This window comes from Peromyscus leucopus, chromosome 8b (genome assembly GCF_004664715.2).
Source record: "Peromyscus leucopus breed LL Stock chromosome 8b, UCI_PerLeu_2.1, whole genome shotgun sequence".
Taxonomy (NCBI): Eukaryota; Metazoa; Chordata; class Mammalia; order Rodentia; family Cricetidae; genus Peromyscus; species Peromyscus leucopus.
Window position 1 is genome coordinate 65,828,368 of NC_051086.1, and position 143,345 is coordinate 65,971,712.

The 143,345-nt window shown below is 51.1% G+C and overlaps 1 protein-coding gene across 1 annotated transcript; it reads left to right on the forward strand.

Moving 5' to 3' along the window:
- The first annotated feature begins 54,962 nt into the window (after positions 1-54,962).
- On the forward strand, positions 54,963-110,979 carry Tmem132e (transmembrane protein 132E). Its single transcript, XM_028866981.2, has 9 exons — positions 54,963-55,172; positions 97,359-98,289; positions 99,908-100,054; positions 100,294-100,486; positions 101,205-101,348; positions 103,821-104,026; positions 105,932-106,220; positions 106,898-107,089; positions 107,771-110,979. Exons 1-9 carry the CDS (start codon positions 55,106-55,108, stop codon positions 108,821-108,823), a joined length of 3,222 nt encoding a protein of 1,073 aa, XP_028722814.1. The 5' UTR covers positions 54,963-55,105; the 3' UTR covers positions 108,824-110,979.
- Positions 110,980-143,345: the final 32,366 nt, after the last annotated feature.

The window sequence follows — 143,345 nt, forward strand, 5'->3', positions numbered from 1 at the left end:
ATATGTCTCTCTTAGTGGTGGCAACAATTAGTGACTGCTGAACTGCCCCCGGAGCTTCCCAGACCCGTCAGTTACCACAGTCCATACGCTATGGAGAGATGTTCTATGTGGTTGTTTTGTTATTGTTTTGAGACAGAGTCTAGCTACATAGCCAAGGCTAGCCTTGAACTCATTGTGCAGAACAGGCTGGCCCTGACCCTGCAACCCTGCTCCTAGCCTTCCAAGTACTGAAACTACAGGCATGTATTACCACACCTGGCTCTTCGTTCTTATTCACTGATGTTTAGGACAGGATTTGTGGCTGTACCTTTGAGTTAGGGAGTAGTTCTAAGGGGCCTCCCCAGGGCAGGAGGGAGGAGCAGTCAAGGCTAGGTTGTCAAATAAAATGCAGAACACAGAATGTCAAACAAACAGAAAATTTCAGTTTAAGTATATTCAGATCTTGCATGGGATGTACATATGCTAACATATACTTGCTTCTCTTTGTTTGGGTTGGATTGATCTAAGCCAGAACCTGGTGGGGTGGGGAGGAACGGAGACAGCACTCCCGAGGCCCTGTCCCCCGGTCTCTACATGTCCTTACTGCCATGGAGTTAGGAATACCAAGGGAAAAGCTGGGAGGACATTTCCTCAGAGCAAGGGTAGGTGGGGGTGTGAGGGAGAGACAGAATAGAATGGAATTAGAGACCTGATCTTCTGTGAGGTCACTTGTCCCCCCAGCACTGGGATGGTGAAGTGGGTGGTGGCGCCAGATCACCAAGTTAAGGCCAGAGGCACCTGTGTTCCGGCTCCCAGACAGCAGTGTGGAGCCATGAAGCCTCTTAGAGGTAAATTATCTCCCTTCCAGTCAGCAGCACCCCAGCAGAGAGAGCCAGCGGGAGCCGATTACACTGACACTCCAGGCTGGTTTTTTTTTTTTAAGCTTCTCTCTTGCTGGCTGTCTTAAAGACTCATCCCTGTCCCCAACCCTGTGGTCTCCACGCATCTGCTCAGGACTCCCAAACACCCCGCGCTAATCGCTAATCGCCTCATGAGACCATCTGGGGATCTGAGAGAACAGCTTCAGCTTTGTCTTCTTGTTTCCCCTGGACCCGGCATCTTGTTCCCCTATATTCAGAATCCCCACACCCCACCTTGAAGCCCATACCCCATCATTCACCCACACCTCAGTGACCTGGGTCTCTTCAACACCACCCAGATATTCTAGTTGCCCCTAGGAGGGGTTAATCTCAGCATCCTGGAACTGTCTTCAAAAGCAAATCCCATTGGAGCCCTAGCCCACAGCACGCTGCCCTCATGCCTTCTAGCTAGAGAGACATCAGTGGCCAGCTCGTCCCCTGGGTAAGGGGCCCTCGGAGAGTGGCTAGCCCTCACGGAGCTCTCGGTGCACAGGAGCGATGACAAGGACCAGTGACTCCTGTATCCTGGAGAGGTCTGTGGACAGGGGAGTGGGGAAAAGGAGAGCCACAGCGTGCCTACAGATGACAGCAGGCAGGCTGCTTCAGAGTAGAAATGAACCAGTTCTGTCTCTGCCCCCTTAGGAGCATGCCATGGTTCACCCACTGCAGAATCCCCAGCCGTTCCTTCCCCCGAGTCCAGCTCTGTCCTCAGTTCTGCCCAGTGGCTCTGTGTCAGACTCTGGACATGCCACCTCCAGAGTATCTGAGTCCATCAGCAGAGCGAGGCAGGGCTAGACTCGAGCTCCACAGAGCAGACTCTTACCCCATGTGCCTCCCAGCTTGCCTCTTCTCTTTGGATAGAACCCCCTGAACCACGAGCTTAAACAGATCACCCCCTTAGAAGTGCTTGCCTCACATACTCGCCGCCGTGATATGAAATCTGACTGTCACACTTGCTGGGCCCCTTGCACTGGGGTGGGGATATACTCCCGAGCAAGCTTCACCTCCACCCTGATTGTACTTCCCATTGGCTGTGTGGCCACCTGGCCTGTGATTTTGCTATTTCCTAGCTGACTATACTGAGTCCCAGAAGAGAAAATGAAACTCCTCAGAAGTCAGCTGCTGGTAGGCCCCGCAGCAAGAGGGGACCCCAGCACTCTCATGGTGCCGTGGCCAGCATTCTCATTTCTCACTCCTTTCCCATCATGCTCTCCTCCACCAGCTCCTTTCCAGATCATCCCTCAACTGCCTCTTGCCTGACGTCTGGTCACTGAGTGGCCTTGAGTGAGTCGCTCTGCCTCTCTGGATCATTCCTGGTTCCTTATCTGCAAACAGAAGGCTAGCCCCCGGACTGTAAGAGGCACCCTGAGGTGAAGAGTGGATGGGAAGCTCCAGGGAAGAGCCTCAGCAGTGCAGAACAAGGGCCCTACCAGGCACCCATGTGCCTGCATGACTTAATCCTCCTCACCACCCCACACTGAGCTCTCCACCGAGGAACAGAGCAGAGCAGAGCTCACAACTGCCCTGAGCTCCAGACTTAGAGTGTGAGCCAGAAGAACCTGGGACAGCAGTAACACAGCCACCTAATGGCACAGATGGGGAAACTGAGGCCTGGAGAATATTAAGAGCCACTATTTGTTTGGCACTTTCTAGGATTCCTGAAATCCTAGGGAGTACCCTGCTTTAAAGAGGAAACTAAGGCTCAGAGACTTCATTGACTGATTCCAGGCCGCATGGCTATCGGAAATCACAATCAAAATGGAGGCTAAGCTTCCTCCAGAGTACTTGCCCACGCCTCTGCTTGGTGATTGTGACAGACAGACTTTATGTCACAGTGACAAGCACTGGAGAGAACAACTTCAAAGGGGGATTACCTATTTGAGCTCACAGTTTTAGAGGGCTCTGTCCATGGTGGTGGTATCAGAACAGGCAAGGTAGACCAAAACCTCATGACAGCCAGGAAGCAGAGCCAGAGAGAAAAGGAGAAAAGGACAAGCTACCTCAAAGGCACACCCACTGTGACTTTCCTCCAACAATTCTCTCACCTGCTAAGAATGCCATCACCCATGAACCTGGAAGTGGTCAATCTAGGGGTAAAGCACTCCCGCAAAGCTACACCCCACCTTTGAATCCTGCTCTTTGGAAACCAAATCTTCAATGCATGAGCCTTTGGAGAGGACACTTCATATTCAAATCACAGTAGGCCAGTAGACTACAAGCCAATGCCTTTCCACCCTAGGCTGCCCCACACTAAAGGACAGACTGACCCTGAGAGCAGAGAGGCTGGAGGATGATAGAGGGTGGTGGTCTCATCCTGTGTGGACAGCACAGGACTTCTAGCTCTGTGTCAGAAAGAGGGTCTTGGTTCGGAAGAGGTCTAGAGGGGTGGTACTAGACAAAACAAGAAGATCAGGAGATTCTGAAAATGAAGGAGCAGAAGAAAAGGAGTCAGGGAGTCCACTTCATCTCAGTCACTATGTTAGCTTTTGAGTAAGGTTCTGGGCACCCATGAGGGGTGGAGAGCAGGGAGGCAGGAAGGTAGCTTTCCTCGGGGACTCTTGATCTGGGAGACAAAGAACTGAGGCACATGGAAGTACTGAGCACTCACCCCAGTGCCCAGCACCATGCACAGACCAGACACCAGACCCATTTCTTGAGCCCAGGACCTCATGATCTATAAAAAGCCCTCCGATTCTAACATGAGAGCTATAGGCTCAAAGTGAAGAGCCTGGGTTTCCTATGGCTCGCTTGTGATTTGGGGCAAGCCATTTGACCTTTCTTGGCTGACCCCAGCTGGGAAGATGCTGGGAAGGGCTTGGTGAAGACGAGGTCACTGGAGGGGAAGGACTGAGCTCAGGACAGGAATGGCTGAGATGGAGACTCTTGCTGCTTTTTCCATGGTGCTGGATGCCAACACTTGCTAGCACCAACCCACTGTTAAGTGACCCAGTCAGGTCCAATTACCAGGTGCTGAGTGTCCAGATCCAGATAGGAGACAGAAGGTCTGTTTTCCTGCTCTCATCAGGCAGAACAGGAAGGGAGTTTATTTCTAGCCCCATGCCTCGGGAAGAGCAGTTACACATCAAAGTATATCTACAAAGGCAGCTCAAGGTGGCCCAGAGACTGTAATCAAGCCTCTAAAACCAAGATGAAGACACTACAGGAGCTTCTGCAGTGGAAGAGATGTATTGGAGCCTATGAACCCTGCTCCTTGCTCAGTCTCAGGCTCCTCCCACTGTCTCTGCCTGTCTTTGTGTGCTCCAAGTCCTGCCTCTTGGACATGTCCATCTGCCTCTCACCCAAGTGCCTTGTACTAGACAACACTGATTTGACACCAGAAGTAGAGATGGTTTCAGAGCCATCAGGAGGATGCATCAAGGGCACACCTAACACCCAAGGACAAATGCCTTTCGATGGTCATGGGGCTTCTTCTGCAATGCAGATCTACTGGGCGGTCATGAGCCCCTACAAGTCAACTTCAGTGCATACTCTACTGCTGGCCAGACAAGAGCCAATATGGCTTTCCAAAGCTCTACCCTGCTTCTGAAGCCCCCACCGCCACATCCCCTCCTTCCACCACCTCCACACTCAAGTGGACTCTTCCATCCAATGGCCCTTCTTCCCTGGGAGCCCCATGTTGTCCCAGTGGAACACCCCCTGCCCTCATCCTCATAGTCCTGGGCCTCAGGAAGAATTGAATCTCCACTTCATTGTGTGGCTACCAGCAGCAGGCGTTAGGTGTTAGGCTACCAGGCACGACCATTTCTGAATCTGTTCCCTGACCAACCCTGGGAAGGATCACACTGTTTAGCAGAGCTGGGTGTGCCCAGACTCTGTGTCTCTGACAGGCTCCCGGGGATGAAGGAGCTTCTATGCACTTACAAGGCCAAGTTTTGCAAGTCCTTGCTGCTTGTCATTTAGCAAACTGCCTTAGCTCCAGGTGAGGCTTGGGATGCAGCCACAAGGGGCCCAGGAGACTCCTGCTGCTTGATGCTTCTCTTTCCCAACATGTTTTCCCAAGGTATTTACCTATCTTCTTAGGAGAGACATCCTGCAACCCCCCGCCTTCCTATGAAGATCTGCTCACAAAGAACCCCAATGAAGATCTCATGGGTTCCTCTTCCCAGTAAGTGTCAGCTTTAAGAATAAAAGACAGGAGACAGTGTATCCGAAAGGATGGTCCCTGGGGGTGGGGAGTGTGGAAAGACTGGCCTCCCATCTTTCACTCTAGCAAATGCAAGTTGGGGGCAAAGCCAGCCACTAGGGTCTGCACTGGGTCCCTGCTCACTCTGAGCTCTGGTGTCCCTATTCTTAGGTCCAAATTGTTGCCAGCCTTTGGGAAACCCATGAGAAAGGTCCTTAATGGAGTCCTGCCTCTGGGTGCCAGCCCCCACTGTGACCCCTCTGGGAGTCAAGGACATTCCCAGGGACCTGATGGTGCCTGGGAATCCTCTCTGAGGTATAGTAAGCAGTTGGAGAGAGACAGGAACAAAGGAGGGCCTGAGGGCACAAAGAGAGGAGGGCCTGGGGTTGAAGAGCTAACGTGGCCACAGAGAAGCACTCCACTTGCAAGCTAAATAGAGTCACTTTATCAGGGAACAAGGTGCAGAGTGCCATAAAAATTAATTTACTATAGCTGCCATTCTGCTCTGTTTGGGTTATGCTCAAGCCACAGCCTGGAGGGAGTGAAGTCAAGAGCATTCGTGAGGCAAACAGGGGCATAGGCAGGATATGGTTGGTGTGCGTCTACCCCAGAGCAACCATCCTGCCTCCATGAAAATCAAACAGGCCCTGGTGGGCCATTTCAATGACCAGAGAGCCAGGGCAGTGGCTCCCTCTGTTGGGTGAAGCTGGACAAAGCTTAGCCTGAGAAGGGGGACCTACCCAGGCCAGGGCATGAGGCTCTGCCTCAGCTCATCCCCTACCCTTTCCATACAGACAGCATTGGAAGTCGAGGCTGGACTCAGAAACCACAGCAGAGTAGGAACATCCAAAGAGATGAGGGTTTGAATCCTTCCTAGTCTCACCAGAGAACCAGGACAAGTTACACTAACTTTCTAAAGCTTGTTCTTTTGGTTTTGTCTGTTAAATGGGGATAATTCCTCTCAACCAATGTTATTGTTTGCATTACAGGAGATTATGTCTGGTATCTGCCCCCCTGGAAGCTCAGCAGTAGTAGAAAGTCTAGATCTATGGCAATGAGCTGTGACTGCCAACTTGCAATAACCTGGAATCACCTGTGAAGAGACTCAGTGAGGGAATTGTCTACCTTGGGTTGGTTCTGTGGGCATGGCTGTGGGAGACTGTCTTAACTGAGTTCATTGATGTGAGAAGATACAGTCCACTGTGGGTGACTCCATTCCCTAGGCAAAGAGCCCTGAGCTGTGTAAGAGTAGAGAAACAGAGCTGAGCAGAGATGGGCACGTGTGCATTCATCCCTCTCTGCTCTTGACTGTGGATATTCTGTGACTATCTCTTCTAAGTTTCTGCCTTGACTTCCCCCACAATGATGGAATATAAGCCAGAATCATAAGCAGAAACAAGCACCTTCCTCTCCTAAGTCGCTCTTTGTTGAGACGTTTTTCTTTTTAATCACGGAAATAGAAATAAGACTAGGACGAGGCCCCAAAGACAGAGCCAGGTGCCCTGTTAACAGCAGTGACAATAACAGCAACGGGGGGCATTCTCAACTGTCCATAGGCACCCAACTGTCTCATGTAGGCTTTAGAACGGTACCAAACCATGTGCAGCCAAAGAGGAAGTACAGAGGCTGAGCCGCAAGCCTCAGGTCACACAACAGGGGGCCAGGGTTTGCCTAGATCCACAGTCTATGTTCTTAGCTGTTTCCTGTGGTGATATTTTATTTATATGTTAATAAATGAAGTTGCCTGGAGATCAGAGGTCAAATAGCCATAAACAGAAGTCAGGGGGTGGTAGCACACGCCCTTAATCCATTCACATGGCAGGCAGAGTCTCTGTGTGGTCAAGGACACAGCCAAGCTGGTGACACGAGCCTTTAATCCCTGTACCAACCATAGAGACCTGGAGGTCTGTATAGATAGGCAGTGACGAGGAAGTCATGTGGCTGGGCTTAGAGCCAATGAGAAAGCAGAACAGGAAGGCAATAAAAGCACAGTTTAGACAGGAAGAAGCTCTCTCTGTGGAAGCTAGTGTATGGTGGTAAGCTAAGGCTAGTCATGTATTTGGCTCTGTGTTTCTTATTTAATAAGACTGTTTAGAAATTCATCTACAGTTTCCCTATGAAATAAACCCTCCCTGAGAAGCGTCCCCCATGGGCTCATGCATGTGAACTCTTGTCCCCAGCTGGTGGCAGCAGTTGGGGGAGATGCTTTAGGACACAGGCTTTGTGGGAGGAAGCACATCACTAGAGGAGCTTGGGGTATAAATCCTCTCTCCACGTCTACTTCTCTCCTGGCTTCCTATGTGTGGTTGAGACTTGATGGCTCAGCGTCTGCTCCTGTTGTTTTAGGCCATGCTTCTCTGCCAAGATGGATTCTTATCCCTCTGGAACCATAAGAGAAAAAAAAAACCCAAAACCTCTTTCTTATGTAAGTTGTTTTGGTTATGGTGTTATGGTGTTTTATCACAGTGGTGGAAAAGTAACTGATATAGCCTAGAAAATAGCATTCAAAATTCCAGTCTCATCTCTGTCACTGGTAAGCCATGGGACAAAAACAACTAATGCTCTACCTGGGCCTCAGTTTCCCCACTCTCAACAAGGGGGGGGAGGGGAGTGGACAAGTATCTCTAAAGGACAAATCTCTGATGTTGACTCATGTATTGACAGGGAGAGGCAGAGTCAAGGTGACCAGGAAGAAGAGGAGATTCAGGTCTCTCCAAAGGGGAACGGCAAACACACGCTCTTGCATCTGGACACTTAGCAGTCTAGATGCCCACCCCCAACTCTCCCAAGACTGCTTCAGCCTAAGGAAAGGAGAACAGCTTGAGAGGCAGCATGGGGGGGGGAACCCACAAGGAGACTAGTTCCCATTACATTTCCACTGGCCTGAGAAGGACAGAGGAACTGTCTCAGAAGGACAAAGATGGCCCTGAACTTGAAAAAAAGAGGAACACCGCTCAGCCCTGCCCCTGCAACTGATATGATCTAAAAAGTAGATGGAGCGAGGTTCTGAAGAAACCATAGCATGCAGCAAGAGGAAGGTCCTTGGCTCCCCCTCCACCCTCAAAACCTACCTCAGTACTTGCCAACTTCTTAGGGCCTCAGGGATGGTGGCTTCTAAGTCGCATGTAGAGAATGGAGCAGTGTCTACCTGTGATGGGGGAGGGGAGGGGACTCTGCAGTCATCCCCAGTCTCTGTCCTCATAAACTCCTAGTCTCCATGTGGCAGTGACCACGCCCACTTCTCAGGCTCGCCATAAGACTTGCTGTGGAGGCTATCACTCACAGTGTTCAGTCAGCTGTGCTCCAAGTATCCCCTCCCTCTGGGCTCTCAGTCTTGCGTCTATAAAAGGGAGAGTTAATAGCTTTCACTTCTCTCAGGTGCTGAGGAGACTGAGGGAGGCGATTAAGGCAATGGCAGGCAGCTCTCAGTGTGGCCAACACCTGTGCTCCCTGCCTGCCTGCTCAGCTTAGAGTCCGGTGAGTTTCTTGTAAGATTGAGCATCCGTGCATTTGTGGAATGAATGCTGGCGTGTTCCCATTACACAGATGGTGACAGCTAGTCCTAAACTCCAGGATTGCATGTCTAGTCCACTTCAGAACTTGCAGGGCTGAGAACCCTGCAAAGTCATCTGACGGGGTTGATAACATCCAACCACTCAGGGTCACCTTGACAGGCAGCCAGGCATCTTCCCAGGAGCCAAGTAGGAGCAAGGTCCCTCTTAACAACCAAATGTTATCATTGCACTGGGACAGGGGCCTTCCTTCCTCTCCCAGCTCAGTGGTTATGACCAGCTCAGCAGGAGAGTGGAGGGAGGAGTTCTGGCCAGGGAGGAGGCTGTAGATCTCTGCCTCCCATGTGGCATCGCTACAGTGGCTGCTGAGAGTCATTGGAGGCCTGACTCCCTGCAGATCAGCAAGCCCATAGATCTCTGTCAGAGACTCCAGCTCAAGGGCAGCACCATAAATCCAGCGTGGGAGAAAGCGACTGAGCCAGTACGCCAGGCACTCCCTCAGCGAGCAGCTTTCCTGGAGCTGGCCACTCTGTACAGGGTGGCCCTGGAGTGTGGTTCACAGAGCATGTTGTTCTGAGATCTGCTTCCTATCCATCAACAACCACAGAGGACTGCGTCCTCCTGCTCTGCCGGGGCTGAGGCAATCGCTTGCTTCTCACCTGCCCCGGAAACCAGGAGTTTAATTCTCCCTCTGAAACGAGAGTGCACTTGCTTCTTGGATGCTTCTGTGGCTGCCCAGCTGAATGTATCAGCTCAGCCAGCTTTTCTGGGCCCTGCTGCAGAAAGGAGAAAGCAGTGCCCAGCTGGTTGCAGGGCAGGAGGGGAGCCCCAGCCGGGAAAGGGTGGAGGCGGGGCCATAGATTTCTCATCCAGCAGGCTGCCTGAGCTGGAACATGCTGGCTAGGCCACGCTCTCCATATAAACATTTAGCCAGGCAGCAAATACGTCAGAGTCAGCTCTCAATCTGCTTCGTATGCCTAATGAAAAGACAAGATCCTACCCTGAGCACTCGTGCATTCCTGTGAAGGAGATCAGCCACGTCAAGGTCAACACAGAGAGAAGCTAGAGTATCGCAGACAAGTATGGCTGTGGGGAGCCTTGGAAGCATGCTGGAGGAGAGAGTAGCCAGTGGCAGGGCACTGCATATTCGGAGGGGTCAGGGAGGTGGCACTGGAGATGAGCTCTCAGCGCTGCAGGGGAGCAGCCACCCCAGGGGATGAAGGAACAGAGCCAATGTGCAAAGTGCTAAGGAGGAAGGAGCTTATCATGGAGGACACAACAGAGGTGGAGGTTGCTGGAGTCAGGAGTTTGGTGGTTAGGACAATTAGACAGGGTAGTGCATATACAGCATCATAGACTGTGGTAAGTCATATGGATGAAATTGGAATGGGAAACCCCTGGAAGTTCTGGGTTGGGGAACACCATCTGTTTTAAACCAGATGCAGGTCCCTCCAGTATTTAAATTTTTTTTAATTTTTAAAATTTCTGTATATGTATGCTTGTGTGTGCACGCATGCGTGCACACGTGGAGGCCAGAAGTGGGTATCAGATCCCCTAGAACTGGAGTTACATACAAAACTGCATTGTAGATCACATCTGTAACCCCAAGTGATGAAAACAGAAGATTCCTAGGGTCTCACTGGCTAGCCAGTCTAGCCAAATTAGTGAGCTCCAGGTTCAGCAAGATACCCTGTCTCAATAAACTAAGGTAGGCTGATTGAGGAAGATACCAGAGTCAACCTTTGGCCCCCCATAAGCACACAGACATGAACACACACCTCATATATCACATATGCACAACACAACACAATTTTTTTTGAAAGATAAGACATGCAGGGCAGTAGTGGCACATGCCTTTAATTCCTGCACTTAGGAGGCAGAAGCAGGCAGATCCCTGTGAGTTCAAGGCCAGCCAGGTCTATAAAGTGAATTAATTCCAGGACAGCCAGGGCTCTGCTACCCAGAGAAACCCTGTCTTAAGACAGAAAGCCATTAGGCATGGTGGTATACGCCTGTAATCCTAGCACACGGGAGGCTGAGGCAAGAAGATCATAAGTTTAAGGCCACAAGCACCAGCTTGGGCTATAGAGTGAGACCTTGCCTCAAAAAAAAAAAAAGCGAAAACAACAACAAAAAATGGACAGAATCAATACCCTTCCCAACACCTGGTTGTGGTTAATATTGGTTATCAATGGGATCTAGAACCAAGAGAACAGTCTCTGAGCACTTGTATTTTCTAGATTGAATTCATTGAGATGGGAAGACCCACCCTAAATATGGTGGCACTGTTCCAGAGGCTGAGATCCCAGACAATAAAAAAGGCGACTTGGAGCTGAGCATGAGCCAGCATTCATTGCCCTCTACTTCCGGACTACAGATGTGAATGCAGACAAGACATGACTCTTGACCTCATGCCCTACCCCCACCAGGATGGACTGTATCTCCTTAACCTGTGGGCCAATAAATCCTTCCTTAAGTTGTCTTTGTCGGGTACTTTACACAACTATGAGAAGAGTAATGAATATAGGCACACCAGCTCAGACCCAGGCTACCATGGGCTTCCCAGTCCACAGCACTGGACTTCCAGAGAACAGAAGGCACATGACACAGGGGCTTCTTTCTACTCAGGCTCTGCAACATGTGGCTTGCAAGTCCCGTGTCTGTCGATGCTCCACACCCGCCCTCCATTCCCACAGTTCTGGGTGTGGCTAGCATCTATCCCTGGCAATCCTGAGGACACAGCTGAGTTCTGTAAGATTTCCCTACACGAACATGATTCCTTGATGGGTTCCCAGCAGCCTGGGAGACCTGGAGCTGCTGACTGTTTAACAAAACCGTTAAATATATCGGGAGTCTGTAAGGCTGTACTGAGTGCGTTAGCTGCGAAAAATTCCCCTTTGAAGTTCACTTCCACCAGGAGCAGGAGAGATGGCTGGGCTGTTAAAGCGCATACTGATAATGTTCTTGGTAGTGGAGCAGAGTCTGAGTCCCAGCGCCCACATCTGGGGCCTCACAATTGCCTATAACCCCAGCCCCAGGTGTCTTAGCATCTCTGGCCTCTTTGGACACCTGCTTACACATATGCACATACAACATACCTACACACACACAAGCACACAATAATAAAAAATTATTTTATTATTAATACAAAATAATGAAAATAAATCTTTTTTTAAAAAAACCCACACATTTAAAAATCACCACAGCAATCTGAACATGCTACTCCCATAACGACCCAGCTTATGATGTGAGATTCAAAAGATCCTCCCATGGCCTTCACAGGCTCTATGCTAGCCCACCCCATTTCTGCCTAAATCCTCATGAGATGTGGCAAATCCTACTCCAGGGCCACAACGTTCTAAAGCAAACAGGCAGATCGTTTTTCCCATGTGCGTTGATAATTCAGGCTTCACACTAAGTTTTCAAACTGGATTGAAACTGGATTGGCTTGCTGGGTCAAAGTGGAAACGTCTCCGTCCAATATACTTTAAAGGAAGCTTCTCTTAATTAGTTTCCTTTGAACACAACACAAAGGTCTCACTTGACAGCAAGGCTGCTTCTCCCCATCTTGAAACTGCTTCCCCTTTTGTCACTTTGGAAATAAGATCTCGACTTCACAGATCTGCAGGGTCACGAGCTTGGCTGTTTCTCCCCTCCAGGCCTTGTGGCGTCTCATCATCTGGTCTGAAGAATGGCACAGCCTGACCTGGGGATCAAGGTCACAGAACAAAGGGAAACCAGAGTCACTGTGGGAACTAGCATCTTCTAGTGTGGTCCTGGCAAGGTGCCGGCCTCAGTTTTCTGGTCTCTGAGATGGGAATGATGAGGGCAGCAGCTCCTTGATGAGGCTGCTCTGAGAATTCAGTGAGATGGTGGATGTCACTTGGCCACCACCTGGTCACCACAGCACATGTTCCTGACTCTAACGAAGGTGGTGATGAGAACTATGCCGGTTTGGGTTGGAATACAAAACATTGCCCACGGGCTTTGGTACCCAACTGGTAGCATTGGTTTTGGAGAATGAGACCCTTAGGACATGGGGGGCCAGCTATACATAAAGGCCCAAAGGGCAAAACTCCCTCCAAAGTAACTGAAGCTCACAGAAGTTGGCTACAGAACCCTGGATCAAATATTTCCACTTTCTCTTTAACGAAAGGACCAGTAAGGGGACCAGAGCCACAGCAGAGAAATATTGTTTCCTCAGTCATTGTTTTAATCTCATCAGGAAGTCAGGGGTTGCGGTCTGTTTCTGGGAGGCACAAAGGGTGTCTCAGCAACACCAGCTCAGTGCTGACTGGAAGGGAAGGGGACACTCAGGACAAGCCCTCAGGAGCCATCTCCACTGTCCACATCACTCCCCTGTGGGGCAGTTGGAGGGCTGAGTGTGAGCCCCCAGCACACCGGAAGTGAGAACAGGCTATGAGCTCCCGCCTCATCCATCTGAGGAGCCTGCGATTTAATCTGCAAGTGACAGGTTGCTGCAGCTTTGAGTCACAGGGGGCCATTCTCTTGTTTGTTTATTTCCCTTTGGAAGCCTGTCTGCTCAATAATTCAATTCAACAAGCCCTGCTTAAGCCCGACCTCATTCTTTGGGTTGTGCAGGGCACTGGAGGGGATGGGAAAATAAACAGAAATAAGGTCTTGTTCCTGCTCTCAGGGAACTTCCTGTCTTGCCCAGGAGGAAGTTAGAAAACCATCCAGAGCCCTACTCCCCAGGGGAAGAGGATGGTCAGGATCAGAAAAGCAAAACCGACTGTTCCAAGGGCCTGGGTTTGCTCATGGGATCCTGACGTCTGGAACTCAAGTCTGTCTGCTCTAGGACAGGGTTAAAAAATTCCCCCTTTTTTTTAAGAAACAAAGAAAATAAAAACAAATATTCTGCAAGGTGTATGATTGACACAGAGAGGCATGAGAGATACTCATGTGGGCCCCTGAGAGGTACCTGCTTCCTCTCTTTCTCCGTCTCTGTACATTCAGAAGCCTGGTGCCAAGCAAGTCCAGGTCAGTGCTGTAACTGAGGCACCCAGGCCAGGAGAAAGTCTGCAACCTCCAGGGCAGGAGCCTGGAGACAGGCTTGGAGCTCATTCTCTACAACCTGAAGAGAATACACCCCCATCCTCCTTCCAAAGCCTTGGTTTCCCCACCTGTACAATGAGCTGCTAAGATGTCGGGGATGAGCTCCCAGTTCTGTTCCTGGTTGTCTTGAGGGTTCCCCCAAGGCCTCAGCATGGTGAGGCTCACTCCACCCCCACCAAAGTCAGCATGGCTCAGCTCTTATCTATATACGCCTAGTCTCTGCTTAATGTTTCTCTTTGAAGTCAGGGTTTTGAGGTTAAAAATAAATGGAGAATTACTATATTGGCTGTCCTCTGGGGCCTGCTTTTGGCTCTGACATTCTATTTCCCGTCCTTGAATCTATTTCTTGAGTGCGTACTGGAAGGCAGACCTGATGCTGGCCAGTAGGGTTAGACTGATGACCACGCTCCAGGACGACCTCTCTAGCCCTCCTCACAACACCAATGTGAGAAAGATGCCGCTGTTCAAGGTGGCTCCCCTCAGAGAAGCTACTGGGAAGTATACCAAGGCAGGAGAGCTCCTGAGAGCCTTCAGTTAGCCCCAGGCAGCAGAGCGTCCAAACCATTTCTGAGAAATGGACCAATGAGACAACTCCTTCTAAACTGAGAGACCACCATTATTCCCCCCACCCCAATCCAGCAGCATGGTCATAAGGACACAAAGACGCTGTGAGTTGTTATGGTTTAAATATGAAATGTCCTTCACAGGCTCACATTTTGAATATTTGATCCCCAGCTGGTGGCTCCATTTGAAAAAGCTATGGAAACTTGGGGGAGGTAGACTCACTGGTCCTGGGGGATATGTTATCCGTAGCCACTCCTAGCCTCACTCTGTGCCTTCTGGTTTAGAATGTTGTGAACAGCCTCTGCTATGTCCCCTCTCCCCACCCACCCCCCCGCCCCCCGCCCCGTGCCGTGGCCATGAATTGAGCAGCTCCACTGTGCCCTTCCCACCCTCCAAAACCATGAGCCAGAATCAACCTCTCCTGCTGTGGGATCATCCTCCTGTACACTGTAAAGATTTGTCACTTGAATCAGTTTAATAAAATGCTGATTGGCCAGTAGCCAGGCAGGAAGTATAGGCAGGGCAACCAAACTAAGGATGATGGGAAGGAGAAGGGCAGAGTCAGAAGTCACTAGCCAGACACAGAGGGAGCAGGAGATGAATATGCCATGCTAATAAAGCTACCACCATGTAGCAGAGCATAAATAGGGAATATGGGTTAACTTAAGATTTAAGAGCTAGTTAGTAATAAGCCTGAGCTATTGGCCGAACATTTATAATTCATATAATGCTGTGGATGTTGCTCTGTATAAATAAAATACTGATTGGCCAGTAGCTAGGCAGGAAGTATAGGTGGGACAAGCACAGAAGAGAATTCTGGGAACAGGAAGGCTGAGTCAGGAGATGCTGCTTGCTGCCATGAGTACCAACATGTAAGATACTGGTAATCCATGAGCCATGTGGCAAGGTATAGATTTATAGAAATGGGTTAATTTAAGATGTAAGAACTAGATAGCTAGAAGCCTGAGCCATTAGGCCAAGCGGTTTAAATAATATAAGAGTCTGTGTGTTTATTTTATAAGTGGGCTGTCGGACTGCCGGGGCTTGGCGGGACCCGGAGAGAAACTTTCCAGCTACAATATAAGCCTCTGTGTGTTAATTTGGGAAGCAGCTGCTAGGTATTTGGGAGTTGCTGTCAGGACAGAAACTTCCCCCTACACTCTTCCTTTGAGTTGTTCCCACCAAGAATTATCTCACTACACAGGGATAACTAATGTAGGCTCCCACTCCCATGTGTGGTACCATTGTAACCTTGTCCTTCTCATTCCCATTGCACAGTTGAAAAACAGAGACTCAGAACTACATTGCAATCTGCTCGAGTTCAAGTAGTTGAGCCTTCTTCCTCCTTTCCCTGAGCTGGAGAGCCTCTACAACAGTGGTTCTCAACCTTCCTAACACTGTGACCCTTTAATACCTTTTCTCATGCTGTGGTGACCCCCAACCATAAAATTATTTTCATCACCACTTCATAACTGCAATTTTGCTACTGTTATGAATCAAATATAAGCATCTGCTAGAAGGCTATCTGATATGTCACTCAACCCCCTAAAGGGGCCATGATCCACATGTTGAGAACCACTGCTCTATAATCTTTACTATCATCGTGTCTCTCCTACACTCTGCCATGGTCTAAGGAATAGGTTATTGGTCCAAGGTGGGGCCAGAGTGTCACCAAAGAGTCAGCATCCTTTTGAAGCCAGCAAGGTAACAGCAGCAGAAATCCAAAGAGGTTGAACATTTTATCTCTCCCTTTAGAATTCCCTGAGTCTTGAGGAGCTTTGGATGAACTTGCTTCTCTACCTGAGCTGTCTGTAAGAGGCTCAAGTGAGCTGAACTGCCAGGAAGAGACATTCTCCCACCTTTCCAGGTGTCTGCAAACGGTGTGGTAAGTGAGCTTCAGGGTTCCAGATTCCATTATCTGAAGTGGGATTATGGTTACACATCTGTCTTTGAGTCATTCCTGCTTCTACAAATAACCCCAATAAAGACTCACTGGTTCGCAAAAAGAAAAAAGAAAGAAAAAGAAATCCAAAGGAGAACCTTTGAGAAGTGAGACTGAGGTCTCCATCAGGCATGCTTTCCTGTTACCTCTGCATCCTATACCAGCCAGGGCAGTATAGGATGTGGAGCATCCCTACAGTCAGCAGATCAAAGTGACTCTCTACAGCTTTGCAAGTCACTAGAGCTAAGAGGGAGGGGTGTGTTGGCTGGAAAAGATCCATGTTGCTTGCCCACTGCCCTTTTATAGTACCCCACAGATGTAAGGAGCCTGCAGACCCTCCTTGCAGAGGCCCCTAAAAAATGTCTAACAATTAGCAATCAAACTGGCAGGAGTGCTGATTCTGGGTCCTCCATTTGTTAGCAACTTGGCCTGTAGTAAACTGTCATGTCTCAGTCTCAGTCTCTTCCACTGAGTAATGGATAATAGTACATGACAAGACTGCTCCCTTCTTTTAAAGATTGCTGTGTGATTTTAATTCTAGTTTCTGTTTAATTCTAGTTTCTGGTTTCTGCTGTGTCACATATGCTCACAGCTGGAGTCACAGGGCTGTAAGGGACATCCCATCTTTTCTCTAAGATGAACACTTTGAACATCTTGGTTAGGACATAGCCCACATATCACACAAATCTCCCACTTACAATGCATGGTTCAGTGGCTTTTAGTGTCTCCTCAGACTTTCCCATTCATCACTGCCATCAGTTCCAGATCACTGTCATGACTCCCATAGAAATCCTCACATCCTTTGCTATCAATTCCCAGCTCCTCATCCCCTTACTCACAGTCCAGCCCTGACCTATTGGCTTCCACAGGGCAACCTGCTTTTGTCTCTACAGACATGCTTATTCTGAACCATCATATTGTGGAGGGGGGGATGGTAGTGGTCGGCAAAACAGCTTGACCATACAGCTGCCATGACAGGCTTAGAGACCCAGACACAGCTTCTGGCAGGCAGCACTTGGACCCAGGAAAAGCCATAAGCTGACCCCACCCAGTGGGGCCTACCTGGCCCCGGGGGAAATACCTGACATTCCAAGCATTCTCTATAACCCTAGACAAATATTAGCCAATCAGGGTCCTGAGCCCTGGAAATTCCCTCACCCCAACCTCTACTATGATGAAAAAAAAACTCACCCTGCCTGGGCTCCGGACTCTCTGCTCTCACCACTGTATTGGACAGAGTCCAAGCTCTGAGCTTGAAAGTAAAGGCTCTTTGTTTTTACACACAAGATTTGGTCTCTGTAGTGGTCTTTTGGGGGTCCCCATGGTCTGGGCATAACAATATAAATGGTACCATATAGTATATGAGTCTTTATGACTGGCTTCTCTCCTTTAGAATAACATTTTCAAGCTTCACTTACATCATACCTGGCATGAAACAGCTATACAGTATTTTACTATACTCCTTCAGTTGATAGATATTTGGGTTATTTTCATTTTCTTTCTTTCTGTGTATACATCTTCATGGGGGCTGTGTGTGTGTGTGTGTGTGTGTGTGTGTGTGTGTGTGCCTGTGGAGGCCCCAAGTTAATGTTCAGTGCCTTCCTCTATTGTTTATTCTTGTAAGGCAGGGTCTCTCACTGAACCCAGAGCTTGTCAGTTTGGCTAGACTGGCTGACTAGCGAGCCTCAAGGATCCTCCTTTCTCTGCCTCCTCCGCTCTGGGGATATAAACACGTGCCATCAAACCAACTTATCTTGGGACCAAAGCAAGTCTTTATGTGTATGTGGCAGGCACTCCACCGAATGAGCCATCGTCCCAGCCCTTAGTCCTGCTTTTGACTATCATGAATAAGGAAATGTAAATATACATGCACAAGTCTTTGTGGAGACCTGTGCCATCATTTCTCTTAAGTGTGCACCTAGGCATAGAATTGTGGGGTGAACCATGTGAGGAACTGCCTGTGTGTTCTAAAGCATCTGTGCTATCCCACAGCCTCACCCCCAACCCCGCAGTCTCTAGCTTCACTCAGAAGGCATCTCACATGTGGTCAAAAGTAATACCACTTCCTCTTTCCTTTGTTCACAGATCTGTGCCCTTAACCCCAAGCTTTTGTTACTGCTTCATGAAATTTCTCTTGCTGCTCTTGCTCTAGGTCCAGGGCAGAGCTCCTTTTCCTGGTTCATGTCACATGGTGTACAGAAGGTTCTCCCATCAAAACACTCCTTGGCACTGAGCGATCATCCTAAGGGCCACAGGACACCTCACTGGCTTGTCCTTTAAAGAGATGGGGGGGGGGGGCTTCTCTTGTGTTAGACACACTTCACACCCCATTGCAAACTGCTGACATCCTGCTCAGCTGTATAGTCCAGGAGCTCTTGGAAGCTCACATCCAATCAAGGAGATGTTGATGGCTTGGCACTAGGGTTACACCTTGGGTCCTGGGCATCTTGACCAGTATCCAGACTCAGTCAATAAGGCCCACCAAGCAGAGTTAGAGCACTCTTCTTGATATGGAATCCAAGCCATGGATGTCTAAGGCTCCTCAGAACACAACGGCAGGCTGTAGAATGCTCTACAATGCAAGCCAGGGAAGATGTGAGTGATTGATGCCAATAAGAACACTGGGAATGGATTGGGAGACTCGCTCGAGGCTAGCCTTTCCCTTGCTTTGGACCCTCTTGTCTTTGGCTTTGGATCCTCTTATTTTTGGCTGAATGTTCTCTGTAGCTTGCCCAAATCTCTCAGAAGACCTCCTATGTCAGAGTCAGTTTTCTTAGAGATAACTGTGGTTAAAAACCCAACTCAAGAGAGCGGAAGCTGAAGGAGACTTCTGCGATTCGTTTGATAGAGAAGTTGGGGTGGGAGCAGGGGAAACCAGTTAAGTCCCTTTCATACGAATGTGTGGCTCTGTCTGTGCTTCCTTCCTGCTGAGACAGGCTCTCTGTGGAGCCAGGTAGGTGTGACAAAATAATAAGGATAGTTTTAGATTTAAATGCATCCAGTTCAGTCATCTCCAAGGAAAGGGACAGTCTTCTGCCTGACTGTCTGGAGACAGACTCTCAGGCTTGGATGCTAACAGTTTTATCCCACCCTAAGCTTGAAACGAGTTCATAATCCTGGGCTTAACATTCCTTTCAATCTTCATGGAATAGAAGAGGGTAACTTCCACAGAGGTGGGGAGCTGTGTCCCCAAGCAGGAGAGCCTACTGAGTGCATAGACCCAACAAGGCTCCAAGATGTAGCTTGCCAACTTTCCCAAGAATCATCCCAGGGCTCCCAGAGCCTGCATCAGGGTGGCTTTTTGCAGCGTCTACCTTTTCTGTTTGCTGAATGCCCAGGACCTACCAGGCACCCCCACGGGTCTCCCCCTCACACCAATGCTCCAAGACAGGTCTTAGCACCACATTCTATAGAAAATGAACCGGAACTTAGAGAGGCCAAGTAGGTTACCCAAATTCACCAAACTAGAAAGTAGCTGAGTTGAGGTTCAAATTATAAATCCAAGTGGTACACCATCTCTCCTCCTCCTCCACAGTCTTGCTGGAGACCGCCAGCCAGCTGGCATTGCGCTTTATCTGTCTGTACAAGTGCGTTCTCTGGGCTTGCTGACAGAGACTGGAAGTTTCTGAAGGAGGCTCTTCTGCTTCTCTGTTCCCTACCATCCTTTGGCGGGCAGGCTCTCCCTGGAAAGAGGCTGAAGCATTTGTTAGAAGGCTAATGAGCTCATACACCTGCCATTCAGTCTCCACACCTGAGAAGGCTCTGAAGGCTTGTGCAGAGGAACTGCCTCCCACCTCACAGGCTGGCAGGTGTCCCCACCAGTTTGAATGGCTTATGGGCAACAGTCCACTCCTGCAGAATAGACTCACTCAGGGTGTCTCTGGCCACTAATGGCCGTGTCCTTGGACTCTGTGCTGACAAAATGAGAGCACAGGAGGCTTTATTTCCAAGCCTCATCAGGCAACATAAACACCAAGCTGACTTGGTTGGAATCCCCGCTGCCCTACTTAGCAACTCTAGAAGCCTCTGTGCCTCAGTTTCCTTGTGCCTCATATTCCATCATGATGTAGCAGGAATAGTAGATCAATTCATGTAAAGTACTTCAAACAACAGTCCACATATGCCAGCTGTTGTCATCCCAGGGGCACACTTGATAGAAATGTAAACACCAAATGATGGCTCAAATGTCTACAGAAGACCCCAAAGGATTTCTAGAGGTAGATGCTGGACGAAGACCACCCAAAAGTTCATGGAATTGACCATGAAATCCCCATATCCGTATATCCATTGTTTTTGGAGGCAGGACCTTTGGGGAGTAACAGAATTCAAAGATGTCATGAGGATGGTGGGGTTAGTCCAAGGAGCTGGAATACTTTCTCTCCCTGTTCAAGGTCCTTCACTGTGTTGTGCCGCAAGAAGTTCCTTCCCAGAAGCCAACAGATGCCAAGGCCATGGTCTTGAACTTCATGGGTTCCAGAACTATTAGCTAAATAAACTTTTGGTCTTAATTACCTATCCCCTGATATTTTATGATAGCAACAGAAAATGAGCCGGAGCATACAGTAAGCTGGACCTTTTGGAGTCCTTAAGGAGGTGGGACTATTAAAACCAAGCTCAGGAAATGGAGCTCAGCCTAAGATTCCCTCGTTAACACCCTGGCCAGCACTGCCATCATCATCATCGTCAACACCTTGGTATTTAACGTTTGATTGCATATGGCAACTAACAAGACTTCAGGCGTGTGTCACTTAGCAATGTGGATCTGGGAAACACGTCATCAGGTAATTTTGCTGTGGGAATACTGGAGTGTACTTGTACCAAGGAAGGAGGCCTCGACATCCCCAAGAGATACAAAATTTTATGCAATAAAATCTTTAGTCTGTTGCAAGTGAGGTCTGCATGTGAAGTCTGTCACTGACCAAAACTTCGTTATGTGATACTTGACTGTGCCTGCAAATAATTCTGTGGTTCCTGTGCTAGCCTGGGGACAGATTATTCTCTATGATTTTTTTTTTTTTTTTTTGGTCTCAACTCAGGCTGATTCCATTTTCCACCCAGTGATGTCTACAGACAATGTAGTCCCAGCTAGAAGGATGTCACTAGGAGTGAATAGAGGCTGGGGGTGCTGCTGAATGCCTTACAATGCACTGGACAGACAGCCCATGACAAAGAATGATCTGGTTTAAAATGTCCCCAGGTATACAGCAAGAAACCCTGCCCCACACCTCTGCTATTTAAAGCATGACTTGGGTTCGGCCTGACCCAGGCACTTGCCTCTCAGGTTTATCAAGTAAAACTCTCTATTGGAGAAACATGGCTTAAAATGATTCAGGCACTGTGAATACACAGAGGCTAGACTGAACTATGAGCCACATAAACCAAATGAAAGGCATGGCACTTTTGAAAGGGAAGGACAGAGGGCTCCATGGGATTAAGACTTACAGATACCTCTTAAGGTCCACATACACCATGTGAGGCACTTTATAAGATGATTTCCCATTTAATGTTAATCTTAATGGACAACCTGACAGGATCTAGAATTGCCTAGGAGACAAGCCTCTTAGCGTCCCTGTGAAGAATTATCTAGATCAGGTTAGCCCTTGGCATTGCATACCTGTGAAGGAGTTTCTAGAGTTAAGTTGGGAAGACCCACCTAAACTACAGACGATACCATTCCATGGGTCAAGGTCGCAGATGTAATAAAAAGGAGAAAGCAAGCTGAGCATGGGCTTTCATGCTTCTCCACTTCCTGACTATGAATACAATGTGAGTGGCTACCTCATATTCCCACTGTGACCTCCCCATCATGATGGACTGTACTCCCAAACTGTGGACCCAAGTAAACGGTCCCTTCCTTGGGTAGTATGGTCAGGTATTTTTGGAGCAATAACAGAACAGAAGTAGCTAATGTGTTTATCTCCAAAACCACTCTAGCTTTTGATTCTTAGACAAAGTATGGACCAGGCATATAAGCATCAGTGACATTGGCAGGTAATGGACACACGTGGTGCTTCCAGAATCTGCCTAATGCCACAGGAACGGAACCACATCAAGAGCAGTGACATAATGGGCCTTTTGGGAAACTTTGCCAGTGGCTGGCACCTGACCTGAGCATCTAGTTTTTCGCCCAACTAGAGGCAGATCGTTTTCAGATGTGCAAAGAGTGCACTTTCCTTCTTTGCTTTCTCTTAGGAGATCAATAAACACCTTGTTTCGCCTTTCACAGAAGTCGTGTGAATTCACTGCTATCAGCATTTGTCTCCTTTTATTAAGAGGCGCTTTCTGAGGTTAACAATAAAGTTTAGAAACATTGGCTCTTTACGATCCAAAATCTCAATGATGACATCACAGGGGTATAGTAACATAATACATATCATTTATTAAGCACCTATGGTTGGCGACACTCTCTGTGTCAGCACCTCCAATCACCTCCAATCGCCCCCACAAGGACTCTGATTTTTTTTTTTTTTTTTTTTGAGAACCAAGGTACAGGTGTGATCAGGCTTGAGCATAAGGCCTACCAGGCTCTATCCTGCATCTTAGTCACAGAAGTTCTTGATACCCGTGGAATGCCAGCATGCTCCATCATAAGCCCTCACACATCCCATCCTGTCCTACTACTCCCTGTGTGTCAATCTGTTCCCCAGCTCTCCTCTCTCCCATCAGTAGGGCCTGCTTTCTTCCACTCCCACCTTCCCAAGCTTAGAAGCATGGCATAAGAAGCTCATGCTAGAAGTGGTTGCCTAGTGACCTGGCTCTAGGGTCAGCAGACCCTTTCTCAAAAGGGAGAAGTCTTCACTACACTCTGCTATTATTGTCCCCAAAGCTGCCATAGATAATATGTGGATAAATGCACATGGTTTTGTTCCAATAAAGCTTTATTGACATATATATACAGCTTTGACTCCCAAGTAGAAGTTGGCCCAACCCTGACCTACATGATCTCTGGGGTCTCTCACATCCTTGATGCTCTGAAACTTCTGTATGGCTAGAAGTAGGAAAATGGTGGTTTGAGGAAGGATCCCAATAGTTGGCAAGATTTCACTCAGCCCAAACAGGGCCCTGATTCTTTATTGAAATTTGCAAACACATCCTAGAGAAGATACGGGAGTGATGAGCCTATGTGCACCCACCAAACAGCTCCAATAACCATCACCATTCTTGTCAGCCCATGTCATCTGTCCCCTGACACACATCTCTTTGTTTCTGAAATACTTTAAAGTGCATCTAGACATCCTATTATTCCACCCATAAATACTTCAGTATATCTCTCTAACAGAGAAGGATTTTTTTTTACAAAACAGCCTCAAAACCATTATCACCCTAACAAAACGAGGCATCACTCCTTATTAGTGTCTACTACCTTGTATGAGTTTAAATTCCCCTAATTGTCTCTAAAATCGCTCTCTTTTTTTAAGCTGGTGGTTTAAATCAGGATCCAAATAAAATCTACATGTTGTATTCACACAGCTTCTAAATTTTTGAATTAGTTGTCAACATGTGCAAATCTAGATTTCACATAAACACGGAGTTTCAAGCCTCTCTTGAGAAATAAAATCCTGGAAGAGCTGGTTTCTTTGCAGCCTCGGTCTCCAGGGCAGCCATGCTAGGCAGCCAGCGCCCACTGCAGTCCAAGCTGTAGACCCTGTGAGGCCTGGGAAAGCTATGAATGCCACCTACAACAGAATAGTAAATGAATCTAGCATCAAGAGGTAATTTGGAGAGTATTTTTGGTAACGCAGTTGAGCACTTCTCTAGCATGAACTCTGTAACTGGCAACATTGTAATACAAGGTTAAAAGGTTAGGTGCCCCTAAAGATGTCCTCATCTTGGGACACAGTCTCTGAAGACATTAGGTGTGTGATTCCTGCTCTGGACATTCTGGGCTCCTCTATCTTGCAACAGAATTACCCGGACCAGTTTGCAGTTCATTTCCTCTCACCCATCCCCAGGCTCCCTCCCCATTCTTTTTTCTTCCATCAAAGCAAAATCTCTACCTGTTTTTAGGAGGGCAGGGGCAGAGAGCAGGGGAATTACCTAGAGATGCAGAATGGCCTCCAGCTGGACACTGGGAGAGTTCCCCCCTTCCCCTCTCCCTCCCCGACCAGATGCTTTAGTGCCTGATTCTCTCAGAGCCCAGAAGTGCAGGCAGAGGGAGAAGGGGCCTGCTTCACATCCCCTATGCGGCCTTGCCTTTTGATTTGTTTGTTTGTTTGGTTGGGTTTGTTTGCTTGCTTTTGGGGGGTGGTGGTGCTTGGGGATTTTATTTGTGTGTTTGTTTGTTTTGTGGTGCTGTGGATTTTACCCAGGGCCCTACACATACTAGGCAAGCACTCTACCACTGAATTATAACTCCAGCCCATTAAAAAACAAACAAACAAAAGAAGATTGGGGGCCGGGGAGCAGCAAGATGGTTCTGTGAGTAAAGGTGCTTATAGCCAAACCAGCCAACTTGAGTTTGATTTTCGGGACCCATATGATAGGAGAATAAACTCCTGCAAGTTGTCCTCTGACCTCCATATGTGCACCATGGCACACATGAGTTCGAGGCCAGCCTGGTCTACAAAGTGAGTTCCAGAGAACTTGTCTTGAATGCCTTGGTCATGGGTGTCTCTCCCTAGAAATAAAAGCCCTGACTAAGACAAGGAGCTTGGAAGGGACCAAGAGCAAAGCCAGTAGAAATCACTGAGACTGGACAGTGCATGCTGGCATTCCCTCTCCAGTTCTAGGGCCTTCTTCGTCCAAATGTGGGTGCACTCTAGCTCCTGGTGTTCTTGACTGGCCCTGTCTGCCTATGCCCCGATGTGGTCTATGGACAACATCTCCCAGGGCAGGCGAGGCGCTGGGGAATGCTACAGCTGGCTCTGAGCCCATGCCCTGTGCCAGAATGTAGGACAGGTGTAGGCTGTTGGTGGTGCAGCAGCCCACCCTGGGGTGTTCAGTCACGCAGAGGAGCCCAGCTGCAGGGAAACCAGGTGGCCCGGTGGAGGAATCAAATGTGTAAATAAGCAATTACAATAACTGTGACAAATGCTAAAATAGAAGCGGGCACCTTGGGGACACAGGACGTATCTATTTGCTTACCCAGTTATAGGCGCCCCCATCTTGTTCCAAAAATGACTTGAAAAGGCCAGTAGAGCGCAAAGTGAGAATGACGTACATAAGGACAGGGAAATGATGGAGGCGGGACATGATGAGAGCGTGCCCAAGTTAGCACTCAAAATATTTGCCAAGAGTTCCGAGGCTTCTGCTAGAAGAAGTCAGCCACGTATTTGCATGGGAGCTTCCTAGTAGTAGTCAACGCAAAGGAAGAAATCGTTGGAGTTGTAAAATGTACAGATTTCCTGAAGAGAAAGCACAGAGGTAACTCAAGATACACAAGTCATCCCTGAACTGGGACCCCAGAGAATTTCCGCTTCATCCACATCCGCATAAAATCCTCTAGGGCTAGAAAAATGGAGGAAGACTTCCTGTGGGGTTTTCTGTACAACATTTGTAAACTTCAAATTGTTCAAAAATTTAATGTTTAAGTCTCCATTTTGGAAGTCAACCATGGTTCCAGGTACTCCCAGAACAACTTGCCTCACACAGGACAGTACTATTTCAAATTGTGCCTTCAGGAGCACCATATACACAGCACAGAGGTTCTCTGCAAACGTCAGCTGATGGACATTTAACCTTGGGTGGTCAAATTGGACAGATGAGCAACAACTAGAAAGAAAAAGAGATGCTGGCTCAGAGTTGAGGGTTCATCCGACAGACAACCATGGCCCCTTAGGGGCATCTTAACCTGTGTCAACTGACAAAAGTTACTTGACAATTTCATCTCTGCCTTTTGGCTTCTGTCCGTGTCTTGTCCCTGGGCAGAGACAAAAGCACAGGAGAGAATTCAGAGAAACTTTGGTGGCAAGGTATGGGAGGACCATTTTGAAGAAGCCATTGAATTTTAACTGACTTTTTCCTTTTTCCAAAACTATTAACTTAAAAATGACACAATTTTTCCAGTAAAAGCATAATGCACCATTGTGAACGTTATTCAGGACTCCCGACTTTAAGTCCCAAAGGAGCGCTGGGCATCAGAAGACAGAGAAGAGGTGCCTCACTTCATCCTGAACCCTTCCACACACCCACAGCTTTACTTCAGTCCCTGGTCCCCACACCAACCCAACAAACACAACCTTACTCAGGGCTGGACCTCACATGACATCACAGAGTTCTTGAACAAGACTCTAGGGGTAAAACTATGTTTTTGTGAAGACACTGTACCATTTAACTCTACTTTTATAACATGAACAAATCAATCGACCTGAGATTCCAGCCACTTCCCACCTCTCAAAAAAAAAGAAAAAAGAAAAAAGAAAAAGAAAAATCATCCATGAGCAATGGGATGAATGAGCGATGATCTCCACCCCAAGCACCATGGGATCTACAGCATGCCTTGGGGCCAGGAGCATCTGCTCTGACTGACAGGATAAAGGAGGCCTCTCCAGGGGGGCTGACTACGCAGGCACCCTCAGGCAGACAGATTTTGGTTGTAAGGCCAAGGCAGCTTCCAAGTATCCCACGGTTGAGGATATTCTTGGAAGTGAAATGAGCTAGTCACCAGAGAACCCTCAACTCCCCTTTGCATTTGTCCAAAGAGAAGCTGAAAGTGCTTCCGTGTTCACTGTATCCCCACTGCCGACTTTCATCTGAACTCCCAGTGTCAGGAATGTTTAGGTGTTAGGCAGAACACCTAAACAGAGCAAAGATGGACTTTGGTAGGGAAGGGTAATAGGAGGGCTCTGGGTCAAGTACTCTGCCTGCTTCCTATGGAAGAGGGTGCTGGGAACCCTTCCAGGTGAACAGTAAGCCAAGAACCCCACCCAACCAGCTCACCGAGACCACTAACAACACCATCCTTGAGCCAAAACACCCAGTCCAAGATGTTCATTTCTAACTGAGGGTCAGATCTGAAGAGATAGTTCTAACATCCGGCATTTCCATAGGAAGCACCAAGAACTTGTCCAGCACGGAAGTGCTCAGTGAGCCAGTGGCAAAGCCAGAGGCTGCAGTCTGGTAGCAGCTGCATGGGAACAGCTGGCCTCCGACCCCTGACCTTGCATCCTGCTGACTTTGTTCTCATTGCATCTTTCCAGATGCCTAAGGACAGCTGGTCAGCAAAAGGTGAAAGATCATAAGAGTGACACTAATGCTCTCCTCAGCACAACTCAGGAAGCTAGAGGCACTATGAACACTGGGATGATGGAGAGATGCTGGGAATAAACAAAGTGTAATCTCCAGGGTGAGGGAAAGCTGGAGATGGAATCAAAAGAAAGGCTCCTCTGTTTACCATTCCGTCAATCTCAATGTTGTTGTTATTCACACTATTGAAGAACTGGATTTTGTAGCAGATGTTTCTAAGAGTCAGACAACTGAGTAAGTTAAGTGAAAATATAATATGAAAGGAAACTCCTGGGTACCAGATCCATCACAGGCAGTAACATACATCTTCACCGAAACACACTGTGGTACGTCCATACACAGAACAGTATTCAGCCTTTAAAAATTTGAGAAATTCTGACCCGGGTTTCAACCTTGAGGATATTCTAGGAAGTGAAATGAGCTAGTCACAAAAGGACCAAGCCTAGATGAGGTACTTATCACAGTCATCATAAAGGAAGTGGAATGGTGTTTGTCGGGCTTGGAGGGAGGGCGATGAGGAGTCTTTGTTAAATGGGTGTGGCTTTCATTTGGGGAAAATGAGAAAGTTCTGGAGGTGGATGGTAGTGATGGTTGTACTTTGCACACTTAGAAGTGATTTATGGTCTGGGAATGTGGCGAAAATAAAAGTAATAAAAAATTTGGGCTTCCAGGATGATTCAGAGGGTAAAGGTGCTTGCTGCCAAGCTTGAAGACCTGCAGGAACCACACGGCAGAAGGAGAGAACTGACTGCTGCAAGTTGCCTTCTGATCACTACACTCTTGTTGCGGCAAATGTGCACACACATGCGCCCATGTACGCACACAAACAGAAACTGTTTAAAAGAAAGGAATTATTTGAAAGTCAAATTCTGTGTTATGTGTCTCTTACCACAATGAATATATATCTGAATATATATGGCGAATCCATTTACAGTCAAGTAAGGCTAGGAAGTGAACCATAAACTTCAGAGTTAGCCAGATGTAGGTATGGATCTCAGCTGCTGGAACATTCTTTGGCAACCATAACTTCTCTTCTGTGACTGGAAGGGACAAGGAGGAATGTTTCAGAGTATAGACTACTGCGGTCATTCTGCAGACATATCAGCTCTTTGAGGTAGATAGAAAGGCACCAGGAAATCAGGCCTCGGAGAGGCTGTGTGATGTGTCTAAGCGGTATAAACACACCGGTAAGCAGTATGCCAGGGCTCAAAATGTCAGTGTACATCCGCGTATACAGCAGGGCTCTGAGTCTGCATGCTATAACCCGCCAGGCACCCCATGAAGCACATCAGACTCTTACCTTAGATCTGAAGATTGGGAGGACACAAGCCCAGATGCCTGCTTTAGGGACTCCCCTTCAGGTGCTGATATAAAACGCGTTGTTTTTGAGACTGTTACCCAGCCTCTCCCAGTTTACTGCCTCTTTTATGTTTACAAGTCCTATGAATGTGCGATTGAAATAGACCAAAAAATGTGTCTCAAGAATCTTACGTGCTTGGAAACCAAAGCAAGATGCCCTGGTGAAGGGAGAAACCATTCCAGAAGCTGAAGTCTGAATTATGGGGACCGAGTTAAAAGCTCCATTCTAGAGGGATGTCCGGAGTCACAGCAAGCAGATGAGGTAAGGTATCACTACGAAGAGATGGATAAGGAAGTTCAGCCCAAGACAGTCACCCTACAGCTCCCAGATACCAGGGATCCTACCAGGGCAGCACACAGAGCCCCCACCCTAGGGCTCCACTCACTCAGAGCACTGTGAGTTGGCACCAAGTCATGCAGTGTGCCAGGCTCCCTCCCTCCTCTGCATTCTGTGGATTTCTAAAGAGATGGAAAATGGTGGGGCACTGAGGAGGATGGTGACAGAGAGTATGGGAAACAGCCGAACTTTCCTGAAACCTGGAGCCCAGGCTGTAGAAGGAAGGTGGAAGAGAACCACTTTGCTAGGTCCTCACCCCATTGGCTTCCTTAATCCTCAGCATCTCCTGTGTAAATGACAAGGAGAGAAGCTGGAAGAGAGTTAACTTATCCATGGTCACATAGCTAGTTGGGGCATCACTGGGGCCTTTGGGGATGAGGAGGGGAGAATTAGCTTGACTGGGAGCCAGATGGACTAAATTCTAGTCTTCTCTTGGCCATATTGAACCCGACAGTGGGCACATGACCTCCTCCAGCCAGTACGTAACGTCTCTCAGCACAAAGAGGCTGGCTCAGGTGCTGTTTCAAGTCTTTTCTTTCTCTAATGCGCTTGGGTTTGCTGTTGGAGTCTGCTCACTTGTGTCAGAGAAGCTGGACTCAGCCCACTTTACAGGACAAATTCCTTAGCCTGGGGCTTCTGGTGGGTTCTGCCTACCTCTGCTAGTTACACACACACAAGGGCTCTGGCCTTGTCAACAGATGGAAGAAGAAGAAGGAATGGGGGCAGAATCATCTCACCTTCTCCCTTCCCTGTGTCTCCCCACCTTCCTTAATTTTTTTTTAAGTGCCTTTACTCAGAATTCATCAAAGATTCATCAGGCTTAGGATTGGCACAAACATCTGTGGGAGGGGCAGTGCCCGGGAGGGAGGCAGAAGAACAGAAGGCTGCAGGGCTGAAGGGGCACCAGGAGAGGACTGGGGCTCTGCCAAGGCCTCATCATCAACCTCTGAGGCCCACTAGGTGAGAGGGCCTGAAGACAGGGACGAGGCCTGCCTCCGCAGAGGGAGTCCCAGCCACCAGCCCTCCCTTCTTGGAAGCAGGAAGATCAGTGAGGTAATGGGTGGCCCATACTCTACAAGGTAGTGATTAAAACTAATGGAAGGGGGTGTTGAGGGTATAGCTCCATGGCAGAGAGCTTGGCTAATATATATAAAGTTCCAGGGTTCATCCCCAGCATCTATCTCAAACCAGACCTGGTGTCTATACACTTGTGATCCCAGCACTCTGGAGGTGGAGGAAAGAGGGTCAGAACTTCAAGGTCATTCTTGGTTACATAGGGATTGGGGATATGTAAGACTGCCTGGGATATGTAATACTGTCTCAAAAGAAAAGGGTTCTACAAGAAGGGGACTAAGTGCATCTGTCCCTGGCAATGGCCTCTAAGAGCCATGAGAGGGTCCATCAGAGCTCCCTCTCCTGGGTTCCAGAAGCTCCCATTACCGGCTGTCTCTTGGCTGCTGCTGAAAATTCTGTTTAAAACAAAGAGAATGGTTCATTTTTAAAGCTCACAAGTCACCGGAGAGTCCACTCCTTTAGTTAGCAAAAGAGGAAACTGAGGCCTGGAGGAGAGAGCAATTGTAGCTGCTCAGAGCAGGATTGGAACCCAGGGTTCTAGCTCTTAGGTGGGGACTGGTCTTCCTCTCCACAGGTGCACCTTTGTCCCAGGATTGCTTGACCCGGGCAACCAAGAGCTGCTTGCCCTACCACAGGAGGTTTTTACATCAGTGTAGCCAGATTGGAGGTGTAAAGGGCATTTTGTCTGCCCTCCAGGTCACAATGTTCTGGCTCAGATATTTCTATGGAACACAGTGGTGTCCCCCAGCCTCCAGTGGCAGCTCTCAGAGCACTGGTCCAAACTGGTCCAACTCTGATTTTTAGATGAGGGACCTGAAGCCCAGGCAAGTCTTGAATGACATCGGCACTGGGTGCCAGGTTGGATCTTCTTCCATCTCATCGCTGCACCTGGCCATATCCTGCCACAGAAATGTCACTGTGGGTAGGAAGGAGGGGACCCTCTGCTTCACAGAGAATTTGCTACCTTTCAACAGCATGACACCCACAGAGGACCACAGCAAGGCAATAGACCATGATCATCACATTTTAATAATCACCCAGAGTTTGTTTAGCAAACAATCGTGGCCAGCAATAAAACCAAATTAAAAGTCCAACCCAGAAGATTGAGTTAAGCTCCCTGGATAGAAATAGAAGAGCTGAGGGAGGGGAGAAGAGAGGGAGGGGAGGACCAGGAGATGGTCAAGGATGACCTTAGGGGCAGGCTGGGGCCATGGTGTACTGTACCCTCACACTAGGAGCCAGCAGGTCCCCACCCAGCTCTACTCCCAGCCCTAGAGGCACAAGTCTTATTTTCCTGTCTCAGGAGGATTTCTCAATGATCCTGGTGGAAGAAACAACTAAGACTCCAAAACTCTCACCCTACGGGCAGGGCCTTCCAGTCAGTCTGTGCCTTCTGTCTCTGACTTCTAGCAGATAATCAGCTCAATGAATGAATGAATAAATGAATGAATGAATGAATGAAAATGAGTGAATGAATGAGTTAAATAAAAGAATAAATAAATGGATGTAGACAAATCAGTGAATGAGTGAGTGAATATAAATGAGTGGATGAATAAGTGACGGAGCATAAACAAATGCTACCCCATCCATTTATTCATTGTTTAAGGATTTTTCCCCCTCTACTTTAAATGTGTATCAAGTACCTACAGTGCCTGGAATGAGTCAGAGGCAAAATCCTTGCTGTCTAGGAAGTGAACGCCAAGGGGACAAATGTCACATGATTCTGGTTCCTGTGATATCTGTTCAGGGTTCCCACAGGGGCCCAGGTAGATGAAGGGCAGGATTCACAGAGGCCTCTAGGAGGAAGTGTCTTGAAGTTGAAGTTAGGTCCTGAGGGGTGATGGAGCCTGACAGAGCCTGGCCCTGGGCAGTGGTGAGTGACAGTGACAGGAGGGCAGTATGACCAACTCAAGGAACAACACGTGTAAAACGAAGCACCGAGGGGGCTGATGTGTTCAAAGACTGCGGAGAGTTTGGAGGGAGTGGAGACCAGAACTAGGCTGGAGGAATAAGGGGGCACGAGGGAAAGGGGGGCCCTGACTGTTGCAGGGCTGTTTGAACCATGTTGAAGACTTTGGACTTCATTCTGAGGTAGAGACTCCATGGTGAAGGTTTGGGTAGAGGGTGACGTGGTTGCAGTGTAGCTGTGATGGCTAAGCTTGATTGCCAACTTGACCAGCTTCAGAAATGCCTGAGAGACATGCCTCTGGACATGTCGGCAAAGGGGTTTCTGCAGAGGTTTAATAGAGAAGGGAAGACTCACCCTGAAAACGGGCAGAACCATCCTATGGGCTGGTGTTCTTGACTGAAAAGAGCAAAGGAAGAAAGAAGCTGAATACCAGCATCCATCTCTGCTTCCAAATATGGATATGATGTGACCCATCACTTCTCGCTGACCTCTGCCCCAGTGTACTGTACCCTCACACTATGGGCCCAAACCAACCCTCCCTGTCTTAAGCTGTTTTAGTCAGGGATTTGGTCACAGTGATAAGAAAAATAACATAAGCAGAAATACACAGAAGTGGATCCCTGCTGTGATGAGCCTGACCATGCGGCTAGCAGGCCCTTGGGATTGGTTTGTGGGAGGAATGTTGAAGAATTTGGAGCTGCATGCTAGAGCAGCCCTAGAATGCAGGAAGCAGAGCTTATTGGACCATGCTGGTGGAGTCTTCAGTGTTGGGGTCAGCAAACATCATGTCTGCAGCTGTGCTGAGGTGCAGAGCTCAGAGGCCCTGCTATCCTTTGGTTCCCAACTGCAGGCAGGAGAGATAGGAAAGAATGCGGTGTCGGTAGATCAGACCACCAACTCTGCCTCTTCTAGCATGAGCTGTGCAACACCCTGACCCTCTCTGAGCATCAGGAAAGAAATGGGCTGAAATGATGGATTAAATAAGAATACATGCATGAAAGGATGGAATGACAGCTTCTTATTTGCACTGTTACAGCTTTCTGGTCTGCACCTGCACCATTGCAGAAGTATGTCTGGTCAGTGTTTGCTGATCCTATACCATGGGATTGTGTAGATGATGCTGGTCTGAGGGAAGATGGACAGAAACAGTGCCCGACACTCTCCAGTAGATCTTCTTTCCTGCCAATGTTCCCACCCATACTCTCTCACCTCCTCCACTCTGAGACCCACCCAGACACTACCTCTTCACTGCTCAGAAAACTCAGCAGCCACTCTGAGATGACACCGATACCACCTCTTCTGAAAGGTTCTGCTCAGCCTCTATATGCAATACTGCTCCCTGCTCTGCTCACTCAATTTCCCCTTCCCTCTAAAGCAGATCCTGTGCCCAGCATCACACCCTGGCACACAGTAGGACCACATAATACATCAGTTAAAGTGTTGACAAATAGTGGTCGAGTAACCTACAAAAAGATACTGTTCCTTGGGAGGCAAAGTCAAACGGGAAGACACAGGGTTGGAATCAGCCCAGGGAGGCCAGCCTCGCCCTCAAGTTCTGAGTGCTGGAGCAAGGAGAAAGGGGCTGGGTTTCCTCCAACCAGAGAGGAAGGATGATGAGGCTCCCACTGAGGAAGTATCTGGGAGAAACCATTTGTAATAGGGCACAAAGAAATTGCTGAAGGGGTGAGGATAGCCAGACCAGCAAGGCTAGGCAGCAGCCATTCCTCTAAAGCAAGGGTGTGGGTCTTTAACAAATGGAGCTAGCATCCAACAGCTCTTCACTGAGCTCCAGAGCAGAAGTAATCTCTGGGTTTGCAGTTAATTTGTTCTTTTAATGGACCCATCTTGTTATCAGCTACTAAAATGGGCTCACCCATTAGCTGCTGGCACCCAGAGAGGTTGCCGATTTCCAAGGCCCTCAACTTTAACAAGGGTGCACACATATGTGTGCAGGCACCGGAGGAAGCAGGGCTATTCACTCACAAGTACTAGCTACACACACACACACACACACACACACACACACACAGAGAGACAGAGAGAGAGAGAGAGACAGAGAGACAGAGAGACAGAGAGACAGAGACAGAGAGACAGACAGAGACAGAGACATCAGAAATATGGGAGCAGAGACTCAAGCTCAAGACATTTGAATACAAACCCCACTAAAGTCCTCACAGATGGGCAGAAGGGAACCAATGACTCCTGTATTCAGAGACACGAGGAGCCAAAAACAGCCCTTGAGAACAATGAATCCAATCCTTTTTTCCCCTAATTTTTTAAACTGGTGTATAGGGGTGTGTGCATATGTATGTATGACATATGCAAATACACATGGTGGTGCACATATTTGTGCATGCATGCACATGGAAGTCAGAGATGAATATCAGGTGTCATCTTTGGTTATGCTCCACTTTACTTTTTGTGTGTGTGCATTAGTCATTTATTTTTATGTTATAAGCCGCTAGTAGCAAGTTTGGCCAGATATAGAGGTATGAAGAGATTATAGCAAGGCTTTCCTCCTTTCCCCAAAGAGAAGTTTTAATTCATTGGGAGAAGAAAAGGCTGGGGATAATGGAGAAGGAGAAAATGCTGCAGTGATTTCTTTTTTTTTTAACTTTCTTTTTATTTATTCTGTGTCTTTCGCATCATGCATCTTGATCCCATTCATTTCCCCAATCCCTTTGCATCCATCCTCCACCCCTGCAATGCTCCCTCCCCTCCCCACCCCGCAAATAAAACAACATTTAAGAGAAAAAAGGAAAAAGGAATATCTCACCACGGAGGCTGCAGTATGACACAGTGAGTCACACAGTTAACCCCTTTGTTCATATATCTTTACTTGCAAGTGTTCATGGCAAAGGGTTCGAGGTCTCTGGTTGCTACTACACTATCGATGCTGGGCTCTCACTGGGACTCTGCTTGGATAGCCTGTTGTTGCCCCGTGCTGTGATCTTTTGCTGACCTGGAGCTCACTAACTGGCTAGCTTAGCTGGCTAGTGAGGCCCTGGAAGAATCCTCCTGTTGCTGCCTCCCAGCACATACTGACATGCACAGGCACATGCATGACAGGCACATACTGCCATGCTGGCTTTTTACATGGGTGCTGAAGATCCGAACTCAGGCCCTCATGCTGTATGGCAAGCACTTCCCCACTGAGCCATTTCCCCAATCCCATCCCAAGTCTGTCTTGTGACAAATAGAAGGAAACCCCAGAGAAGGAAAGTGAAGATCCTGAGGCTACACAGCACTTTAATGCACAATTAGACCCAGAACCAGATTCTCCTGAGCCCAGTCCCAGGAGTCCCCAAAATGTGAGCAGTAAAGGCAGGTTCCAGAACCCCAGAGATGGGGCATTCACACTCCCCTGGGGCCTCACGCTGGCTGGCTGGTGTTTTCTGTTTTCCCACTGGCCTCCTCACACAAACCTATCCGCAGCATCACAGCTCAGCTCATGGCAGTCACACTCCTGACAGGTGTGCAGTACTTTACAGTTTAGAAACTGCTGTGCTTCGTTAATATTTAGTCTCAAAGGTAGACAGAGCCAGTGTTATTTTAATCTCCATTTTCCAGATACAGAATCCAAGGTTCAGACTGGCTCGAGTTGAGGATTTGTCCAAGCTCATAGCAAGGAAAGCTAAAGCCAACATCCAAAACCAGACAGTCCCAATCCAAGTCCCAGCTCTCCCCAGTACTGCCTTGTGGTGGGGTGCTGACCCCCAAAATTCATTCCCCCCAGGTAGCAATCAAAAACACAAAGCATCAAGAAACACACACATATACTTCCCCCTACACACACATGCATGTTGAAAAAATGAGCAAGGTTGAAAAGTGTCCGCAAGCAGATGCCTCCCCGCCTCATACTCCCTCCGCCACCCAGCCAAGGCTGGCTCAAATCTGCCTACACTCTGGGCACTTAATAAGCAAAAACATCAACTCACTCAATCAATAAGCTCAGCTGTCGACAGCAAGCGAGAGCTGAGCACTCCTAAGAGCTAATAATGCTTTGAGATATAAACATGGCCATTAGCCTGGCTCCCACCCTGCCAGGCAGCCTAGCCACTCTGGCCAGAGGCATTTGCAGCCAGAGGCTGTGGCATTTTATGGTTGGCTGAACCCACTCAGCCTGCCAAGACCAAAATGGTACTCCCACCTCCCTTTCCTGAAATCCTCAGGTTCCTTGCCCATGACCCAAGGAGGAACCCAGCTGAATCTCTCCAAAACATACAGAAACCCCAATGGTCACATCTCTGGGATTCCACACTGAAAGACCATGCTGGCTTTACAACCACATAGTGCCACCCTCACGGGGCTGCCAGGGGGGAAGTGGCACACACAGTCCTTGGGGAAACTGTCTCCAGAGAGGTCAGGCCATCTATCTATATTTGAACATAGCTATTTACTAGCTGTGGGGCTTTAGGTAAGTGACTTAATTGCTCTGTGCTTTAGCTGAATTATCTGTAATTGTAATTTCTGTGCCAGACAGATTTCCTCTTCTTCTTGAGGCAGGAGAGTGATCCCTAGGGCCATGTGCACAGGTGAGAGGAACCAGCAGAGTTGAAAGAGGAGTGAGCCAGTGAGTGGTGTCTGTACCCTTGCCTCCCATGCTCCCTTGAGGGCATACCTGCTTCTAGCCCTCTCCTGCAGTGACATCAAGCCTCAGAGCTCTGTTTAGCTGGGCCAAATGAGGATGTGAGGGATCAGCAAGCCTGCATGGCACAGGATGACAGTGACCCACCAAGACTCCAGCCCTTGCTGAGGGCAGACACCAGATCCCATTCTGGATCCCGAATCTGAGATCTGTCGGCTCCTGCCTTTGAAAGTGTCTCAGGCTCCCACGGGGAGTTGCAACATCGAAGGGTTGCTGCTACAACATGGAGAATTAGCCGCGCCCCCCCCCGGGGGTCGGGGGGGGGGGAGGGACGGCGGCACATACTCCCCTAGCTTCCCAGGGCGGGGGAATTGTCTTTTTAGCAAGTAGAATTATTTGAATGTGATGTCAAAACAAAAGTCTTTTTTCTTCTTCTCTGAAATCTCATAGAGTTTTTGTCATCCCAGTGATATCTCCTGCCTGCCCACTGTCTGTGTGTCTGCCTGTCTCTCTGCCTCTGTCACTGTCTCTGTGTCTCTTCTCGATGTCTCTCTACACCTCTGTGGCTTGGGGTTCTTTGTCACTACTCACCTTTGTCTCTTTATAATTTTATCTCTCCTTCATCTCTCATTCTGCATGCGTGTGTCCATGCGTTCTGGGGTGGGGGAACAGACAGATGACAGACAGACAGAGACAGGGAGAGATTCCATCATATTCCCCAGGCTTTGTGCCTGTCAGGAGCAGGGTTCAGTCAGGACCATGGACAGAGTCTCGGGGACTGGAGGGACCTCCTGCTCCGAGCCAAGGAGGGCAGTCCGTAGATTGGCTCCCCGGATCAATACAGGTGAAAGAGGGCCCTCGGTGGATGTGATTGGGGGAAACTGAGGACAGAATGAAGGTGAGAGGATTGTGAAGGTGCCAGGCCAGGCGTGTGCCTCTTTGGTACACCGTGTATCCTGGGTGAGACAGTGAGTTGAAGTAATTTTGAGTATGCTTGTGAGGTGAGTGAGCTGTGAGTGCCCAGGAGTGATGAGACAGGCATGAGGGCAGGCAAGTGGGCACCGGCTAGAAGAGCACAAGGCTAGCTTCAGGCATCCTGGCATTCTGCTCCCTGCGAACTCCTGGGAAGCCAGAAGAAGCCCTGAGGCTACCAAGCCCAAGGAACAGTAAGAAAGCCAAGCCCTCATACTTGGGACTCTATACATGCATGGATCAGAGATGGGGAGGGAAGCAGGTTTGTGAGTAAATATCCAGAGGACTATCTCTATGTCAGTAAAACTCAGAGCATCTGCTAGGCACGGTCTGCAGGGAAAGGTGCAGTTGAACTAGGCCAGCAGAGAAGGCTGGTGAGTCTTCCCACTCATGCTCTCCCAGCCCACGGAGCACCAGCATCCTGATGCTTTGAGTTAGTTCCAGGGTGCACAGCCCACTGGCACACATGCTTGCAGATCAGCATATGGAGACTTAACTAGACACATACACACGGCTCATTGATTCCTAAACATATGAAGCCACACACACAGTACCTGGACACATACCGCAGGCACACACCCAGCACTAGCAGATCGTTGGGGGATGGGGAGATGGCTCAGTGGGTAAAGTGCCGGCTGCACAACACGAGGACCCGAGTTCAGATCTCTGGAACAGTACAAAAGCCAGGAACAACAGTGTGCATATATAATCCCAGCTTGGAGGACAGGGTTCTGTGGAGACAGTCGGAACCCTGGAGCTCACTGGCCGTGCTAATCTAATGCGTGTGCTTTAAGCTCAGTGAGCGACTATCTCAAAAAAACAAGGTGAGGAGGAACCAACAGCAACCTCTGTCCTCCATACCTGTATGCATGGGTGAGCATATCCACTCACACATATACACACACCCACATGAGCACATACATATGCCACACATACACAAAAAAAGCAAGTGACAGGCTGCATGCACACACACACACACACACACACACACACACACCAGCCACACTGCCACCATACCCATATCAATAGAAACATCCACAGTGGCCTCCACAACGCACATGATGACAACTGGCTCACATAGCATCACCAACAAGTGTATGCAAGAATTGTGTGGAAGCCCTTGGAGACCAGTCACTGTAGATGAAACAGTATTACACACAGGGAGAGTGTGCAAGATCTCATACAAGGACCAAATATGCACTGCAAATAGCACATCACCTAAACACTGAAACTGGGGCATGAAAATGTTAGCTTGCTTGCCTGGAGTTATCCAGCAGGTAAGAAGAAAATAGGAGTTGGTTCCAGGGTCCTTAAGTTACAATGTTATACTCAGACACCCTGGTCACCTGGCCCCAACAACTTTCATCTAGACTCCAGGACCCTCTAGTCACATTACGGTTTGTCTTTAGGACTCCTACTCTCTCATCCACAGGAGCCTTTTTTTCTGACGGTAGCAGTAACTCTTCTCAGGCATGCATTTTTCTTAGAAATCCAGGCCATCTGTGAAGTGGGAATGACTGTGTGACCCCCACAGGAGCTGGTGCAAGCACAGACATCTGCAAGAGCAGTGGCTGGCTTTAGAAAAACTAAGGCAGCTCTCCGCAGATGCTGATAGCAGCGCCAGGGGCCTGGGTCACTCACTGAAGCTTTGGCTGTCAGGTTCCCTGCTCAGAACACCACCTGAGCCTCTGCTTTGCCTTGCTGGGAATGTTTAAAGACCCAGAGTCCTAAATAACATGCTCACGGATGGGGCAGCCTGGGAGCCATCAAGACAGAATCGCAGAAGCAAACTAGCTTGTGACTTTTCTGGCAATAAAAACAAGTTACATCTTGGCCAGGATCGGCTGTGTTACACTGCAGTAACAAATAAACACCCCAAATCTCTGTGTCTGAAGTCTACACTATGTCTTGTTCACCTCACACTTCCATCCCTTCCAAGATCATCTGTAGGCACCAGGAAGATGGAGCAGTGAGGAGCAGTGATCCTGCTTGTCGCCAGGCGTGTGTGTGTGTGTGTGTGTGTGTGTGTGTGTGTGTGTGTGTGTGCGTGCTAGCCAGCCCAAGCCTAACTCATCTTCTCTCACATGGTCTTCCTACATTCACAATGTCTACATATGAGCATTTGAAGCTGTGCATACATTCAACACAACTTCAATGCTTCCCTCTGGAGCAGGCACTGTTCCAGGAGCTGGGGATACTGAGATGAAAGGCCTGGTCTCTGCCTTTGGCAAGTTCTCAGTGTCAGGTGGAAGGCAGAGGAGGACCAGGCCCTGTGGGCAATTGCAGGGGTGTGTGAGAACAGAGCAATGATGAGCCCTGCAAGTTAGGCAGAGGTAATTACGAAAACTCTCCGGGGAGGCAATCCAATGGAAGACAGGTCTTAGAATAGGTGGGAGGGGTACATCACGTGAGGAACAGCAACTAACAGCTTTCTGCAATACAGTTAGAAAGAACTCTCTTTCCAAGGAGCCAGGGACTCTACAGAGGTCCCTAGCAAAGACCAGTGAGAGACCCTTTACCAGGCCAGGCTGCTTCTGCTTCCTCTCAGCTGCAGCCTAGTCCCAACATTGACGCCCAAAGCCCACCCTCTCTTCATCCTTACAGTCTCTTCTATAAACTCTCCTCCTCCTGCAGCCAAGGGTCACCAGCCTTGAGTCAAGTCCACCCTGGGGCCAGCAGCCTCCTCTAGGAGGCTCACGACTGCCTGTTACAGGGGGGTTAGCAGAGCTGCGGAGGCGGGGGGGGGGGGGGTTGATGAACCCTATACCTTCCAATGTGTGCTGTAGCAGGTGGCTAAGGTACCAGAGGAAGCCCTTGGACTTCCTTCTGAAGAGAGTGAAAGCCACTGTTCCTAAACAGGGGAAGGAACAGACAACAGGAAGATATAATAAGTGCTTGGCAGTGTGGGCTTTATCTGGGAATACGGAAGCAATCCTGGAAACCAGGGACTCTGGAGCAAGAAAGAAAGGGGCTCATCCTACTTCCTAGCTTCACAGAAGGCAATGCTCACCCATCCTCTACCTCCTCCTGTGGACAGGGACAGGAGCCTTACTCGAGGTCACAATTGGAGGTCCCTGGGTGCGCTTGGGCCCAATCTCTAATCTACTGTGGCTGATCCTCTGTCACTGGAGGTGAACAAAGAGCCATGACAGAAGGAGAGGGTCAGTTTCCAAGAATGCTCCCATCATGGTGGCCTGATGGATGCAGCTGAAACCCGGAGCCCCACTTCCCTTCACCCCACACTTTCCCAAACATCCTGCATGGAACTGGCAAGCTCACTGCTAGGAGGACCAGGCAACAGGGAAGCCTGGGAAGTCGTGAGGGGGGGATACAGGATTCTGAAAGAGGCCCTGACATCCTCCCCAGCACCTTAACAAAAGTACTCTGAAGCCCACAGCTCAAACGTGGAGATCCACATATACCCACAAACCACAGGCACTGCCGTCTCAGCCCAAGCCCTTCATAAACACCGTGAGGCCACAAGGCTGTTTTAGTCTTAGTCTGTTTGTTTCTATATTTCCTTTCCTCTCTCCCTTCCTTTCTCTTTCAAACAGGGCCTAATGTAGCCTGGACTGGCTTTCCAATCACACACTGTGGCTGAGGATGATCCTGAACTTCTGACCATCTTGCCTCCATCTCCTGAGTGCTGGGATTACAGGAATAAGCCACCATACCTGGTTTAAGGAACGCTGGGATTCACCCAGGGCTTTGTTCATGGTAGGTGAGCACTCTACTGACTGACCCGCAGCTCTGTCCTCACAGCTGACTCTTTCTAGCTAGTTCTCCCCCGATCAAGCAAGGCAGGGTCCTGAGTCAAGGCCATCATTAAGAACACAGAACAGTAGCCGCCAGTCCCGTTTGCACACTCCTGTCCCTCTCTGGACCTCTGCCTTTTCCATCTCCTCCCTGGCAGGTGGGAGCTCCCTTGCTCTCCATCCTGATCTCTGTCTATTTATTCCACTCTGTATCTGCCTAGATCTTAATGAGCCTTCTGTCTGGGTCTTCCCAGTTCTCTCTAGGTTCCTGCCTTGGTCTCCAAGTGTCCATATCTGTGCCTCTTTTTCTATCTTTCCCTGTTTCTATGACTCTTTCTGTGGCTCTATCATAGACTAGACAATGAGAAAAGGCACAGCTTTACTGGGCCCAGACTTGCACTGTGAGGATGAGGAATTGGGGCCAAACAATGAAAAAGACCTCACTTGCTTGTGAGCACACACATCGTTTCATTCAGCTATGGTTGAAAGTATTCTTATTTTCCTCAAACTAGGATTTTCTCATTAGTTTGTGCTGCTTCCTGGGAGAAGGAAGAGAAGCAGGGTGAGAAGGACAATGGTGAGCCCACAGCAGCGAGGCCCAGGAAGTCGAGCTCCAGACCAGCAGGGAAGGAGGCAACTCTAGAGATAGCTTGTCCATCAACATGGTGTTTAGCCTTGAACATATCACTTACCATCTTTGAACTTGTTTCCTCTTCTGTGAAATGAAGATGACATGATGGGAGCACCCCTGCCTGCTTTGCAAGCCTCTGGGTGATTTCTTATTTGAGGATGAATATGGAGATGCTTTCAGATAAAAAACATAAGCCATCATGCAGGAATAGAGAACAGAGAAAGGACAGTGACAGATGCCAGTGAGGGTGAATGAGGATGGTGGTGGTGATGGTGGTGATGGTGGTGGTGGTGGTGGTGGTGGTGGTGGTGGTGGTGGTAGTGGTGGTGAATATAATGATGCTAACAATATTGGCTATGGTGATGATGGTGGTAGTGGTGTGATGATGGTGGTGGTGGTGATGATGATGGTGGTTATGGTGATAAAGGTAACCATGGTGATTATGATGGTAGTGTTAATGATGGTGATGGTATGGCGATATGACAATCATGGTAGTGGTGGCATGATGATAGTGATGGTGGTGGTGATGTGATGATAATGGTGGTAGTTATGGTGATGCGGGCAGTGACGGTAATGATGATGGTGAGGCAGTCATCATGGTGACTGTGGTAATATTGGTGGTGGTGAGGGTAACACTGATGGTGGTAGCAACAGGGATGCTGTCACTGTTGGAGTTCATGTTTACAATAACACAGTAAATCCCTGAACAAAGCGCCAGTACTGAGCCAAGAAACAGTGGGTATGCTTAGGGAACAGCAATTCCTCCACCACACATTGGGAATGTTCCACCTGTCTGGACCAACCCAGGCCTCCCATCCCCCTCACAGCACTCCAGAGCTCAGAGCATGATTCTAGCCCCCTGAGCCATCTCCTCCAAGCTCTTCCCTGAAGGGGCTACCCTGTATCAAACTTGTATGTGTTCCTGCCTCTGCATCCTTAGCACCCCGCCCCGACTAACCCTGCACTCGACACACACTTATACCCCCTTGTTCTTCTCCTCAACTCACTCTTACCCAGGCAAGAAACATGAGCACACTTACGACAGCTCTTGGTCCCTGGGAGCACCCCACAGTCCCTGCCTAGGCTTCAGTATACTCAGCTCCACGCACAGCCAGCTTCTCAAGAGGCAGCAGGACATAGCCCAGCTACTGCCACAGCAGCTCTGTCTCCCCGTCCTTGGGACAGGGTGATACCAAGCCAAACTCTCTGCCTCGGTTTCCCCCCACGGGAGTTACTTCTTTGTCTCTGGGACCTATGAGAAAAGCGTTCTGCAGAGCATAGATGGGACAACATTAGCTGCTTAAGCCTTGCAGCCACCCAGCCAATGCTGATTGGGCTGCAGCCAGAGCAGAGAGGCTATGGACAGACAGTGAGCCTTCTGTGACAAGAAACAGCCAGTTCCTCTTCTCTTCACTCAACACAGAACCAACCAGGGGACCCAGGAGGATAAGAGGGAGGAAGGAAACAGAACAGCTAGACAACCAAAGGTCAAGTGTAGAGTCTCCCCTCTGTGCCTCCGGTCAGCCAATGACCATGGCAGAAGTCTACTGGGTAGTCTTTCTGCAGAAGCAGGCAGAGCCTGGTAGCCTCTTTCTACCCTGGCCTCCCCCAGGTCCTCCCCAGCTTCCCCCTAACTCCTCCCCTGCAGTGACCCTGTGGTTGACAGGACCTCTGGGGAATCAATCACGCCAGCAGAGCAATCCCCAGCCTCTGACATTCCAATTAAACACTTCCCTCTGACCTTGGTTGCACCATCCTGTCTTACAATAACATCATCTGTCTTTGCTGGATGGATGGACAGACAGACGGGCAGACGGACAGACAGACAGATGGAGCCCATGAGGCAGACAGAGGGGCCAGCAACCACACTGCCCCAGAGCCGGTCTCAGCACCCTGAGAACACATTTCAATCACAGGGAATTGCAGTATGCTCCAGGAGAGAGCCGTCAGCCTCCTCAGGGGCAGGCATCCATCTCTGTGGAGGAGACAAACAGCCTTGGTCCCTGCCAAAGGGCACCCCACATTTATCCCACAGCCCATCCCATCAGTCATCTGTCACCGCTAACCTGAAAGTCTGGAATCCAGGTGGCAAGTGCAGGGAAGAGACGCCAAGGGCATGGGCTGATGGCCCCTGGCAAGTGGCCCTTGCCTGATAGGGGACATTCAGCCCTTCTAGAAGGCAATCTGAGAATGGAGAGAGGCCTCTGCCTCAGGACGCCAAACTGTAAGGGAGGCAGCCACATCAGGGAGGTGTTCCACCACCACCACCACCACCACCACCCCCCACCACCCCCACCACCCCCACCCCACCCCCCACCCCCGGGTACCTGCTTTCTGATGGAGAATCATCCTTGACTTGTAGAGAGCCCAGACTGAGAGACAGGAGATATAAGTCCCTCCCCCAACCACAGATGCAAAGTGCCTGCCTTTGGGATGCTGCCCCGGAAGGAGAGGCATGACCTCTGCCCTCTGCCGGTCACGAGCAACCTTCCTGCATCCACTGGGGACCTGGAGACCCAGAGCAGCCTTTGTGATCTTTGCCCTTGGGCCAACCTGACCTGAGTTCACATTCCTGTGTGTTCTTAAATCAGGCATCCACCCTCTCTGGGTCTCCTTTCTTTACCTGGGGTGAATAGGACCTGCCTGGAGGCATGGGGGAGAAAAGCCAAGCAGACTACCTGGAACATGGGAGATCCTCGGTGGAAAACGACAGTTCTGGGTCAGGCTAATTCACAGGACTAGACTTCCAGGAATGGATTAGATGCCTCGGAGGAACCCCAAAGATTATCTGGGGGCCCAGACTGCAGGGTTGGAGACAGGACACATGATCAATCAGCCTCACATTTAAACATTAGACTCCATTATCCCAGGAGCAACCAAAAAGTTGCCTTATTCACCCCCACCTCCAAAGAACCGCTTCTGAGCTGGCACTGTTTCCTCTGCGGTTATTTTTAGTTTGTTTTCCCAGTAATGATTCTTTTGGGTGAATTTCAGGGTTGTAGCTGTGTGCTCTCTGGGAGACGGGAGCCGTATCCATACAAAGAGAAGAAGGAAAAGGGAGGCTGTTATTCATAGTAATTCAACTAGATTTGTAAAGTTATTATTAAGCATTTGTCACCACAAAAGTCACTTTGATTTGGCTTTCCTTCGAGCTGTTCTCCCAGCCCAATTTTGTTTCTTTGCCTTACATGGGAGGCCCAGAGAGCGCAGAGGCCTGTCCAATACACCCAGACGAACCCTTGCAGGAGGGCAGGGTAGGCCCCTGGGGCCTTGTGTCTAGGTGAGCCTGGTGTAGAAGATGAACCAGCTCTGGCAAGCTATACAGAGCACCAGGGCCACTACCACAACACACTGCCACGCTAAGGGGAATGCTGCCGATAGTCCCAGGGGACAATGCAGAACTGGGCAGAGACACAGTAAGGAAGGTGTCCGAGGTCACACAGATAGTGAGCTAAGATTTGAACTTGGTAACCTGGATCCAGAGCTTGAGTTCAAATTGCACAGTCAACATTGTCTGAGAACCGTTGAGATGCCCCAGTGAGACAGGGTTGAGGTAGAAATGGGGCCCCTGGGACCACGGATACCTTTTTTGCTATGTCTCCTGAGCTTAGAATATGGATGGCTTCATCTGGCCCAAGGAAAGCAGTGGGGCCTCCAAAGGAGGGTATCAGCAGGGTCCTTGTCCTCTCTGAGTTTGGGGGGGGGGCACTGAGGTCCCATCTCTCTCCTTCTGGAGGACTGTGAAGTGGGCTTGAGGTGTCCCAAGGGGTTCAGCTTCTGAAGTATTTATAATCAGATGTATTCTGAGCAAGGATGCTTTATTGGGGAGCCAACAGACTCGGGGTTTGAGGCCCGGCTCTGCCACTTCTAGCTATTGCAACCTAGAGCACATGGCTCTGTCCCCCTGAGCTCGGCCACCTCTTGTCTAAGTGGGGATGGTAGGTGCATGACACCCGGCGTCTAGAGACGATGCAAAGGAGTGACAGATAAAGTGCCAAACAACGTGCCAAGCCCTTGATCTAAACTGTTGCCTCGTGTGCCCTTCATTCATTCACCATTCATTCGTTCATGCACTCTTTTGAGTAGTAGATGCTTAGAACCACGGCTCTACATATGAAACTGGATTCAGAGTTATGAGAGGTCCAAAGGCAGATGAAACATAGCTTTTGTCTTTAAGGGTTTTACAAGTGAATACAGGAAACGAAGATAGAGGCTGGTGAATTCTAACTAGGAGATGGGGACTAAATCTATCTAGGGTGGAAGAAACAGCCTTTTCAGAAAAGCTACCAGAGATGGGGATAACACAATAGTGGCCAAGCAAGGAGAGGGTGGCCAGTTGGAGGTGGGCTGGCCAGCCCTAAATGCAAGGCAGAAATTAATCCTACAGGCAAGAGGGATCCACAGATGTCACCCAGCACAAGTAAGGTGTAGGAATGTGAGAATTAAGATGTAGGAAGGAGGTTGGGAACCTGAAGCAAGAATGTCCACCTCAGGGGAGCAGGAAGGAGATTCTGGGTTCCACTTCAGGTCTGAACCCAGACCCTCTCTGAAATCAGGAGAGGTATCTGCAGCTCCGAGGCTTATCTTCCCCTCCTAGCATACGAGTCCTCTAATGGCTGTCTAGACATACAGTCTGCAGTGAGGGAGCTTCTTCTCAGTCCTACTTCTGCAGCGGCCCAGACTGAAATTCTCTCTCAAGGCAGGAAGACTTGGCTGTGCCAACCCCAGAGCCAGGGGGTGCTGGATGGACAGCCGCTTGAGACACAGGAGCAAAGGAGGTTATGGTGGAACCCGGGGCTCCTGCTCTTCCTCTCTCAGGATTAACTGCTACTTAGCTGCTGGGCTGGGACACGGACAGGTGTGTTTTCTGTCTCTCTGTTACACACAACACACACACACACACACACACACACACACACACACACACACACACGGTGTTCTCTCTGTGCGTCTCTGTCTCTTTCTCTTATACACACAATGTTCTCTGCATGTGTCTCCTCTCTGTCCCCCTATACACACAGTGTTGTCTATCTCTGTTTTACACACACACACACACACACACACACACACACACACACACACGACCACCACTTTGCCTTGGAACTAAATGAGGCTGTGCAGAGTGGGAAGGAAAGGGGGAGCCCGGAGTCCAGCCTGCCTGGCCCAAATCCAAATCCTTTCTTGGCTGGGAGCCCAGGGTGGTCCCGTGGAAGGGAGGAAGGGAGGGGACAGCCAGGCATAGAATGGGGCTGGAAGGAGTGAATGTGAAGAGAGGAACAAAGTGAAGATTCTGGGAAAATGTGAGCCCCAGGGTCTTTAAACAGATGGTTCTGGGGGTACCTCATTTTGCAAAGAGGATATATGTGCTATATATTGAGGGTGGATGCATACACACATGTTCACACATGTCACGTTGGTGCTATGTAAGCGTCCTGATGCCTTTGTCCTTCTTCATGAAGTTCCACGTGACTGAATGTGATCATTCCAAATGTACAGTTCTCATAGGCACACACTTTTGCATCTGCTGGCCTCTTCAGCTTCCTGTCCCCTCCACTGAGTCCAGGGCCCCAGGCATGATGAAATTCTCAGTTCTGAGAACTCTCTGGAACCCCCAAGCTCCTGTTTTTAAAAAAACTGACTTTTTTTTTCTAGTATCACCTTCTCTCTTTGCCAGGCCTTCCCATGTCAACTCACTCTTCCTTCAGCAAAGTGTCAGGCCACCTCCCCCAGGAAGCCTTCCCTCAGCTGCCTGATTCCTGAGGGCTCTGGGCTTCCCTCTGAAGTGGCACTCACTGCCAAGAACAACGAAACTCTGGGGTGCAGTGCCTTCTCTGGGTGGGTCCTTTAAGGGCAGAGACCACATTTCGCATCTATCGAAGCTCTGAACACATGCTGAGACGGGGCAGTAACAGTTCAATAACTTAGTGGCCACTGACTGAAACATCAGGCAAAGGACAGCCCGTGGGGAACAACAGAGATGGCCTATGTCCCTGGGTCTCCTCTCTGCAGGGAAAGTCAGACAGATCAATGCGACCCCCAAGACACACGGCTGCAGGAAGCATGGGGTCTTAGATGATGCATGGCATAGGACAGAGCCTGGGCAATGACTGGGAGGGCTTCACAGAGGAAGACACACCCAGAGTGAGTATGTGTAAACAAACTATTGGTATTTCAGTCCAAGATCTGAACTGAGTCAGGGCTGCACCTGGAGCATTGAGACAGGGAGCCTCATGCTACCCGGGGAAGAGATGATCAACTTCCAAGTCTGTTGTGTGGCTAAGCCAGGGTCACAATGGGTTCATCAAGGAGGAGGAGCCAGGTTCGTCCTCTTGTAGGGATCCCTTGACTGTGGAACTTTGGGTCCATCACTAGCTCTCTGTGCACCTTGGTTTTCTTGTCCTTAAAAATAAAAATGAGGGCTGGGGCTTGAGCTCTATGGTAGAGCACTGGCCTGGCCTGTACAAAGCTGTTTGTTCCAGTCCCAGCTTTTGGTGGGGGAGGGATGACAACAAAAAAAGAAGGCAGATTCTGAACTAAAGTATTCAACTGGTCACATGACACTATGTTTAGTGGGGGTGGGGCTGGGGTTCACCAGGTAGTGATGACCAGCTAGGAAGGGGAACTGAGTAGGGCAAAATGCTCAACACATGGCAGGGATTGGGGCTTAAAACAAGGCCACCAGGTGAGTGATGGGGCCCGGATGTTAGGAGCCAGCGCTCTGCTTTCCCTGGCTCGTGTGGTGTCATGTACAGCTGCAGCTCTAAGATCATCATTCTTAGTACTCCTCTTCCTCTCAAAAACACCCCAGTGTGGACCACGAGTTACAGGAGTTACAGCGGTTGTTAGGAGCTAAACTGTGAACTCTTAAAATTGACACATTGAAGCTTTGCCTCTAAGTAACAGAAGGTAGCTGTATTTGGAGACAAGGTCTCTAAACAGATGAGTACGTTAAATGGGGCCTTTGGCATGGGGCTCTCATCCAAAGGACTGGTGTCCCTATTAAAATAAAAGAAACCTAGGATTCATGAACACAGGGAAGTGGCCATATGACCACACAGAAGACCTCCGTCTGCCCTCCAAAGATGCAACCCTGCCAACACCTTCATATTGGACTTCCAGCCTTCAGCAAGAGGAGAAGTAAATGTGTTAATTCACCCAGCCGGTGACATTTTATTACAGAAGTTGGAAGGGACTCGGAAGTTGCCTTGCCTTACAGAACTGGAAGCAGGTCTCTGCAAGTAGCTGCTGACATCCTCCTGAACAGAGATTAGTAATGGCCCTGGAATCTTAGCTAGGAGCCCATCAGGCAGGGGGAGGTGAGGTGCCTGCAGGCCAGAGGCTGGGTGATGGTGATGATAATCCTCTGCACATGTGACATGGGCTAGACTCCACATAGATTGAATGCTTAATTGTGAGTCAGTGCTGGGGGTGTGGAGGGGTGTGACAGGCTGAGCTGCTGTGCACAGGGCCACAGGAAACAGTGGTCCCTTGCTCCCAAGACACCCAGAACCAACTTCCTTTGGCTTCCCCAGTGGCTTCTCTGGGCTGGAAGTTCTGTGTATTCCTAGAACCCTCTTCGCCATAAGCACAACCAGCGAGAGACAGTAGCCTGCTGTCCATGGAGCCCAGAGGAGTGAAATGATCAGACAGGCTACACATCTGGTCTCTAGAATCACACATTTGGCTTGGTGCTGCTTTCTAGTCAAGTGACCCTATTCAAGAAACGTCCCTTCTCTGACCCTCAGTTGGATATGGCAATATTAACAGTATGTATTTAACAGGGGTGTGGCAAGGACCCACATAATGCATGCAAAATCCCAAGCACAGTGCCTGGCACATCAGGAGCACCCCTGCTATTAGGTTTCAGTGCCACTGGGTCCCAGACGTGTTTTTGGAGGCTCTCTAACTTCTACCATCTGGGCATTACCTTGCTCAGCCTATTCATTCTGAGCCCCAGCACAACACTCAATGAAAGGGATATGCTCCTGTCTGGGGGGATGGCTCAGCGGCTAAAGTGCTTGTTGTGCAAGTATGAGAACCTGAGTTCAGATCCCCATGTGAAAATCTGGGAGGGGCAATGTGTATCTATAAGCCCGATGCTGGGCAGGATGGAGGCAAGTGGATTGCAGGGATCCTTGGCCAGCCAGTCTAGCTGAAACAGTGAGCTCCAGGTTCAGTGAGAGACCCTGTTTCCCAAATTAAAAAAAGAAAGGAAGGAAGAAAGGAAGGAAGGAAGGAAGGAAGGAAGGAAGGAAGGAAGGAAATAATAAATAAGTCTGGAGCACTATAGAAGATGCCTAAACTTAACCTGCAACCTACACAGGTGCATGCGCATGCGTGCGCACACACATACACACATACACACAGGGTTGAGGGGTAAGTGTATCCAATACACGTGCATACACCACACACTCACAAAGTCAAAATAGTCAATAAAATGGAATAACAGAGTTAACAGGCTGTGATGTTTGCAATAACAAGAATGAGTGCTAACTTAGGGAATCTGAAGAGGATTCCCAGGAGGTCCCAGGAATACCCTCTTGAGAATGCCTGCCCTGGCCTGTATCCTCTTAGTGGTGGGCATTCGTAAAGTCAGGACACACTCAAAGGCGCTCCTTAGGCAGAGAGGAAGCCATGCTGGCTTGGGACTGGGTCTTGATGAGCACTTGTACAGGGTGCTGGGGCAGAGCTGCCCTCCCTACCCTCCCCCTACTCCTTATTATCTGTTCCAGGCATCGCAAAGGAGCTGGCAACACAGACAGCCCCAGCCACTGCCAACGCTCCATCCAGAAAGATGCTCAGACAGGAAAAGCAAGAAAGAAACAAGATGTGCCTGGGCCAGACACACCTATGCATACCAGCCCTCTCTCCAGCCTCTGCCCCACCTGACCTCTGCCATCTAGGTCCCAGTGGCACAGCTCACCAGGAACCCATGACCAAGACCTAGATAAACCTATTTCATACCAATGTCTTCTTCCCTGAACCCCAGAATGTGGCTGCCAAGATGAGAAGTCCCAAAGCAGCAGAACTGGGCTTCTTTGGGTAGTTTTCTTTCCAGATGAAGTAAACAGTCCTTCACTCCTGAGGTGGAGGAGAGGGACATGTGGCATCTGGGGACCTCACAGGCAGTTTCTGGCCCATGAAGGGCTGAAGAAAAGAACTCCACTCTGTGAGCATGACAGGACCATGGACCGGCAAGATAGCTCAGTCAGTAATGTACGTGCAACAGCATGAGGACTTGAGTGCAGATCAACGAGGAATGTGTAAGAGTTAGGCAGAGTGGAGTGTGTCGATTAACCCCCATGTAGAGGAGGCAGAGACGGCTCCCTGGTGTTTGCTGGCCAGTCAGTCTAGCCTCAACATTGAGCCCTACATTTAGTGAGAGACTGAGGAGGAGGAGGAGGAGGAGGAGGAGGAGGATGATGATGATGGAGAGAGAGAGAGAGATTGAGGAAGAGACTTCACATTGACCTCTGGTTTCCATAGGCCTATGTACACCCACACAAACACACACAAAAATGGTGGTAGGGTCCCTCAGCCCTCCCGAGACAGCCTCCATCTTCTCCAGGAGTAAAAAGCAAGTATGATCAGGTTATCCCCACTGTCTGGCTCATACACTTAGCATACTCCACCCTGTCCAGAACAGAAGGTCTAGGGGAACAAGAACTAACACTCCCTCCCTCGTGGTTGGCCCCATGACACCTGTGGGGTTGGAGACAGTCACAGTACTGTTGTGAAAGAACACAACAGTTGGGGTGGAAGAAGGGGAAACTGAGTTAGAGTAAAGAGAAATCCATAATGTCCATGTCACTGGCAACCTGCCCAGCACACTATGCTATTTCCAGCTAGGGCCAGGAAAGTAGGGTGAGCCCTCGGCCTCTCTGACTCCTGAGTCAGACATAGAAGCTGTGGAGAAGGGCAACCTTGACAGCATCTTGGGCGAAGTGTGTCTCTTTCCTCTGGCCATCTCTTAAGTTCTGGGTCCCCACTGCACTGGTGAACCGGGAAAAAGGCCTGGCTTGTATTCCTGTCTTCACAGAACCATCCCCTTGCCTCAGGAGCGAATCCTATACTCCTCATCCCAACACCACACACACACACACACACACACACACACACACACACACACACACACACACGAGAGAGAGAGAGAGAGAGAGAGAGAGAGAGACAGAGACAGAGAGACAGAGACAGAGAGACAGAGAGAGATGGGGGGGCACGTGCAGCTGATTGCTGGCCTGCCTCTCCTTGGGATGGTTAATAAGCCCTTAGGTGACATTAATTGCCACCAGGCATTAGGGACCTAATGAGAATGATCTTCTTTGACTACTCCAGCAAGGTCTGTCCCCAGGGCCTCCAATGAGCCTGTTAGCCCTCCCCAGTGCACCCCTGAGTCCAATCAGACAGCCATGGGGGAGGGGCAAGAAGAGGAAGGCAGGTTCCAATAGGAATCCTAAACAGGGACAATCAGTGGCTAGGAGGAAGAGGGTTCCCATAGCCATTTAAGCCCATTTCCCCCAAAATGACCCTTTCTGGAGGAAAAGGTAACTCATGGGATCTGTAGGGCTAGGACCTGAGTATGGCAGACAAGGTGTGGACAGAGCGTCCACCAACTTTGCTCTGACTTCATAGCCTCATACTCTATCTGGTATAGAAGGACGACTCAAAAGCTCCATCCTCTCATATTGACTATGCCCATGGGATTGGAGACTGCCCCTCCCGAATAGGGCCGATTGAAATCAAACCTCTCAGGATCCCCTTATGATATCCAATAATTCTGTCAGATCACTGCAATTGATCCCATGTCCGACTGATGGTTGACTGTCGAGTCTGATTTGGGTTGCGTTTTAATGGAAGAGGTGCGATGCTGGGAGTGAATGAACGCCCCCACACCCCTCCCTCTTCAGTGGATGACTAGGTGGAGTACAGAGGGACAGTTTCTCATATCCTTCCAAGCCCTCCAGAGGCTTGGAAAAACAACCTGTAGGCAGAGGCAAACCCCTCCTCTGCCCCCAGCGGCGCGGCGCCCCTTGCTCATCCCTGCCCAAGGAGCTCCAACCAGAGGAGCTGGGCGCGGCAGCAAAGCTGATTCCCACCGGGTGCCCTGCAGAGACCTACGCGGACTCAGAGGCTGTGGGAGGCTGCCCCCTATCCGCGCCTCGGGTAGAACCGCTGAAAACATCTCCGGCACCCGGCGGGGAGCTGGCATCCTTTGAAAAGGGACATCGGCGGCGTCTGTGGTGGCGTCTACCCAGGAGAACCGCAGTCGCAGCAGCGGGTCGGCCCCACTCGGATCCCAGCACCAACCTGAATCGCTAAGGAAAAAAATTTTTTAAATGTAAAGCGCAGCAGAACTGAACGGCGAGGCCAGCCCTGGGCTGACTCTCATTAAGGAGCCGCGCGCGCCCCCAGGCTGGGAATGCGGAATGGACACGTGGACAGACAGGGGAGCCGGAGGAGGGGGGGAGTCTCCGTGGCGCGCGAGCCGTGGGCCGCGCGCTCCGGGGCCACGTGATCACGGGGAATCTGGGAGGGGAGGGAGGGAGGGAGGAGAAGGGAGCGAGCGCGCCAAGCTGGGCGCCTGCCCGCTACGGTCCGGGTGGGCGCTGAATGCCGGACCGAGGAGGAGGGTGCCGAGCATCAGTGTGTGTGTCTCTTTCTGGAATCATTTACGGAGGAGCGCCGTGGAGGCGGTGGCTACTGCTTCGGGCAACTGTGGCTCCCCCCGCCTCTTTTTTTTTCCCCTGCTCCTTGATTCTTCTTCTCCCCCCAACCCACGTCCAAGGAGAGCTGGCCCCGCTGCAGGCATCTTTCTCCTCTTCGCTCGGCCTCCTAGGCACCAGCTGCTGCCTCCTCGGCCAGGGGCCGCGCAGGTGCGGATGCCTTAGCCCCCTGGCCGCGCTCCCGCTTCTCTCCATCCGCAGCCGGGACTGGAGCGGCGATCCGCTCGCCCAAACTGACTCCGAAAGAGCTACAGCCTATTCCCTGCCGCACCAAGGCAACGGGCGAGCGGGTGTCCAGGGGCAAGGCGGGGGTGATGGGGAGGACGAGGCGTCGGAGACTCTGAACCCCGGAAAAGTTCAAGGTTTGTGCAGGTCCCCCCAGGGAAGGCGAGGAGCGGTGTGAGGCAGGGCATGGCACCTCTCTGCTGAGACAGCGACATCCCACCCGAGAGGAGAGAGAGGGTAGACCAGTGCTGCCGTGGGCTGACCACCCCTTTTCCCATCCTACAACGCTCACGGGCTGGATACTGGAGGAGACGCTCCGAGAAGAAATGGCTAGAGCTGGGGCGCCTTAGCTGGCTTTCCCGCTCCCTCGCTTCTCCAAGCCCCATCTCTATGGGGCAGCGGGTGCCTAGAGCTCCACCCTTGCTCCAGCCATCGAGCTCCAGCCCGGCCAGGCGGCGCCGAGTCGGCCTGTGCTAGCGCAGACCTGAGTCGAGACTGGAGAGAGCACGCTGGAGTCCAAGACCGAGCTCTACGAAGGGACAAACATCTGGTCACCCACCTCAGGCGTTCTATCTGGGCGTCGCCTAGGGTGGTGGCGACCTGCGTCGTCTGTCTCATCCCTGCAAGGAAACTTTTCTTTCCCCGGATGGATTAAAGTTGCCTGGATTTTCTCTTTCTTTGCAAAAGAAATCGTTCGTTTGCTCCCGACCTGGGATTTTCCTGGCTGCTGCAGGGCGCTTGGAGGAAGAAGAAAGCTGCTCTGGGTGTGGGGGGTTACCACCGAAACCAAAGCGATCCGGGCTCTCATTGAGGATCTGCACCTTCGAGCGTGTACGGATCGGAGAGGCGCGGCGAGACCAAGGGTTTCAGCACGCAGCTCTCGGCAGCCCCCGGGACGCTGGTGGCCACTGGGCCCCGGGACCGCACGTGCGGCTCCCCCCTCGCCTCTCAGATCCTGCAGGGGGCACCAGCCCCGGGAGGTGGAGACTTCTCCGGCCCGGAGCTGCGCCCCCACTGGCTCCAAGGGTGTAGCCGGTGGCGCCCGGGACGCCCCCTCCCCTCAAAGTGTCCCCAAATTGCGCTCTCTGGCTCCTGAAGCCTCAGCAGAGACAGCTGGGCTCCACGGTGAGTTGGAGGCGACCGAGCCCAGCCTGAGACCAAGTCGCCGTGGACCGCTGCCCCCTAGGACCCCTCCCGCCCCCACCTCTGCCATGGCCCCAGGGATGTCGGGCCGCCACGGCGCCGCCCTGCTCTGCCTCTCCGCGCTGCTCGCCCACGGTAAGTGTCGCGGCGCAGACTCGGGGTAAAGATGCGGCGGGCGCCCCTGGAGGGGGCGGAGGGAGAATCGGAGGATGGAGCACCCTCATCCTACTGCTCCCCTGGACTCTCCGCCGGCGCTAACAGCACGGCGTCCCCGGCTGCCGCGGGAGCCTGCTGAAGGGACCTAGGTCGGTCCAGGGGAGATTGGAGGAGGGGGTCTTTCCCGTGGTCTCCGAGTTAGAATGCAGGGTCCAACCCGAGACCCTGGGGGCGTGTCCGCCCACGGATATCCAGAGGGATGTCAAAGATCAGCTAGATTGGGTCCCCGGCACCCGGCCACGTCTCCCCGTGCAACCCGCGAGGCTGGGGACTACTGGGACCCACGGGATCTCGGCTTCCCGGCCCTGGCGCGCAGGCGGGTGCGGGGCCGTGCGGCCCGCTGCCTGGCTTCCTGCGTCGGGCCTCGGGCAGGGACGCGCACGGTAGGGGCCCGGGAGGCTTGTGAGCTGCATCTCAATGGCCGGCCGGCTAGCGGAGCAAGGCGGGCGGGGGTCTGGGCAGCGGGCACGGGCCGGGAGACTGGCGGCGCGCGGAGGCAACGGGGCCGCGCTCCCGCGTTCTGCAATCTGTTGCGTCTGCTCCCCAGGCTCGCCCCGGGCTCCGGGCTCCGCTGGAAAGGGGTGACAGAGGGAGGGGCCTGGGGTGGCGCACCCAGGCAGTGAGACAGCGAGGGTGCAGGTTGGAGACGGAGGTGGGGGGTCTCAGAACGGCCTTCCCCACCCAGAGTGGGAACTCAGATGAGCTAGGAGGACGCTGTGGCGGCTTTCGCAAGCTGGAGATGCTCCAGGAGGCGAGGGGCGCTGACCTAGGCGGGAGGGAGGGAGCTGTGGAAGCCGGTGAGGGTATAGAGCCCTCTGCTGCGCCCAACATGGAAGCAACTGACCCAGGACATTTTTTTTAACCAGCAAAGGACCCGCTACCGGTGGGGGACTCTGATGCCCCGCTCTGAGGGGGTGAGCCAAGGACAGAACTGGAGTGGGCCTTGGTGGAGCTGGCCATCTGGAGGCTTTAGAGAACCCACCATGTGTGGTGGTCAGCTTTTGCTCAAATCTGTGCACTCCCTGGGAGCTTGATTGAGCCTGCTGTGAACCCACCCAAGGTCTTTAACCAGAGGCATTGCTCACTCCGACTAGGGTGCATTCTCAAGGTTGAAAGAGTAAGAAAGTATGGCTTCTAGAAATTGTAGGGACCAAGGGCGAGGAGGCAGAGGGGAACAAGCTGACCCCCCTCTGGTGGCTGGGTTCCTCCTGCTGTGGGGTGAGCTGTTTTGCTTTTGGTTCAATGGAGATTGCTAGTCTCTTGTTTTTTCACGGGAGCAATGAGCAGGAATGAGCAATGGCTAGCAGGAATAGGGTATAGCGGGGACCTAGGGGTGCAGCCAGAGAAGAACCTTCATCCCTGGGAGAGATTGACAGTGGGTAAGGGTAAGACAGTTGTGTGGGCTGGTGGTGACCAGGAACTCAACCTAGCAGGCCTCTGTTTAGGAATGGCTCTTACCTCTGCTTGAGTTCCATTACCAGCTCAGCCTCGGCCCCTGGGCAGCTCAGTTGCGGTCTGTGTCCCTGCTACCCATTGCATGTTCTCTGGCCTGGCGGTAGAGATCTGTTCCACTTCCGGGCCTGCCAGAGCTGCTTGTTTCCTAAGCTTCTGCCCTAGGCAGGCCTTCTGGAGTGTCCTGCCTGCTGTGAGCCTTAGCTAGGGCTCCATGCTGTCTCTGGGCCCAGGGTGCCCAGCAGCTCTGAGCAGGGGCTGCTGTCCTTAACCTGTCTCCACACAATGCTAGCACGGTGCTTGCTTAGGACTACAGGCTGACTTGTGGGAAGAAGACCGTGGAGGAGGTGTCGGACAGCGCCCTATTGTCCCTACTCCCGGCTCCCTTTTCTGAGTCCTTCTCTGAGCTCTGATGTCTCTTTGTCAACCCATGCCTCAGTTTTACTTTTAAAACTTGGACATACCCTAACAAGCAAGAGCAAAAATGAAAGAAATGTGTCTTGTAAAAATGAAGCTGGTCTGAGCCCCAGGCCTTCATCCTGCAGGACTGCCTAGGACCCCTCCTACCAGCGCTGCCCCTCCCCCCGCAAACCCCCCCCCCCCCGTTTGAGGAAGGTACATGGACTTACTGTCACTTAGGTCAACTTTCAATAGGTTTTCAGGTCAGGGCTGTTCTAGGTTGCTGGGGGGCGGGGGTGGGGGTGGGGTGCGCTGCTACTGCTGCTGCTGCTGCAGTATACAATGCCTGGCAGGCGACTGAGGCCACCGGGTTCTGACCACACAGCCAGACTGGAGGCCAAGCAGCCTGGGCTTCTGTCTGACTATGGCGCCACTAGGCAGGGTGACCTTGGGCTGCCTCCCTAGTGGCATGTCCCCCTCCCCCCAGCCACATCATGTGGTCTCTGGCCCGCAAGTCCCTTCCTCACATGCCAGACCAGACTGTCAAGCAGAGCTCTTGTATGGACAGAGCACCACACCCCTTCCGGGCCCAGCTCAGCCCTGCAGGGTGGGCAGAGTCGGGTGTCTGGCTCTCTCTTGCCCTGTTTCCAGTCTCGAGAACACCTCTGAAGAAGAGCTAAGAAGGTCATTTTCTAGTGTCTGTCTTTTGGGTGACAATCCTTGATTTTTAGTTTGAGCAGGAGTCTAGGGGGTCAGGGTGGTGGCTGAACCTGTTGGAGAGCTGGCTGGGTCTGCTCTCCTAGTAACCTTTCCTGGCTGCCCATTGCCTATGGGACCAAAGAGCAATTCTCTGCCCGGGCATCAGGGTCCCTCCTGATCTTGCTCCAGTGTGCATCTTCCCCTACAGTGCTCCTGGCCTCTCTCCTTCCTCCCTCTGTGTGCCTTACGCCCCTGCCTCACTTCCCAGGCCTCTGGAGTCGACACTTTGCCTCCAGAAACCCTTACCCAGCCTTCAAAGCCCAGATCCAACAGCACCTCCGCCAGGAACTCTTAGACCAACCCCAGCTCCTCAAGGCCCTTTCCTGAATGCTCTCCTGACACTTCCGGCTGGTTGCTTTTGTGCCCAATTCAAAGCAGTTATCCACAGGCCTTAAGCCCCTCGCCCCAGCCCTGTGGCTAACACACGCTTTCGTGTTACCCTCATCCCCAGTCCTAACACACACACAGCAGTGGGTCAGAAGTCGTGGGTAAGGGGAAGCAGGCTCAGTGGGGTAAGGCTAGAAGCGGGCAGGGAAAGAGACAGGCTCTGCCTCTAGGAGAGGAAGAAGCAGGAGCAGGCCCAGGCCATATTCCTTGAGTACCTCCCAGGGGGCACACTGGGCCATGGTCTTGGGAGGCTACAGGCTGTCCGACACACCCCAAGACTTTTTCCTCACCCCTACTGTATCTATCTAGAGGACTGGGCAAGCAGCAGGCCGGGAGGAAGGCCGGTGGTGGTGGTGGTGGAACTCAGATCTGTTAATGTGTGAGGCCAGTAGGTGGGGATGTGTTCTAAACTTGGTGGCAGAAAATGAGCTTTGCTGGAATGCAGCCTGAGGATGGCTGGGTGTTGGGCTCCAGCTACATGAGACTCTGTGGAAGGCCAGGGCTGGGACTAGGCCCTGCAAAGGCACCCATGAGGTTTCCGGGGGCAGGGGTAGGCAGGACGCTACAAGCACAGGCTCCAACCATCAGGATATGGCCCACCAACCTGGGCAGGGTCTGGCCTTGTCAGCTTCCAACACTGAAAGAGGAGACCGCAGGATAGACAAATCCAGCCTTCTAGTATGCATGAAGGAGGAAGTAAACATGGCAGAAAAAGGCCTGGAACTCGTGCAGCAAGGTAATGCTGAACATTAAACCATCCCTGGAGCCTAAATGGGGTTCCTGGTTTAGCCCAAAGCCCCTAGGCAGGTTTTACTACCTCTGCCATCCCAAGATATTCTGTAAGTCCCAAGCTAGCCCACAGTGGTCAGCCATCCTGACAGTCAGTCCTAGTTAGCCTTCCCTAATACCCCTGGTCACATACCACAGGGCAGCCGATAGAACCTCAGGGCTGAGTCTCACTCCCTGCTGGACCTCCCAGCCCAGCCCCAGAGCCCAAAGATTCCCCACCTTGTTCTCCCTCAAGGAACTTTATATCCAGATTCATCATCAGTCCAGCTTCTCAGAGGGCTGAGACTGAAGGAACCCAAATCCAAAACCTATTTGGGCCACAGAGCAAGTTCAAGGCCAGCTTGGACAACTGTCTCAGAAAGGTCAAAAAGAAATCTAGGGCACAATGCTTGTCTACCCTGTGCAGGGCCATGGGTTTGGCTCCCTCCAGTACCACAAAAACAATTTTGTAAGGCAGTTTGGACTCAAGAGTCCGCAGGTTGTAGGGCACTCAGTATATCTTGGCCCAGGGAAGTCCTTTCCTCCTGAGTCCGTTTTCCTCCTCCGCCGCCATTCTTAACCTCCTAGTTCTCTGCCCCCCTTCCACCCCTCCACCGGCAGCAAATGCCAGCACGTGGCTCTGATTGCCCTCCCTGCTCCTCTGCCCCATCCCTGGCAATCCTCCCTCCTTCCCTGCTTGAGCTCAACACGGAATTTTAATAAGAAATTAATGAGCCAGGTGTGTGCGTGTGTATTTTTAAGAAAATAAATGTCGTTTTCTATTTTCCTGCTCTGTCCTTTGAGCTGAAAAGCAAAGTGGGCATGCCTAGCCATCAGTTCAAGCCGTCTGTGCTCTGCCTCGCTGTGCCCATGGTTGGGCCACATACCCGCCCAAGCCAGTGCCAGTACTCAGCCAGCCACATGTTGTCAACGGAGGACAAGTGGGACTTTAGAGAGGGGACAGGTGAGGCCAGTGGGGCAGCAGAGGCAAGCCAGCATTCAGGGTAGCCCATCACCCACGGCCTCGGAGCCCATAAGTCACTGCCGTGTCTTATCCTTTGTCCCTTTGGCTCCCCTTACACACACACACACACACACACACACACACACACACACACACACACACACATACACACACACACACCAACACACCAGGCCTTGTTGGCTCTCAGCACCCAGCAGGGTGAGTGGGAAATGGAAGCAATTACCTAGATAATTCAATGCTTGTTGCATGAATGAATGGATGCAAAAATGAGTAATTTTCTGAAGAAAAAAAAAAGAGGCAAGAGTAGAAAAGGAATTTAAAAAAATCTTTTGTTTTTGCTTTTTTTTTTTACTAAATTTTTTAGGAAATTATCTGCTTTTAGGAAGTTCCCTTTTTTTTAATCAAACCTGAGCCCTGCCTGTTGTATTCTCTCCCCCAAATTTTTTGGTTCATGAGAGTAGGTGAGTAGTTTGCTGTCTTCACTCAAATGGCTTTCCCAGTTCAGGTCAAAGAACTGTTAAGTTACAAACTTGGCTTGTAGAACCGGTCAGCCTATCTTTCTTTACCTGGCCCTGTCTTTGGGCCTGGGAGAATGGTGTGCCCAGGGACATCAGGATGGATGAATAGCTCTTACAATGGTCGAGATTCTCAGACATCTCCAACACTAATCCCAAACATGAACACGGTGGAACCTGAGGAGCAGGGACACAAGATTCCTTCCCACCTACCTACACTTGAGATCAGTGATCCCACTGTGTTGCCAGGTAGCCATCATGTGAAGCCTCTTCCCTGTGAGCAGTTCTGGCAATGCCAGCTCTAAAGCCAGGCTTTCTAACACTGTCCCTGGAGCTCTGTTGCCGTCAGAGACAGCAATGGTATGGGCAGAGAAAGTGGGAGCCTGTGAATCCACTAGGCTGCTTGAGAGTCCCTCTCTCCCTTGATCTCTTAGGTGTGTCCAGTCTCTTAATGACTTACACTCTCTCATGTCATTCCCTCTGACTAGGACACTCTTCCTCCTTCTCCTCAACCTAGTCTTCAAGAGAGGGCAATCCACTCCTTTCATCCAGAAAGCCACTGTCTTAATTGGAGATTCTATTGCTGTGATGAAACATCATGACCAAACAGCAAGTTGGGGAGGAAAGCGTTTATTTGGCTTACACTTCCATATTGCTGTCCGTCATCAAAGAAAGCCAGGACAGGAACCTAAATGGGGAAGGAATCTGGAGGCAGGAGCTGATGCAGAGGCCATGGAGGGGTGCTTACTGACTTGTTCTACATGGCTTGCTCAGCATGCTTTCTTATAGAACCTAGGACCACCAGCCCGGGATGGCCCTACCTACATGAGTTGAGCACTCCCACATCAATTACTAATTAAGAAAATTCCCCCACAGGCTTGCCTATGGAAGCATTTTCTGAACTGAGGCTCCCTCCTCTCTGATAACTCTAGCTTGTGTCAAGTTGACATAAAACTAACCAGGACATGCACCCTGATTCTCAGATACCAGAGGACTCACTAACACTGCCACCCATACTGATTGGCCTGCCATTTGAATGGCACACTTCCTGGCTTCCCTCCTAGCGGTGATCATAAATGTGCCAGGATGCCATATGACCCCTTCCCTGCCATTGTCATCTCTATGTTCTGAGAGGCACCCTGGCGCGCAGTGGATATTTGATGATTGTTTAAATGAACCAGTGCACAAACCCTTGTGTATATCCATGTCTTCCGTACTCAGAAAGTATTCAGTTGGTGCTTACTTAGCAATGCATGGGGCCAGACATCATCCCAAACAGTCTTGGAGGGAAACTCCTCAGGTTGCTAGATAGCTGTCCTTGGGTGCAGTCAGGCCATAGTCAGGAGTACACATTCATCGGGTATGCTGTGCTTGTCACAGCCCAAAGTCCTGCAGGGAGTGTAGGGTGTTCGAGAGTGGCTGAGCGGTTTGTCATAGCAAAGTGAGCTCTAGCTGAATGAGGTATCCGTTACTAAGTATCAGCTTCAAGGAGTGAGGAGGTGAAAGTGAGACCATCAGCATCCACAAGCCTTCACAGAGGAAGCATGGTGAAGAGCCCTGGGTAGGCGTGGCCACTTGAGAAGGTGGGAGGCCCGCAAGACTGGGGTCTGACAGAGAGAGGAGCCACCTGGCATCCCTAGAAGGCCAGGTGCCAGTGTCCTCACCTCACAGGGTGCCATGCAGCATTCTCTTCCTTCTCTACATCTCATCTTTTGACTAATTATCTAACTTTACAAAAAACCCTGCTCCCTAGGACCTGGGCATGTCATGTACTGACTTGGCCTGATTTCATACCACTGTGATTTGGGGTGTCGTAATCAAGAGGGAGAGGCTCTGCCAGCATTCAGTGACTACAGAGCCTGCTTCCTCTAAGTCTCTGAGCAACCTGCAGTGGTTCCAGGTCACCTGCTCTGGGACCTCTCTGCCTGCCTCATCACTGACCTGCAAGTGTCTTGGTGTTGGCCTAGCCTCCCACCGCCAGGCACTAGCCACTGATTATCCCTGGTGCCCTCAATCTCAGCCAGGGGGTTCATCTGTCTCCTGCCTTGTTCTTCCTCTGGTGCCATAGGTGTTTGGGGCCTTTGTCTAATGGGAAGAAACTCTTCCATTGAAGGAAAAAAGGGTCATTTTTCTCAGCTACCAACACAGCAGAAAAATGATCTCAATTTTCTGTGGCTGTTTTCGGACAGGTAAAAACTGCCAGTAGACAGCGCGTGGGTGAGAGGGTAGGGAAGACAGGCAGTGATGGGGCTTAGCCCCCCACTGGGGCACTAACAGCCCTTCCCGGTACATTCTCTCCCCACTCCCGACCTTAGCCCCTGCTGACCACATACCTGTGTTGGGCAGCCATCGCCCTGTCTGCTGAGCACTGATGGTGCCCTTCCGTTGGTATCGGGCATTGAGTCATCCCCTGGAGCCAGCAGAGGACCCTGCTCTGTTTCCACCCGGCTATGACATTCAGAGCTTCCCTCCTCCACCCACCCTTTCCCTGCGCTCAGCATTAAACTCCCTGACTCCATCGCCCCTTGTGTGATGTGGGCCAAGTTACTTAACCACTCTCTGCTTAGGCTTCTCATCTGCAAAGGGGGATCAAAGCGTTCCATTTGCGGGGTTTGTTGTGATGATTCAATGAGCTATTTCATGCCAACTCTTTCAGTAGATCGCACCCAGCACAGAGCAAACTCACAGAAATGACAGTTGTCAATATTATCATTACTAATGTTATTAGTGTGTGCCAGGAGCCGTGTTGAGTGTGAAGATGAAGCTATCTGTCCCTGCTAATCTGTTCTTTTTGTGTTTTGTTTTGTTTTTTGTTTTTTTTCAAGACAGGGTTTCTCCGTGTAGTTTTGGTGCCTGTCCTGCTTCTCGCTCTGTAAACCAGGCTGGCCTCAAACTCACAGAGATCCGCCTAGCTCTGCCTCCCGAGTGCTGGGATTAAAGGCATGCGCCATGGCCGCCTGGTGCTAATCTGTTCTTAAAGAGGTTTGAAATGCGATGTTCTAGAGAGAGGAGACCTGTCTGCAAGGATGGTCACCAAACCATTGGAGCTGCCATGGAAGGGACTGGGAACGATGCATGGAGGTGGGGGGGGGGATTATGTAACTTAGATCATGGGAGGCATCTGGGAAGAGGTGGTTTGGGAGCCCTGGTCAGGTTCCAGAATGTTGTTCTGAAGGTGAGGCAGTCAATGTCTCCTTCCCCAGGAAAGACAGAACCAGTACAAGATGGCCACTGGCCTAGTGCTCAGAGTCTAGGGGTGAGGCTGCATGCTGGGAAGCAGTGTGGGAGGCTAAATGCTAGGCCTGTGCATAGCCATTCCTTACCAAGATGTTCTGTCTAGAGATCTCTCAAAGCTGTGACCTTGTGTTCCACGAAGTGCTCGGAAGCCATTGAGAGTTGTGGAGAGGGAGGATGATGCTATACAAGCAGCATTCTTAACAATGGCCGGGTCAGGGGACAAACTGCACATCTGTCCAGAGTGGAGGGAAGTTGTAGTGCTACCTACCATCTGGAATTTTGGTTCTTTACATGGGAAGTGGCCATTCGTGGTCATCTCTAGTATCACCTGGGATGATGAAAAGCCCACTTTCAGAACCGGATTTGTGGGTGAGCGCTGCCTCTGTGGCTGGCTGGGGAGCTGGAAATGCTGTATCTCTATCAACAAATGTCGATCTATAAATGTGCAGATGGAAGGTGGGGAGGCTGTGGCCCAAGACTCAGGATGTGGACCTGTCAAGGCCCAGAGTTCCTGGAGGCACTTGCATTATAGACTCCTGGACAGCACAACACATCAGAACCCAATTTCAGAGACCCCAACTGCCCTCACGGTGTGATAGAGGCCCAGCCAGCCTCATTTCACACCCCATCCGTCAGCCACAGCCAGAGGAGACATAGCTACTCAGGGCTTCTGTGAGCCTGTGGCCTGCAGGGAGGCCTCAGGACCCAGTCACACGGTGGGCAAGTATTGAGAGCATGCCACAGCACCCCAGCCTGTTCCAACCCTTCCTACCACGGGGAAGTCAGGTGGTCTGAGAGCCGGGGACTTCGGAAGATTGGTCCCCAGAGCCTCAGCTTTCCCACCTGCAGCCTGGGAGCAATGGAGCCACCTCTCAGGAAGCTGTGCTGGGGCAGAGCCCACTGTGGAAGCACCCAGAACAAACAGCAGGCACCTGCCGCAGGGCTGAGTAAACACAGGTTTCTTTTTTTTTTCTTTCTTGCCCAGAGTCAAGCCTCTGCCTGGCAGGAAGCACGTTCAAGATGTGCCAAAAGGCTTCCCGGAGAGCAGTTGTCTAGTGATTGGAGTTTTTGTTTTGTTCTGTTGGAGTCTTTTTTTTTTTAAGCCTTAATGCCTCCTAGCAACTCACTGTTGGGATTTAGGACCACAGTAGCTATCTCAATGCTCTCCCCCACCCGCAGATCTCTGCAGCAGCCCAGGTCCCTGCCTCTGACTCTGCCATAGCACAAGCATGACACTTGCCTGCAGGAGCCTTGACCTTCTGAGAGTCACATCCGTATCAAGCAATCCCCAAGGTGAACAGAGGGTGACCTCCACCCCCACGGTCAGGGCCCTGGTCTCCCTGATCCTGCAGCCTGAAAGCTCACAGGGATAACACAGAATGAGTCTCAGTGGACTCATTACCCTTACGTGTACCGCTACATTGTCTACAATGGAAAGAAAATCTTAACCCATCCTATAGCGTCCTTGAAGGTGGGTAGTTAGAGCCACATGCCCCACATGGCACCTACAGATCTTGTGACAGAGTCGTGGAGCTGCTGTTTTTACTGGTGTCACTGGCACCAGGGAACCCTCAGCAGCCAACTCACGCAGGCCTGTCCCATGGCCCGCACGCCCACTCCTGCCCCCACTACCTGCATTTTTCTTCCTCCTCTGCTGTTTTCTTTGCCCATCGGCTAGAGATGGCATGGATGATCAAACCCATCCTCCCAGGGCTTGGGGGCGGGGTTTAGGGCCCCTGACTTTATTGCCCAACAGTAGTATAGCAGAAGCCATGTGTGTCTGCTGCAAAGTAATTTTAACAATATATTCCAATCCATCTGTTCAAAAGATGGTTGTTTCCTCGTGGAAGCCCATAGGAAGCTGTGATCTGACGTTTGGAGTTCCCGTTTCCTTCTGTCGGGGTCACAGCCTCAGCCTCGGAATTCTGGCCTTCCATTCTGCCAGCAGCAGGCTCAGTTCCATTCTGAACCCCACCCCCAGGCACCCACACCAGCTCCAAACCACACATGTCTCACCCTGCTGGCTGGGTGCATCCAAGACCTCGTCCTCTCAGAGGCACTTTCAAGGCCTACTTTTTGGGGGCCACACTAGTCCTGAACAGCTCCTCTTGATTCTTGATGAAAATCCCCTGCCCACTTAGAGCTGGCTCTGCCTTTCCCAGCTGGGGTGATTCATGGTGGCTAGGGACGGTGACCCCTCTTAGAAACAGCTGTACCTGAAGCTCCTGCACCTCACCCCGACCACTGCCAGATTCTGGACATGAAGGTCAAATGCCGCCACCCTTCTGCTCAGCGTCACCTCCCCTGACCAGGAGAGAAAGCCAGAGTCCTTGCAGCAGCGCCCAAGCCTGCCGGGACTGTCATTTCTCCCCACCCTGCCTCTGTCCTCTGAGCTCTAGTCACACTGGCTTCCCAGCTGTCCTTAGCGTGCCTCAGAGACTTGGTCTTCTGGTCCCTCTGACCTTTTATCTCTCAAGTGCGTCTTACCAGCGCAACCTTCTCTGATCAGCTCTGTCCACTCCCTCAGCACTGGGATTTCTCCTACGACGTAGTACGGAGCTATGGGTCTACTCGCTAAGGGGTTGAGCCCCTAGCTGAAGGGAGGGCCCTGCCAGCAGAAAACACATTGGTTTTTTGAGCGTTGTACCCAGCCCCTGGACCAGGGCCCAGCGCAGGGATTCTGAGTCTGTAACAGGAAAGGAAGGGATCCATCGCAGGTGTGGCCTCCACCTGCCCTCTCTCTCGGCCTACCCAGAGAACTGCTGCAGAAACAAACCGGTCATTAAATGGGGGACAGGAGCCAGAGGTAGAGAAGTTATCCCTTCCTCCGCTTACTCATTCACACATTCGTCTGTCAAATCCTAGCTGTGTGATTCTAGAGAAATGGCTTGCCTTCTCTGTGCTTGGTTTCCTCATTTACATAATGGGGTACTAGCGGTAGGATCCTCGTGAAGTCATTACAATGCACGAAGTGAGCTAATGTGGGCCCCGGAAGAAGGTTTGGCTTGTGGTACGTGCTCCATAAACGGCAGCTATTGTTAACTTGATGCTGTTGAAGGCTTTCTCTGTGCTGAGCATGGAGCACACACCGAACATACATATGGCAGCCACAGGCTGGCACAGGGCAAGTGTGCAAGAAGGTTTGGTGCATAGCATGCAGAAAGGAGTACTCTGAGGAGGGCAGGGGTCAGGGTGTGTTTCAGCTCTGCACCACACTGGGGGACACACTACTGTACCCTGGCTTCAACCTTCTCATCTATGAATAGGGAATCCTGGGAGTCAGGGAGCCAGTGGAAGCGGAGGCTCCAGAAGCAGATGGTAGGCGTCTTGTGGGCATCTCAACGAGAAAGGGGAGCTGAGGCTTGGAATGACTACTTCCTCCCTGCCTGTCTCACCCCTTGGCTTCCTCTTTCTTGGTCTGCCGCTGTTCCCTCTAGTCCCCTGCTCTGTGGTAGGGTACCATAGTCCTATAGCCCCAACCCCAAGAATCACACTCCTGCTCTAAGGCCCTGCAAGATGGTTTGCATAACACTATCCCCGGGCCTTGCCTTTAAAAGTCTTCATCTTTTCTCTGAACAGCCCCTAAATGATTTCTGTAAATTGCTCTAAGTAGGAAAAAAAGAGAGAGAGAGAGAAGAGAGGAAAGAAGGAAAAGAGAAAAAGAAATAGATAATAACGTCAGTGCCAGCTGCCTGATCAGAATGGCGATGCCTCTCCTGCCTCCACCTGTTCCTTCCCACGGGGTATCACAGGGCCCAAACCCTGCCTCCTCCCTCAGGCAGGAGGTGACCATCAGACAGGAAGTAGTCCCCCCTGCCCCGCTGTCCTGGCCACTCCAGATCTCTTTGGGGATGTGCGCCTCCCTTGTCAGTCTGCCACTCTTCAGGAGGAACTGCCCCTCTTGTCAGTTTAGGGGCTTCCTGGAAAAGGCGGGGCCTGCCTCTCAGAGGGATACGGATTCCCTCTAGGCAGGGATTGGGTGGGGAACCTCGGGATCCCCTCTAGGGCCCGGTTTCTTCCACCACAGCTCAGAGAGCACAGGCCGGTTCCCGGACTGAGACCTCAGGCCCTGGTTCCCTCAAGCACGTGCTAGATGATTTGATCCTCTTTCACCCTGCAAAGCATCCCCCAGCACCTGCGGTGTGTCCACGCCCTCAAAATGAAGCATTGCTGATGAAGTCTGAGAGCTGCGCTATTCTATGGGTATAAAGATAAATATTTAGAGGCAGTTTGAGGCACTATGTTCATTTAGCAAAATAATAGTAAGTAGTAGGTTCACCCCTGAGGCCGATGGCCTGTCCAGGATGGGTTCCTGTTTCTGTTAACTGTACCACGCTTGAATTCCATCTTGTGAAGAGGAACTTAAACCCAGTAAGACTGTGGTTGGTTACTTCCTCCTGCAAGCACAGCCCTACGTGTGACCTGGCTTTCCTGGGGGCAGGGCCTACAGTAGAGGCTCAGCATGGAAGCCACCCCTATGGCCTTGGACCTAGGCTCAGTCCAGACCGCACCGCCCCCCCATGCCATCATGACCGCAGCTCTGTTGTGACCAGAGGGCCAGGGTAGGGGCGTGCAGCTCTGGAGCAGTCTTGGCCTCCTTCTTCCAGCATCTCTCCTGTGTGCTCAGCACACTTGCTGCTGTGAGGTGTCACCATTGCCTGGTATTGCCAGCCCTGACATGATCATGTAGCCTTAAGTCCTTTTTCCTTGCCCACGCCAGTTTCTCTGTTTGAAATGTAATAAGATTGGACGAAATCAGTGATTTTTTTCTACAGCAAGTTTAGGCAGGAAAATGTATGCCATCCATGATACACACAACACATCATAACATCTTCATACAACGCACACATACACAGATGACAGGTGACACAGAGAAAAGCCAGCATCTGGATGAAGGAAGGTACAGAGGTTTCCTAAGGTCTCATGAGTCCCACTTTCCCCAGGACCCCTGGGCAGCCCTGACACACATCCATGAAGCCAAGAGACAGGCACTGAATCTGCTGCCGCCATGCCACTGAGAACCCACAGGGCACTGCTGGTGGGAGCATCCACAGACCTCCATGCTCCCTTTCCCTGAGACCCCACTCTGTTTTCCAATGGAGGTGAGCCCCAGGGCGATGGGCTAGCTCCAGCACCCCTGGGCACTGGATGGAGTCCAGTGGGATTTGAACCACAGGCACCAGAAAGGTTTGGGTGGTAGTAGACCCCAGTCCTGTCCACCTTCCCAGCGGGCAAACTCTTCCAGATGCCACAGGACGGCCATTCGTCATCTTCTTGTGCTCCCTTTGATGTGCCGAGCAGGAAGGAGGACTCACAGAGACACAGCCTCCGCTCCCTCTCCCACTTAATTGGAACCCAATTAAGTGAATAATTGTTACAAATGTGAAATCACCTTCCACAGCTTGGGGATGTGGCCTGCACACAGCATGAGCCACAGGCCTCTCTAGAGACAGACTTGGCCTAGCACTTGGATCCCCACGGTGGGGTGTGTTGACCTCCAGAGTTCCCTACTCTCCCTCTCCGTCAGTTGCCATAAAACTCATCCGGGCCCTGCCCCAGCCCATGGCTGCTCCAGCAGAGTAATCCATCCACGCTTCAGCCTCTGCTCAGACATTCACCCCGCTAGATTGCCTCTATGCCAGGCATGGCTCACTAGCCGAGAGCTCATACATACCTGCTCACGGGAGCTCGCCCCTCGTAAGTGGCTCACATGCATGGGAAGTAAATCGAGGCAGAGAGATGGGTGCCACCGAGGACAATGAGAGGGACCCAACTGGAACATGGAAAGCCTTAGGCAAAAGCTTTCTAAGGGAAGGGGATGCGCTCCTCCTGGGACTGTCTGCAGTCAGTCTCTCCTGACAGAGGGAGCAAGGACAGGTATATAGAGAATCAGAGCGTGGAAGACAAATGGCTCACTTTAGGGAGTGTCCTAGAAGCCCTCGCAGTGAGCACCCCACGCCTCATAGGCATTTGCTGTCATCACTCATACCTACTGTCCTCGTCACTGGAACCATGGTGGGGTGGTTTGTTTGGTGCAAGGCTCTAGGCTTTTAGGGTAGAAAGACCTCATTACTGACAGACACAAAGCAAACAGTAAGTCCCTTTGCAACTGTGTGACGAGGACTTGGGTTGGATTGGGGCTGTCTGGGATCCGGGGTTGTCTGGATTCAGGAGCTGCTCGGTCAAAGGATGTGGATCTTGGCCACACACTAGGGTCTGCCGTCCAACTTAGCGTCTGAATTTGCTCCTAGGTAATTCTTGGGGTAACCCAATGCCAGAGCAAGGCAGAGAGTGGAGAAGAGCTGGGGCGCAGAAGCCAGCATTGCATAACACTCCTGGCCCTGAGATTAGTCTAAGGAGATTCCCCAATGCTGAGAGACCCGGTGGGCAGGAGATCTGGGAGGCCGTCAGGGTCAGAGGACAGGGCTTGGAGAGTAGAAGAAAGTGTGTTGTGATGGGCCCGTGCTATTGGGGTGTGTGTGTGTGTGTGTGTGTACAGGTTCGTACACATATGTGCATGTACATGTAAAATCCAAAGGTCCATGTTAGATGTTTTCCTTGTCCACTCTCTGTCTTGTTGGTCTCTTACTGGCGTTGGAGCTCACTGTATTGGCTAGGCTGACTGGCCTGGCTGACTGTTTTCATTTCCTATCTGCTTCTGTGGCCCTTACCTTTCTCACTTGGGTCTCTGTTCCGGGTCTAGGTGCTCAAGGCAGGCTTCCTAGAGCCACTGTTGGGTCTCACTGTATGTGTAGATGGGGCTATTCACTGCTTGAATTGTGTATAATGTGTCTGGTGGGCTAGCCTTGGAATGTGAAAACTGACACCACAATCTGAAGATCTGAAATCCGAAATGCTCCAAACTCAGAAACATTTTGAGCACAGATGGGACACCCCCAAGTGGAAAATTCCACACCCCACCTCATTAAATAGGCCACAGTCAAAATGCAGATGCATTGGAAATCATATATATAAAATAACCACCAAGCTACATATTTGAACAAGACATAAATGAATTTTGTGTTTACTCTTGGGTCCTATCTCTAAAATGTCTCCAACTGAAAAGAACCTGAAATTCAAGACCTTTCTGGCCCTGAGAAGTGTTTCCAGGCTCCACTTGCCAATTTCTAATAAACTGTGCATAAGCAGCACATTTAAAAGATGAAGGGTCTGGGGGGGCACATGAATTTGGGGTGGGATTAGACCGACATACTCTATTTGACCTATTGTAGCAGGTGTCCCTTGAGGGTCTTCTCTGAGAAGTTACTTTAGCACCCGGGCGGCACAGGGGTCGGGGCCAAGACCAGAGAAGAGCTGGCAGGTGAGGGACAGGCCTGGCCCTGAGCCAGCAGGGTAGAGCTGGGAATGCATAGAGCATGGGGGCGCTTTTCTTGAGGCCTGGAGGGGGGAGCCCAAGAAAACAGCTCCCATAAATCAGATTCCAAGCAAGAAAAGGAGGTGTGCAGCTGGAGAGGGGGAACTGTGAGGCCAGGCCAGGGGGTCTGTGGGAGCTGGGAAACATACATCAGCCCTGGCTCCACAGGGGCTCCCGTTGCTGTTCACTGTGGCAGAGAAAAGATTTCCAGGTTGGATGATGGGGATCCATGGACAAGCAGCCTGTCTGCTGCTGCCTCCTCCTCCTTCTTCCTCATCCTCCTCATCTCCTCCTCTTCCTCTTCTTTCTTTATTTCTTTTTTTTGAGAGGTTTCTCAATGTAGCCCTGGCTGTCCTGGATCCTGCTGTGTAAACTAGGAAGGATAGCCCTGAACTCAGAAATTTGCCAGCCTCTGCCTCCCTAGGTCTGGGATTAAAGGCTTGCACCACCTCCTCCCGGCATGCCTCCTGTCTGCCTTCTTGAAGCATAGAATTCTGGCAAAGATAGCCAACAGGCATCCTGTGGGCAAAGTTGCCTGTCTCTTTCATAGGTGTTCAAGGGGGGGGGGGGGTCCCAGTTAACTTGCCTCTTCATTAGTGAGGAGACAGAAAGTTGCTAAGAGAGGAAAACAGAGTAGCACCCCGGGCCTGGGAGGAGCCTGTTTTTCTGTTGTCCTCTCTGAGGCGGAGGCGGAAACTGCAAAGATCTGGTGCAAGGTGTCCAGGGAGCCTCACTTTCCCTGCTCCCAGGGGTTGCCATTGACTTCAGAATAAGGGGACTGGGGTCTCCACCGAAGCTGTTCTGTCAGCTCTGTGGGGAGCGATAGTCTTTACCCAGAGGCCACTTTTGTCCCCAAAGCCCCAGCCCTGCTTCCTGAGGATGGAAGACTCAGAGAGGCAGCCATTCACAGGGGAGATGACCCTGGTGGCCTTGGGGGAGGGGCTGTCCTGACCACACAGGGTGACAGTGATTAAATGCACCAGCAGCTGGGCCATCAGGCCCTCCCTGCTGCTAATTTGGGTCAATTAAGCCAATTTGTCTTTGTTGACTGGATGTCCCTTCTCTGTAATGGCTTTGGCCCCTCTGGGACCTGGGAGGAAAAAAATGGGGAGGAGGAGTCTCCTGACTACAAGGCTCTTCTCTTCCTGCTCCCCGGGACACCCCAGAGCCCGGGGCTCAGGGGGCTTCTGGAACCTTGTGACCTTCGCATTGTCCTGGGGGTGTTGTCAGCAGCCTCATCCGGCAGCTGCCCCAGACTTCACCTCATCCCACAGCGGAGTCATATGAACTGCTCAGAGTCCGCTCAGAAGGGAACTGAACACAGCCGTGTGGCTCCAGGCCCAGTATTCACCTGTCAGTACCTTCTGACCTCTGCACTCGCCCCAAGATGCCTACTGTGGAGTCTGGCCCTGCTGCTAGGAAAACCCCTCCCCAGGTTTCCTTGGAAACTCACTTCTGAGGTATCAGGTTCCACCTTGCACAAAAGAAAGGGAAGAAGGCTGAAAAATTGATGGCTTCAGAGGGAAGAGCGCTGCCTGTTACTGGGCATGCTCCTGAGAGCGTTCCTGGCCGTGGGATTGGGTAACCAAAGGTCAGGGGCCACACTGCCATACAGCCCTGTCTCCTCTTGCTGTGTGCCCTGGTATGCCTCTTCATCTCTTGGACCTCAGTTTACCCATACCGAGCTCTGCAGGTATAGGAAGATGGTTGGCCTGGGCCCCTAGAGCTCTCATATTTGAAGGGTTGGCCTAGAAGTAGTGGGGTATGATGGGCAGTTTTCTCTTGTTCCTTCCTAGGAAATGTAGCATTACCTCTTTCTCCGCTCGGGACAAGTGAGCCGGGGAAATGCTGCCATATATAGAGACGTGTGGGGACCAAGAAGACACAGAGCTCCCTTGTGTCCCCTGAAGAAGCTGTGTCATCTCCACAGAATCAGTGGAGGCAGGGTACTGCCCAGGGCAGGAGGTCATGGAGGGGAGGGGCAGCAGTCTCTGGGGAAAGAACAACCAGGGAGCAGAGCTTTGCAGGATCAGTCCCAACCATGTACTCACAGGATTAGTCATGCCTCTGTCCCGTTCACAGGCAGAGGATGGCTTCCTTAGCCCACCCTGCAACAGGCGAAGATGGGAACAGGTCAGAGGAGGACAGAAATAAGTTGAGGTATGAGTCCATCACTTGGAGTGCTCTCTCCCTAGACACAGCTCACTGGACTTGTGCTGTGTGGCATCAGGGACACCTTCCCATAAGCCGTGGCCCTCTCAGTCTAAGCTCTCTTATGTGGGCCCAGTGGTCTCCGTGGCTAAGTCCTAAGTGCTTCTATGAGTGGATGGATCTAGGTGGACAGAAGAAGTGAGGGGCTGAGGTGCAGAACGGTGGCAGCACAAGAGATCTGTGCCCCTTCCCTCCCCCCACCAAGTGCCCTCCTAAAGGCTAAGCCCATGAGGCACGTCAGATGTGTAACATGCACACCTGCATAGGCATCAGTACTAAGAATGTGAAGCTAAAAGCTGATAGGCTCTCTGACAACTCAGAGTCCCCCAGGGACCTAAGGGAATGGCTCAGTCCCTTCTCTTATTGCTAGTGTAGACATGGAGACCCCGGTGGTTCCTAGCCAGAAAGCTGTGCCAGATGCATGCCATGGAGGTCAGCCCATGGTTCCCAGACCCAGCAGTCTCTTTGCTCATGCTGAATGGACACCCATACTGTTCTGGGTACCCAGGGAGAAAGGGAAGTGTGTAGTGGATTGCCTTCATGGGGCCTGTCAGATGGGTATATATAATGAGGCCGAGGACACATTGGCCTAGACCATGCAGGGCCCCTCACGGCTCCTCCTTCCCCAGGTATGATCATGACAAGGTCCCCCACCAGCCAGCCTTTTCCTGAGGGTGTTTCTGGGCTCCCAGGCTAAGCCTTCCCACCTCCCTAAGGCTCTTCTGCAGTACCCATCCCCTAGATAATGTGCTTTCCTGGGTACCCCATCAGTGCTGAGAGCCTCAAGATACCCTTTGAATGTTCTGTAGACCCTCCCTTTACTCAGATGTCACATGGGAGCCATAACTGTGGTCCTGCATCCCTCCCTTCCAAACCCTCCCTCCACATCTGGCCGGAGCCCACCTGGTGTCTGGAACATGTTTCCAGGAAGTCATACCTAAAATGACAGTGAGCACCATGTACCATGTGCTCAGATGGTCCTGGGCCCTAACCTGGGGGATTTTCATGTTTAATTCATTTATAAATGCGCGCGCGCACGCACACACACACACACACACACACACACACACACACACACACACACACACACACACACAGCAGCACATTACTGGTCCAGACATGGCCAGAACCTGCCCAGGGCCAAATAGCCCCTGTCAGTGTGGAGCCAGGCCAAGCTCAGCAGATAGACTCTGGAGTCTGTGCTCCTCAGAGAGCTCTCAGGAAGGGTCTCTCCTGTTACTCTTCATGTTCAGGAACTGTCACTCAGCTAGACCTGGGCAACTGCATCCTTAGAGTGCCCTCTTCAGGGTCTTTTCCCTGCAGCCCGCTCTCTGAGCTCTTTCTTACATGGTCAGTGGACCTGTCCCCACCTCCTTCTGGTACCCATTACCCATGAGGAGAGGAGGTGCTCCCAGCTCCCAACTGGTGACCCTGGTTGCCCTGTTTTCTGACCTCACCAGGTCTTCTGTGTATCACACATTTCCTTATTCTCTTCCCCAAACACACATGTGCCTCGCCCCACACAAATGACCAGTGACATCAGAACTCAGAATCCTGAGAGACCTGCATTGTCTCACTCTGACCATCACCCACTCGCTCTTCCTGACTCTATTTCTGTTGTTGTCGCTGTTTGCTTTGTGTTTTGAGACGGGACCTCGGTGTATGACCCAGGATGGCCTAGAACTCACTGCAGTCCCCCTGCATCCATCCCAGAGTGCTGGGATTGTGGGTCGGCACTATCACACCTGGTTTCCTAGCTAATCCCTAGGTGTTCTCGCTGGAGGCTCTGCTCAGGCTTCCTGGATGGAGCTTCTCACCCCTGCCCTATGACGAGGCAGCTCTGTTAGTTGTTTGGAGGTCTGTCCTCTCAGAGACCAGTTGTGACCTCCCTATGAACCCGCTGACACTCAGCAGGGCCTGGAAGGAAAGAATCAGAGTATATGCATGCTCTGAGGAGAGAAAGCCCAGTGAGTTGGGTAAAAGATTCCTATTTTCAGCAGCCGCCAGCGTTCCCTACCAAGTCAGTTCTGGACCAGGCCTTGGAAGCTCTCGCCCTCCTCACTGTCAGTCCAAGAGGAAGATGGGAAGGTGGCTGGCACTGTGACAGGTGACTAAGCCCCAAGAGGTTAAGCAGATTACTAAAAGTCACACAGCAGGAAAGAGCCTGGACTTGGATTAGAAACCACCTTCTCTGAATGCAGAGGGGGAGCTTGAGGCTCTGGGGGCCAGCTGTCCTGTGCGGCTGAGGGAACCAGGTAGCCTGGGAAGAACCAGAACATTTGGAAGTTGCAAGAGCAGGCTGTGCTGGACCTCTGCCGCCTGGAAAGCACCTGCATTTCCTTATGTAATCAGCCGTCACGTCCTAAGTGAGCAGACACAGGTCCCTTGCTCTCAACTGTTGCATGGCCACTTGAAGCCCTCAGAGCATGAACCGTATGACAAGTGAGGGTGGGCCCCCCTGGGAAGCCGTGCTATGAGTCAAGGCTGGGCACAGCAAAGCAGCCCCTTTAGAATAGAGGCTCGACTCCCTCAGCACCCAGTCTGCAGTGGATGGGGTCGTGTAGGGAGTGTTTGAACGCCAACACCTGTCAAAGGCCTTCCTCTGCCGAAGCTAATCTGCCCCAGCCTTAGGACTCCCCAGATGGGGCCTGTGTTCCATACAAGCAGAAGGTGAAAGAGCCCTGTGCTGAGGCACAGACCCTAAGCTATGGCCTTCCCTATGGGGGGAGGGAGGGCGGGGTGACTTCCAGAGGCTCCTCCACACATCTATGAAAGATGTGTTAGTCACACATTGTCACAGAAATGCCACCTAACACATACCCTCTATACATACCTATTCTACACACTCAAGAAGTCTCATGATCTTGAAGCAAGGAAAGTCAGCGGGTGCCCAAAGCTTGGTCATAAGGGCCTGGGCTTTGTCTGCTGGACTGGGAATTTTCTGGCTATGTTTCTTGCACGGTGTGTGTGTGTGTGTGTGTGTGTGTGTGTGTGTGTGTGTGTGTATGTATGTGTCCGTCCCCGTCTGTGTCTATGTATATATCTTGTGTGTATGTGTGCATGTGTGTATCTGTGTGCTTGTGTGAAGTGTGTATGTGAGTGTGTGTTGGGGGGCGTTGCTGGGGAATGAGCCAAAGGCCTCCTACAAGCTAAACAAGTTCTCTACTGCTGCGCCACAATTGCGTTAAAAATATTTTCTTTGTGTGTGAGCATGCGCTCCCACATGCATGCCACAGCGTATGTGTGGAGGTCGGAGGACAACTTTCAGGAGTCAGTTCTCTCTCCTCCCCACCCCCATCCCGGGATCTGGTGGTTGAACTCAGCTTGCTGAACTTGTGCAGCAAGCGCGTGTATCTGTTGAGCTTTCTTGCAAGCCTCCCAGCCCTCTTTTTACTCACTTATTTTGGAACCTCAGTAAGTTTCCCAGACTACCTTCAACTCTCTCGACGTTCCAGGAAGGTCTTTAACTTGTGACCCCCCTGCCTCAGTCTTCTGAGTAGCTGGGATTGCAGGCCTGTGCCACCACACTGGGCTGTCCGTAGGTTACTTTTAATGGCCACTTCTTCGATCTTGTTTTGTGAGACGGTGTCTCATGTAGTCCAGTCCGTGAACCTGCTGTGTATCTGAGGCCAGCAATGTATGTGTGTCCTTCGGCCTCAGCCTCTCAAGTGCTGAAGTGACAGTCCTGTACTGCCACACCTGGCTTTCCCATCCTTCATATACCTGGCCTGACTAATGGTATAGTATATTCTTCTCTTGTTGAAAATGCCGTCTTGCAAGCCTCTATGGGTAGGTGCCCTGTAGGTGAAAATATTACCAGCTACCACCAGCCCAAAGCACTCCCCAAGTCCAGAGAGGATGGTGTTCTCTCCCACAGGTTAGGACCAGGCTGTAGCTTGTCCTGCTACGTTAGGGTCTAAAGAATTGGGACCAGTAGTGTCTCTATTGCCCAGCAGCAGAGCAGGCCAGAGGTTAGAACTGGAAAGAGCTTCAGCTGTCACCAGCAAAAGAACTGAAGTCCAGGGACAGGAAAAGACATGAGTCACAAAGCAGGACCAGACAGAACAGAAGAACCACCAGTCTGGTCTTGGATTTGGTGTGCCCCAGACTCTGCCTGTCTGTCCTAGATTCGTTGTGCCCCATGGGCTCTGCCTGTCTGCTGCCTCCCAGACTGCTGGAAAAGGGTTCTATCCTAGAACCATGTACTAACAGTGTGTCAGTCATCCGTCACTGGGAACGAGGATGCCACAGCTTGTGCTGTGCTGTGCTGTCCTGCGGAGGCAATGAACAGAGGTGGGGCTTGGATCTTTACACTGTGCTGTGTTCAGAGAGCCTGCCATCAGAGAAGGCAGCAAATTAACATCTCTGCCAGCAGGCTTTATAGACAATTAGGGAAGGGAGTTGAGTAAAGGTAGACAGTCATTCTAGAACTTAGCCTCACTCCTCTGAGCAGGTGGTTAGACACATTTCTGAGACTTGAGATATGTGCCTGTGGTCATTTGAATATAATTGGCTCTTATAATCTCATAGGCAGTGGCACTAATAGGTGTGGCTTTGTTGGAGTGGGTATGGCTTTGATGGAGGATGTGTGTCACTGTGGGGGTGGGCTTTGAGGTTTCCTATGTTCAGAATACCACCCAGTGTCTCAGTTGACTTCCTGTTGCTTGTAAGACGTAAGACTCTCAGCTACTCCTCCAGCACCACATCTGCCTGCACACTGCCATGCTCCTGGCCTCGATGATAATGGATTGAACCTCTGAAGCTGTAAGCAAGCCCCCCTCAATTAAATGTTTTCCTTATAAGTGTTGCCTTGGTCACAGTGTCTCTCAACAGCTGTAGAAACCCTAACTAAGACAGCACCCTTCTTTCTATCATCCCTTGTGCTTTCCTTTCCTCTGCATATCTGTGTTCATGCACTTCAAAAATACCATGTCTACTTGGTGCCTGTTAGAATTAACCTGTACTACATACTTCAGGAGTATGTGGGCTGGTGTGAGTGGGGGTCAATAGAACAAGCAAACCGTTAATGGTGTGTACATGACGCTTTCTTACTGTGGAGTACAAGTGTGTCTATACAGCAGAAACCAGGACAGCAGTGTCCCCACTCATCCTTCCTGTCCCCTAGCAGCTAGAGCAAGTAGCAAACATCATCATCTTCAGAAGAGAGAAGGCTGCTTTTCAGTTGTGACTTTACCAGCCCCAGTCAGTGGTAGAGTAAATCCATTGCCTTTAGGCCTCTGGTGGAAGTGCATGGCAGAGTAAAACCACTCCCTTTCCAAGTTAGAAGGTGAAGGGGGGCTGAAGTCCCATTAAGTGTTTCAAGGACCCTTCCCCCAGTGAGCTGAGACCCTGCTGAGCCACACCTCCGAAAGGCCCCACCATCTCCTAATAGTGCCAGGCTGAGCGTTGAGTCTTTGAAATTACCACAAGACTGAAATCATAGCCACTCTGGATCCCATGAACCTCTTAATGAGCAGAAAGATTGCTGGTTCCATTTCCCTCTCCTCTCCAGCTGTACCCCACGCCCAGTCGAAGCAGAGGACTCTGAGCAGCAGCCACACAGATGGAAGATCACCCGGGCTGGGAAACTTCCTCAGTGAAGGCTCAGGGGCTTCCCATGTCTGCGATCTTCCTGGGGATGGGGAGCTCAGGTGAGGCAGCCCTTGGTATTGCTAGGCAATTTTAACCTGAGAAATGACTAATCTATTTCTAACTCCAAGACTACTTCCCCGATGTCCTGTTCTCTGGCCAGGCTCAAGTAGGATTTAGGGAGATCCTAAGATATACCAGCTGCGGCTGGGGAGAGGTCAGGGTCCTTGTGGCCCCCAGACCACGGAAGCAGACTGATGTTGTAGCAACATAGGGTGAGGGGAAGATGTTTAGATGGGAGAAAGATGGGCCCACGATTGTCCTGAAGAGGACCTCTCATCCTAGATGGGCTGCAAGCACCTCTTTTCCTAAGGGAAAGTTTGTTACTCTGGACCTCCAATGTGTACATCTTACACACACACACATACACACACACACATACACACACACACACACACACACCTCCCTCAAATGTGTACATTACACACAGCCCAAATGTGTACATTACACACACACCAACAAATGTGTACATTACACATACTCCAGATGTGTACATTATACATAGACAGACAGACAAACAGAGACAGAGAGCTCAAGTGAGTAATACTAATTTCCTGAAGACGCCAAAAAGATGCCCTCCAACTCAATAAGGTTCTCACTAACTTCTAGAGACATGCAGACCTCACAGACTAAGGACTTAGTGCCACAAAGCCACTCCCAGTTCTGTATTCCAGTTGCAAGTAGGATGTACCCAAGGTTTACCCACTTCTGGGCCCCTTGGGTACCATGACTCATCCTTAGCTTCTGCAGCTTACTGATAACAGCTGCTCAAAGAACTCAGGGCTGCTACTCACTGTATCCAGCTGCTGTGAGAATTTATAAAGAGCACAGCCAACAGCCCTATGAAGGGGGTGCACAGAGTGACAGCCGCCCCTTTGAGTCTGGGGCCCACCACCGTCCTGTTGCGTGTTTGCCAAGCCAGTGGTTTCACTTTCCCCTCACTGCAGGCTTCTGATGGAGGGTCCCCCAAGTAGACACAATGGGTGAAGTCCCTGAGCTGTTGGTGTTCAGCCCAGACTCCAATTCCCAAAGTGCCTAGGGCCAAGTGGGTGGAACTAAAAGTTTCAGTTCTCCAGGCCTGTGGTTGGTTCTTTCCACCAGTCAAAGTACCCTGCCCACATCAGGCCATTGGCATGATAGGCTCAAGGGAAGGACTTTCTGTGATTGTCAAAACTCTGCTCCTCTCACCCTTCCCAGAGGAATTCCAGAGTCTGGACAGTCCCTGAGGGAACAGAGACTACACAGACATATCTTAAAATCACAGTGTCACCCTTCCCCAGGACAGTAGACCTGGGCCAGGGTCCCAGATCTGGAGCCTAGGATGTGGCTGAGCTGCTGCGTCCTCTGCCCCAGGTTGAGATTGTGGCTGTGGTCGGAAGGGATACAGGGCGGAGGTCACGAGGCCCTCCTTGGCTTGATGCTACTGTCTTGTCATCACTGCTCACAAGGCCCCAGGGTGGAGCTTGCACATCACGGTTGCACTTGGGAGGTTCAACTTTGACCTTTTCTTTTTTAACCGAGCCATAAGAGCCTTGTGCAGGCCAGGCAAGCAATCTGCCACTCAGCTACGTCCCAGCCCATCTGTGACCTTTGGAGTGGGACCTTCCCATTGCCCCTGAGTTGGGAGTGTTGACGGCCAACTTCTCTGCCTTCCGTGTCTTCCCACAACTGAGGACCTGGTGCTTGGCAACCAGAGCCAACTGCAGGCACTTCAAACACACAGAACACAGGAGTTATCTTGTTAGGTCCAGCTTGGGGAGCAGGTGGCCTTAGCGATCAAGAGGATGTAGGAACTTTATGTGGTCTTTTCAGAAGCTGTGGGCTTCAGGGGACCTCAAAAAATGTCTAGTTGAATGCTCCATCCAACATTTGGAGTCTGGGGGATGAGGGCAGTCGAGGTATGATGGAGCTGGCCTCATTCCTACATGGCCCTCACAGCGGGCACCACTCAAGAGTTTGGGCTTTCTGCCTCCCGCAAGATGGGGTCCGATCTGAATTGCTGTCACCTTGGGCTTCTTGGAATGGAAGAGAAAAACAATCTGTGAACTAGCTTGGCTTGTGCACTGAGCCAGCCCCGCCGTGCAATCAGGTCAGGCTTCCTGGAGGCAGAGGCACCTCCAAACCTTTTCAAATGGAGTGTGAATTACATTAACCAGGAGTGAGGAAGTATATTCTAGGAGTTTGGGGATGTCTGGGGAGGTTCTGCATTCAGGTCTGTGCCTGAACCCCAACTGTGCCCCCATGCTGGGTTTCCAGGACCCCATAGTAGAAGTAGATCGGGGCAGAAATGTGGGAGAGCAAGGTAGATCGAAACAGGGTGGAATGAGCCAGATGGGGGTACACCTTTACCCAGAGGGCAGTGGGAGTCACCTTGCATCCCATGCCAACAGAGCCCAAAGTGGGGAGCCTTGCTTCCTTGCCCAGCTGACTTCATGGGTGATGAGCTCTGGATATCTATCACAGCACACACTTCCCTAGCCTCCTGGTGGCCCCTGGGAGCAGCAGCCAGTGCCCCTCATTTCTCCCTGCTGCTGTTCTGCATGCACGGGCAGGGACGTGTTCTAGAACCAAATACCATTCTTCTACTCAGGGGCTCAAGTGGCTGCCCAGTGTTATGGCTCAATAGGTAAACATTATTATTAAGGGGCTGGAACCTATAAGACAGGTAGATCCTGTGTGAAAACCTATGATGAAGCTGCCCCTGGGAGTGAGGCTCCTCTGCAGAGCCCTGGGGCTCCAGGGAATGTTGGAGAACCTTCAGAATTGGTCTCAACTCCTCAGCCTGACATTCAAGGACTTGGGCCTCTTGATGTCATGCTGCCTAGGCTGGTCTTGGCACCCTGCATATCTTTACCACATGCCTTCCAAACTGCCTTTTGACCCTGACCACACTTGAGACTCTCTTCTCCCTTGAAATGCCTCTGACCCCACCCAGTCCCTCAGCATCCAGAAGTCCCCGAACCCCATGTCCCTGCATTACGCCATGTTTCTGGTGCTTTCTCTGTGTGGGCTGCTGGCGCCAGAGCCAGGCACTCCCGTGAAGGCTCACAGCACTTCCCACCTTTTAGCACGTTATTTATGTACTTGTCTGGCCTCCCTGTTAGCCAGCAAATTCCTTAAGGGCGGACTCTACCTTCTGTAGCCCTCTCTCCCAGCGGTTCCCAGCAGGGTCTCCAAAGAAGAGCTGAGCTGGATAAATATTTATTTGGTGAATGTCTGTGAAAGTCAGCTACAAACCCTAATATTTCACAAGGCACTCCAGGCCGGCTGCTGCATGAAATCTCAGCCACCCCCTGTCCGCCACAAAACCACCATCTATGAGAAACTAGAGACAGCAAACCAGATTCAGCAGAGTAGAGAGGAATCACAGAGAGGTGGGTGCCAGCAGCTCAGAGGACAGGACCTAACCCACTCCTGGGGAGGAGTCAAGGAAAGCACTGTGGAGGAGACAAGGTCCGCAAGAAGTCGAAGACAAGTGAAGCCCAGGAGGGTGGAATAACGCGGCTCAGCAGACAGAAGAAATAGCAAGTGGGAGGCGTGGAGGCCTGGGAATGATGGCTGGGGGTTGCTCAGGGGTATGGGTTGGGAAAGGTGAGGTTACAGAAAGAGCAGACAGGAGATGGGTAGGGGCTGATGCTCCAGGGCACTGAGGGGACTCGGGGCATTTGTGAATGTTGCCCAGGGCACAGAAAGTCAGTAGCTTGGCAGGGAGGAAAGAGCTGCAGTGAGGGAGAAGCCCCGTGAGATCCTAGCAGGGTGTTCCTCCTCTCTGGACCTATCGTGGCGTCTGTAAAGTGGACAGTTAAAGCCAAGTTAGAGATGCTGAGAATACAGGAGCCAGCCACTTTCGGTCCATCTGCATGGTACCTAGAAAACCTGGTGCAGCAGGACTTGGCTTTGAGGGCTGGCTGGAGGAGGGTGAGCCAATCCACTCTATGAGGAGTGGAGGAGTAAGGCAGGAAGGAGCTTCTTGTGGGCCAGGGTATATGTAAAGCATGCTGTGTGGACCTCCGCATCTGATCTGGGCGGTCCCTCAACTGAGACTCCCTCAGAAGAATCTGGGCAATGTCAAGTTGACTGTTGAAGCTAGCTAGATTATCTATTTTGTTGATAAAGAGTTGAGGCTCAACCAGGAAGTGGTTGAAATCTAATGCTATAATTTTGACTCATCCATAGGTGGACGATTTTCAAGGACTCCCATTCCCCTTCCTACATGGGAAACTGGCCCAGACCATCGACTTGTACGATGCAGCCACTGTAGACCTCTTTAGACCCTGCCTACCACCCTGTAGGAGAGAAAGAAAAGTTGGTCTACCTCATTCTGAGGGTGATCAGTTGTCTGGATTTGCCCCTGCCTGAGAGCACTAGGTATCAAGGCCAAGACAGTCTCAGGTAATCTGGGACACGTTCGTCGGCCACCTTCCTCATTCTACAAGCTGCAAACAGGTCCAAGTCCCTCTTGTAGGTGGCAAGGTCCCCTAGAGTTTCTTTGCCTGTCATGGTGCACACACCTGGGCTTTCTGTTCCAAGCATCATGTTCTCCAGCTTCTAGTGACCTGGCCCAAACTGGGAGGGACTTGAGACTCTTGGAAAGTGAGGAGCTTAGAACTGAGGCAGGGAAAACGGCCTGCTGGGGCTCCCAAGGCTCACTCTCCTCCCACTTTGGCTGCCCCCAGCAGTCCTTGGCTTCTGTGCACACTCCAGAGCCCCTGGAGAGCCCCCCCCCCCCAGCTGGGCAAGTCAGATCTCATTCTGCATCCCCACTCTGGAAGCTTGGTAGAGCGGTCTCCAGGCTGCAGTCACAGTGAGGGCCAGTCTCACCCCTCAGTACCACTGTTATGACTTCCATTTCATTCATGTGCAAGGGAGCTGCTAATGACGCCCACCTGATGGGCCTTCCCTCCAGCTGTGTGTCCTTGAGCATCCCTCCTAGCCTCTCTGAACTTCATTTCGTTGGCAAGACTAAGAATGCTATTGTTCTCCCCAGGGGTTATGGTGAGGGCCAGGGATATGGCCCAATGCCTAGCACTACAGACGCAACTCTGAAGGTTAGTTAGATCCCATGTACCCTACCTCTACACAGGTAGGGCCCTGCTGTTGGCTGTAGCCCTCATCTCTGCTGAGCCTTCATCAACAGGCTGGGGGTGGGGGTGACTTGTCTCCCTAGCTCTCTCCAGAACTTCTCTACCAAGCCCAGGCCCCTTGCTCCAGCAGCTAGCATACCAGTTCTCTCATTCTTCCTCCCTCCCCACTCCTTCTCTCCCTTCCTTGCTCCCTGCATATCTCTCTCTCTCTCTGTCTCTCTCTCTCTGTCTCTCTCTCTGTCTCTCTCTCTCTCTCTCTCTCTCTCTCTCACACACACACACACACACACACACACACACACACAGGCACACACTTTTTTTCCTTTTCTGTTGTTTGGGGCTAATTGTTTATTAGGAGATGCATGCAGGCGGCCCACGCTGGTGGGGGGCTCAGCTTGCTCCGCTATAATTAGGATAATGCACATTAGTCATTTAGTGTAACTCGGGCGCTGCGCCCTCCCCCGCCCTCCCCCGCCGGCTCAGCTCCAACCCAGGCATGCAGCTTTGCACAGGTACTGGTGGCCTCCTTCTTAGTCCTCCCCAGCCCTCCTCCTGCCCTGGCTCCCTCCTCCCCTCTCCTCACAGCAGCCGCTGTGCTCACCACCCTCCCTCAGGCCTTCCCACCAGCCTCTTCTCAGTCTGTCTTAGTTCAGGTCTCTTTCCCTCCCCAGGCCCCGCCTAGCCTGCTGGGTAAGTCAAAGTCCTGTAGGGGATAGTCCCAGCCCCTCCCTCAGCCTGTCCCTCCCACACTGCCCTCCTTGCTGCTGTATGCTTCTTCCTGGCTGGCCAAGGCAGGCCTTTGTCTCCAAAGGGCCTTCAGTGCCTTGTCCTCGTGGCTGGTTTCATCCCTGTGCTGGTTTGCTCTTTGTCACTTGGCACAAACCTAGACCTATCTAGGAAGAAGGGGTCTCAGCTGAGGAATCGCCTACACCAGACTGGCCTGTAGGCAAGTGGCGGGGGGGCATTTTCTTGACTAACAGTTGATTGGGAGGGCCAGTGATATCCCTGGGTGGGTAGTCCTGGATTGTATAAGAAAGCTGCTGAGCAAGCCAGTAAGCAATGTTCTCCCAGGGCCTCTGCTTCAGTCCCTGCCTCCAGCTTCCTGCCTCAGTTTCCTCTGATGATGGGCTGCAACCTGAGAGGTGAAATAAACCCTTTCCTCCCCAAGCTGCCTTTGGTCACGATGTTTTATCACAGCTGGAGAAACCTAACTAAGACACTTTGCCGTCTTCCCCAGTCACTCATGTTTACTTCAGACTCCAGAAACCTTTTCCTGCAAGAGGATCTGTCTGTGGCGGGTCACGATAGGGGTCTCAAATAGAAATGGTTGGACAGGGAGCTTTTCATGCCACGGAGACTGGCCTGGGTAGGGGCTGCAGGTAGTAAGGAGACGATTAGGGACCAAGGGCTGGTACCAGAGTCTGAAGGATTCCTTTCATTTTGAGATGTACACCCACTAACGGACCCCAGGCCCAAGACCTATAAACCCTGGACCCCACTTCCTTTATTCCTGCCCACCCCCCATCACAGAAGGGCCCTCACATGGGAGCTCACGACTGCTGGGCCTTCCACAATAGCAGCTCCAGAGCATGAGCTGAGCAGGAAGCACAAAGCCTCCTGTCTTCACAGGCCTCTGGGGGCAACCCTGGGGTCACAAATGCAGACAGATCAGCAGACACAGGCTTTCCACACACAGACAGGCATAGGGAGACAACGGGTCACCGAACTTGCAAGGGCAGGCTCTCTCCCTGCAGCTGATCTCCCCTGCTCAGACTTCTCTCCCTGCCCTGGGCCCTTATTGCCCAGGGACATCAACCTGTGTTGCACCTTATCTAAGTCACAGGTACTCACACCCCATTCCAGCTTCCCCTTCTCACCTTCACCTGTCCCCACCCCTCCATGAAGGGATCTCCCAGAATCCCACTACAGCAGAGACTAGAATGGACTAGCCAACTCCCAGGACCAGAGGAGAGAGCCTTTCAGTCTGGTGGTGAGGTTCTGGGCTGGCAGGCAGGGACCCAGGAAGCTCTGGTTCTGATATTGTGGTGTCTGTAGGCTGTGAGCGAGTCTGTACTCACATGCCCTATCTGGGTTGCTCTCTCACTGGTGGAAGGTTGTGGATAGCAAGAAAAAGGAGTAGTAGCCAGTTCAGGATGGATGAACCAAGAAAGGGGATGGAAGAGAGCCTGGCAGAGGTGCTGAGGCTGTGCACATACATGTTATGCTGGTACAGCCTCCCAAGACCACCTCCTTCCTTCCTTCCTTCCTTCCTTCCTTCCTTCCTTCCTTCCTTCCTTCCTTCCTTCCTTCCTTCCTTCTTTCCTTCCTTCCTTCATTCATTCATACAGTGCTCCATTCAGCAGGAAACTGGTACAAGACTTCCTTCCTTCCTTCCTTCCTTCATTCATTCATTCATTCATACAGTGCTCCATTCAGCAGGAAACTGGTACAAGACTTCGTGCTGGGTGCCAGGAATCAAGGAAACAGCTGGGCCTGCCCAAAGTAGGAAACCAACCCCCCACCATCAGCAAAGGAGCACTAGTGTTGGGGTTCCACATGGGAGGGAGGACATTCAGTAGTTGGGTCTTGGAGGACCCCTGGGCACTGACCCTCAAGGCCATGTGGGGACGCAGTTAATGGTGGTGATAATCGCATTCAAGCATCAGCAGGGCTGGGGACAGCCAGCCTGTGGGCAGTCCTTCATTAGAATATTTGAAGCATCCTCTTGAAAGAGGTGCTGTTCTCACTCCATTTTACTGAGTGGGAGGGAACCCAAGGTGGAGTGCAGAGCCCCCCTCCTCAGGGCCACACCACAGCGGATAATGGCTGAGCCCGCTGACCACAGCCCTCGTGACCTGCATGTCTCCTTGATGCACTTTCAATGGACAGATGGGGGCCGTGGGGCTCCTGAAAGGGTTAGATCAGCAGAGAAGGGAATCTGTCCTGCATCCCACCCCACAGGACACTCACTGAAGCCTTGGGTGGTTTTCGCCAGCATGGGTAGGGATGGGGAGTAGGGGGTGTTAGTCTTTGGAGCTGCTTCAGGATCTAGGGGTATAGGGAGGCTGCTGATACATCTGGGAGCTCTGGGCTGCTGGAAGCTTCTCCACCCTTCCTTCCCCCACCTACCCCGACCTGCTGTGGGAGCCAGCCTCTAGGGATGGTATCATCGTAGCACAGAAACATTCAGAAGCAACCCCACGCTAGTCATTGAGTGGGTAAGCAAAGCTGGAGCTAATTGGTTCCCAGGCTTGAGCCAGGGACCTTCACCTTAGACACAGAAAGACCCTGCCTTGGAGGAGGGGACCAGCTACCAATGCTTTATCCCTCTGAACTCCAGTTTGTCCAGAACAGGCTAGGCCTCCCTGGATCACCCATGTGGCATAGGACAGGGACTTTACTTCTCCCATGCTAAGAGGTGGAGCCTCAGAGAGCAGAGGGGCCCCGACACAGGCCACTGGCAGGACCTCCTGGCTGGCTTGTAGTGCCCCGACAGCTGGTAGTCCTCCCAGTCTGTGCCTCTTGGGACCCTGTGTTATGTACCTGTCACCTCTTAACTTCTCCCGTTTAATTTAACAGAAACTGACAGGACACTCACCATTGGCCACACAGTGCTCTGAGTGCTGAGGAAACCAGGTCAGCATTTCCCTCCTCTTGACTAAACAACCACTGAGTGTTGATGAGGAGACACAGGAAGAAATGAATGTGTGCCCCAGCTCCATCCCTGAGTTTACTCACAGTGACTTTGTGAACGAGACTGTGAATCTCATTTTATAGGTGTAAGAAATGGAGGCTCAGAGAAATTAAGCAACCTGCCAAAGGTCACTCAGCTAGACAGGTCAGAGCAGTCATTTAAATATGAGTTTGTGCAGCGCCAAAGCTTCATAGGTTTTTCTTCCTTTCCATCCTTCCTTCTTTTTAAAAAGTCCTTTATTTTTATTCTTAAAACAGCTTCTACCACTTTTCTTCATTTAAAAAGGCATTTGTTGTTTTTAGTTTTATAAGCCATACATGTTCACTGTAGACAACTGGGAAATTCATAAAAGGATGAAGTAAAAAAAAATGGCAATCACCAAAACCCCGCCCCCCAAATAACATTATTAGCATCTTGATGCATCCCCCTCCCTGGCTCGTCCGCATCTGCACACAAACCACATCCCTCCTCCCTGGTCCTTGGCAGCCCTTCTCAGCCTGAGCACCTTCTCTGGGTCACCTCCACTTTGCAAACATCAGCCACACCAGATCAAGTATTCATTTTCATACATTTGCATTTTTAACCCAGCCCTCCTTCCAGACATTTTAAGTTGTTTCTTGTTTACTCTTGAGAAGCACCTCACGACGACTGCAGAGCATCTTTCCGCACTAATCCTCCATCATGTTCCTGCTTATTACTCTCCCAAGGGAGGGTTTGCTGAGAAAAAGGTGTGAATAGTTTCAAGTCCTTTAAAATAGTGTGTATGGGGTGGCGGCAGAGGGGGGGGGCGTCATTTGTACGTGTGAGTCTTCATGTGCTTGTGTGTGTGTGTGATTGGGGATTGAACCCTGGGCCTTGCTTGCACTAAGCTGGGCTGTGAGTGGCATCCCTAGTCCCTTGATGACGCATTTTGAGGCTAGAGTGTCGCTCAGCAGGAGGCAGTTGCCTAACACACACCAGGCCCAGGCTCTTTGTTTGGTCCTGACCCCTGGTGGGGCCAGGGACAGGGCACATATTTTGAAACTGCTTCCTAGACAGTTTGTGTGGTTGGCGCTGTTGCTGTGGGGTGAGGGAACACCCTGTCTCTTTAATACTTGCAAACAGGGGATGTCATTTGTTTGTTTATTCTCTAAAAGAGCCTTCTCCAAAGCAGGGTTTCCCCCATGGCAGTCTGCCCCAGGGACACTGGTTGCCCATTGGTTATTGAATTTCCTTTTGCCTGCTGGGTCATAGGTCACAGAGGGCAGAAAACAGCCTACCAAGCCAGACCCACTGCTGAGCCCTAGGAGAGCAAGCCTGGGTTCACTGCTCCCTGGGAGCAGAGCCCTCTGCCATGCCAGCTTTAACTGTCTCCAGAGCGTAGGGTTGGAGAGGGGTGGCAGGATGGCCCCTGAACGTGGGCCACATGGCCCCTAGAAAGCCAGTCACCTGCCTCAGTCATGGTTCTTGCCCCTCTCGTTTGTTCGTTCACCCATGCACGGATCCATCCACCCATGCACGGATCCGTTCACAGGTCTGACGCACAGGCTTCCTTTGGCACTTATAGTCCAGGCACTGTGATGGGCTCTGGATGTATGTTGTCATAAATTGTCATCACTGCCGCCGCCTTTAGACCGTGAGAACCTGCCCCTTTGGTGGCCTCACCCTCTTCCAATTAAACTCCTGTAATACTAACTACATGTATCCAGGGTGCCAGTGGACACAGACGTCCAGAACTCTGTCCTTTGGGATCCCAACTGTGTCGGACTGGCTGGGTCTCAAGTTCCTATCTGCTCTGATTCTTCATTCTAGCTCCGAAGCAGGACCTGAAGGGTCCTCAGACACCAACCTTTCGTATGACCCACATGTGTATGGGTGTGCATGTGTACACACACACACACACACACACACACACACACACACACACACAGCCATCTCCTAGCTCACAGACCAGCACCCATGAGCACAGCTGGGCTCCATTGCCTCAAACTCACCAAAGCTAATGATGCTTTTTTTTTTTCTGATTTGAAAGTGATTAGTTTTAATTTAGGGACAATTAGAGGTAGAGGCAGGAGGCATCTGATTCTGATTAGATGCAGGGAGGTGGCCAGTGTCCCCAACCCTGAGCTTCCAGGAAGATTTATTTATTCATTCGATAAAGAAAGGGAAGGAGTAGCCTCTGCACCCAGTCATCTCATATGCCTAAGGCCAGTCTGAAAGGCAGAGGGCGGGGACTCTGTCCACCCACCTCCTCCTTGCTCGTGTCCCCAGCATCATAAAAGAGGATGACTACCATTTGTCAAGCATCTACTGGGGGCCTCACTGTACTGCACGAAGCCCTGCCCAACCCCTCTGTCATATCCCAGCTCAGATGCAAAGGCAGATGCATCAAAACACAGGCTCATAGGTCTGATGGTGGAAGAGGTCAAAGGCCAATTGACATGTGACCCAGCATCCTCTGGTCCCAGGGAAATCATCACTGAAGTAGCTAATGTGGGAGTTCTTTGATGATCTATTTTGATACTGGCTCCAGAGCCAGAGCTGCAGAGAGTAGAGGCAAGAAGAGCGTTGGGGGCTGGGGATTGCCAAGCCTGAGTGGAATTCATCACCCCCAGCTGCCCATCCCATGGGCAATGGGTCCTGGTAGATAGGATGCCCTTCGTCTTTCCAGGGGTGAGGAGGAGAGACCTGACCCAGCCCTTACAGGAAGGATCCCTTGCTAGGCATGGTCTGGAAGGGGTTGGGATTCTCTTGCTAAGCATAATCTGGAAGGGGTTGGGATGCTCCCCCCCTCCCCGAGTGTCTGTCCCTATCCCAAGTGCAAAAGATGGACAGTCCCAGCATGTTTTCTTCCTCCAGCACACTTGTGTAATCCCTTCCTAGAGAAAACTGAGGCTGTGAGAGGCAGAAGCAGTCAGTTCTCAAGTGTTCATTTGCCAGGAACACCATGATAAGGTGTAGCAGGTGGGTGGCTTGGGCACCTGAGACATGTCATCTCACAGTTCTAAGAGCAGACAGTGGAGATGGTGTGGGCAGAGTCTAGTGCAGTGAGGGCCTCTTCCTGCTGGCCTGTCTCATGTCATCTTGCCTCTGGGTATATCTGTCTGTTGTCTCCTTATAAAGACATCTTGTCACACTGGACCCATAGCTTCATAATACTTATAGAGCCTCTTTAGAGATCTTATCTGCAAATAGCTGCATGCTCAGATCTTGGTGGTATGAACCAGGAAGACACAGTCCAGCTCATGACACCCATCAAAGGACAAAAAGACAAAGAGAATCCCCTCGTGCAGGAGATGCCAGCCAGGAAAAGAGACCCATGCATCAAAATGTGGCCAGAGGCCCCAAGCGGAAGGAAGCCACCCACACAAAGGCAGAGCCAGGCACTGTAGCTAAAACAGAAGAGCCAGGTGACCTTGGAGCCTAGGGTCATGCCAGAGAACTGTGATGGGCATCCTGCTGGGACGAGGCAGGGGGAGGGGGGGCTGAGCAGACACAAGTGGGATTCTACATGTGCATGCATGCATAAGGCTGGTCACAGGCAACTGCTGTGTGTTAGCATGCCAAGGCTGATCCCAGCTGTCCTTACCACCCTGGCTCACCCCTAAAACGCTTCTCACTCTCCCACCACTGACAGGCCCTGGCGTCCACCTTCATGTGGATCCCCTGCCACTACCCTACACTTGTCTGTCTTCAGCAACCTTCCAAAGCAGATAAAGGAGTCCAAATGTATGCCGTCCCAGAACTCAGGTGTCTGAGACGAAAGGATCCCGAGTTCAAAGCCAGCCTGGGTTACATAGACCTGTCTTAAATACACATAGACACAGAAAGACAGACAGATAGAAACAGAGACTGAGACTTCCAGATGTTTCATCTCCCTAGGACTGCACCTTGCTCCGTCAAGTCCAGTGTTCACAGCTGTGTACTACAGTCTCAGAGCACGTACACTCAGGCACATGTCCACTCAGGAGGCACATGTCCACTAGCTCTGAAACTGCAGCCTCTGAGTAACCTCTACTGACCCTATCAGCCCTACTTCCTGCACTCTCCAGCCACCCAAGAAAATGTCCAGAGTCTCTAGAGGCCAAGCAGCTTCCTTTTGGCTGAAGACACAGGATCCAAGCCAGAGACCAACCCTGTTCATCACAGAGGAGACCTTAGGGCCCAGCAGGATACAGTGACTTGGAGTCTCTCCTTGGTGGGGTGTGGGGTGTGTGTGTGTGAAAGAGGGGGGGGAGGGGGGAGGGGAGGGAGAAGGGCTGCTGTGGGCCACCAGGCCACAAACAGGAAAAAAGGCAGTGCTCTAATCAGCTTGAATGCTGGCTATTTGCTTAGGGCAAGCACTCCCTTTCAGATGCTTAGTGTCCCTGTCTGCAAGGTCACTGAAAGAGGATAAAAGCCACTGCAAGGCTCAGAGCCACAAGCCTTCCCCCAGGGCCCATCCAGGATCCTCTGGAGGCCTCACCAAGGAGAAAGTCATTACCACTCAGAGAACTTCATCCTTTCAGTGAACATTGGTTGAGGGTCTACTATGTGTCAGCCATGTCCTAAGTGCTTGAGTAATACAGGACACTCGATGTCATTGTCCTGGGGGATCAAAGTTCTGGTGGGCAGAAACCGCAGATTCCTCCACAGTGCACCTAGTTAGTTGAGTGGTAGTTCTTTGAGGGAATTAGAACAAGGCAGGCTCTCTAGTTTTCTGTAACTCCGTTGATGGGGTGTTTTGCTTCGCGTGCAGGAAGCCCTTTGATTCTATGCTCAGTACCTCAAAACAAACAAACAAACAAAACACAGAAATAGTGTCTGTTGCAGGCCTGCAATCCCAGCACTCCAGAAGTAGAGGCAGGAAGATCAAGAGTTCAGGGCCATCCTCCGCTGCAAAGCAAGTTCTATCAGGGCTACATGAGACCCAACCTCAAAGGGTCGGGGGGGGGGGGGGGGGGGGGCAGGGGAGAGCTTAGGATGATTGGAGAGGTGGAGTGGATGTGACAGTGTGACAGTCACTCGGAAGATACCCCTGACCAAACATAGGTGTCGTGTGACCAAACTTTTCCTAGGGAGATTCAACTCCACATAGGGATCTCACGACAGACCAAAGCACAGCCACCACCAGAGTCCAACTTGGTGAGCCAGTGAGTTTTATTGCGGTGACTTAGAGGAGTATGGGTGAGGGGTCACTTAGAGGAGCAGAAATGACTCAAGGACAGATGGATGCATCACCAAAGTCCACCCCAGCATAGGTGACAGACAGCTCACAGAGCTGGGAACCTGGAGCACAGTGCACAGCCTGCAGGCCGCTCAACAGGTTGGAAAGTGTCCTTTCCAGATGATTGTGGTCTAAACCTCTTCCTGGCAGCTTGGCTCGTTCCTGCTTCTTCCAGACGGCTGCTCTGGTCTCAGTCTTTGCAGCTCTTCTCTGATCTTCTTAGCAGCTTAGCTTGTCTGAGTCTTGGTGGGGCAGCTTTCCCTCCCTGCCTCCCAAGATGGGCTCTCAACTTTTATTGTTTACTCTGTCGGGGGGGGGGGGGGGAACCTAGAGAATCTGGTCAGTTTCAGGGAGTTCTTGAAGGTTTTTGTTTGATTTTAGTTGTTTACCTCCTGCTTAAGGAGCTCCCCTGCAGGATGGAGCGTTTTGATGGGGGAGGGGAGAGGGGGGGGCGGAGGGAGTGTTACACAACTGTAGGAACGAGGCAGAAAGCATGCTATCAGGGGAGAGGGTTCCAGGCCAGGAATTGGCCCAGGGTGGCCCCAGGCAGGCCCCCAGGCAGAAAGGACTTCTCAAATAATGGAATACAGAAAGTGATTTGGAAGATCTGAAAGTTTGACTTTGCCAGGCTAGCCTTATCCCAGGAGGCAGAGAGGCCCTGTGACTTGTCTCCATCACTTCCTTCACACCCCTTAGAGTCCAATGCCCACTGGGTGGCCTCCACTCCCAGGCTGCCTCCAAAGGCGCCAGATGGTCAGCCATGAAGAGAGTATAGGGGGCAAATGGGGCTAAGTGCCACCAAGAAGCATCCAGGAGGCTCTTGGGGATTGTTGGTGAGGGCAGGGCCAAGGTCAGGGTTTTGACCTTCCACCCTGCCTGACTCTCCCTGTCTGCATTCAGAACACAGCCCACTGACGGCTGCTGCTTCTCCAGGCCAGAGGGACAAACATGGTGCTTGTCCTCACCACAACCACAGTATTCACAGTGCCTCCGCCCTCCCGAGGGTGCTCTCTTCACTCTCAGCATTCCTGTAAGGGCTGCCGCTGACGTCATCTCTGCAATTTTAGGTGGACATAGAGGCTCAGAGTAGGAAGCCATTTGTGCAGGGGGAAGCCTTGGCCTGGAGTCTGAGCCGGTATCTGCCCACTGGCCTCCTGACGCTTGCTCTCAGAGCTGACTGGCTGCTGTGACCTGCTGAGTCAGGCTGTCACCCTGAGTTTCCACACTGCCTAGAGGCTAGCCCTGAAGCTGCTCTGCTTGAGGGGACAAAGGAGAGGGGACCGGGCCAGGCAGAAGGGCTCTCCACATCCCCACAGACACCTTCCAGACCCCATCTTGCTCTCCTCCATTCCAGTGTTTGTCCTCTTGTAGGGAGCAATGTGTCCAGCAGGGAGGAGTAGCTAGGGCCGGTAGAGCCCTGGGAGCAGAGGAGGGCAGTGTGGTGGGGAAATCCCTGGCTCCCAGGGACCCGTGGCATCCCTGGAAGACCCCATGGGCTGCTGGAGAGAAAACAGTGAAGTGAGATCAAGTTCCCCTCGTACCACAATGGATTCGGGGACCCAGCGTGGGCCCATTGCTTTAAGTTTTGTTTTCCAGTTCATTTGTTTTGAGTCAGTGTCCCTATGTAGCCCATCCTAACCTCACACTTGCCATCCTCCTGCCTCAGCCTCTCCTATGTGCTGGGATTATAACCATCACATCAGATTCAGTTACCTTAATTTTTCGTTTTCCATTTTCACGTGTGTGTGTGTGTGTGTGTGTGTGTTAGTGATATCCACATGTATATGCATGTTTGCGTGTGTGCAGGCACTTGTGGAAGGGTGGTTCCTGCACACGTCCACTTTATTCACTGAGATGGGATCTCTCAGTCAAGCCCACAACTCAACTCATCAGGTTAGTCCCACTAGCCAGCTTGCTCTGAGGGTCCCATCCTCGCCTTCCAAGGCTGGAACTGGAATTCCAGGGTGGGTTGGCCTGCCCACTGAGCATGTGTACAGGTTCTGGGGATTCGAACTCTGGGCCTCATGCTTGCAGGGCAAGCACTCTAACCACTGAGCCATCTCCCCAGCCTTACCCTAGCCTTTGAGTTAGGGAATTAGACTGCAGGTTTTAAATAGGTTAGAGACCCTGGCGCCTCACAAGAGCAGAGGACTTGGACTCCACAGCTTTTGTGAGGAATCAGTATGTATGTTTGTGAGTCTGGCAAGGTCTAAATGACATTGATGAAATAATGAATACGGATGAAATGCATGGAATGCCAAGTACTGCCTGGGGTCTGCAGTCATTCGTGATAGAGTACTTGGACTGGCTAAAGGCTCCCTTGAGGCTAGGCCCCATAAGTAACTACCACATAAGGCAAGGGATGAGAGCACCCCTCGGAGAAGGAAAATCTCACCTAGTGGAGGGTGCATCCTGGCGGGATTCCTGGAGAGGGTGGCATCGAGGCTAGACCCTGCTTGTGTAAAGAGAGAATTGGGTGAAAGAGCAAAACATGAACAAGGAGGAGCAGTAAGGGAGAGGGGTGACAGTGACATGTCCCATTACAAGGTGGGGCTAGGAAAGAGTCCCAGGGCCAAAGGGCCCCTGGTGCCACATGTCAAAGACCCTGAATGTCACAGTAAGGTACGTGGTGGGTTGGGATTTTACTGTGAGAACAGGCAAGAGAATCTTTAATACCTAAACAGGTTTGTGCCATGTTGAATAAATTCTGTTTATTTTTAAATATAATTCTCAAACACAAATGGCACCTGGCTAGATCAGCATTATCACCACTTGGATTCAAGTGGAAGGAACGAGACTCAGAAAGCTTGCAGAAAGACACACAGAAGGACTTCCAACCATAGGCCTTTATCCACAGACCTTCCTTGTCCCAGGACTTGAGCAGGGAAGGACACCAAGGTCCTATCTGTGCCCAGGAAAAGGGGTAAAGTCAGAAAGGGTGAGGGGAGGAGGGAGAACCCGGTTGGGCAATTTTAAGTCATTATCAGCACAAAATGAGGCCAGCACTGGGTAAGGGGGACAAGCCAAATGTAACATGAATTTTAAAAGGCCTTACTAATTAAAAAAAAAAAAAAAAAAACCAGAGCCAGATATTGGGGTGAAAGCTAAAAGATCAAAGAAACAGAACAAGCCACAGCCAACCTCCCCTCACCAACTTCTCAGCTGATCCTGTTTCCATGAATCCTCAGACTGAAAGCCTCTGAGTCCTCACTCCTGAGGGTCTCAGTTGAACTGCTGCTTAGTTCCTGTTTCCTCAGGCCTTATATACTGTTCTCCACCCAGCCATGTCACTTTCTAGGATTAAAGGCATTTGTGCTTTCTAAACAAACACAAAAGATCTCAAGTTCTGGGATTAAAGGCGTGTGCCACCACTGCCTGACTCTGTTCTCAGTGTGGCCTTGAACTCATGGAGATCCAGATGGATCTCTGCTTTCCAAGTGATAGGATTAAGGGTGTGTGCTGCCATTCTCTGGCCTCTGTGTCTAATCTAGTGTCTGGCTCTGTCCTCTGATCCCCAGATAAGTTTATTAGGGTACACAGTATATTGGGGTGCACAATATATGACCACATACAGCAGTGATCGAGACAAAATTGTTAGAAGCTTCCTTGGTGGTTTGTAGGAGGAGATGCATTTAGGATAAGGAGACTGAGAACAAAGTTTCCCCGGTATAGAGTGTGCGGTGAAAGGGGATTGGGATAACAGACTCCTGGGATCCTACACCATTTGGGACGGCAGGTTTGAATTTTCTCCTGGGCTTTTCGGTGATAAGTGCCCTTTGCCTTCAATCCTTCATCTGTAAGATGTAAGTGACTGAGTATTTAGAGATCACAGTGCCATTCCTAAAACTGATCTGGAGAGCAAACACTTTAAGACTTGCGAAGTGCCAAATGCTGGCCAGCCCCACATACAGTGGCAAAGATCACCCAAGTCAGCCCTCCTGGGCCAGTGCAGAGTCTGAGCAATCACCTTTTGTGCACAGGACTTCGGCAGGTCCCCAAACCCACACTTTAAGGTAGCAACCCTTTACTCATTTTGCAGGGTTTTTTTTTTTTTTTTTTTTTTTTTTTTTTTTTTTTTTTTTTTGGGAGGGGGAGTAAGGAGGGTTATGTTTCAGCGCGTGTGCGGGTCAGAGGACAACTTGCAGGAGTCAGTTCTCTCCTTCCACCATGTGGATCCAAGAGGCACAACTCAGGTTGTCAGGCTGGGCAGTAAGTGCCTTTATCCACTGAGCCATCTTGAGAACCCATCATTTTGCAGGTTTTCAGGACACCAGGGGATACAACCTCACTGAAGGCTCTCTGTCGGAGATGGGATGGATGGATTAGTGGGGGTTGGGGGTCAGTGCCATGAGGTCCCCAGAGGCCTCTTCTGACCCTTCTGGACCTCTGTGTTTTTTGCCCATAGCTGCCAGCCGCTCCCACCCGGCCAGCCCCAGCCCCGCAGGACCGCAGGCCAGCCCCGTGCTGCCTGTCAGCTACCGCCTGTCGCACACGCGGCTAGCCTTCTTCCTGAAGGAGGCGCGGCCCCCGCCGCCAGCCGCAATCAACGGCTCCCTGCAGCGCTCAGAGCCCTTCGTGGTGTTCCAGACCAAGGAGCTGCCGGTCCTCAACGTGTCCCTGGGGCCCTTCAGCACCAGCCAAGTGGTGGTGCGGGAACTTCTGCAGCCGTCCAGCACCCTGGACATCCCCGAGCGCCTGACGGTCAACTGGAAGGTGCGCGCCTTCATCGTGCGCCCCCGCGTGCCCGTCTCGCAGCCCGTGGCACAGGTGCTCTTCTATGTGGCCGGCCGCGACTGGGACGACTTCGGGGTCACCGAGCGGCTGCCCTGTGTCCGCCTGCACGCTTTCCGCGACGCACGCGAGGTGCGGAGCTCGTGTCGCCTTGGCGGGGCCTTAGCCACCTGCTTGGTGCGTGCCGAGCTTCCCCTGGCCTGGTTCGGACCCCCAGCCCCAGCCGCGCCGGCCAGCGCTCGCCGCAAGTCCCCCGACGGACTGGAGCCGGAGGCGGCGGCTGAGAGCCAGCAGGTAGAACTCTACTACACGCTGCACGCCCCCGATGCAGCGGGCGGCTGCGGGAGCGCGCGGCGCGGCCCCGGGCCCGGAGCGGCGGCGCGCGCCGAAAGCCCCACGCAGCACCCGCTGCTGCGCATAGGCAGCATCAGCCTGTTCCGGCCGCCGCCGCGTAGGGCGGTTCAGGAGCATAGGCTGGACAGCAACCTGATGATCCGACTGCCTGATAGGCCGCTCAGGCCCGGCGAGGTGCTCAGCATCCTCCTCTACCTGGCACCCAACTCCTCCTCAGCTGCCAACCCCAGCGTGGAGCACTTCACACTCAGGTAAGGGACCTGGGAATGAGAGGGGGATCCCCAGCCCAGGTCAAGTGCATCTCCGACCCTTCAGGGCCTCAGCATCCTCCTCCTTTCTCCTCCAGAGCAGCTGTTTGTTCTGATTGTCCACACAGTTTCTCTTTTAAAATTACATTTGTTTGTTTTGTTCTGAATGAGTGAGGCCTGCCTGGTATGGCCCTCTTGTGGAGGTTAGAGGGCAACTCTCAGGAGTTGGTTTTCTCTGTCCGTCATGTGGATCCCAGGGATCCAACTCAAGTCAGGCTTGATGACAAAGACCTCTACCCATCGAGCCATAGCCCCAGTTCCCGGCCACAGCCTCTTTCTCTTGCTCTGCCACATAGAAACGATTTGCAACAGGAGTGAATATGAGCCTTTTTACAAGCATGGCTGTGAGGACAGGCTCTGGGCTGGGAAGGTGCTCAGACACAAGCTGGTGTAGCTCACCCAAATTTCACAGATGAGTTCAGGACATAGGGTAAGGATGCCTGGCCCTTTCTGTACAGAGCACAGCCACTCACAGATGCCTGGATCATCCCATCCCCACCTGACATATTTTTTTTTTTCAGTAGGAAATCATGGTTTGAGTCAGGCCGGGGATTCTGAGGACATTAAATAGGCCCCACCAAACTGCTTCTCTGCACAAGCAACATGCCTAGAAACTGAATTATCACCATCAACCTTGCAACTTCTTTCCAAACTCCTCTAAGCACACACCCACCAAGCTCACAGATTCCCACAGGGTGTCTACCTGATTCAGTGATGGAGACTTGAATGTGAATGAGTTTTGCCAGACGTCCTGGGCTACATTAACAGTAGTAGAGCACATAAATGTAGGGAGGTGATCATCAACCTGCTTTTAGTCAGCAGTAATTAAGGCGCAGCCGAAGCTTATTTACTAAGGGACACATGCCATGTACATCCAGAGGAGGAGGAGGCTGTGAGCTCATCCGAAGCCATGGTAAAAAGCAGTCGGAGGGTCTGGAGTGGTAGACTCAGAGGAGACCTCCACCTCTTTGCTGTCTCAAGAGCTGTCACAGTGGAGATGCAGGGATGTTGTTCTTTCCTACCCCAGCAGAACTCAGGGCTGCTGTGTCTCGTGTCAATAAAAAGATGTGGTTCTTGGGCTGGGGGTGTAGCTCAGTGTTCACCTAGCATGCATGAAGCCTGGGTTTCACTCCCAGCATCCACAAACTGGGTGATATGTTGCACACCCATGACCATGCACACAGGGTCATCTGTGGCTACATAGAGAGTTGGAGGTCAGCCTGGGCTGTATAAGATCCTGTCGTAATAAAAGGCAGAGGGTGTGTTCTGTGGGCTTCTGCGGGTTCTAATGGGCCTCCTGAGAAGAACCTGAGGTGTGTAGACGTTGTGTTACTAATGTATGAAGAGACTGAGGATAGGCCAGAGCCAAGACAGAAGGGATGACAATGTCCAAAGCTTCAGCTTTAGAGACCTGATCACCCAAATGTTAAGTGTAGACCCCATGGTAATTCAGATCACTTGCTTCCCCTATCCCCAGCTCCAGCCTAGGGCTGGTGGCCAGGTGAACAAGCTTTGCATCAAAGCCTGACCCTCTGCCTCTTCTTCCTCACTTTTGTTCCAGGGTGAAGGCTAAGAAGGGAGTGACCCTCCTAGGCACCAAGTCTCGAAGTGGCCAGTGGCATGTGACCTCAGAGCTGCTGACTGGGGCAAAGCATTCCACAGCCACTGTGGATGTGGCCTGGGCCCAGGGCACACCCCTACCCCCCTGGTGAGTCCGCCCTCTGCAGATAAGGCGTCTGGGGGCTGGGTAGCTAGCCTCCATGAAGAAAGATGGACTTCCAGAGTGCTGGGGGGCAGTCCATTTCCAGGAATCAGGAGTGGGGTTCTGGAGTTGGGTTACTAAGGTGGACTGAGGAGAGTAGCTACTCATAAGAGGCGCATTCCTGCTAGGACTGCAGAGCCCTCCCCGTCAGCCTCTGTCTCCCCCGTTCCTGTTTTGCCTTGAAGGGAGGGTCAGGGACCCCTGGAGATCTTGCAGCTGGACTTTGAGATGGAGAACTTCACCAGCCAGTCCGTGAAGCGGAGAATCATGTGGCACATCGATTACCGAGGCCACAGTGCCGTGACTGACCTGGAGCGAGTTGTCACCGAACTGACGGTCATCCAGAGAGATGTGCAGGCCATCCTGCCCCTGGCCATGGTAAGCAGGCCTTGTCCGAGCACCCCACCCTGCTCCATGAGTTCACATGTGTGTAGTGGGACTGGGTGGGGCTGAGCATGTGTACATGTGGATGGCGTGGTGTGGGGAGCAGAGAAGGACCACTTCTGAGACAATGCCTGTGGACCTGGGCATGTGTCCACCCACAGGTAGCAAGCACAGCTCTGGCCCTGGCGAAATCACCATAGACGAATTCTCTGGAAAGGGGCTGCTTAGGGGTGCTCTTCTAGACAGTGGCTGTCCCCCTAAGTTTTTGGAAGCCATCAGAGAGGAGGCACTCATCCCATCTGAGACAAAGAGGGAAGCGTGCTCCAGAAGGACCCAGCTCCCATAGGAAAAGGAAGAATGAATATGGGCGGTTTGTTCAAAGGGGCAGTAGATGCAGCCAGCATAGTGGAATGGAGGGCTAGTGACCCACCCAGAGCACTGTGACTGGCCAGGAGAAGGTGCTGATGTCACTTGAGAGCTTTGGCTCAGGGGAGGAGATGTTCCTTGGAAGCAGGGAAGGACTTCAGTAGCCGATCATCTGAGGAGGAACCCGAGGCTGGGCAGAGACAGGCCCCTGCACACATGTGCCATTTCCCCAGAGGAAATGGATATCAAGGGAGTGGCAGCAGCCGGGAGCCAGGGCAGTGGGTGACGGACATATCCCTGGAGAGAAGCATGTGGCAGAGCTCCGACCACCCCTGTCTCCCTGCAGGACACAGAGATCATCAACACTGCCATCCTGACAGGCCGGACTGTGGCCATTCCCGTCAAGGTCATCGCCATTGAGGTGACTGGCCTCGTCCTGGATGTTTCTGCCCTGGTGGAGTGCCAGTCTGACAATGAGGACATCATCAAGGTGGGTCTTTGGGAGAGCTCCCAAGCTCTTCCAGGTCATCCTTGAAGAGGGCATGCGTCTGCCCTGCTGTGGACCAGCAGTGGCCCCTCCTCTCTGCCATTCTAAGCAGCACCCCAATGTCTGGAACAACTCAGTCCCACATGTGTGGATACCTCCATGCAGACTCATAGTCCCTCTGCTAGTCCAAAGGACCACTCCATCCAGACCTGAGGAGTGTCCTGGCAGACTCCTCAGGCAGGCCAAGAGGGAATGGGCAGTGTTAATATGTAACCCCAACCCAGCAAGTCACTGTTGAGCCCTGTCTAAGACAGACTCAAATACGGCAGAAGAATGGATAGATTTTCCCTGAGTCCTGGGCAGGAGGGGAACAGGGTGGAGACACTGGAGCTAGGTAGAGAAGGCAGCTTCAGGAATAGAGTATCCGACACGTCCCAGCACCTATAACTCCCTGTGACCCTCCCAGCTGTGACTCCCTCCCACCCCCAGATGCTCTCCAGAGACTAGCTCCGTCCATCTCCTCCTTAGCCCAGGACACAGACCATTCATCTGACTTGATGACCCACATGGCTAACCCCCACCCGGGATATTCCTGGCTTGTTCTTTCCCTGGCTTTCAAGAGGCAAGATGGGACAGGAGGCAGTGGAGAGGTGGAGATGTGATGCAGCCATGGTGCCCATGGGGTGGGCTAGCCTCTGGTAAGATGGAATCAAGTGACTGGACAGCTGGGCCTGTCTCCTGCTTCCCTGGCTACTCCACTTAGAAAAGTGAAGGCTGGATGTACCATCCTACCACCCACTTGCTGTCTGTACTCTGCCTCTGTTTTCCCTGGGTCTAGGAAGCCCAAGGAGACTTTGTCTACCACTGTCCCAGGCATCATGTCTTCCAGGGAGATGGAACAGAATTTAGCTCCCTCCCCGTTCCCTCTGTCCACTCCTGTGGCTGGGATAGGACCAGATTCAGCTGCTCCTGAGAGCCTTCGTGTAGTGCTTTCTCTGCCACGTTTCCCCGTCCTGTGATGGCTAACACACCAGCAGAAGTCAGAGGGCTCTAAATGAACTGCCATAAATCTCTGTGAAATACGGCTTTTTAAATGGAGGCTGCTAGCCTTCAAGTGGAACTTGCCAGCCTATGCCTTTCAGGGTGGGAGAGGCACATTCCTGTTTCCATCCACCTCACCTCTAAGGGGACACAAGGAGCCAACAGCCAAGGGTTTGGGGGTAGTCCAGGGGTCCATATATAAATGGATGAGACATTTCTTAGTTCTTCTATTGCTGTGCTAACATACCATGACCAAGGCGACTTATAGAAGAGTTTATTGGGAGATGTCCTAGTTTTTTATTGCCACGACAAAACACGATAACCATGGGGAACTTAAAAAGGAAAACATCTAATTTGGGACTAAGGTTGCAGAAGGTTAGTCCATGACCACCATGGTAGTAAGTATGGCAACAGGTAGGCCGGCGTGATACTGTAGCAGTAGCTGAAAGCTCACATATGATCCAAAGCAGGAGGCAGAGGGAGCACACTGGGAACGTTGTAGCCTTTTGACACCTCAAAGCTTGCCCCACTGACACACCTCCTCCAACAGGGCCACACCTCCTAATCTTTCCCAAACAGTGCCACCAACTGGGGACCAAGTTTTCAAATACATGAGCCTGTGAGGGCCATTCTCATTCAAACCACCACGAGGTATAATACAGCACCCCCATCACTACAGAGGCTTTGGGTGTGGCCAGCTAACTGGTCACATGGTTACTTCTTCTCCAAGACTCATGGAGGTGCCCCAAAGTGTGTTCTGGCAGAGAGTGTCCAGGTGTGTGTCTACATGGGATCCACTCTAGGGTGTGTCAGGTGTGTGCATGAACACCCAAAGCACACTCAAAGACACCTGCACCTACCCTAAAGCCTTGGCAGTGGCCCCCTGGGAAGGATTGAACACTGCTTCCAGCAACATATCCCCAGTAGGCATGTGGGTTCCACGAGGGAGCCTCTAGGCACAGTGTTGCCAGCCAGGTGGGCACACATTTGCATAAATAATACATATCAGTGGCCACCATCCACCCACCTGTGCTCAGGCTTCTCTGATCCCAAATTGTCCTCCCCCATTCCCTCTCCTCCATATCTGCCAGGAACAGCCCTCCATTTGAAATTAACTAGCTGCCCACTTACCTACCAAGTCACGCTACTGTGGCATGGAGGAGGCAGGGACCTGTTCCTTACTCCGGCTCCTCTGTCTCATCCTGCCCAGTCAAACAGTCCCTGCAGGGTGGAGAAGTCCATCTGGCAGACACCTAGTTCCAGAGCCCTAAGGATGCTGCAGTAGAGAGCAGCCCTGGGAAGCCCCTCTGCTAGCAGGCCTCTCCACTTCCTCTCCAGCAGGCTTGCTGGCCCTGCCATCAGACCCTGAACCGCCCAGCAGGAGGACCTGGAAGGCAAGCCATGCCCATGCTCTATGTTCCTGCCTTTCCCCAGGTATCCAGCAGCTGTGACTATGTGTTTGTGAGCGGGAAGGAGTCTCGAGGGTCCATGAACGCCAGAGTCACCTTCCGCTATGATGTCCTCAGTGCCCCCCTGGAAATGACAGTCTGGGTCCCCAAGCTACCTCTGCACATCGAGCTCTCAGATGCTCGCCTCAGCCAAGTGAAGGGATGGAGGGTACCTATCCTTCCCGACCGCAGGTACAGCCCCAGCACCTAGTGGAAACATGGGACAGTAGTCTGATCTGCAGGCGTGTAAGGTGTGGACACAGTCTGCGGGCAGTGATGCAAACAGCATGCTTGTATTGAGCAGCCACTGTATGCTAGACACTGGCAGGTATTTGAGATGGGGAAATAGTGTGACCAGCCAGGCTTTCAGTCCAGCGGGGTGAGGAAACATGCACACATCCAAGAGCATGGTGGGAAGCTCTGTGGGCAGGAAATGAAAGGGCATGAAAGAGGGAGTCCCTCTTTCTCCAGAAATAAAGCCAAGCTTTCCTGGAAAAGCAGGTTCTTGAGCTAAGTCTTAAAGGACAAGTGGACAGGGGTCAGCTGGGGACCCATAGGACCTGTGTCCCCTAGCCAGAGATACCCACACACATAGCAGCACACATATTCTATCCACTGGCCCCAGCTGGGCACCGAGGACAGATTCCTAGGTCCATAGGGACAGATTCACCACAGTACACAGGTATACACAAGCTCCCTGGCCAAGATGCAGGCTTCCGCACCTCAGTGCCCTTCTGTGGGCCATGTATGTATATACTTACCATGCTCCACTCACCCATTCAGAGCTGCCCCAGTGGAGCCCAGCAGGGCTTGATGGGAAGTCAGGGATATGGAGAGAAGCAAGGAGGGAAAGAAGAGTTGGGCTGCATTTAAAGCTGTGGTGATTCAAACGGCAAGGAACAGTAACAGAGCCCCTCCAGCCTGAATGTGCCTTTCCATTGCTGGGGCTTTTGTTAGTGTGCAGCCTCTGCTTCAGGGCTGGGCACAGCCTGGGACTTGCCAAACAGCTGCAGAGCAATGCTCATGCTGGTTTGAGTGCTGAGGGTGTAGGAAGCCCTTTGGACAGGTAGCATAGGTTAAATCCTGATTTTTGTCATTTACTAGTAGTGCAACCAACCATATGCTTATTCCACATCTCTGACTCATTTTTCTCATCTGTGAAATGGGCAATAGAATACTTGACTGGATGGCAGCGAGGACTAAATTCGTTAACACACGTAAAAGGAGGCCTTCATGTGAATGGATGTTTCAGTTGGCTAACTCTAATAAAGCACTAGCGAACTTATTCTCTAGTGCACACCCCCTGTCAGGGAGTCTCCTGATTTCAGCATCTTTTTCAAACAGTATAGGCCAAGGATTTCCTAAACCATTAAGACCAGGTTCCCTTTTGCTTACTGTTCTCGTGTTCTCTCGTTCTCTCGTTCTCTCTCTCTCTCTCTCTCTCTCTCTCTCTCTCTCTCTCTCTCTCTCTCTCTCTCCATTCTCTTGGTCTAAGCAACAGGAGGGGGCTGAGGGTGTAATTCATGCAATAGAATGCTTGCCTAGCATGCATGAAGCCCTGGGTTCAACCCCCTCCCCACCCAGTACCACATAAAACCAGGTGTGATAGCGAATACCTGTACCATCCTAGCAGTTGGGAAAGTAAAGGCAGAAGTATCAGGAAGTTCAAGGGAGAGCTTGCCTGAGCTGTGAGACCTTGCCTTTTGAAAAAGTCAAATAAATGAAAGCACCAAGAAGAAACTGGCTTTACCCCTACTCTTCACTCAGAGATCTCCTCAGCCGACCATCTGACTCCATCACTTATCACTCATGCTCCACACATGACCGTAGGACACGTCCGGTGAGCTTGTTACAGGGATCCCCTCTGGCTCCAGGTTAAGGCTCACGACAGTGTCATGTGCGTGCTCAGTGCTGAAGAAGAGGCCACCGTCACTGTTAGGATGGGATGCCAGCTCTTGGCAGCCATGGGTTGGGAAGGCGAAGGAAGGAACCTCTCCAGGTGCAGTGCAGTTACAGGGGGAGAGATGGTGTGTGAGCCAGAGAGAGCCAGGGTGGGGTGCTGTTAACCCCCCAAGTCCTGACATTGGCATTCCCCAGGTCAGCTCGGGAGAGCGAGGATGAGGAGGAAGAGGAAGAGGAACGGAGACAGAGTGCCAGCCGAGGCTGCACGCTGCAGTACCAGCACGCCACCCTGCAGGTCTTCACCCAGTTCCACACGACATCGTCTGAGGGCACCGACCAGGTGGTCACCATGCTAGGTCCAGACTGGCTGGTGGAGGTCACTGACCTGGTCAGTGACTTCATGCGGGTGGGTGACCCCCGAGTGGCCCACTTGGTGGACAGCAGCACACTGGCAGGACTGGAGCCAGGCACCACCCCCTTTAAGGTAAGAAAGGGCACTGTTCAGATACAAAGTGGTCGATCTGGGAACCTGGGTTACCCACAAGTAGAGAATTCGGGTGTACCCAGGACTTCACTTCTGAAAGCCACCCCAGTGACCCCCGAAGAAACACTTTCTTCCCTCTTACCTGAGGTTGCACCTTCCAAAATCAAGCTCTTTTCCACTTCTTGGGGAAGTTCTCAGCTAAGCCTCAGCAGCCTTCATAGCTCTCTGCGAGGAAAGTTGGACCAGGATCTGGGACTGCAGCTGTGGAAAGAAAATGGCTGCTGAGTCACAAGAAGGAACCTATGGGTGGTCTAAGAACTCAGCTCTGGTCTTCCTCTCCGACAGCGGGGTGACCGAGCAGAACTCAGCCATCTGTGAGCTAATTAATGACCACAGCCTACAAGCGTATTTTGTTGATAAAACGATTGATCCCGCAGCTGGACACCAGTTCCTGTGACCACTGCTCACTTCTCTCATCCGCCTCTACATTTCTGCCTGGCCCCCCGGGGGCCCCTGACTCTCCACTGTTCCTCCTTCCAGACCTGTGGGAGAACCAGGAGTCCTGTGCTCTCTGGCCCTTCTCCCCATCAGCGCTTGGGAGTTCTCCCTGGGTGGGGACCCTGAGCAAGGCAGCTGCTTCCCGGCCATCCCCACCACCACCTTTTGCTCTGTCATAGGTTGTGTCCCCCCTGACTGAGGCTGTGCTGGGGGAGACGCTGCTGACAGTGACAGAAGAGAAGGTCAGTGTCACACAGCTGCAGGCCCAGGTGGTGGCCAGCCTCGCCTTGTCCCTGCGACCCAGCCCTGGGAGCAGCCATACCATCCTGGCCACCACGGCTGTGCAGCCCACCCTCAGCTTTGTTAAGCAGGTAACTGACTCCCTGAACACCCCATCCCACCCCACCCCTGCAAACATGTCAGGTGTGGAATAGGACCCGGAGGCTCTGCCCCACTCGGGGCCATCAATCTTCAGATGAGGCCTTTCGATACCCAAGGAGCTCTGCGTCTTATCACCCCGTCCTTCACAGGGGTGGGCAGGGGTCCAGTGCCCCGTTGAGGGTCCTCTACTGGATTCTCAGAGGGCTCTCTCCTCAACCACCCTCCAAACTCATCTCTGGGTGGGTTTGTAGGATGTCAATACCTACGTAGTATAGGTATTGGCTATAGGACAGAGGTGGAAAGGTGATGGGTGGTGTCAGGCCATAGGGGTCCCTTGTCCCCTAATCTATGATCCAGATCCCTCTCTTTTCTCTGGGCTTCGTTAGCCAAGGGTCAGACATAGAGATCTGGGCTTACCTTGGTGACTGATGAGGTAAATCCAGCCAGGTCAAGAGAAGAAGGGGGATCTTCAGGGTGGTAGGTGAGACCCGGAAACCCTACCTTGTGTTTCCCGTCCCCACAGTGCAAGGGGCCTCACATGGTACTTCAGAAGTGGTCTTGAGTCCCACCTAGCACCTAGCATGGCGGGTGCTGAGCCAGGCAGAGCTGGTGGTACCTATCAGAGAAGACAGTAAGGCTGGCCCTGACTCCTGTCTCCTCTCCTCTTTCAGGAAGCCCTGCTGAGCCTGTGGCTCTCCTACAGTGATGGAACCACGGCACCACTCTCTTTATACAGTCCCCGGGACTACGGGCTTCTGGTGAGCAGCCTGGATGAGCGGGTGGCCACTGTGACCCAAGACAAGGCTTTCCCACTGGTGGTGGCCGAGGCAGAGGGGTCAGGAGATCTGCTCCGTGCGGAGCTCACCATCTCGGAGAGCTGCCAGAAAACCAAGCGCAAGAGTGTGCTGGCCACTACCTATGTGGGCCTGCGAGTACACTTTGGGCGGGATGACGAGGATCCCACGTATGACTACCCGGGGCCCAGCCAGCCTGGGCCTGGTGGGGGCGAGGACGAGGCCCGAGGAGCCGGTCCACCAGGCACTGCCGTCCCCGCCGGTGAGGTTCCCGGATTGGGCACTTCCGGCCCGGTGCCACCTACAGAGGACTTCTTACCACTGCCCACCGGCTTCCTGCAGATGCCCCGGGGGCTGACGGACCTGGAGATTGGTATGTACGCACTGCTGGGGGTCTTCTGCCTCGCCATCCTTGTCTTCCTCATCAACTGCATCGTGTTCGTGCTGCGATACCGGCACAAGCGCATCCCTCCTGAGGGCCAGACCAGCATGGACCACTCTCATCACTGGGTGTTCCTGGGCAATGGGCAGCCACTGCGGGTGCAAGGTGAGCTGTCGCCGCCCGCGGGGAGCGCGCTGGAAACCGTGCCTGCCTGCTGCCACGGTGATCACCACAGCAGTGGCAGTTCGCAGACCAGCGTCCAGAGCCAGGTGCACGGCCGTGGGGACGGCTCCTCCGGGGGCTCGGCCAGGGACCAGACGGAGGACCCTGCCAGCTCGCCCACCTCCAAGCGCAAGAGGGTCAAGTTCACGACCTTTACCACTCTGCCCTCGGAGGAGCTGGCCTATGACTCAGTGCCTGCTGGCGAAGAGGATGAGGAGGACGAAGAGGACCTGGGTTGGGGTTGTCCAGACGTGGCCGGAACCACGCGGCCCACTCCACCCCCGGACCTGCACAATTACATGCGCAGAATCAAAGACATTGCATAGTGGTGGCCTGGGGTGGCAGGATATCCCCACACATGCGATGGCCTCTGGCTGGGACTCAGCCTGGACACAGGGACTCGGGGCAGCTGAGTGGATTTTATAGTCCCTTCCACCGCAGCTTTGGTCTGACCAGTTGTGGCCAGATCCACCTTGATCTTCTGCCCCCTGCAGGCGGAAGGCTCCTTCCAAACCCAGCGTGAAGCAGGGAGACAGTTCTGCCCTGTTCACTCTTTCCAAACCTCATTCCATCTTAGACGTCCCCACCGCCCCCAAGATTGAGGCACCAAGGCCAAACTTGGGGCCAGGTGGGCCCACACTGTGCCCTGCCATGCCTCTCACATCCCCAGTGGTGCCCCCCTGTGCAGGGGACCCAAATGGGGTCTTGTGTCACAGGCTGCACAAAGACTTTTTCTTAAACCGATATTCAGGGATTTCTGTCCTGCAGGGTGGGAAGTGGTGGCTGCCTGCCTTGCCAAGGATCTTGCTGCAGACAAAACATTCGGGTGGGTATTGGGGGAACAGTTGTGATGTCTGCTGGTTCCTGGGTGTCTCCCAAGCCTGGAGCCGACTGCAGAGGGGTCCAGTGCAAAGTAGACACTTTCCCATGGCTTCCTCTGCCCTTTAGCCTACGAGAGGGCCCCAGTGAGAGGGGTTTTCGTATCTCTCTGGCCAAACCATACCCACACAGCAAGCGCAGTCGGTGATGTGCAGCCTGTCCCCACAGCAAGGTCAACACTACTGCGCCTTAGCCTGGGCTCTGCTCACTCCTGCTTCCCTCCACACCAAAGGGCAGGCAGCCACAGCCAGCGTCCCTGAGATGGAGGAGGCCACCTGGGAGTACTGCAAGGGCCCATTGGGTGGGTGAAGGCAGAGAAGAGCTGCTGTTGCTCTACGCCTTCCCCATCCCCCCAGCCTCACCTCTTGGGTTCTACCCACCACTGTGTCAGTTTTTCATAAATAAACGGAAGGCATCAGCCTAGCTCGGGGACAACAGCCCCCTTGCAAACAGACAGTGCACGGAGGCTGGCTGCATCTAGTCCTTTTTATGTTCGCCACAGAACAGCATGGGGCAACACTGGCTACCTAAGGCTGGTGACCTGCTCCTCCTTCCCTACATGAAGTGTCTCTTAAGATACTTGGGTACCATGGAGACACCCACATTATGTAACAAAAGATCCACTGCCCTGGAAAGGTAGCCTTCAAAAAAAATGGGTCTTCTCCAGGAGTCTTCAGTGATCAACCCAGGAAGAAAGAGCTGGCCCCGAGACTGGCTCAGGAGAGAGGTCTTGTGGGTAGAAGGGGACAGAAAGGAAAGATGTGTGACTTGATGTGCCCCGCCAGAACTTCCCAGTTTCCTTTGTCTAGGGGGTGGACCTAGTCTCTCCTTATATTCACTATGGCAGGAGTATAGCCTTTCTTACCTGGAGGTCAGATGGGAAAGCCTTGTTGACTATGGATCTCACTTGGAATGGGCAGAGCCCCTCTGGGCTTGGGAACATTGGCAGGGTCTCCTCAGGTCCTGAGAGACTACCCCATAGCATAGGCAGCAAGCCAGGCAGGGTCACTGAACTCAAAAGATGCTGCCAGGGTGGCTGGCTAGCCTGTACACATCTGGAGAGGGAAGGACCTGTGGCAGAGGACTGGGGATGCACTAACAGCCAGGACATTTTTCGACGCACCATAGAAAGCCAGCTGGCTTTCATGGCCACCTGTCCCACAACCCGGGCAGGGCTCTGTCTCGTGCCCACGGTAGTCAATTCACCTAGCAGATGTCACAGTGGAGAGAGTCTCAGTGAGTGGATTTTTACCAGGACCAGAGTCCAACTTCTGAGGAAGGTGCGATCTGAATGGGGAGACTGGAAACTGACGTTACTGGAAACTTGGTTACCATGTGTTTGACAACAGAGTCCATGGCAAGAGAGAGCCACCCCAAAAGCTGAGTAGAGAGAGTGGGGCTCAAGCTCAGGTCAGATTTCCTCTTCAGAACACAAACATTTGGTGTGTCAGTCTACCTTATCTAGCTCGTGGAGGACCCTGAGAGGAATGTGGAAGTCTCCATCACTTTTTTTTTTAACCCGTTGTGCCTAACGTTCTGCCTGGAGTTGGTAAGTGCTCAGCAAATGTTTGCTGACTAAATTAAAGTTCAAATGTCAATTCGGTGACAGTTCTTCATCCTGGGCTTGATTTTTTTCCATACTGGGGACTGAACTGGGGACTTTGCACATGTTAGGCAGTCGTCTACCACCAAGCCACCCACTCATCCTTTTGTCTTTGTTTTATTTTATTTTATTTTATTTATTATTTTGAGACAGGGTTCTCACTAAGTACTAAGTAGCCCAGAATGACCTTGAACTCGCTTTGTTGGCTGAGCAGGCCTTGAACTTGCAAACCTCCTACCTCAGCCTCCTAAGTGGCTGGTGTTATAGCCAGCATCAGCGTTAACAGACTGGGATTTCCTGGACCACCTTTTTGAGTGAGGTGTCCAAAGCATCCCCTCTGAGCCCCCAGGGGGAGAGTTGAGGGGGGCACAGAATTGTGGTGAAAATTGTGGGTGAAAAGTCACTAGTGTTAAACTTACTTATTACATTAATTTCCTCCTGTGTGCTGGACTCTGCCAGATGCCTGGGCTGCAGTGTGGACCAGTCCTCATGGATTCCACTGCCACCCAGGAGAGCCATAGAGTTTTGCTTTGGGTGGATAAAGGAAGAGAACATTCCCAGTAGGTATGGAGTCCCAGGCTGCTGCTCAACACTGCAGCCATGCCCCTGCCCCTGCTGGCCCTAAGTCATTGACAATAAGGAAACAAGCCTCTATGAAAGGGGTTTGGGGGGCAGAAGGAGTGTTGTGGGGTTCCATGGGTTAGGAAATCATGATCCCACATGAGGTTTAGATGTTTTCCTTTGCCTGGGTAGAGGAAGGATGGCAAGGAGACCAGACCATGAGACCATAGCTGCAGCAGACTGATACAGCCCGGAGTCGGGCAAGAAGAACAGAACCGGTGCACACAGCAGTGTGCGAAACAGGACCTGCCAACTGCTTCATCCCATGCAGAGACATTGGAGAGAAGAACGAGCAACTGCTTGGTTGTAGAGACCTCATTCCCCCAGCTCCCCAAGCTGAGGATGCTGCAGGAAGGCGCTGCCTTTGCTCGCACTCTTGCCAGCCAAGGCACTAGGGTCCACAGTGGAAGCAAAGCAGGCTGAAGCCACACAGCAGGCTTTGGAACTGAGGCCCCAGCTGTGCCTGCCATCCTGTCCTGTGATTTGTGACCCCTTCTCCTCATCCCTCACACTGCCCACATTGAAGAACTCAGAAGCAATCACTAGAAACCACTACACATGACCCTGGAGGAATCCGAGCCGGAGCACGCTTGTCAGGAATGAGGCGAGGACCTTAAGTTAACAGCCACTCCAGAACAACTTAGGCACTGAACTCCTCTTTTTTATAAAAAGCTGTCTTCAACCCGCAAAATGGATGGAGACGCCATGTACAGAATGGTTATTGACAGAGGGATGCTTGAAGAATATTGGGGAGCTGGGCTCAGGAATCGGCTCACTAGCAAAATGGGATGAGTGGGTGCCAGGCACTCTGCTCCCCTTTAGACACTGTTCTGGAGGCAAGGCGATTGGTCTGGGAACCAAATGGAGAAACTACTAAGCATAAAAAAAAAAAAATGAAGGCGTCAAACCTCCTAAAAGGGGACAAACTTCCCAAGGCAGGATGTTGGGGGCTCCTGCAGCTCAGCTCTGCATGTGCTGTGAGCTTCAGCTAATGTACCACCAGCTCTGGTCCCTCATTTCCCCACTTAATGAAAGCATAGGTATTTACCAGGCAATAGCCACTGGCCTTTCTGAAGTGGCCCATGGGTCTAACACTCAGATTTCTACCAAGAATGTTGGGGGAATAGAGACACCCCCCCCCCCGCATCCTAGGTGAGGACACAGACTTGGGAAGAGCAAGGCATTTGCTCAAGGTCTCCAGCTTAGATATGCTCTAGTGAGAGCTTTGCAACGCCTCCCCCGAAGGCAACTGATGGCATTGGCAGGCATAGTGGTTAAAGCTGGAGAGGATTGCAATGGAGAAGGTGGGGTGGGAAGGGAAAGATGGATAAGGACTCCCTGCTTGTTAGTGGGGTAAGGCTGCAGGACCTCACTTGAAGCATAAGTAGAAGACTAGTGTTGGAACCACTGTCTGAGGAGGGACACACTCCTTCTCCCCTGGGGCCCCGAGTCTCAGCTGGCTGTCATATCCAGCAACCACACAACCCTCAGAGCAGAATACCCCAGGGGCTTTCCTGAGCAGGTGCCCCATTTGGGGAGCTGGTGGCACAGCATAGATACCAGTGCAAGTAGCTGAGGGTGATCTGCACGTGTCCTTTCCCTGGGGCACTGGGCAAGAGAACCTGTGGGGATTGAAGTTGAAGGCACCCCCAAGGACCCCCATCCCTGCCACAGTGGTGCAGAGTGTTTATTAGACCTTGTCACATCTCCCATACGGTGCAAGTACAGAGGAAATGAGGATAAGAAATTGTCACTAACACTTCCTGAGGATTCACTACCTGCTCACTGCATTAGAGCTCTTGTTTCATTGACTTCCCAGCTGTCAGGTCAGCTAGGTACTGTTATAGCCATCTTAGAGATGGCCAAACTGAGGCCCGGAGAAATTACATCACTGGCCTCCTGGGTAGCAGCTGTGAGCTTGGTAATTTTGACAGAGGCCAGTGTCATACTGAAATCCTTGAGTGTGTTAGGAATCCTTACTTCACTGATGTCTGTGTACTCATGAGACTGGTGCTCCTCACATGTGCAGAGAGACAAGACCCTCCCCTAAAATCCCAGAGCCAGATGTCCCTGCCGTGCCTTTGATGGTCCTCGGGCTCCAAGGTTTGAAGCCTAGGTCCCACCCAGCCCTGCTTCCTTTTCCCCATCCCAAGGAAATGAATGGCCTCCTGCCTTCACAGAATCCAAAGAGGTGCATGGGGATGGTTGTGCGCACTCCACACCCAGGGCAAAGGAAGAGAGCAAATACAGAAGCAGGCAGTTGATACAGAAGGGCAGCCTGAAGCAGAGGAGACCGCATTGGGGGTCCACAGATAGCTAAAATGCCACTCGAGAGACGTGAGGAGGAGGTTGTGGCCCCATCTCTTCTTGGCTCACAGCCTGGAGGAGGAACCAATGGAAGGAGGTGCTGGAGGAGGACCCATTAGGAGACTTGAAGTGGGTCAGGGGCCTGGCTTAATTATCCTGGGCATCCCAGTCTCTGGCCCACCTCTGAGAGACAGGATGTCCTCTGAGGGGCCTCCTGGTTGGCATCACCATTCTACTTAAAAAAAAAAGTTCTCAATGGGCTTCCTAAGGATTAGCTGGGGCATGGGCTCTGGGGCTATTTCCATAGGAAGGACCTGCCAGATTGGAGACAGAACAGAGAAAGAAGAGTGAGCCAGTCCTGGGAGCTTTCCACTCCTCAGTTAGAGGAGCCAGATAGCTCATCATCTACTTTGAAAGTTGACCGACTCCATGTGACAAATCTCACCCATCAAAGGTAACCTAGAAGGTAAAAGACGAAGAGACGGAGCATCTTTACTCTTTGTCTCTGCTTCTCCTGTATATTCACCATCCCCACCCTCTTGCTGGGCACAGACTCCACTCTCCAGGAGACCGAGATGGGGAGGAGATGCCATTCATCAGAGCTGACAGGAATCTGGAATGCCATTTCCCCCCATCTGCCCTCTGCCCACACAGACACACACTTGCACACTAGTGAAACTGTATCTTCCCCATACCCTCCAGGTTCATGTCCAGATTGCCCTCTGTGGAGCTGGCTATGGAGTGGGTATGGAGGCTTTGGCTAGTCCACTGTGCAGGGATTGCCTCCCAGGGGCTGAAGAGAGAACATACCAGCAATGTAGCTCCTTCAGAACATCTCCAGCAATGCATGATCCTAAGCAAACTCTACTTTGAAGCCACCGGTTTAGGTGATTAAACTGAAACCTTTGATAGAAGCCCCAGGCGTGGGCTGCTGGTCAACAGAGCACAGGTGCAGACAGAGCAACCTCCAAAGTTGCAGATACACACGCAGGTGCCTGCTCCTTGTGCATCCACAAGTGCACATACTCCTCACACGCACAAGCACACACATTCCATTTACACACAGTGCGCACACTTCTCATGCGCCCTTGTGATGCTGTGTGACTTTCCCTGGGGAGGTGTGAACAAGAGTCTACTCACCCCGAACGGGGTACCAGCGACAGACATGCCCAGCTCGGTGGGCATACTTACATAAACATGGGTGGCTCAAAGGCAACTATATCACTGAAAAGCCCACCTCAGTGTGGGTGACGACCCTCAAAAGCTCCATCCCCAGAGCTTCCCTTGCAGCCCAGCAGGCAGAAGAGTCTCTTCTTGCTTATACCAGTTACTGCTTCTATCACCTTGAGGGTGAGCCTTGAGGATCTCGTAATCCTCGGAGTTTCCAGAATCTTCTAAGTCGCCTGAGATTATTCTCTCTTTCTTTGAGGAGATAATGTTTTAATATTTCAGAAATTACTGTGTGACGTGTATGCATCCCTCACATGTGCATACAAGCCTCTTGCAAACTCCTATACAGGCTCCACTCATGTGCACAACTTATATATTCCAGCACACTCTTCATGTGTACCCTGCACACTTTTTTAAACTTTCTTTTCATTTAATCTTTCTGTCTTTCACATCATGCATCTCGATCCCATTCATTTCCTGTCCATGTGTATCTGCCCTCTGCTCTTGCAGCCCCCCCCCAATAAAATTTAAGAGAAAAAAGAAAAGGGTAGGAATCTTGTCGTGAAAGCTGTAGTGTGCCATAGTGAGTCACACAGTAAAGCCTTTTGTCCATGTATCTTTACTTGCAAGTGTTCATTGCAAAGAGTCATTGGTCTGGTTTTAAGGCCTCCAGTTTCTGCTATACTATCAATGTTGGGCCCTCACTGGGACTCCTCTTGGTTATCCTGATGTTGTCCTGTGTTGTGGAGATCCTGAAGCTTTGGGTCTGCAAGACTGGTCCCTTCACCTGTTCACAGATGGGGTGGGGCAACCCATAACCCTGGTTCTGGGTAATTGCAGGGTTGGTCAGCCTACCAGCTCTCCCCAGTCCTCACTACCTGGGTGAGCTCTCCTGCATTGCCTTGGAGAGTTCGTCCTTTGTAAGGGTGAGCAAGGTGGTGGTGGGAGGCAGTTCTGCTTTCTTGTCCTCAGGGTCACATCTCCCACACCTACACCTTTAGGACCAGCTCTACTGTGTTGCCCAGGCATGGCGTAGGGGCCAGTCTCCCAAGTGCTGCAGCAGATGAGGGGCAGGGCTAGATTGCCCTGTCTTATGACCTCAGGGCCAGTTCTTCTACCTGCTTCAGGCATTGATGGGCAGGGGAGGGTGGCATCTCACTCCCTTCCATGCCATCACATGACAGGTGAGTAATGGGGACATCTTTTCCATGCTCACAACTTCAGAGCTGGCTCACCCACACCTCCGCCAACAGGATTGCCTCTATTGATGCACACACTTCTTAATTGCACATGTGCATGGAAGCAGCTGGAGCCTCACAACACTCATGCAGTACTAGGAGACAGCAGTCATTTCTCCCCTTTATCAGGGCTGAGCTGAAGTTGAGAAGGTACAGGTCACAGAATGGCCACTAGAGCTGTAAGTACAAGCCTGGGCCTAATGGAGGAGGTGGAGTAGAATCAGGTAGCATTTGAAGCTCCAGTGCCCCCCAGTATCTCCCCACAGGTTCCTCTGTGGACAGGGGCTGCAGCCCATCTGCATAAATAACCTTCAGGGGCCCCAGTGTGTGCTGAGCTGGTGGAAGCAGCCCATACTTACAGCAGTAAATAAAAGCTCTCCCAGCATTCAGAAGACTGCCATTCACATGCAAGCCATCACTGAGTTAATTACAAAGATTCTTATCTGTTCATTAAAGAGACTAGAGGGCCCTCTATTTGGAAACATTGCGGTTAAAGGGACTGTGTTATTAACTCTAATGAAATGATTCACTCAGGGCTGGTGCCTGGTGAGGTGGAACCTGGGGACAGAAGCCCTCGTTTAGGGTGCCTGGTCCTTTGTACAACAGTCAGAAAGGATTCTGGGAGGAGCCCCGGGTGAGGCTGGCAGAAGGAAAGGCTGCCAGGTGGTATGGCTCAATTCACTGGGCCATGGAAGGAGCACGGTGTATTCTTCCTTGAGCTATGGTTCCCCGTCCATGAAACAGGGATAAAATACCCATCTCAGAGGGTTCTTGTGGGAATTAAATGAGTCATTCACTGTGCCAGTGTAACAGAGATTGGCTAGGCTTCCAGATCGCCTCAGCAAACATGAACTATTATTTTATGATCTTTCAAAGAAATATGCTTTTCTAAAGTGAGGTGACATGGAGGCCTAGTCTCAACATCCATCTAATGCTACTGATTTTTTTTCTTGGCATTTTGAGACAGGTCTTCCTTCTTGACCTGTGTCATCTCTCAGGGAACTTGAACAGTCTTTGAAGACTTTGGAAGTCTCTAAAAGAGAGACAGAGATATTTTACTTTACTACACTGAGGTGTGTGTGTGTGTGTGTGTGTGTGTGTGTGTGTGTGTGTGTGTCTGTGTGTGTGTTTGTGTCTCTGTGTGTATGTGTGTGTGTCTGTATGTGTAATGAATATCGTAGGCAACTCAAAACAGGGTAGCTATGAGCTGGTGTGACGCTGTCTACTTTTAAAGCATTCCTCAATATGCACTTACCCTGAGCTCCCCAACCCCTGGGATTACTCTAAAATAAGGGGACCAAACTCAGAATAGGGACAATCTGTCAGTCTTCCTAGCCCCGGTTATCTCACAGGAAACAGAGACCTTAGACAGGACAGGCCTGGGATGCTTGGAGCTGGGTGCTCTGATACAGTAGGCCAGCTGCTGTTTACCATTCTGTACCCCACTCAGCTCTCCTTCCCTCCCCAGCCTAGCATAGGACTCTGAGGGCACCAATGCCTATCTGCAGGGTGAGGGACAGATAAGGCCAGGCTTTTCTCTGGGCCACATTCACAGGCTGGTGAGGACACAGCTTGATGGCTAGCTGCCTTCCAACTCCATCCTTCTTTCTTACTCCTTTCCCAAAGCCTACATCTTAGTCCTTCTGAAGAGGTCTTTCCAGAGAGAGGGAGCTACAGCAGAAGCCAAAAGCTCTGGAACTGGCAGGTATGGGGGTGTGCTTCTTTCCTAAAACAGGGCATGACCAGGGAGTATGTGTGTTACCCACAAACCCTTCCTCCTGGGGATGAGCCTCCGGGTGGCCTGTGGCTCCTTGGCCATAGCTGTGCACAGGCTGTCCACAAAGCTTCAAGGTCCCTGAGACAGTCCCGGAGGTTGTCTTCTGCTTGTCTCCTCCAGACCCAGATGAGACCACGAACCCAGTTTCTGCTGAACTGCTCTAGGGCCCTGGAAAATCCTAGGAAAAGTGGTGACTTTACCTCTGCCCATGGCTGCACCTCAGAGGCCTTTCTTGGCTCCTTCCCCAAGACCTCCACATGACACACCGTCCTCCCCACACACACACACAGCAGGCCTAGGGCCCTTCACCACACCTGCCGCCACCTGGCCTTCTGTTTAGTTAATGATCTATCTGCCCATCTCAACACTGGAGTGCAACTCCCTAAAGACACTGGCCTTATTTACTCAGTGCTACATCCTACATCTGGCTTGGGGCCTGGTACACAGGAGGCACTTCATATGTGTGCTATGGACAAGGCCACCCTGGGTTGGCTAGGGTTGAGGATCAGGGATGAGGCCCTGCTTTTCACATGCACATGCAGGAAGAGGGACTATCATAGAATCAGCTCTACCTCCAGCCAGGGTGTACATCAAGGAGCATGCGCCCTCATTGGGTTTAATGGGAACACAACACAGCAAATTTTGGGTCATCCACTCTTCCTCCCAGGACTGCACCATCTCCCCCATAGCCCTAGGTCTGTGACGCAGCTTGGAGACTTGCTCAGGCCAAGGACAGCCCATCACCCACCACATAGGAGTCCAGAATCGCAGTGATGGTCATCCCTAGGGGAAACAGGAGGAGGTGATACAGGAGTAAGGGTTCACGTGCAGGGGCTCCCACACTGTCAGAGCATCTGGAAGGGAGGCAGGTTCGGGGGATGGGCTTTGAGAAGTCTACAGTCTCCCAAAATGGGGTATAAAGGGAGTATACTATTTGCATGCAGACTTCATTCCATTCTCAGAGTGGCCCAAACTGCACTTGAGGTAGGGGATGATAGCATTCAAATCCTAGGCCCTTTTTGTCTCCTCCTCTCAGTTCCAGGCCTGAGCAGGAACCCCTCGCAAGTCACACAAGAAGGGGACTTCTTTTAAGAGTAAATAAAGCCACTCATCTCAAATTGGTTACAACCCAAATGAAATCAAACCTCCAGCCCTAGCTAGCCCACAGTGCGCTCCAGATAAAATGGAATGTGGGAGTGCTGAGTCTGTGGGAGACTGTACTTATACCACCCTTCCGATAGGAAGGCACCCACTCTTAGTTCCCCTGTTGTGGGGGTCTATGCAGGCTGGAAGGCCTCCTGCAGGCACCTCTCTGACATGAGGACCTGATCTCCTGGCCCCCTATAATCCAGTTCCTAGGTGGTCATCATGGGGGTAGAGGGTATTAAAAGAACCCTAGGCTGGGAGAAGGTTGGTAAAGTGCTTGCACTGTGAGGACCTGAGTTCTAGCCCCATGAAAATAAATAAAATAAGGTCAGGCGTGGTGTGTGAATGGTGGTGCATACCTGTAATCCCAGCACTGGGAGGGAGAGACTGGTCTCCGGGGCTCCCTGGCCAACCAGACTAGCCTACGTGGTGAGTTTCAGGCAAATGAGAGACTCTATCTCAAATATAAACAATAAACAAGGTAGACAACATTTGAGGATTGACAGCTTAGGTTGTCCTACACTCAAGCGAGCACCTACATACACATGAAAACACACCACACCACACACACACACACACACACACACACACACACACACACACTGAATCCTGCCCTGACTGGCTCAGAGCCACTCACAACCTATACATCTGTCCCCTGTAAAAATTAACTTAACCTGCTTTTGTTGTTGTTGTTGTTGTTGTTGTTGTTGTTGAGTCAGGGTCTTTCTGTGGATCTGAAGCTGACCTGGAACTCATTGTATATTCAGGTTGTTTCAAACTCTCCATCCTCCTGCCTCATTTCCAGAGTGTGGGATTGCAGACACAAGCCACCACCCCTGGTCTATAGCTAAACCTTTTCTCCAGCAGCCCTTCCCAGGAATGCGGATCAGGAAGAAGGAAGAAATCTAATGACCATGTGTATAGGGAAGGCCTTTGTAAGGCTCAGACTTTCTGTGGATAACAAGCAGTCAGCGGAGGGGAGACTCACACTCCAGAGGGGAGAATAAACACAGGCAGAAGAGCCTGGGGAGTTATAGAAGGGACAAAGATTCTGCTACTAAACTGAGTGAGCAAACCAGAGTCACAGAAGCCGGATACAGGGCAGACCAGCAAGGACCAAGACTTTAGATTTTATCCCGACCTAATGTGTGCCAGCAGAGGCTCTTAAACACACCTGAACAGAGTGTCTCACTGGATTTCTGGAAGTTGGCCATGGTGGGGAGGGAAGATTGAGGATTGAGGTGGATTAGAAACCAGGCCACGGTAGTATTGACTGAGTCCGGAAACAGAAAGCCAAGGGGTTCTCTCAAGATTCCCCAGCCCCCTGTTTCAATTTTTCACTCTTTGGAGGGTTCCTTAAGGGCTAGGACTGTGTCACCAAATAGGAAGAAAGGACTTTGACACTGGGTTTGGCTGTTTGTTGAACATTGCTTTGAATCTGTATTATAGTTACCCAATCTATAACACAGGGCTGCTTTTTGCCTTTTTCCCTGAGTGGTTATGGAGGACAGTGGTCATTTCCAGACAAGTTCAGACATAGTAAATGCTTCCTAAGTGGGACCATCAGTGTCCTGCCTTTAAATACTCCACATACTGTTAGTCTAGAATAAGCAATGAAAAGACTCCATTCCAGCACTGAGAAAAAAAGAAGAAGAAAACAACTAAAATCCTGAGCCTGGAGTGACTGGTAGTATAAAGAAACAAGGATTCAAAGTTAGGGCTCCTGACCACTACCCGATGCAGACCTGGCTTTCAAGAAATATGGATGTCACCCTTCACCATGCTGTCTACAGAGGTGAGCAGGGCTGGACCATTGCCATCCCTCCAATTCAGCCAGACCCAGCTTCACCTATCCTTTGTTGGAAAAGCTCTTTGCAAAATTATCATGGCCATTCCAGCCCAATGCAGGCAGTCAGCAAGGATGGGGGAGGGCCACGGCAGCAGGGAGAGATGCTAAATGTTCACCAGCCTGTCCCCTGGGCCTCAGTGTGGGGCTGAGGGATGGGCCTGTGCTCTGTCAGTGGCCCCAGTCTGCGATGGATGTGCAACCTGGTAAGATGGTGTCGGCAACACTTGGCGAGATTCATTTTCCCCGCTGCTGTGGGAGAAAAATGGGGCCTGCGAGCCATCCATCTGCTCGGCGGGGAAAGTGGCAAACAGGAGAGCAGCCTTGCAGAGAGCAGTCCAGCCAGCCCAGCTCAGCAGTCTCAGAACAGGCAGGGAGGGGGAGGCAGCGCAGGGCTCATTTCCCTGGCTGCCCAGGATGGACAGGACTCGGGTGGACTAGCATGTAGGAGCCTCAGTGCAGCTACCTGCACCTACGGGAACTAAATGTTAGAAAGTCACAGTCCTTGGTTCATATTTTAATCTTTCTCACCTCTGAGAAGATCTGGAGAAAAACACCTGTTTTCCCAGTGTCCCCAAAGCCTAGCCTTTCTGTCCCTTCCACAGAAGGAACCTCAGCTCCCCCCCCCCCTCTTTATAGCACTCCTGGAATCCTACCAGAGACAGTTACATAAGCATTCCATCCATGAGTCTTCTAGACTCTTCCAATCTATATCTCTCAGCTCTCCCAGTATCTACTTTACAACTGAATTCTGCTTTGGGGTGTGGAATAGCTTATCCCACTCCAGCCACATTGTTTCCTTTTATATTTTCTTAGGTTTATGTTTAATTTTGTGTGTGCTTGTGTGTTGGTGTGTCACATGTATATAGGTAGCCTTGGAGGCCAGAAAAGGGTTCTTGGGAGTGATGGGTGGTTGTGAGCTACCTGACATGGGTGCTAGGGACCAAACTCAGATCCTCTGAAAGAGTAGCAAGCACACTCAACCACTGTGCTATCTCATTAGTCCCTAGCCACACTGAACCCCCATCCCCTCAGTATCACAAATAAGGAGACACCCAGTGCAGACAGGGATGGAACATGTCTAAAAACAAAGCTCCCTATTTGCCTGCCACAAGTCTACTATGCCCCAGCAGGTACTGTCAACTACACATGTCAAATGCATTGTGTTTCCAGGAAAGAGACTAAGTCACAAGTGTTCCTCCATTTACAGTGGCGTTAAGCCCATCACAAGCTGAAAACATCATAAAATGAAAATACATTTAATCCACCAAGTGCTATGCCTCAGCACACCACGTGGGGGAGGGTGCCTAGTGTCCCCTGATGATCTCATGACTAACCAGGAGCATTGGCCCACTGCTTCTGTCCAGCATCTTGACAATATGTTCCACTACATGTCTCTGGATTGAGTGAAGATTAAAATTCAAAATATAGTTTCAGGTTGGGGGTTACAGCTCGGTTGATACTTGCCTAGCATGTACATGGTCTGGATAAGTTCCCCAGACTCTATAAGTCAGGTGCATAGCACATACCTATAGTCTGAGCACTTGGAAGGTGAGGCCAGAGGATCAGGAGCCCAAGGCCAGCCTCAGCTATAGAATAAGTTCAAGGCCAGCCTGGAATACATGAGATCTTCAGAAAGAGACAGAGACAGCCAGAGGCTTAGACAGAGAAAGAAAGTGCCTTTCCAATAGATCTGTACCTCATCTAGACTACCAAGAAGTCAGAACACTGAATGGCAAACCACCAGAAATAGTGGACTATCTTTAGAGACCAAGTGAGTTTGACTAATCCAAAGTCAATGTTACAACAAGTTTAACATAAAGTTCTTTCTCATCTCCTAGTCATGATTCTAGAATAGAGTAGCCCTTGAAACCAGAGCAGGTTTAAAGAACACCACACTGCATGTGGTCAGGAAGAATCTGGGGACAGAAAGCAGAAGTGAGATAGAAATAGGAGATACAAAGCTTAATTGGTGTGACTTCAGCCAGACTTGAATTGGCTGGCCTCCCAGCTGGCCTTCCAGCAGTAACTGCCGCTCATCTGCTACAATTGACCAAGACCTGGCTGTTTGTTACATGACTGCACTCCTAAGTTCATTATCGTGGTTTAGCCTGAGCAGCTCCATATTGGTTTGGTCTATTGGGCTAGTACAGGAGCTTGGTACAAATCAATGGCTTCCTACAAATTACATTTGCCAGCTCCTCCTTTTGGCTCTCCCCACCACTGGCTGTCCTCCCCACCACCATGTCTTCCCCGTAGAACTTTTCTCAAATCCTTACCACTAGCCCTTCCCTTTGTGGTCTGCAAGCATCAGTGTGCTTTTGTGCCCACCCTCTTATCCTTAGGCCTTGTTTACGAAGAAGGTTGGTAATCTGTTCCCCTCCCTCACCATTGGACATATAGGGAAACTGATGCAGAGATGAACCTGGCCCTGACCAAGAAGTCAAAGCAGGGGCTAGGATTGACTCCATTTCAAAATCTCAGAAGCAATCTTTTCCATATTATTTTAGCGCTCTCTCTCTCTCTCTCTCTCTCTCTCTCTCTCTCTCTCTCTCTCTCTCTCTCTCTCTCTCTCTCTCTGTGTGTGTGTGTGTGTGTGTGTGTGTGTGTGTGTGTGTGAATGAGAGAGAGAGAGAGCTTATGTGTGCAACTACAGGTGAGCATGTGCCACAATCCCAGTGTGCAGGTCAGAAGACAACCTCTAGAATTAGTTCTCACTTTCCACCTTGCTTCAGGCAGGTACTCTTTTTCTACATATACCAGCCTAGCTGGCCTGGGCACTTCTAAAGATTCTCCATGCCACCTCACACTATCTCATCTGGCTCTTACATAGGTTCTGGGAACTCCCAATTCAGGTCCTCAGGCTTGAGCTGTAAGAACTCTACTAAGTCTAGGCTCCAGCACCAACATGAGGCCCCTGCTGTCTCCTTTATCACTAACAGAGTCAGGGCTTACCCCAACACTCACTCTGTCTCCCTACACGTGTGCTCACCAGAGTATCCATGACTCCTCCTCCCTGTCCTCCCTGCCTGGCTTTCCCCACTTCAGCCTCTTTCTAGCCTGTTTCAGATCTGATCCCATCCTTTCCGAGGGGACTGAGCAGAGATCAAGCATTTGCCGCCTAGGGACAGGATCCTTGCACAGCTCTGGGCTTCCTCCCTCAGACATCAGGCTAACTCTGCAGACTCTAGGGAACAGGGAAGACAAGGCTACATGGTAGCTGTTGTGTATTTATATTCCTCAGAATTAAAACATTCACTTCTGGAGGAGGAAGGGAGGGTTGAGGTCACCACAACATGAACTGCATTAAAGGGTCGCAGTTTCATTACCTAATGAAACCTATAGGATTCCCAAGGCCTCTCTGTGGTGACACTTTATGTATGCTCTAACAAAGCCTGCCTGAGGATCAGAGGGCAAAGCCAGCCGTTAGCCATAGAGGCCAGGCAATGGTGGCACACACCTTTAATCCCAGCATTTGGGATCTTATTCCTTTGACCCCAGGACTTGGGAGGCACACACGCCTTTAATCCCAATACTAGGAAGGTTGAGACAGGAAGTGATATGGCTGGGCAGAGAAAGGAATATAAGGTGGGAGGAGATAGGAGCTCCTTCTTTTCGGCTGAGGAGTTGGTGAGGTGAGAGGTGGCTGTGGCTTTGTTCCTTTGTCCCTCTGATCTTTCAGCACTTACCCTATATCTGACTCTGGTTTTCTATTAAGACCAACTAGGATTCATGCTACACCTCTCTCTCTCCAAAGATACATAAGCAGTGAACATTTGCGTGGGGTGGAGGAGACTCTACCATGGAGCTACCTACAAGTTGGGCAGGTAACACCAGGGAACAGCTTCCATTGGTCCTTGTCAAGGCTCACTGAGACCTTCCAGATAAACTGTCCATAATGCTCCACAGAGGCCACACTGCCATTCCCTACAGTAGCGGTCTTCAACTTTCCTAATGCCGCGACCCTTTAATGCAGTTCATGTTGTGGTGACCCCAACCATAAAATTATTTTTGTTGCTACTTCATAACTGCAATTTTGCTACTGTTATGAATCATAACGTAAATATCTGACCTGCAGGAGACCTGATATGTGACCCCTGTGAAAGGGTCACTCAACGCCCCCAAAAGGGTAATGACCCACGGGTTCTTAAGAACCGTCCCAGAGTGTGTGTGTCCCCAGAGTGACCACGTGGGGAAAGCACCTGGTCTTTTGCTGTTCCGGGAGGCTGGGCCCAGCGCCAGGATGGAGTGGAGCCACTTCTCTGGCCTCCCTCAGCTGGGGTGTTAGTGGAGCCAGCAGGGCCATTACTTACTGAGCCAATCTCTTTCTCCGATGCTGACGCACCCCCACTCTCTCCTCCAGAGAACAAAATTAAAAGAGATTTGTCCTCAAGCAGCGACAACTCATCTTGCTTGCTCCTGCTCCGGATCAGCAGCCTTCCTAGGCTAGGGCTCAGGCTTTCTCTGCAGGAGCAGCAAGTGGGGGTCATTCGTCCCCGGCCTCCGTGGGTCCTCCAGTTCTCAGCAACCCTCCCCTGCTTGCCCTCTCCACTAACTTCCCCTGCCCTGCTTTCTCTGGGGGGACATTTTACAGGGATTCCAATGAAAACTTCAGCGACATTCCTGTCCCCTGTTTTTAAGGTTCTCAGCCTGAGCGTGAGCCTCATTTGTTTCCATTATCGCTCAACAAGTGGCTGGATTTATCTCCTCTAGTTGAGGACCCTAGATTGTTCCAAGCTGAATTATGGAGCTTTGCTGGGAAGCCTTATATTGAATGCATCCCTGAGGCTGTTGCCCTCAGGGAGAAGGTCTGCTGCTCGTCTTTCTGCCCTGCCCACCTGCCCCAGGGCAGCAGTAAACTATAGGAGGTCACAGGCCATTTAAATTAGTGTCTTCCCCTCCCTGGGCATGGCACACAGTGTGAGCGGAAAAAGAACTCACTTCGGCTACAATCTCTGATACCACCATATGCCAAATACGAGGTGCTAACCAAGAATGGGGTAGCTAAGGGAGCACACAGCTACAGAAACAAACAAAATTGTCCCTGTAACTATGGATACAGGGTAAGTGTCTCCCTTTAGCATGGTACTCCGTACATCTACACTGACCACAGATGGGCTGAGCTACTGTACAGACAAGGGGCCTAGCTCCCCTTGGCCTCCTGCCCATTCCCATCATCATCCAGGGCACTGGGACCAGAGGAAATCAAGACTCAGTACCAGCAGTGCTCCTTGAGAGGAGAAGAGAGGATTGTGGGAAATTCTCTTTTGGCTTTTTTTTCCATCTTCCTATAGAGAATGAAAAGCTAGCAACAAGGGAAAAGTGAAAATGAACCATACTCATAACCACCTGCTCCTTTTGCACTCATTAGTGAAAAACTGTTGCCCCACCGCGTCAACACTGTGATGGCTAGTCTTGGTTGTCAACTTGACCACATCTATGGCAACTGAAACATGAGCTTTTGGGCATCCCTATGAGGGATCTTCTTGATCTGATTATTTAAAGCAGGAAGACTCACCCTGAATGTGGGTGGCATCTTCTAGCAGCAGTCCATCTTCTAAATGCAAAAGAAGGAAGCTTTGCTTTTTTGCCTGCTTGCCTTCACTCTCGCGGTCAAGTTCATCTACCTCGATGCTGCAGCATTCCCCCACTGATAATAAAATCAACCTACTCAGTATTCCAGGAATAACTCTAGGAACCCTCCAGGCCTTCAATGCCAGGCTGAGACTGCTAAGACATCTTGCCTCATGGACTGAGCAACTATTCTCAGAATCTCAGCCTCTCCAGTAAAAGAATGCTATTGTCGCTACATAGACCACATCCTGTAAAGCAATCTAAAAAATTCCCTCTGTGTGTGTGTGTGTGTGCGCGCGCGCGCGCGCGCGCGCGCGCACGCACACGCGCTCATCCTATGTGTTCTGTTCATTTCTAGAACCTGGACTGATACAGATCGACTTCTGTATTAATTATTTTCCTGTTGCTGTGATGAAACACCGTGACCAAAAGCAATCTGTGGAAGAGTTGGATTTTGGCTATGGTTCCACAGGGATGGTCCGTGATCACAGGTAGACATGGAAGCAAGCCGCACATAGGAGAGTAAGAGGAAGAAGCTGAGAGGTCACATCTTCAAGGATTAGCACAGAGCAAAGAGCAAACTGGAAGTGGGGTGAGGCTGTGAACTCTCGAAGCCTGTGGTACTTCCTCCAACACAGCTGCATCACCTCCCCAAACAGTATCACCAGCTAGGGACCTTGTGTTGAAATACCTGAGCCTATGGGGAATAATTTCATCCAAATGACCACAGAGACAGACTCATTACGGAAAATGACTGAAGCCTTCCAGCAAAATTCACAGCCCTGCAAGGGAATCTTGCCAGCCCCTTCTGAGGCCTTTCCAGCAGCTGCAGCAGAAGTAGGTGCTTGGCCAAATCCCATTTACAGAAAGCCTCAACTCAAAGAACCCCATTAAAAGGAGACCCAGGAAACAGGGACCCCTGGCCAGGGTCAGTAGATTCTTAAAGGACAAGCTATTATGTCACATGGTCTCTATTAAAATCTCTCCATCCTTTCAGGACAAAAGCAGCCTTACACAGCACTGAAGAAATGGGTGGAAATGTATTCCACTAGGGCTTTGTTTGTAAAGAGGCAGCCATCTGCTGGAATGCTTACATACACATATATACATATCACACACACACACACACACACACACACACACACACACACACTCACACACCTTCAGTAACATGTAGAGCTCTTAGGTCCAGCTCTGCCATGATACAATTCAGTATCCTAAGCATTATATTCCAGGGAACAGTTCTCTCCAACTTTGGGTCTAGGTTCTTAAAGTCAAGACCACTGAATTCAAATGCAGAAAGGAAAAAAGAAGAAGAAGAAGAAGAAGAAGAAGAAGAAGAAGAAGAAGAAGAAGAAGAAGAAGAAATAAAGAAAGCTGCGGGGACCTACTGCTGGTGACATCAGCTCCACTCCAGCATGTGGAGAGGGTCTGAGCTGCAGAAGCCCAGAGGCAAGAAATAAGAGTAATGAATTAGCTTTTCAAATCCTCACTTGCTCATAGCAGGAATGCAATCCAGTCTTGAAAAACAAAGCATCATTTTCGAGTAATGCCAAGTGTCCATTTTCTGGCTGCCTTCCTGCTCTAATGAGTGGTTCTGGAAGTATTCACAGGTTATCAAATTATTATTTGTAGCACTGCTCCCCTTGACATGGCAGCCAAGGAACATTTTGGAGCATTAGCAATTCATATATCATATGGGATGTGCATAGGTCTATAGGTCTAGATGTAGGAAACAGGATTTACTACAGCAACCAAAAAAATCTTACTTCCAATGCAAGAGTTAGGAACATTTTCATCTTACTAAAATATTTAATAATATTTAAAAGTCTTTAAATTTTTTAAATAAAATGCCAGCTGTATATAAATGACTTTTACTTAGTTGGTTTATATTAATTCCTCATAATATAAATTATGCCATTTAATTTTAATAATTCATTTTGAATCCTGTTTTGAAATCACATGTGAGGGTTCTGATTTTTTTTTACCATTACTTGAACTTAAGTACTTAATAAAAATATATTCAAATTTTAGACACAGGATAAATGATATTTTATTCTCTTATACTTTGTCTGAGGGACCCACTGCAGTTTTATTGTCTGCATATGGACCATCAGGAACTTGGAATGTGTCTAGTTTGCACTGAGATATGTTGTGAATATAAAGGATTATCATAGTCAAGAAATCTGGTGCTTAAAAAAGACATTCAGGCTGGAGAGATGGCTCAGCAGTGAGGAGAGCTTGCTGCTCTTGCAGAGGACCAGAGTTCACTTCTCGGCACCCAAGTAGTATGGCTTACAATAGCTTGGAACTCCAGCTCCAGGGGATCAGACACCCTCTTCTGACTCCCGTGGGCACCAGTGCTTAACTGCACATAGACATACACAAATAAAAATACATCTTCAAAAATAGTAAGGTTTTTATATTGGGACTGCCACGATGGTTTATTACGTATCTGCTATACACGCATGAGGATCTAAGTGCAAATATTCAGAACTCATATAAAGCCAGATGTGGTAGCATGTGCCTGCAATCCCATCACTCCTACATAAAGAAGAGAAGCACACACAGGAAAATCTGTGGAAGTTTCTAACAGAAGAATCCCTCCACAAACATGGTAGAAGTTAAGTGCTGGCACCCAACATTGTCCTCAGAACTACACACACTCACCTGTTTCTCTCTCCTTGTCTGTGTCTGTCTGTCTGTCTGTCTGTCTGTCTGTCTCTCTCTCTCTCTCTCTCTCTCTCTCTCTCTCTCTCACACACACACACACCCCTTTTTTCTCTCTCTCACCTGTATTCTCTCCCCCACACACACACAAAATAATAATAATAATCTTCATATTGGCTGGGCACCGTGGTACATGCCTATAATCCTAACACTTAGGAGATAAAGGCAGGAGGATCAGGAGTTCAAAGTCATCCTCAGCTACATAGTAAGTTCCAAACTAGTCTGGGAGACATGGAGCCTTATCTCAAAATAATGATAACAACAATAATAATCTTTGAGTTGATTACCTGCAGAAATGACATTTCAGACTTTCCGATTGACTCAGGACATTGCTAAAACTAATTCAGGTGTTCCTTTTGACTATTTCAACTTGACAACTAGCTTCATTTGTGACATGTCCCCAGACAAGCTTACTTTAGAATGAATAATCATCTACTATTAGTGCAACACAAAGCAGATGAAAATCACAATTTTAATTACAGACTTGGCATTATGAGGTCAGTATATGATCATCTAAGCAGTGTGCACGTTTGTTTCAGGTGATTCCTAGCAATGACTTGATCTAAATTTCTCAAGATTCTGATGTCATTCGGCTTGGTTGAGTGAGAGGTTTAATTTGCATGCAGTAAAACGTTTTCCTTCTACATTGTTGGATGAGTACAAATACATTCTACAGCATCCGGGTTTAGATAAGAACACCCACCACCCCAGACTACTTCCTCATAATCCTTTGCAGTTAAACTAAACTTCCACAGGCAACTAATTTTCTGGGGTTTTCCACTGTTGTGGAGAGCTTTTATTTTTTGTTTGTTTGTCTGTCTGTAGTATGAGGGCCTGAACCTAGGGTCTTAAGGGCACTAGGAAAGGGAGTTTATCATCATGTTACATCCCCAGAACTCTTCCACTTTTGTTTTGGTTGGTTGGTTTTGATTTTTCCGTTTGGTTCTTTGTTTTTCAAGACAGCGTTTCTCTGTGTAGTCCTAGCTGTCCTGGAACTCCCTCTGTAGAACAGGCTGGCCTCAAACTCAGAGATCCGAGTGCCTCTGCCTCATGAGTGCTGGGATTGAAAGTGTACACCACCATGCCTGGCTTCCAGCCCTTTTCTTATCTTCTGTTTTGAGACAGGGTTTTGCCCAAGCTGGCCTTGAACTTGCATTCTTCCTGTCTCAGCCTCTTAAATGGCTGTGATAACAGGTTCACACCCTCAGGCCTGATCCTACTTTTCTGCTTCTTATTCCCAAGGATTTGCTTTGCCTTTTCTTGAGCTCTGTGTGAGCAGGATCACGCATTATCTGTCCTTCTGAGTCTAGCTTCTTCCATAAGTCTGTTTCATTACTCATCTAGACACAATTCCCCCTGCTAGGACACTCATGGGAGAACTTCACGCAGGTGTCTTCTGTAGAGGTAGCTGCTACCACAGCTTTATACATGTTTTTTAGTACTTGCAAGAGTGGATGATAAACAGATTTTGTTTAATAGTCTCTTCACTGAATGAATAGCTTTTAGACATTTAGACATATGGTCTGTGGGTATCTCTTTTACACTTTTGATGTGTGTACAGTTGGATGGCCTAGAAGGGCAAGGAAAGAAGCCATCACTGTAGCAGAGCCTCTGTTTCAGCCCAGGAGCCTGGCCAATACCTCCCAGCTGCCTGAGGAGCCAAGAGTGGACTAAGAAGCTGGACACCAATGAAATAGGACAAAGGAAAGATCTTCCAGGCCAGCTGAAACAGGCGTAGGTTATGTGACTGGCAAATCCATGTGTGGCGGCCAATTTTGATTATCAAGTGACAAGATCTAGAATGACCATAGAGACACAGGCATGCCTGTGAAGGATTGTCTAGATTGGATTAAATGGACCGGGAAGACCTAGCCTGTATGTGGGTGGCATTATTCCATGGGCTGGGATCCTGGACTGAATTTACAGGAGAAAAGAGCTGAACCCCAGCATCCATCCCTCTGCTTCCTGACTATTGGCGCAAAGCTGACTAAATGCCTCTTGTTCCTGGAGCTGTGAGACAAATAACCTTCCTCCACCCAGTCGCTTTCACCGAATATTGCCACAGCAGTAAGACAAGCACCAATACACCACACACACCTTTGTTCGCTCGTGGGTTCCGGTTTTGTTGTTTGGCTTTGTTTGTTTTGGGGACACAGTCTCTCTGTAGCCTTAGGTGGTCTCAGACTCATGGTGAGCCTCCTGCCTCAGCTTCCTCAGGCCTAAGATTGTAGATGTGTACTACCATACCCAGCTTGCTTGCTTATTTATTTGCTTGCCTATTTATTTGTTTGTTTGTTTCTGTGCTGGGGCTTGAACTCAGAGCCTGATACAGGCTAAGCAAGCACTCTACCACAGAGCTACATCCAGGCTTTGACAAATCCTTTTCAAGCACCAAGTATGTGGGCCCAGTATGCTGCATTTTAGAGTCACTGTGACAAAAATAAATAAGTCAATAGGATACCTTCTCCTCTGACCTCATGGAGCTCACAGATTGGTAAAAAAGAGACAGATATTAATGAAATAGGCATACTCATGATGCCAGCCCTGGGCTCCTGGGGAAAGTCATTCCTGTACCTGCCTCCCTGACACTGCACATGCTCCCCCCCCCCATCTCTCTTTCTCTCTTACCATGTCACACCTTTCCTGGAGTCTCCCTTCTGAATCTGAGCCGATCTGTCCTTACTGCCAGCATGCACCCTCTGGAGTGGGCATCTCTGTCTCTGTACCTCCTCCCACCAAGAAGTCTGAGGAATGTGGAGGGGAAGGAAGTGGTGATGTGCTCCACACTGCCCCTGAGTCTCAGCTCCACCACCTCCACTCACAGCTCCTGACTGTGGGTCCAAAGAAGTCCCCCACCTGAGTGCTGGCGGCCTTGTTTGCCTAGAGGAAGCATGCAAGGATTTCCTGGGGGTTCAGTGAGAGCTGACCCATAGTGTCAGGTGAGAGATGATGCTGAGCAATAGCTTTCTCTCTGCCCGTCTGTTTGGGAAGCCTGGGAACTAACTGCTTGACAAGCGGGTTACCCACCCTTCACTGGATTTATAGCTTCTTGTGTTCAGGGACGGTGGGGAACCCCAGTATAGAGAAGTAGCTAAGACAAGAATGAGAAGTGGCAGAGGAAGCAGAAGCCTGGGGTCCTGTGTGGCTCCCATCGGCAAGGTAGCTGAGGGTGGGAAAGAGGTGCCTGCTGTTGGCAGCATCCAGGCTTGGAGTGAGCTGCTATAGTGATCATGTATGGGGACAGAACAGGCTCACAGCAGCTGGGATCCAGGTGGGCCCTGCCAGGAACAGATCCAGCGTGCTGGACCACTGCCCAGTGCTGCTTCCCAAATCCCATCTTCTCCCAATTCCCAGAGTGTGGCCGTCACTCTGCCAAGCATCCTGGCAGCCTCTGGCAACTCCGCTTCCAGAGAAACCCAGGAACCTGGGACGTTGCCCAATCAGCCACCAGTGGGCTGAGATGTCCCTACCTGAGCCCTGACAGCAAAGTCCCTTATCCATCCCATCACAGAGCTCCTGGCTCCGAGGCTTTACTGCAAACACTCCTAGCATAAAGACCCAGCAGCAACCCCCTCCCAGACAAGTCTTAACCTTGAACCCACTGCTCATCATTGACTCCTTCCACGTAGGCTGGCGCTTGACTATGTTCTCATCCATTACATGATGATAATAACAAGTTTTCTCCTCCTCTCTCCCACAGCTCTGTGATTGTAAATGAGGCCATGCAGGAAATGCACTGCACATGTGGCCATCAGGCTGTGTGACTCCAGTCACATTGTTGCTCCTTTCTGTGCCCTAGGCAACATTAAGAAGACACTAACACAATGCCCAACTGCCACCCAAGCCCATTCCCATCAGAGAAACGGGATTGAGTATCTCTGGAGGGTACTGCTTGGAATGGATGCCACATTCTCTTTGCTTCTCTTTAAAGAATGTCCCAGCCTGTATCCCCACCTATCTCCATCCATTCTCCAGGGAGTCTGGGGAGAGTCCCTGCACCTAGAGGGTATCCCTGTCCTGAGAGATAAATCTCCCTACCAGATACCAGCTCGGGCCCCAGCAGCAGGCCTCGCTGGACCTAGCCTTCTTCCCTCACTGGCCTGTGCTCTTGGCAACTCATTTGCACATCTTGCCCAGCTTGCCTCTCATCCTCCTGACTTTCCTTCCCTGTCCCTACACTTATACCAGGTGCCCCCTAATCGACCCTCCCTTCTCCACACCCCTCCCCTGCTGGCATTCAGGTCTTAACTGCACTGTGAGAATCCAAATGATTCCACAGAACTGTGATCTGTTCTGGAGGGGGGGGATGCAAAAATCTTGTGCTGCAAATAGTGTCCAGATGACTGGTTTATGGATCTGTCTGTAAGCGCGTCTCAGCATCACTTATGTCCTCTGCTTGTACTCTGGTGGATTCCTGAGAGCCTGTTATGGTCGGTAGGAACAGAGCCCTGACCCCTGGGCCTTGTGAGCAGAGCCAACCCTGGCACTCTCAGAAGAGAGGTTACCTTCCCCCCGGGTATGTAATAATACCTAACTTCTTTGAGTCTGACAGGTGCCAGGGACAGGGCTTGGCTTTATAAGCACCAGCTTCTAGAACCATCATGGTCTGGTGTACTGGAGTAAAAGGGTCCCCTTACCATGCTAGACATAGGCAGGAACATGGTTGGTGGGGGCGGAGCTAGTTAGTCCCAGGCCACCTGACTTTAAGTTTCTGTCCTTCACTGGCCACTCTCTCCCATGACCACTGCTGAGGAGGAGCCATCAGTGGTGACTGGAAATGCTAAAGGGAAGGTGGCTTTGGACCAGCGTGAGCCTAGGTGTATTAGCTGGAAAGAAAAGCATCTGGAGCCAGGAGAGCCACATGCCAAAGCAGCCAGACCCAGAAGTGCCTATCAAGTTCAGCGACACCATGCTTTTAGGCATTTATGACCTCCAGGAGAGTACATTCCCAGGGGGCTGTGCGAACTCACTGATGTCACCCCTTCTTTGCAAGTGAGAGGCAGAGGCACGCAGGAGCCACCCCTCCCCAATGGCCTGGCAGTCAGTGCTGGCCTGGGACAGCAGTCCAGGCCTCTCACGCTGGGACCCCTGTTCTTTTGCCTCACCTCCTCTTCTTTCTTTCACGTGTCTTCCCCCCTCTCACCACCTGTTGGTAAAGGCACTGATAGATGCTGCCAAGCCTGGGCAACCCCAGGACTCCACCCCTACCCCACCCCCACACCCCTTCTCCCCCTGCCTCCACTTACTCTCACCAACACCTCTACTCCCCACAAAGAGGGTGCCTCTTCCATCAGTGCGAGGCCCCAGGGTCACTTCACTGTCCTGTACACAGTGGTCAGGCCACTGCAGAGCTCAGAACAGCCACCCAATTCCACCTGCTAGGCACTAGTGCCCCGTTGCACAGTCCTCTGCATACAAAGACGGTAATCGCCACGAAGAAGGGTCCCCAGTGTAAAGAAGAAAATGAGAAGAAAATGCCAGGTCCTCTGTGATCGACCCTCCCTTCCCACACCCCTCCCCTGCTGGCGTTCAGTTCCTAACGGCACTACATGAATGCAAATGATTCCACAGAACTGTGACCTGCTCTGGGGGGAATTCGACCATCTTCTGTTGCAGGAAGCGACGAGATGACCGATTTATGGATCTGTGCGTATGTGCATCTCAGCATCACTTATTTGCTGCTCTAGGGGAGGTGCTCTGAATTCTCCTTTGAATGGTTAACATCCTACAGGCTCTCTCAGCAATTCCTGAGTTAAGTACATTGATTGACACATGTTCACTGTATTTCTGTATGGAGCGCTTGACTGTACTTCCCTAAGCTGTTCTGAAACACTCCCCAGGTGGTGGCCAGTTTTCTCTTAAAGGGTTTCACCCACAGTCTGAGAACAAAGGGTCCTTGGTCTTCCCAGCTGCATGCAACCCCTGGATCTCCAAAGGGGACTCTGGAGGTCAGCCGTGGGGACCCCAAGTCCTCTGATGGGTTCCTCGGTCAGCCATTCATCAGAAGGGGTTTAGTGAGCATCTGCTCTGTGTTGTTGCTGAGTAGAGGACTGTCTGAGGCTCCTCCCTCACCTTCTGTTGGCCTTCCCCCTGGTGTCACTAAGGTCGCAACTGTAGAAGTCCCACGTGCTACTTATTTTGTGGGTCTGAGACAAGCGAGGGTCATCTGGGAAAGGGGAATCTCAGTTGAGAAAATGGCTCCTTCAGATTGTCTTGCAGGGCATCTTCTTGACTAGCGGTTGATGTAGAAAGATGCTGTCCACTGGGAACAGTGGCATCACTGGACAGCTGGTCCTGTGTTGTCGGATAAAGCAGGCTGAGCAAGCTATGACGAGCAAGCCAGTAAGCAGCACTCCTCCACTACCTCTGCATCAGTTACTGCCTCCAAATTTCTGCCCTGCTCAAGTTCCTGCCTTGGCTTTCCTCAAGGATACCCTGTGATTGGGACATGGACACCAAATAGACCCTTTCCTCTGCAAGCTGTTTTGGGTCATGCTCTTTAACACAGCAACAGTAACTTATCTAAGACAGCCTGGGTTCCAATTCCTGCCCCGCCCAACAGATCTCCTCATGGGAACAAGGCTTCCAAGGAACTCAGGAGACCTGGCCTATCTTTAGGGAGGGAACTTCAGAACTTTCAGTAGGAGTAGGGGAGGGGAGGGGGGAAAGGAAGGGCTAGAGGTAGGGACCCTCATTCTTGATTTCTGGCTTTGTATTTGACCTTACATGTAGAGATGATTTCAATCTCCTTCCGGTCTGGACCCGACTTTTGCCAGTCTATAATGAGAATAACAACTCTGGCCTCACTTAGCTCTTCGCTTTTGGGAGAGTGTGATTATTAATTGATTGCCACATGCATAACATCCAGCATTTATTGAGCATTTTATGTGTGCTAACCAAGAACAAGGTCCCCACCCCACCACTGCCGAGAGTTTGAAGTTCCCTCAGCAGTTCCTATGGAAGACAAAAGCCAGGATCACTCAAGAGCAGATGGGACAGGAAGATGAGGCTAGTGACAAAGGCCTCCCCATCCTCCATCATCAGAGTCCTGTGTCTAGTTTGTATCCACCTTGGAGTAGTGACAAGGACAGTGAGGGGACCCAGTACTCCTGTGGCTGCGGCTTGAGGCTCCAGGCTGCCTGGGGGATAGAGTCCAGAGGCACTCTCCTGGGGGGCCCCCCTTCAGAATGCTTGCCTGTCAGTCCTCTGGGCTTCACCTGCCAGCAGGGCACGGAAGCAAGGATTAAGAGAGCTCCATGGAGCCTTGGTCAAGAGCTGCAGAGGCTCCACTGGCCTTGCAAATGGAGAAATATACAGACAGGAGGGCAGACCAGGCTTCCCAGGAGACCTCCGCCTTCCTTCCTGATAGGTCCATCCCAGGTGGTTCTGGAAGACAGCCAGAGCAAGAAGGCTCGAGACTGTCTGGGGGCACTGGCTGGGATCAGGAAGCACTCAGAGGGTCAGAGCCCAAGGGGGTGGGACTTATGTGGGTTACAGCCTATTGCAGGCCAGGCACTTTGCTAACAATAACAAGTGACAGTCACCCTGTCCCCACACTTTGCATCCACTGTTCATTTAATCCCTTCAGCCATCCTTGCAAGACAGCCTATGATCAGTATCTTATAAACAGAAAACTCAAGTGTGGAGCAGTTAGCTTGTCCATGCTGGGTGCTGCACATAATGTTCCACGGTATGAAGAATGTTTTAAAGACAAGATCTCAAATTCACTATCCCTCTGCCTCCATCTCCAAATATTGGGATTATAGGCATGTACCACCACATCTGACTCTAAGGGGCTCTGTATCATCATTATCTAGATGGTGAGATGCTGGCTCAGAGAGGTTAAGAAAGTTTCAAGAGGTCACACAATCAGGAAGCAGGGTACTATGAAATGAACCACAAATGTTTCTGTCAAAGCCTGGGATCCTGATCACCATGTCACATTGCATTCAAATCCCATACCCAGAGACAGAGGTATATTATCACCAATTGCATGTTCCAGAGAAAGAAACCAAAGCTAGGTTTGGTTTCACCTAGGGTGACTAGGCCAGAGCACCCTACTAGTGGTCAGGAACACCTCAACCAAGACCAGGTCTCCAGCAGTGTGGAGGCCATGTCCTCCCGAGACCAGGTCTACCAGTTTCGAGCTCCCTGTCCCCAGCTCCTTCCTATGACAGCTCTGCTTAATAAAGACTAGTTACTTACTCAGGCACAGGGGTCTCAAAAAAGGGTCTCTGGTGTCTGGAGGTCTGTACCACACTGCACTAGAGGTCTGAATTAGGGCTGAGAACACTTGGTTGGCTGGTTGTTGGGAGGAGGTAGGGTAGGAGAGGCTTTGATGGGCCCGATCTCTGAGAAACTCCAGATTCTACCCAGGGCCCAAGAGCTTCCCTGTGATCCTTAACTTTTGGGAGTCTCCTGAACCCCTTGGTCCTGTACCTCTCAGCTAGGGAGTGTCTCCTGTTCCGAGTGGCCTGGAGCAGCAGGCTTCTCTACTCTGGACTCAACTTCTGCAGAGGATACAGAGGGCCCTCCCTCAAGGACCTGTATCCATGAGTGTCCTCATCCAGAGAGGCAGCCAGGGCTCAGTCCCAGAACCCTTGGGCACTAGAGGAGACACAAGTTAAAGGCCCAGAGCTCAAAACAATGTCTGCAGGATGATGACACAGAGGAGAGATAAATGGCAGAGGCAGAGAGAGGGAGACAGAGAGACACAGAGATGGGAGCTACCTGGGGGTGAATGAGAGAGTCCCACTGATGGCGAACAAGGCACAGAGACAGAAAGTGCACAGATCCACATGCACAGCTTGAGGAAACACGAGGAGGGGAGGAGCAAGGGCATGGGCAAAGGTTGGTGAGGAGCCAGAGAGAAAGCAGGGCCCTAGGAGAGACCCAGAGGCCCTAGGTGGGCAGAAGGGGAAGGATGGAATGCAGGGATGGGAGGAGGGATCAGCGATTCAGGCCTTTGCAGGGCAGGGAAGAGGCTTGGGCGGCTCCGGCATATGGCTTCTGATCTCCCGAAGGCACGAGAGCATAACCATTCATCTCTATAAATAATTTTACCCGCCGAGCCTTCTAAATGGCTTCTCTGTGTCTGTGAAAGCTTTTAAACCCCATTTGCTTAGTAAACACGCAGGAAGCAGACAAAAGCTCTTCCCTGGCAGTGAGGGGGCTGGAAGACCAATTAGACTGAGGAGTAATTAAAAGGAAGCAGAGTGCCAGCTGTGGCTGCTGGGGTCCCCTGGCCCTTCATCCTTCCTGGACTTCACTCTTCTGGAGAGGGACACACTCTGGGCATCTCAGCCACATGCCTGGTCTGCCCGTGAGTGAGCCTGAAGGAAGATGAGCCCTCGGTGTTCCTAAGGAATGAGGAAGTTCTTCTTGGTCTCTTGCCGAGTCTCCGTGTTATTCTATGCCATCCAGCCTTTAGACATGACGGTTTGCTTCCATTGCAGAGATCTGAGGAGATTGGGCTGCTTCCTAAATAAGGCATTTCACATCCCTATGTCTATACACCAGTGTTCAGGATTAGCCCCAAACCCTTCTTCCAAGCAAGACCGCTCTGAGGGTCCCAGCTAGCTTTCTTCCATTTCTTTCTAAATCTTACATGAGGGACTGACTTGTCCATTATTTTTAGCTCTGTGTTAACAGAGCCCAAGACAATGTTGACTATGTGGGTTTCCCACCCCTGACCAAACAACAGCTGCATGGGACCATTTGTCTGACCATTTGTGCACTCCTTCCGGCCCGGCCCTGGTCCTTGAGTCACCCAAAGTAGACCAGCCCTTTGTCCCTTCTGTGTGCCCAGGTCAGATTCCGGACTCTGTCCAATTAACCGAGATCCCCTTGGATGTGGATTCTACCCCCAGCTTGCTCACTGTCCCCTCTGCCTCTGAGCAGCAGCTCTGGGTGCAATAGAGCATTGTGGGGCACTCTTGAGTGCTTGGCACCCTGAGTGCTTTCTCTGGGGACCAGGGACTCTAGTGAGCTTTTTCTTCAAAGCTTATGCTTCATGGCCTACCCTGGCTCCTGAGCTGCATACTGCCACCCCCTACCTGTCCTTACTGCACACAGCTCATGGCTGTGCTGGGAGCCCGCTGGGGCCTAGCCACATGGGGTGACACAGACGTATAGTGACTCCAAGAGCTCATGAGTTGAAAGCATGATCTCCAGATGGTGATGCTGTTGGGAGGTGGTGGGTTCTTGAAGGCACTGACTTCATCAACAGATCATGCATTAATGAACTCATAGCTGAATGAGCTGTTAAGAAATGGGTCTAGTTGGAGGAAGTGGTTGCTGGAGCCTGGTTTTGAAGGATCTCTCTTGTCTCCACCCTTCTTCCTGTCTTGTATTCTCTGCTTCCTGGCCACCATGAGGTGAGCAGCTCTCCCCCATCTGTGTTCCCTTCCATGGTTCTCTGCTTCATCTCAGGCCCACGGGGAATTGGGGAGCCAAATCACCATGGACAGAGACTGCTAAACCCATGAGCCCAAATAAACCTTTCCCCTTCAAGATGACTTTCTTGAAGATTTTGTCCCTAATACATGAGTTATATCCCTGAGTGGACAATACATATGGATTTGCCAGAATCACACCTGTCATCCCAGCTACTCCGGAGGCTGAGGAAGGAGGTTTGAATGCTCTGGATCAGCTAGGATAACTTAGCAAATCCCTGTCTCAAAATAAAAATTAAAAGAGGGCTGGGCATGTAGTTCAGTGGAAGACTACTTGCCTAGCTTGCGGTAGTTAATTCCCAGTATGGGGTGGGGAGGTAGTCACGTGATGGGTATCATCAGCTTGACAGAGTCTAGAATCACCTGGTAGATGGGCCTCTGGGCATACCTGTGGGGGATTTTCTTGATTATGTGAATTGATGTGGGAAGACCCATCTTAATTATGGTCAGGACCAGTCCCTGGCAGGTCTGTGTAAAATGGAGAAAGCAAGCCAAACATTCACTGATCACCTTCTTCTTTCTGATTCTGCATGTGATGTGACCAGCTGCTTCAAACTCCCTCAGTATGGACTTCCCCTGCCATGATGGACTGCATCCTTCTGAAAGCCGGAATAAGTCCTTTGTCCCTTAGGCTGCTTCTGTGAAGGATTTTTGTTGTTTGTCATCGTTGTTTTCTCACAACAGGAAGAGAAACTGAGATAGCTTACGTCCCTAATCTTCCAGGGTGCAGATGGGGAAACCGGGGCCAGACAGAGGTGGCAGCATTCACGTTTGCATCTGCTCTGCCCCCTCACTCAGTTACTCAGTGCGTCAATGCTGGGCATTGGGTGTGGGCGTAGGGGTAAACGAGGGTGAAGAATGGTATACCATTCCTCTGGCTAGGGCCTGGTCCCCTTGCAGGCTCGGGTTACCCAGCAACCCTGAGATCTGCTTCCGCCTGCATCCACTTGTGTTCCCTCACCTTTGTACGCAGCCCTGTGGTTCTGTTAGCTTTCATTGCTCCTTTATTAATTGGCTTGCCTGTCCTTAGGATTATTTGATTGCCACTTAATTGCTTGATGACAGCAAGGTTTATTTTTGTTCTTTTTCTCTCTTAGAAAGGGGGCGGATGCTGAAGAATGGGCCAGGCTGGCTGCTCAGGGCTGTCTCATTCCCCAACAGGGTCCTGCTGTCCCTTCCCATCTGCTACCCTAAACAGGAGGGAAGTGGAACCCCCTGAGGCTGCTCCAGCTCTAAGCCCCAGACAAGGGCGTTGGGAGCTTTTGAGGCAAGGACAGTTGGGTGCTCACAGGCTCTTTAAACTGCTGTTGGTGAAACTGTGCCCTCAGCCAGCTGGGTGAGGCCTGAGCAGGACATCTATTGTGCCTCTGTGAGAACCACCAGGGTAAGGGAAACTCTGAGGAACTAGTCTAGGACCACAGAACCAGGATGGGACAGCATAGGAAGCCAGATCTGCAGCTACTAGGGCAGACCACTCTTTCCATATGGGAGCCTGGAGGTTCAGAGGTCCATAGAGGCTGCAGCCTCTGGAGGAACGTGGGTCTCTGGGAAACACACACACACTCATTTATTCACTGAGCACATATTAAACATCCATCGGGGTCCCAGGCACATCACTGAAAACAGGAAGGTGACTGTGATACGCTTCAATACTGTCCTTTTGACCTTAGAACAGTATAGGCTAGGTCAACCTACCCCCTTTAGGGGTAAACCAAGTCTGTGAGGTGTACAGGGCATGTGCTAGGTCCCTGGCACTCAATACTTTGCTTAACACTCATGGAAACTCTGGACAGAAGAGCCAGGAAGGACTGTTGTCCATCCATGGGCTGTAGATGAATAAGGAACCCTCAACTTAAACAGCTGGAGGGATTTGCTCATTCACATAGCTATAAATGGGAGGCAGAGTTTGCTTCACATCTGTGGGGGGGTCTGCATGTTGGGCCCTTGATGTCCCATGTTGGGAGCTGGAGAGTTCCTATGGTCCTGGACTGGGCAAGAATGAACCTGTGGATGGCCTGTGCTCACTGGGTATGCTTTGGGGTACAGATATGAGGGCATCAGTCAAGAATGACCATAATGGAGGAAAGGATGTCTGTTCCTGTTGCTAGAAATCCACAGAGTCTGTAAAGGTGTTTATTAGAAGATAAAACTCACTGCAGCCTGAGAAACCAAGCTATGGTCCACGCTAATCTTCTTCTTGATCCAAGATCTGCCTAGTCCGTCTCAGCATCCAGACTATGAGGCAGCGAAGAGAGCCTGCATACGTACATCTCAAGTCTTAAGGGTCCCAAGTGGCCATGCCCCAGTGGCATATACTTCAAGGTCATAGGCAGGTGTAGCAGTTATCTGCTGCCTCTCTAGGGGCAGTGCTTCAAGGTCATAATCAGAACAGCTATCCACTACATATCCCCTTTTTGTCTAAATAAGAAAGTTCTAATCTAATACAAAACTATATTCAATAGGAATGATTATCAAGCATTGTCCAGGAGAGATAATGGATAATGACATAAACAAAATGGAACTACAATCAACAAGAACAACATCAAGTAAGAAACATACTAAAATCTAGAGATGTCCAGAGCCCATATCTGGCAGGAAGCACCCTGAATAACAAAATCGTCCCCAATCCTCGGGGCTCCCTTGTTGAGGCAAGCCATTCCTTTCCACCACATCAGGGCTTATAGAGCTGCTCCAACTTCAACTGGACTCTCCTCACCTCTCCCCCTAGCCTACAGATTTACATGTGAACTTCACCTGATTGGCCCTCAAGGCCTGCCTGATCGTGATCCAAACTCCTCGGGCTTGTTTCTGAATGCTGAAGACCATCCCACCTCACGGACTTCACCAAACCAGGAATCACAGCCTAAAGGGATATAAGCTTGCTCATGCTAGCAAAGACCCAATGGGACTCCTGGTATGGGGGTCCCTGAGTTTTGCTATCTTTTCCTCCCTTGTGAACACCACCTGTCCTCATTCGCAGAGCTAGTAAGGGTTTTTTCCTTATCTGGCATGGGTTCTACCCCACCCCCCAGCTTCCCATCAGCTCACCTGCTCACTGCCTAATTGTCAGGATATGAACCCTAGTTCCCGGATGCAGGGCTCTGATGGGCTTAGCAGAGCCTAGCTTCACTTCTGGCCCAGCCACTTTGGGCTATGCTCTTAAGGCATGGAGCCCCATGGAGCTCGGGCTAGCCTTGTTTGGGGCTCTGCCTCTCTAGCTGTGGGTGCCAGGCCTAGAAGCTATGAATGATGACACTAGGCCTCCTCTGATTCTTCATGCACCCCTGTGCCTGCAAAGCCTCTGTCCCCTCAACCTGGGAGACCTCCTCACAAACTTTTGTCTTCTGTGATCCAAACCAAGTTGTTTAATTTCTCCATCCCTCTATTGGGTATCAACCCCCAAGCACCTTTTGGTGGCCCCTTCCATATCCTTACACTATGATGGCCACATCCAGTGGTGTCCACCAACCTTTCCCCCATCTGACCCAGCCTACCTCCCCACT

What these genes read in the sequence shown, in the direction of transcription:
- Tmem132e (XM_028866981.2), top strand. Translation starts at nt 55,106, where the DNA reads ATGGCCCCAGGGATGTCGGGCCGCCACGGCGCCGCCCTGCTCTGCCTC. An exon ending in CTCCGCGCTGCTCGCCCACG is followed by an intron (nt 55,173 to 97,358) that starts GTAAGTGTCGCG and finishes TTTTGCCCATAG; the next exon opens with CTGCCAGCCGCTCCCACCCG. An exon ending in ACAATGAGGACATCATCAAG is followed by an intron (nt 101,349 to 103,820) that starts GTGGGTCTTTGG and finishes GCCTTTCCCCAG; the next exon opens with GTATCCAGCAGCTGTGACTA.